The sequence below is a fragment of the Crocodylus siamensis genome, chromosome 8 (genome assembly GCF_052110815.1).
Source record: "Crocodylus siamensis isolate JL-2025a chromosome 8, ASM5211081v1, whole genome shotgun sequence".
Taxonomy (NCBI): Eukaryota; Metazoa; Chordata; order Crocodylia; family Crocodylidae; genus Crocodylus; species Crocodylus siamensis.
The window spans coordinates 6,586,998-6,731,176 of record NC_143402.1 but is presented as its reverse complement, the minus strand read 5'-3'; the positions used below and the strand labels follow the sequence as shown (position 1 = coordinate 6,731,176).

The following is a 144,179-nucleotide window of genomic DNA, read 5'->3' as shown; positions in this document are numbered from 1 at the left end:
GAGGATCAATTTTAAATAAATAGAAGGCCAGGTCCTACCTACTGTCCTTGTTTCAAAAACAGCACTTCAGCTCTGCGAGTAAAGCCAGGACACGAAGCTCAGGCTGAAGTCTCGTTGAAGAAGCTGAGGCTCAAAACACATTGCTGTAGGTGTCTGTGGATTTGTTGTCCTCATGATGAAATGGAATAATTTAATTGAGGTAGATTGAGGCACCCATGAGGTGTCAAAGATAACCTGTTATATGAATCCCATAGTTAATGCATACTAAGAGTAATTACACTTACCAAACATCACAGAGAACATTTTTTTCGCTTAAAATGTAGAGCATGATTTTATTTATGCAACCAAGGGATTTGAAAGTTTGTTCTTTATTTACATAAGTCAAGACACCGAATCCTTGCAAAAACAGAGAGTACATGAGCTCATTGGAGTTCTCTGCAAACTGTACCACAGGAAAAAAAAAACATTTTATCCATAAATCAGAAACGGAAGGAGACAAAAGATTAATAGATTTGTCCTTAGAATAAATTGCCTTGTTCTTTCAAGTATAAAAAGAGACTACTTAGACCTGTGTGATAGGACAAATTAAAAAATCAGTGCCAATAAGAGAGAATATATTCACTATTTTGAGGGAAAGAAAAGGAAACAATGATTGAAAATAGGAACACCTATAAAATACATTTCAATAGCTTACAAAGACCTATATATGTCTGTGTATGTGTGTGTGAGAGAGAATATATATCTAGATATTCAGTGTGTGAATATCTATCTATAGCATTTATCTATTTATTGCATCTTCCCATTTAGATGTGTGTGTGTGTGTAAATATCTAAGTATCTATATCTATGTATAGCTATCTATGTATAGGTATAGAGAGATATATATTCACACACACACACACACACACACACCCACACACACACACACACACACACACACACCCCTAAATGGGAAAACGCAAAGAAAAACCAGAAAGACACCAGCAAAGAAAGACAATGTATCATCTGATTACTTAACAGTGCTGGTAGGAATTGGGGTTACCTTTTCGGAGGGAAGTGCGGCATTTCATAATTTGGTTTTATTCTGCAGTAGACCAAAATCCTAATGTTTCAAAGTGTGCCATTAAAGGGAAGTTCTGCAGAACTTACATGGAGACTTATTAAAACATTTTCTTGAAGCATTTTCTTGGTTTGGCTGTCTAGGGGCCCCACTGAAGAATATCTGGATTGGCTCCGTTGGATGAACTGAACCGAACCAATATATTATATAGATATACAATATGACTGAACTGAGCTATTCGAGATCATCAGTGGGGCCCCTACTTCTTATTATCCTAAATCTATGGTTCATGATAATTGTGTGTGTGTGTGTGTGTGTGTGTGTGTGTGCGCGCACGAGATTATATTAACATTAATCATAGTTTCATAGTTTCTAGGGTCAGAAGGGACCTGAGTAGATCATCTAGTCCGACCCCCCGCCATGGCAGGAAACAATACTGGGGTCATACAACCCCAGCAAGACGTTCTATACCTATAGATAGCTATTCATAGATCTAGGATAATAAGAACTGAAATTAAATAAAGACTGCCTCAAAAATGCTTGACCCATTGTGTTTTACACACAATATGCACCACCTTTGCAGTAATATTATCTTAGTATCTTTGGCAAAGCCATAGGGCATTACCCGGTATCTGGCAACAAGCCAAGCAACAGCTTCTTTCTTTGGCAGTGTCTAATGTCATCACATAGCTGTTGAGTCTCGATGCACTTACCAACAGAGTACATCATCTGCACTTGTCTGCAGCTGCACTGTGGGTCGTTGCATTGGCTTTCCCCCTAAGGACTGGCTGCACTGAGCCAATCCAGATCCTCTCCAGTGAGGCCCCTGTGCAACCAAGCCAATTTGGCTGCCCCCATGTTGAGCCTGCCAACCTACTGAGGAGACAATTTCACATTTAAATGTTGCCAGCTCTGTTTTCTTTAAGGATTCATTTCAGGTTTTCTCTAGTAAACTGATGCAGCTCGTGATTCAGGTACCTTGATGTCTACTTCTTGGGAAGCAGAAATGCTGTGCTAGGGGAATGTATTTCTCACTGGTTTCATTCCAGTCATCCAGCTAGCCCAAGTTTGCTACTAAGGTGGGTTTCTTACCAGATCTGGGCACAGGAACAGAAGTCATCGATGCAGCTAAACCTCCGTTTTCACTGAGTGGTTGGACAACAGCAGAGCGCTAGTGCACAACATCTCAATGGGCTTGTTTTATATCCTGGGGACCTTCACAGAGAGAAGTAGTTGAGCCGTGCCTGCTGCCCACCTGAGGCACTCTTGGGGTTGGAGTGCTGGGTCTTGTTGGCTCATTTTGCCTCCTTCTGGGGGCAGTAGATCAGCACCCTCAGCAAGTTTGCAGATGACACCAAGCTGGTGGGAATAGTAAATACACTGGAAGGTAGGGGTGGGATTCAGAGAGACCTAGACAAACTGGAGGTTTGGACCAAAAGTATTCTCATGAGGTTCAATAAAGACAAGTGCAAAGTCCTGCATTTAGGATGGAACAATCCCCTGCACCGGTACAGGCCGGGGCTGACTGGCTGGGCAGAAAAGGGTCTGGGGGTCTCGGTGGACAATAAGCTGAATATGATCCAGCAGTGTGCCCTTGCAAAGAAGGCTAACAGCATCCTGGGCTGCATTGGCAGGAGCATTACTAGGAGATTGAGGGAAGTGATTCTTCTCCTCTATTCAGCACTGGGGAGGCTGCATCTGGAGTCCTGTGTCCAGTTTTGGACCCCCCACTACAGAAAGCATGTGGACAAATGGGAGACAGTCCAGTGGAGGGCAACAAAAATGGTTAGGGGGCTGGGGGCCATGACTTATGAGGAGAGGCTGAGGAAATTGGGCTTACTTAGTATGGAGACAAGAAGGCTGAGGGGAAATTTGAGAGCAGCCTTCAACTCCCTGCAGGGGGTTGCAAAGAGGATGGAGCTGGACTGTTCTCAGTGGTGGCAGATGACACAAGGAGCAATGGGCTCAGGGTGCAGTAAGGGAAGTTTAGGTTAGATATTAGGGGAAAAATATTCTCCACTAGGAGGACAGGAAAACACTGGACCAGCTTACCCAGAGAGGTTGTGGACTCTCCATCCTTGGAGGTTTTTAAGACCTGTTTAGATGAAGCCCAGTTGGGGCTGGTCCTGCTTTGAGCAGGGGATTGGGCTAGTGTGATCTCCTGAGGTCCCTTCGAACCCTCATTGTCTATGATGCTGTGATTCACATGGCTCTCCCCATCAGCAGCCAGTACCCATAAGGGAAAACCATGATCCCCACCAGCAGACTGAATCATACCATTCATAGCATCTGATGAAGTAGGTTGTAACCCATGAATGATCATGCTTTTCTGAGTATGTCTACAGTGTGCTCCCTGGCCTCACTTTTGCATAGTTTTTGGCTAAGATGGCAGACTACCTCACGCTCACAGCTACTCTTAAATCTAAAACAGCTGAGAACCAGTGCCCTGGAAATAGCATAGTGGCACTGCATGAGGGTTAAGGCACCCCTCAGGAAATGCCAGATTTGGTTTTCACTGGCTTTTTGACTACAGAAAAATAGTAAAACAATCCTTGTGTTGCAAAGAACTCAGAAAGACCGCTCAATGTGTGACACTCTGGCTTCCTATTTGCAATCACTAGGTTTATCTTGTGAATCATGTTAGGATGCCTAACAGTGTTAACGTTGCACGGCACCCCTGAAAGCGTTTCAAGGCGCCCGAGGGTACTGCGGCACCCTGGTGAGAATCATTCTTTCAGGGCCTCGGCACAGCAGTCTGCACCTCAACCAAGAGTTTGTCGTATAGATAACTTGGACTATTTCAGTAATGTTAACTAACATCTATAAAACTCACTGGATACTAAATCTGTATATAAATGTGGAATATTATTAATTAGCATGAATTATCATTATTAGAAATTCCTTCCCATTTCTCTTCCAGACAGGGGCAAATCATCCAGCAGTATAATAAATCTTAGGAAATGATATCTTCATTTACAATTCTGAGTAAGTTCCAGAACAAAAACATGCAATAAAGACCTCATTAGCCAGCAAAGTTAAAAACAGCAACAGTGAAACAAGATGTGGCAGCTCCATTCGTTGTCATAATGAAGAAAGAATATTTGTTTTTAAAAATACCCACCCCTACACTAAACACAAAAAGAAGCATCTCTCTTTCTTTCATAAGGCTTTATGTTTTAAAGTTTGCTGGGCTTGTATACAGCTCTTCAGATACCGCTGGTAGTCTACGGAGGGTGCCACATTTGCAGGCACAAATTTCTAGCACTCCATGCTAATTATGCATGTCTGCCTTTCTGAGGAAGAGACATTTCTGTATCACCTTAAAGTGCTGCTATCCTGATCTGAATTATCAGGGAGGTGAGGATTAGCATGTTGCAGTATGCAACTGCGTAAGCAGTGAGGGGTCCAGTTTTTTAAGGGAAAATAAAAACCTCACCCATGCCCCATCTCAAGCCAGGTTGTCTGGCCAGGGTTTCTTTTCATTACGTGAAAGTAGCTGTTTACTGAATCACTGAATGTCAAAGTAAAAGACTAAACATTTTTTTCAAAATGTTCTTATTCATCTACCTACATATTTATTTAGGGAGCCTGTCTGCCACAGGATTAAGGCAACGCTTCTAAAAAGCCAGCTATAGGAACTAATATTAGCTGAGAAAGGCTAGCGCTAATATTAGTACTTTTAGGAGATGTCTACTATTTGCTTATTAACTAGTCGAAGTAAACTTGTCTTCACAAAATAAGATCAGTTGCTACTTTGTAACAGTGCTTCCTCAAAGAGAATATTTATATTTCATAGGTGTTGAGGTTCTCATTAATTTCTCATCCCAATATATTGAAAAGGGTCATCTACTAATATTTTGGTCTGGAAAATACTTGTGTCAAGAAGAGTTGTTGACACTGACCTTGAAACAAAAAGTGATCTCAAAAGTTCCCTCTTTTATGTAGAAGTTACATTTTCACAACAGAAGTTAAATATAATTTCCTTAATGGAAAAAGATGTCTTTAATTGATATATATCTATATAGAAAGATAGAGAATGTCAAACCCTTGAAACTTAATAATGATATTTCCAAATATGATTTCCCATTTGCAATTCCACAACTGCCAGATTTAAAAGGCCAAGATAATACCATGAGTTTTAGATGAGCTCTAGTGATTGAGAATACATATAATACCAGCTTATTACTAATAACTTATATTATCCAGTTTATCTAAATTAAGACACTGATGATTGATTTTGGGTTTTTTTTTAAATAAATCTTTGGGTACTTAAAAGATAACTGGGGCTTGAAAGATAAACCAGACTTGATGGAATAATGTGATAATAAAAAAGAGCACCATTACCACTTCTAGGTCCTGACCTGGTGAAATATTTTTGTTCATATTCACAGTGAAGCAAATGCATATGTCTCATTGAATTCAGTGAGCCGTAAACATGCTTTTTAAAGGATTTATTGTATAGGGGTGGTAACCTGAGATCCAGCTTGTGTATTTTATCCTTTTGTTTTATTTCTGAGATAAAGAATAGTTAGGAACACACACAATTGAATACTATACTACAATATTTCCAATTCTACATATTTTGTGGTTCGGCACTGCAAACTTCCATTGGTTCACTGCAGATCTTGACAAACAACTTCTGCCTAAAAAATGCAATTTCAAGTTAAATGAGATGAATTATAAATCTAGGTTAAATTAGGAAAATTGTTCCAATCAAAACTGAGTGTTACTCTAGTGACTATAATAGAGTTTCTATTGGCTTACCCCCTGGGTGGTGATGCCTACAGTAACAGTAGTTGTCCACGTGAATGGCTACACATTTTCTAAACCCACGCTTAGAATATCATACGAGGCCCAATCCTATTCACACTGAATTCAGTCAGTCTTGAAAGATACAGAAATTGGGGCAGGACCATTGTATTTAAAGAAGAGAAATTCTTGTCTTCTAACTTGGTTGATTTTGTACGTTTGCAAGGTGTTGGATCAGTTGTTAGCCTTTTGCTCTTCCAGTTTCTGTCTTGCTAATCAGCCAACCCACCTGTCTTTGAATCAGTTCAGTGTAGTGACTTAGCTGTCATGCACACACCCACAAACACACCCCCACGGTTTTATGCGGGGAGGAGCGGGTGGTTGATGAAGAAGGCTGCCCAACCCAGCCATACATTGCCGGTTCCTAGTCACATCGCAATGCTGTCAGCTCCCCTCTCGCATCCAGCTATTACAAGTCACCTTCACCTTTATCATAACTGGTTTCCACTTCATGCCATAATGAGTTTCCTTCAGCTTGTACCCTGTCAGATACAGCTTCACATTTTTATCATGCCAGTTAGTCTCTTGACTTTTTAGTGAAGACATTTCTCTTTTTTTCATGAGTCTGTTTTCCTATCATATCCTCCTTTACTTTTGTCTGGATTTCCTGTTGTTTGTCCTTCAAATAGTGGGAAAGAATCTTTTACACTGACTAACTAATGCCATCATTAGGATGCTGAGGCTCTCTAAGTTATTGTATATAGCCAACACACCTTAAAATATGAGGAATTTAAGTGTTGTAATCTTGTTAGTAAGTCTTCGCATCTACCAAAAATGTCTTGTCAATTTAACCAAAAAACCCCCAAACCCTTTCTATTTTACACATAACTATCCCCCAAAGCATTATTTTACACATATGATTCCTATCAGTGATATTGCTCCATAACATAACTTACCTGCTAATCCCTTATCCTATATTAGCCATGGTAGGCTGAAATGATTTATATGTTTTAAACATAGGAATTGCCATTACAGATCTGATTAGCGGTCCATCCAGTTGAATATGCTGGCTGATACTGGTCCCGCTCAGAGGGAGTAAAAGGATTTAGGGCCCCGATGGGGCAGATGTTGCACAGCTCATTCGCCAAGAGAATGCTCCCCTAAACCAGATTTAAGGGGAAGAGATTAAAAACCTGAAGTATAAGGTTTTAAAACCCTTCCAAAGCTTTTTATCCCAAACAGGATCTTCTTGTTAGGATATATAGCACACAAGGATTCCTTTCACATAGCATACATTCACTCGATTCATCACTCCCTCCTACAACCCAGCCCAGTGCCCACTTGGGGAGCCTTTTTGTGAATTCCTAAAGGGAAGTGCAGCTAACCCAGCAGCTCACAACAACAATATGGCAAGAACATATTGTCATCATATACTATCAAGAACATACAAAATAACAGTCTAGATGCTTTTATTCTTTATGCTTTTTGATGAGTTGCTGTCACCCTAACTCACGATGATGGGGAGCTTACTCAGGAAATGGGTTCACTAAAATTAATATGGTTGAATGACAATCAGTGGAAGGGTGGCAAACTATGGCCCTCTCTTTTTAGAGTGGTGTCCAAAATGTCACATCTTACTTTGAAATGTCAAACGTATTGTCCAAGAGAGCGCATTGCTATTGCAAAGGGTTTTATGAACCACATCTGTTTCTTTAGCTAGTCTCTTTGAGCTTGTTAAATTTGAAGATGACATCTGACATGACTGTTTAAAAATAGAAATATGGACCTGCACATTCTGCAGTTTTGGCAGCTTGAAGTAAGTTAGAATCAAAATAAAAATTAAGGCCATTTAAAGTTATCAATAAATCAGAGTTTGTGACACTTAGGAGCCTTGTAGATTGTGATTATCTCTGCCAGACTATCACAATTGAGAATCAATGATATTATGGATACCTGAATATCATAAAAAATGCTAAGAAACGCTGCAATGAACTACAAGTAAAACAAAGCAAATTAAATCAGATACTGTCAATATTGGATTTTTTTAAATGATATTTTACTCCTTATTTACTTAAAATGAGAAGGATTTCAAATATTCAGGTATATCACATAGAAGCAGTTCAGATATTGTTGGGCAAAACCTGCAGTCTGTTATTGGGTAAAACACCCAATGTCATCAACACTCATTCATGCCAGGGGGTATTGGCCCTGAGGGCAAACTGGCTAAGGCATCTGTCTATGACTCAAAGCAGGAGTTTGATCCTTGTTCAGCATGAGCTGAAGGGCAATGGAAATGGATACTTAAAGCAAGACTTCTGCTGGAGCACACAACAAATGCACTAGCTGTTAGGAGTGGAGGCGAAGCAGCCTATAGTTCAAAGGACTGCTTTATGCTTTCCACCACAAAAACATGCTTTTAGTTCTTTACGACTTTGTCAAAACTTATTTGTTTAGGCAGAATTGTTTCTAGCTGAGTGCTTGCCCCAGACTGATTTTTTCTTGTGCTTGAGGGGTCAAAATATTAAAAAAAAGATTCTAAAAATAAAATCAGAGGAAAATGCGTGGTTATTCCCAGATTAAAAAGCAAAACACTCAAACTGTTTTCCTGAGAATATGTGCCACCTCCCTGCTGGAGCTGGGGCCTGCAATTCAGCAGAGACAGCGAGTCATTTTGCAGAGGCAAACTGGCACTCTCTCTTCCAGAACTTTAGGCGCAGATAGCAAGTGATGTTTTTTGCACGATTTGGCCCCTGAAAGTGCTCTACAACCATGTCATAACACACATGCAGAAGGCTTTTAAAATGGCCAATTGCATGAAAAGGTAACCCTTGTTAAATCAGGTAGTAAATGAAGGTGCTCTAAATTAAAGTGCCTTAGGGAACTTGTATATAGTTCACCTATTATGCCCCTGGTTTGCCCCAGGCAGGAGGAAAAAGGAGCCAGGGAAGGAGTGGGACAGCACAGTTGTGGCAGGTGGGGGGATGCTGGCTGACACCCCCACCCCAGGGAGCCAGGGAGAGGGTCCCCGGTGTCCAATGGCACCTCTCGGGGGTGTCCACCCTCACATGGGAAAATCCCTGGCAGCCTGGCTGGCTGCTGGTATCTCCAGGCAGGCAGGAGAGCAAACCTGTAGACACCAGCCAGCCCAGCTGCCAGGTTTCCATAGCAGGCTACAGTGCCCCTGCCTCCTGGCCATGGAGGCTCTGAGCTCCCACAGGGAACATCTGTCTGCTTTCGATGGCACTGGAATTTAACTGCTTTGTGTAAAGCGCTTACAATTATAGCATGACTGATAAGTTCTGTAACCACTTTTTGAATAGAGCCTGGGTCTTGACATTTCTCTGCTGTCTACCAGTAGATGGGCACTGCCAAACTGAGACACTCCATGCCCGCTCCTGTCTGAACCAGAATGAGAATAGTCCCCCTGGTCACAGTATGGCATGGACACCAGTAAGCTTTGCCCCTCACACAAAGGCAGCTATATATCACTTACAATTTTGGGGGTAGCACTCACATGGGACTGTGTGCCTCACCACGGCATCATATGGCACTCTGAGTGATACAGATTTACCGTAGTGTCTGGAGTCCTGTGGGGGGAACACCCCCTCCCATAAAACCTCAGAATATGGGCAAGTAGTTAAAAAAAAAGTTATAATGCACAGAAGTGTAACTTTAATAGTGCATTTCTTCACTTCTGAGTGCTTAACTGTTCAATCTTCTTTTTAATACAGTATTTTTGGACAATAAGTGTATACACTTCCAGGAAAATAGCAAGGAAGATAAATCCACCGCCCATGACAATCTTCTGTACATTAGAGACTCTTCGGACCCTTAGTGTCTATTTAAGTGGGCAGCAGCATTTTTAGTTAATCACATACCAGCTTTACCAGATTCTTACAGAGAATTTCAAAGCACAGGAAGCTGAAAACATAACTGTTTGCGAGAACTACCATATGCTGAGCCCCGTTTGTTTCTTTGAGCTGTTAAACAGGTGGGCCATTTCTTTAAGATACAACAGCCAAATGCTGAGACTGAACAAAGACAGCAGTTTAAAAAAAATTACATAGGTAGCTTGGAAGAAAATGGTCTATCATTAAAAATCAGATTCGTGTTGTTACTGGCATGTGACGCAAACTTCTTTGTAACGCAAGTATTGTATTCAAGCATTCACGCCATCGCGCTTTCATCTTACGTTAATGTCTCATCTATTAGAATTGTTAACATTAAAAAGTACTTCTTCATGTTTATCTGATAAGCCTCAATTCTATGATTACATAGCAGAAAGAAATAAAAAGTGTAAAAGTATTTTTTAAAAGACATGCTATTTCTTCTGCTCACTAGATTACTAGCATGCAAGGCAAATTCATGTTCTCAGTTAACAGGCAGAGGCGGATTCCTTGGCCAAGGACAGATGATCAAAAACCGGGATGAAAGCAATTAAACATATGTGGGGTCTGTAAGCAGCATAGGTTAGTTCAGGAGTGACCAGGACACATGTTGGCCCTTTAGTAGCGGGGCACACAGCCTGCTTGTACTGGCCAAAGGCAGCAGGTTGGTGGTGCTCGTAGTGGGCTCCCCAAGCTGCTGGAGACTGCCAAGAGCAGCCAAGTCAACCCCGATTGGCTCCTGGGCACAGGGAAACACCCCTTTCTTGTCACTGTCAGCCACAGGCTTGTTAGCTGCAGTCAGGCAGCGGAGGCACCCATGGTCACCCATCCCCTGCAGCCCACTTGTGTTTCCTGGGGCTGTGCCTGCTTGTGAGAGGGCAAGGGGATCCCTGAGTGGGCTCCCACACAGGGACCCCCATGCTCTGCAGCCCCACGGAGCCCAACTGGGCTCTCGTCATGGCCAAGCACCCTTCCCCACCATCATTGTAAGTCACTGTGCTGACTCAGCTCCGTGAGACCTTGCGGGGAGGCCGAGCACGGAGTGAGTGGTAGCATGCCTCCCCGTGAGGGTAGACTCATGGGAGGCTGCAAAGGCACTTGGGATGCCCGAAGACAGCAACCTAACATGACTCGACAGGGGATCTGGTGCAGATGTTCAATTCCCCAGTCTCACCTAAACTGATCATGTTTAAGTCCACCTCAATCCAGGTCTCTTTTAGATTGGGTTCTGCCATTTTTAGACTGGCCTATGTTCTCTGAACTTCTGTACTATTACAGATTTCAATCGGTTTCTGAGCACTTACACCAGTAAAACTGTAATGTTTGTAGCTAGCCCCTAAGAAGTGTTTTGGATACTGGTAACAATGAATATGCAATATCTAAAAACACATGCAGTGACTTCTTGTTTTGGTAAGCATAAAGATTTATTGTCCCTCAAGGTAAAAAACCAGCTTGGTTTTGCATCAGTCAATATTTTCGAGTCAATAAATCTCAATATTTATGATATTGACTGATGATCAGAATAAGCCAACTGCATAGCAAAAGGATAAGACAAAAAAGTAAACATCCTCGTGGCTTTCTCTACTTCTTATAATGAAATGGTAACATTAAGAACATTTCCTCGAATGGAGAAACTTTAAATCTACACACCATATTACTATTATTCAAAAACACAAGCCATCTTCTGGCGCCTACCTTGTCTTCTAAATAAAAGAATTGTATAGCTTATACAAGTAATACTTAATAATACTAACTGGCATTGATATAGCAGTTCTCTTTTTTTAAACACCTTGCAAATGCCAAACAATCAGTCTTCAGGACACTTTTGTTAGATAGCTACTACATCTGTGAGGATGTGAGGCAGATAGGTAAGGGCACATATTAAGGCTAGAAAGTCAGAAGTTCATAACCTGTTCACTCTGCCCAGAGCAGAAGAAATGAGTATTATGAAACTCACTCTTGTGATACCTCAAGCCTACATTAAACAGCTGAGTACCACATCAATAAGCAGAACATATAAGACAAAAGCATCAGGTTTTGTCTTTGCTCTTGTAACATAATCACCTGAATTCTTAATTCTTATTAAAATGCAATAACTGTAAGACTTATGGACTCAGAGGTAAACAGGTGTAACTTCATTGACATCAACAGACTTCCGTGGACCCACACCAGGTATTAATTTAACTTGTAGCACCATGCACCTCAGGTGAACTGATGACAGTTTACCAGGAATGTTTTTTTACTGGCTCTAGCATAATACATCCCTTGCAACTGCATCATGTGACTAAATTGTAATACAGAGTAATGTGGCAGGATCATGCTTTTACCATATCCAAAAAGAACTGACTGGCAACAAAGAGAAATATAAATATTCACATCTTTAACGCAGCTCCCCTCAGAAATGTATTTAGCTCAATAGCTTCAAGTAAGCACAAGAGACACAAATTTAAGAATCAAGCTCCACTGCATGTAATCACAGGGAGGCTTACTATGTGTTTGGGAGCCTTGAAATATTCTTTCCTGCAGAGTGGAGCTGCCTACGCTGGCTGTTCAGAAAGCCAGGCAGCCAGTTTGCATAATGCTGTATACTAATTTGCATGTTTTTGTAAATTTGCAGCTCAGTGGCAAATGCTTAAAATATTTCAAAAGAAGGCTATTTCTTTGGGGTGGGAAGGCAAGCTGTTTCCATATGTGGACTTCAGGGACACTGTTGCTGCCTCCTGTATGAGGACGAACCCTTCTCTTTCTCTCTTTTTCTCACACAATTTCCCATCAGCCTCACTTCTCAGTTCCCCTATTTCTGATTTTTCTTATATTCTTATAGATTCACAGATGTTTGGGTCCAAAGGGACCTCAGTAGATCATTGAGTCTGATCCCCTGCCCTGGGCAGGAAAGAAGGCTGGGATTAGATGACCCCAGACAGGTGTATGTCTAGCCTCCTCTTAAAGACCCCCAAAGTAGGGGATAGCACCACCTCTTCTCTGTTCTCCTTCCCTGTCATATGTTTCTTGCAGCTCCCATACCTTGTGTCTTCTCTTTCTCCCCTGCCTCCCTCGCCCGTGCCCATCCCAGCTTTCTTGTCCACCTTCGCCAACACCCTGGGATTTCTATAGCTCTGTCCTTGAATCTGCCAGCTCCAACCAACCTCACTCCCTGCATAATACCTGCATTATGGAAGAGACCACTGCTGGCAGCTGCATGAGACAATCTTTTGAGCTGAGCTGAACAGCTAAATACCACTCACAAAAAAGAATATATCTCATGCTGGCCGATTGCCCAGGACTCTCAGGAAGGAGGGTGAGAAGGGGGAACAAAGCTGCAGAGATGCAGCTCAGAGGTATAGAGAAAGCTGCCAGAGGGGTAATTCAGCAAGGTTTCTCAAAGGCAGAACCCGCCTGCAAAGCCGTCTAAACGTTGCACAGGTTTGGGCTCTAGTTGCCACAGCAACACCAGCCAGTCACTTCAGCAAAAATATGGTGGAGATTCAGAAACAGAGAAGATAACTTTTAATTGACGCAGCCCCCAGCTGAAGGAGAAGACCTCCCAGCTGAAGACTCCAACCAAGATGGAAATCCATCCGGGCTGGACGCTGTCCAACCAGAGTCAGAAACCAGCCCTGCCCTGAAAGACCATAATGCAAACAAAAAAGAGTAACAGTCGCTTTCTTTGATAGATGGGGAAGTGTGGCTCAGAGAATAAGGAATAAGTCTTATTCCACTGCCTTCACCTTAAGACTTCTAACTTGTTGCTGTCTTTGTAGACTGTTCCAAATGTTCTCCTTTGTGGTGGGTCTGTTAGAAAGCAGTTTTGTAGCTTGTAAACCATGCATGAGCTGGTTGCCTTCATCTGTGATTTTATTTAATTACTGCATGACAAGACATGTTATAACTATCAAAATGAAGTAAGCACTAGACCCAAATGCCATCAAAATTAAGAAGAAAAAGAAAATACTACTTTTGGTAGTATTTCAAAGTGAAAAACTGAATTTCAACGGGAGAAAGCAAGATGCAACTTCACATCTGAAAGTTTGTAAAATGGAATCAAGTGATAGAAATGAAATATGTCATTTTAAGTGACTGGGCAAAGCTCCAGATCACCAGAAGTGTCAGCACAGTGCTCGGTCCCAGTCGAAAATGCAAATGAAGGCCTAAGAATTATGAAGAAAGAGATTGAAAGCAAAAATCCATTGTATACCCACAGCTTGAACACTGTGTGTGTACTTCTCATGTCTCCTTCCTCTCCCCTTCGCCCCCCCATCTCTGAAGAGCATAACAGAATGAACCAAGGTAAAGAGAAAGTCAACAAAGATAATCATCAGGATCTTGGAGAGACTTCTTTATGAGGCAGATTTAATGAGCTATCACTTACCTTAGAAAAAAAGACAGTTGAGGAAGAATATGACAGAGGTCTAAAAATAATGAATGGTGTAGAGAAATTAAATACAGGCAGCCTTACGACACAATTGGTTCCTGAAAACTGCTTTTTAAGTTGAAATGTTGTAACTCAGAACCCATAGGAAACAACGTTATAAATGGCGGATTGGTTCCTGAACCAAGGCCCGATACCCTATTTTCACCAAAAATAACCCAGAATTTTGTACTCAGTCAATTACAGATAAGTAATATAGTTGCATTAATGCATTTATGTTGTAAATAGCAATCATATTGATGTGGAAGGACTTCTTTGAGGTGACTTTGCTGGACTTTTTGAAGGGTGTTTGGTTGGAGTCTTCTCAGGAGTCTTGGCTGCAGATTTTTCTAGAGTCTTGTCTGCTTTCTTTTAAAGAAAATGTCCAAGGAAGTTTGGACAGATGTTCTCCAGGGAGATGGGTGATGCAGCAAACTTGTTCACTGGCACGGCGTAGCATCAGATTAAGCGTTGTAAAGTTGAAACTGATGTCAGAAAGTTGAAACGGTGTCAATTTATAAATGTTGTCAGTGCAAAATGTAACTCGAAACTTTGTAAGTCAACGACTGCCTGTAGAGATTTACTATTTACCCTCTCTTATAATACCAGAATGAAAGGACAAATTATTAGGAAGCAGATATAAAACTAAAGAAAAGAAGTTATTTTTCACATAGCATGTAATTAACTTGTGGCACTCACTGGGCATGTGTACACATGCACATTTACTGAGCAGTAACTAAAATTACTGCACAGTACAGGCACACATCTACATGTACACACCTGTACTGCACAGTAAATATGGTGACTTACACTGACTTGAGTGTAAATTTAGCATCTGCAAAATGCAGGTATCAAATGTATGCCTGATTAATTACTGCACAGTAACTTATGTGTAGACAACTTACTGCACAGTAACAGTGTGTCTGTGCAGTGACATGGGACTAACTTTAGTCCCAAGTCAATCCGCACACAGAATTAATACGCTTTAATGTCTGCATGTATAGACACCAGCCAATTCCTGCTTACTGTGCAGTACCTTACTGTGCAGTAAATTTAAGCTGGTGTAAATGCACATGTATACATGCCCATTTCCACCAAATGTTAGAGACCAGAAGTTTAACCAGGTTCAAAAGAGAATCAGACCAATTTATGCATAAAAGGTAATTCATTGAGCATTAAACACAATCCTTGGACTGTAACCCTCAAATTATGGCTCTCTTGGCCTCTTAATTTGTAAGCCCTAAGGCAAGAGAGATATAACAAATCAGTTTGGACCAGTCCTGCATATTCTTCTCTCCACTCAGAGAAACAAGATCCTGGCTAGATAGACCTATAGTCTGATACAGTATAGCATCTCTTACATAATTCTGACAAATAATTATTTAACTTAATGAAAGAAGAGCCTAAAATTAAATTTGTTTCTTCCACGTATGAACATTGTAAGACAGTAGAAGTCTGACAGCAAATTCTTTTCTTAAGAGCCCAGTATGTGCCAAATACTGGCTTGTTATATAAACAGCTAAACACAAGAAATGGACTGAAAATTTTATCCCATGTTGTATGTTCTATCAGATTACCTTTTGGCAGTCCATCTGGAATACTACAGTGGCTTAGAGATGAAAGGCTCTATGCCTTATTGACAAATAATTTGGTCCCCTTATAGTACATACTTTTAGACTGGTTTTATATATTCTTTGACATGTATTCCTCTAATTTCTGAAACAATTGTGTGAATGAGGTACTTGGATATGATCTGTGACTCTTGATAATGATTTTTTCCCAAGCAATATTATTATTTTCATTTGCTCTCTGATCTATTCATTTGGTTGTTCCTTGACTTTTCATTTATGGAGGCGGTATTGGTTATGATCTTCTGATTCAGTATTGTAAGGCGCACAGAATTTCTTGCCTTCAGTTCTTTGATTTACATCATTGTCAACAATTATATACTAAAAGAGAAAGATTCTGGTCATGTAGCTAGTTATGCTGATCTATTTTCCAATCATAAAAGCACAGAGTACTTCTTTAATATTTTATTCCATTTCCCATTTCCCTGTGATAATTAAGTTTGCATCTTCTGCGGGTACCGTATATGTGCAATAATAGCTGTGCTTGTGGTTAGGGGAGTGTGTATATGCAGAATACAGAATGAAATGTTCCAATACAAAAATAAGACTCTCAAAATCATGTTACAATCACAGCTTTCATACTTTTTATATGGATACATTTCCTCCATATATAGGACATGAAAATTTAATTGTTAGCACTTTTCTGTATATATAAATATTGTATGGCCATAATATGTGGCCATTATTATGACTATAATTATGAAAGGTAGAGCCATGGTGGAGTTCTGCTTTAGCCCTCTGATGCAATATAAAACCTTTATGCTACACACGTCTATCACCTATTCTGAATATGCAATATATATCATAGAAAAAGAAATGCAGAATATCTGAACAGGCTTTATTCTGGCCTGGTTTTATATCCTTCTACCAGCATCTCTAAAGGTGTAGCAACCATCTCCCGGGATTAGTACAGAGGATGAACAGAATTGGTCCCATCTGACTCACTTTCTTCTGCCAGGACATGTGATACATGATATACATGTTTATATGCCCATCCAGACATCTGTATGCATGTGGATGATTTCAGAGATTAGAAACAAACTATGCAGAAGTGTCAAGTCCATCTCCTGACTCCATCATCAGGAAGGTACTCTTTGCCAACAGAATCAACACAACCAGCTGTGGGTAACCAGCGTTATGGGTGTTTCATGAGTGGCAATGTCCAGAGGGTATTTATTTGACAGGTAACAGAAAATGATGGGCAGGGACAGACCTACAGTCTTCAAGGATCCCTACATCTGTAAGTCTTCCCTAAAGCTATGCTGGATCTTAAACAATTGCTGCTGTGGTGGATTGCAATAATTTCTGCACAGCAGTTTCCCAGCCACTCCACTCATTGTGGAAAGTCCATTGTCCAGCCTACAAGGGACTCTGGATTTGGGCCTGAGAACATGAGAGGACAAGTCTCAGTGTGTGAAGGTAAGCATATGCATAAGTGTTTGCAGCACCAGAGTCTACATAATAACATAAGCAGGTTAAGATTTTTAAAGAGACCTATAGGAATTGGCAGCCAGTTCCCAGAGGATGTGCACATGTATACAAGACCTGAAATTCAAAGATAGATGGCTTCTTGGCTTCCTTCAGAGCCAGTAACACTCTTCAGCCTCAATGAACAACTGGTAAAAAAAAATCTTCAAATGAAGTATGACTTAAAAATACCTTGGGGAAATGGTTAGAAGCTCTAACACTGAACAGTTCATGGCATGTACACACAAAAAGTATTCAGATACTGTAGTTCAGGAAATACATGCTAAGTTATGCTTAATGTCTACAAATACTGATTTACCATGGAACCTTTGCTTACATTTTTTATGATTTTTTTGCATTGATGTGCTTTCCATTTTTTCCAGGTGCACCAGGTGAATTAGATTAAGAAGTTTTAATCATTTTGTTTGTTTATAAACATAGAAAACAGTTTCCATTCCAAATCTTTGCTAGCTGGGAAAGCAAAGATCAACAGCAAAATAATGAACTGAATATATTTTGATGTCAAGAATTCTGAAGCGTAACTTTAGGTTATCAAAAGCTTAATTTTAAGCACCTAATCTAATCTAATTTTACTGAGTACATGAATGACAATTTTATTTGTGAAAACAAACAGAGAATTTGAAAATGTATATTCAGACTCAATGACTATGTCAATGGGGTAACATAAATACAAATAAAGGAAATAAAATATAACAGATATGGTTTTTAGTCTCTTAGAATCATATGAAGAGAGACATTTGTGACCCTTATGGTAGCTCTTGGGAGGAAGATAATTTATTTCCTTATGTTTAGATTCTTCCGAGTAAATGAAAGGATCAAAGGGTAAAAACATTCTCTGATCACTGAGTCACCAATGTTAATTCCCTAAAGTGTTCTTCTCAGGTCAAGCTTTACCATAATCGCAAAAAGAGTTGTTTGCAAAAGTAATTCCCTTTTACCTAGTAGCAAGAAAAGAAACTTAAAAAGAACAGGAAATTAAAAATAAAAGAGAGACACTAGGGATATTATATTTGTAGTAACTTTTGGATTGATCAAGGAGGTCACTGAAGCTATGGAAATGTATTTGCCACAGACTTTAAGGGACTTAAGTGTGTTATTATTCAGCAGCCGTTTCTCTCTGACAGCATGACTAAGTAGTGACATTGGCTTTGGCTTCAATTATTACTGGCCTGTTAGTGAATTCTTGATCTTTTTAATTAGGTGTTTAGATCCTGGTTAAATTTACAACAGGTTTAATTAAAGATTATGTTTATGTGCCAGGATTAAATCTGCCTTTCAATATTATGCTTACGTGCTAGGGATAGGGACTTTTAACACTATAAATAATGCTTATTAAATACTGCACTTGGTGATAGAAATAGCCTAGCTCATAAAATGTTAGTGTGGCTTTTTAAGCTGATAAATTATAATAGTATCTGACAGATGTAGGAGCTATTTCTTAAGTTCTTAATAATATATACATAAACACTATATATGTACACACATATGTATACCCACTATATACTTGCATAGATACATACACAGTATACACACATACAAACACACAGACACACACTATTATATATATATTTAAAATAATAATATATTTATATAAAATATATATATATTTAAAATAATAATAACTGAAGCCTCACCTTATGGTGGGTGCAGGAACAAACCATCGTGATGCGCAGAAAGACTAGCAAATATGGAAGAAGACCAGCTGGGATTAGCAGGAAGCTCTTTAGTGAGCTAAAACACAAAAAGGAAGAGTACGAAAAGTGTAAAATTGGAAAAAATGACTAGGGAGGGTTATAAGAGTATTGCATGGGAATGCAGGGATGGAGTCAGGAAGGCCAAAGTGCAATTGGAGATGCAGCTAGCAAAGGAAGTGAAGGGTAACAAGAAGGGTTTCTACAAGTAGGTCAGCAACAAGAGGATAGGCAGGGAAAGTGTGGGTACCTTACTGAAAGCAGGAGGCAACCTAGTGATAGGAAAAGGCTGAAGTACTCAGTGCCTTTTTTACCTCAGTTTTCAAAGGCAAGGTCAACTCCCAGATTACTGGATCAGGTGGCACAGTCTGGGGAGAAGGTGAGAAACCAACAGCAGCAGTTAAGAACTATTTACAAAAGCTGAATAGGATGCACCCAAGGATGTTAAGGGAGTTGGTTGATGTGATTGTGGAGCCACTGGCCATTATCCTTGAAAACTCGTGGTGACTGGGAGAGGTCCCAGACCATTGGAAGAGGGCAAATATAGTGCCATCTTTAAGAAATGGAAAAAGGAGGATCTGGGAACCAACAAACTGGTCAGCCTTACCTCAGTCCCTAGAAAAAATCATTGAGCAGATCCTCAAGCAATTTGTTTCTAAGCACTTGGAGGAGAAGGTGATTAGGAACAGTCACCAAGAGAAGTCATGCCAGACCAACCTGATTGCCTTCTGTGATGAAATAACTGGATCTCTGGATGCAGAAAGACCAGTGGACATAATATGCCTTGACTTTGGAAGGCTTTTAATATGATCTACCACAAGATTCTTACAGGCAAGCTAAAGAAGTACGGGCTAGATGGATTGACTAGATGGATAGAAAACTGACTGGATCATCAGGCTCAGAGGGTAGTAATCAATGGCTCGATATCTAGCTGGCAATTGGTATCAAGTGGAGTGCCCCAGGGGTCGGTCCTGGGGTCGGTTTTTGTTCAATAACTTTATCAATGACCTGGAAGATGGCATAGAGCGCACTCTCATCAAGTTTGCAGATGACACCAAGCTGGGGAAGTAGAAGATATGCTGGAGGGTAGGGCTAGGAAACAGAGAGACCTGGACAAATTGGAGTACTGGACCAAAGAAATCTCATGAGGTTTAAAGAAGAAAAGTACAAAGTCCTGGCTTAGGACAGAACAGTCCCATATACTGGTACAGGCTGAGGAGCAACTGGCTAAGCAACAGCTCTGCAGAAAAGGACCTGGGGATGAGAGTGGGCAATAAGCTAAATATGAGCCAGCAGTGCGCCCTTGTTGCCAAGAAGGCTAACGGCATCCTGGGCTGCATTGGTAGGAGCGTTGCCAGCAGGTGGAGGGAAATGGTTCTTCCCCTCTATTCAGCACTGGTGAGGCCACATCTGGAGTCCTGTGTCCAGTTTTGAGCCCCCACTGCAGAAAGGACGTGGACAAATTGGAAACAGTCCAGCTAGACAAGTCACTTGCTTCCTAGTTACTATTTTGAAATCTCATCTGTAAATGTTCCCTTTTTTTGCAGAATAGTAGGAACGGAAGCCAATTACATGCACTGGCCAGTGCACTTCCGGTTTCACTCCTGGCTTGGCACTGGGAGATCCCTCCCATTTCCGATCTGGTGCTCCCTCCAGACTCGGTAGGCACCAGTCACCCATGTTTGCTGCTGTATGACCAGGTCTTCTAAACTGCTTTTATGGACTGCAACATGTTTGTAGCCTTTTTTAGACCAAGGCATCCTCATGTGCTATGGTTAAAAGCCTTCATGGCACTAGTGAGAGAACATCTGTTGAGGACTGCTTAGTGAATTCATTTCCCTATGCACAATAGGCCCAGCAGGAATAGTATTCAGCTACATTGTGGATATCTCAGACCAATAATCTACATCAATTAAACCTGCAGGAAAAAAAAGATCTTCACTGTAAACTGCATGAGATTAACTTCCTTTTGGAAAATCTTTACTTCTCCAGCTCAGTTGCAGGTCGTCTTAAAGCTCGTTGCTTTCTATGGGTGGGCAGAAGGGGTTCACTGTTCTGAGCTCACAGCATCACCTGGTTATGCAGGGCAGGCATTTTTTTGCAGCCAATGGAAAATGGGATTTTAGCTCAGCCAGTTGTGACACTGAACAGCTGAGCCTTGTAGGGAAGATAGATGTGTCATCTTCCCAGGTCTATACACCAGAACTAGGCTTCCAGAAAGAGTTCAGGTCATTTCTATTAAATAAGCCTGCACTGTGTATCTGATAAAATGTGGGCTATCAGCACCTTTTCATGCACAACCTACACTCATGCATGCATATTCTCACAGTGTAAATCGTAGTGTTCTTGTTACATTTCAAGCTGGCTCATAATAGATTTTTTCCCCCCCAAGCCTACTGCTTCTGCTGCTGGGCTGTGTGTATTTGTTGCTATGACACAGACTTTAAGCACAGGGCTGTTTCTTTAGAAGCAGAACAATAGAAAGTTCTGACGCTGGCAACTCCATTTTAACTCCCTGCAGGATGCTGGGGCACCAAAGGTTTGGAAACGGTGCCAGTTCATTTGGCATATGACAATAACAACACACGACTATGCTTATTGGCACATTGATATAAACTTGCCTACTCTAAGTTTTCCCAGAGCACAGCGTTTTATTGCTTAGCGGGAAAATACCCTCATACCAGAAATCTTTGTCTCCTCATTTGCTTTCCCGCGTGAGGTTTAGCTAAGTAGTACAATGTTGTTCTGCTTCCATTGGTGAGTGCCTCTTAATAACTCCCACTGAAAACTTTCTGGCACTGAAGAGGGTTGATATTGTTATAATGCTGGTACGTATCTGCATGTAGACGGATACACAAATTACATTCACCCCTGTTTGATTAATTTGGCTTCTTTTAAATTATTACAAAATTTTAAACTCAGTGAACTGGGCTTTCGTATAAGAATCCGCAAGGTTTGTTGCATAGTGCTGCCCTTGGCTATGCTACAGAATGACACTGGATTACAATACTGGTCCTTAAAGTTTTGCCTCTTATCACAGTCAAGCCAGGAATTTTAACATGTTGAAAGGTCTCTTTGTATCTTTATTTCCATGGCCTTTTGGGGCCCTAACTTATACATTTTGCTTTGTCTTTTTTAATACATTTTGTTGTCATAAATTCGGAGTATGTGAATAATCAAAACTTTTTTGCAAGGATTCCTGTTTGCAGTCTTGTAATTCAAAGTGCATTATGCAAGAGCCCCAAATACATATCAAGAGAACTCAGAAGAAAATATTCTTGTTGTTTGTAAGTGCTCTTATAAAATAGGCCTTTAAAATGAACAGTAAAAAAATTAGAAATTCATCCAGAATGACGGTTTGCATATCATTCACAATACTCTTGCAATTTGCATTTTTAATATTCATATCATGTCTTTCCTTCAACCTTCCATACTAAGTACTTGTACTTTATTGCTAAGCCTCCAAAAACCCTACTAAAAGGATGCAACATGCATGCAACTATTAAATGCATTCAACTTTTATTTTTATTTTGTGGCTATATTCCCTCACAATCAGGCTGCCAATTAAAGCCTGAAAGGGGCCTTAGCCCCCCAGAAAGGGGAGTGCATCAAACCATCCCGCTGGCTTGAACTGCACTTTTGGGAATGGCAGTGAGGAATTCCCATCATAGAAGCTTTTTTTTTATCCAGGTACGTGGAGACCAGCCAGCTGGATAAGTCTAAAATGGAAACAACAGAATTTGCTGGCTTGCTCTTCTCTAGCTTGAGCTTAGTCAGTTATTACGGTACTCAAATGCCCTCTGTCTAGTACTAAAAGGGTGATATTGGAAAAGAGCCAGATGGTGTCTAGAAGGTAGCTGAGAGGCTTAGCTAAAGAAATACAGCCATCACAAGGGAGATACTTCCCAAGTTCTTCAACACAGAAACACAGCAAGTTCTTCTTTCTTATACTGCTGACCATTACCTATCCAGCCTCCACTTCTGAGTTTCAGAGGAGAGGAGGCATTAACTCCCATCTGTTGTGCATTTATATTCTGATGTGGGACACAGGAGAGACAGAAAGAGAGCTAATTAGCACAGCCAACTTGGAGGTAGAGGTCAACATTAGAAAATAAAAAGGGAATTCAAGACTTACTCTCCTCAGTCCCCTGAGAAAAAGAAAAGGCTACACGGTGGACCTAATTATTAAACATAGGAAACTGTGAAAGCCCAGTGAGGCAATTAATTCCATCTCCATTTTAATTCAGAAACAATGCACTGTTAGTGGATCAATCAGATATTTAGAGGGAAATACTGCAAAAAGGGCTATGAGCCGACAGTCTGGGTTTTGCACCAGAATTCATCAGTTGCAGTGCTGCAAAATAGATCACAGGTGCAAGTCAGAATATCTGCACTGCTAACCATATCATTTGCAGACACAATCAGAAGTGAAAAGTGCCTGGACCAGCAGTGACAATTATGCCGGCAGTGGCAAGTACATCGGGAATGCATGAACAGTGGTAAAACATAATGCAAGCACAAATTAATCTCTTAAAGGGGAAGGTGTCCTTCTTCTGCAAGCAAGCATGGTCATATGATTTCAGGACTGTATTTTGCTAGGCCACAGTTCTGTAACATAAATAGTTACCCTGAAAAAGTAAAGAAACATTTACCTCATATATTCTGACATATTAATGTTATATTCAATTTAACAGATAACAATGTGAAAAAGATTCCTCCAGATAAAGAATTTGCATTCAGCCTTAGAAAATATACTCTGGTTTCTAATACTCTGGTTCAGGTGACAAAATGCCATGCCTTGGGTCAGGGATGATCAATTAGGGAACTTCTGGAGGAGCTGGACATGTTTAAATGAGCAAATCCGGATGCGCTTCACCCCAGGGTCCTGGCAGAATTGGTGGAGGTCATTAGCAAGGCCCCTGGCACGGCTGTATGAGCATTCGTGGTGCTCAGGCCAGGTCCCAGAGGACTGGAAAAGGGTCAATGTGGTCTCCATTTACAAGAAGGGGAGAAAGGAGGACCTGGGTAAGTACAGGCCAGTTAGTTTCACCTTGGTCCTTGGAAAGACCTTTGAGAAAATTATCAAGGAGCACGTCTGCGAGGGCCCAGCATGGGAGGTAATGCTGAGGGCCTTGGGCAACCTGCCTGACTAACCTTGTTTCCTTTTATGACCAGGTCACAAAGTCCTTGGATGCAGGCATTAAGGCGGATGTCATCTACCTGGACTTGAATAAGGCCTTTGACACTGTTTCTCACCCCATGCTCATAAAGAAACTATGCGACTGCAGCATTGATGCCTACACAGTCAGATGGGTCGCACCCAAAGAGTAGTGGTGGACGGGTCATTTTTGACCTGAAGGGATGTGGGCAGTGGAGTTCCTTGAGCCTGTGCTATTCAACATCTTTTTCAATGACTTGGAGGTGGGTGTGGAAAGCACACTGTCCAAATTCACTGTTAACACAAAGATCTGGGGAGAAGTGGGCACACTGGAGGGGAGGGACTGAATCCAACTAGATCTGGATAGGTTACAGAGGTGGGTGGATGAGAATAGAATGGAATTCAACACAGACCAGTGCAAGGTGCTGCATCTAGGGAGAAGGAACCTGTAACATATCCATAGGCTAGGGAATACCCTTCTCAACAACACAGTGGCCAAAAGGGATCTTGCAGTCATTGTTGACTCCAGGATGAACATGAGCTACCAACATGAGGAAGCAGTCAGTAAAGCTAACTACACCTTGTCATGAATCTAAGGATGCATCTTGAGCAGGTCCAGGGAGGTGATCCTTCCCTCTTTGTGGCACTGGTCAGGCCGCAGCTGGAGTACCGCATCCAGTTCTGGGTGCTGCACTTCAGGAGGGATGTGGCTAGCATTGAGAGGGTCCAGAGAAAGTCACTCACGTGGTCAGGGGGCAGCAGGCCAGGCCCTACAAAGATAGACTAAAGGGCCTGAATCTATTCAGTCTCCACAAGAAAAGGCTCAGAGGGGATCCAGTGGCCATCTATAAACTCACCAGGGGGGACCAGTGGAATATAGGCGAGGCTCTGTTCCCCCGGGCACCACCTGCAATAACAAGAAATAACATCCACAAATTGATTGAGAGCAGGTTCAGGCTTCATATCAGGAGGCATTACTTAATGATTAGGGCTGCCAGGCTCTGGAATGGGTTTCCAAGGGAGGTGGTGCTCTCCCCTACCTTGGGAGTCTTCAAGAGGAGGTTGGATAGATATCTGGCTGTAGTATTATGATCTCAGCACTCATTCCTGCCCAGGGCAGTTAGTTTCACCTTGGTCCTTGGAAAGACTTGATGATCTATTCAGGTCCCTTCCAACCCTAGAAACTATGATACTAATTTGTGTGGGTGAAAAGAGCCAAATATTTGCAAAATTTTAGATTGCCTGAGCCAGGCTATTAATTAAGGAGAGTTGTTGCTGAGTATAAATTTAGGGATCTTGAAAATCATAGAATTGTAGTAAATGAGGGCTGGAAGGGACCTCAGGAGGTCATATCTAGACCAACCCTTTGATCTAAGCAGGACCAGCCCCAACTAGATCATCCAAGCCAAGGCTTTGTCTAGCTGGGTCTGAAAAGCCTCCAAGGATGAAGAGTCCATAGCCTTTCTGGGTAACTTCTTCCAGTGCTTTACTACCCTTCTGCTGAGAAGGTTTTTTCTATTATCTTTGCCTAGCTGGGTTTTGAAAATCTCCAAGAATGGCACTTCCACCACTTCTCTGGGTAACCTGTTCCAGTGTTTTACTATCCTCCAGGTGAGAAAATTCTTCCTAATATCTAACCTAAACTTTCCCATATGCAACTTGAGCCTATTGCTCCTTGTTCTGACATCTGCCACCACTGGGAACAGCCCAGCTCCATCCTCTTTGCCACTCCCCTGCAAGGAGTTGAAGGCTGCTATTAAAGCTTTCATGAGTCTCCTCTTCTCTCTCTAGACTAAATAAGCCTAGTTCCCCGATGCTTTCGTCAGAAGTCAAGTCCCCCAGCCCCCTCACCATTTTTGTTGCTTTCTGCTGGACTCTCTCCAATTTGTCCATATGCTATCTGTAGTGGGGGGCCCAAAACCGGACACAGGACTCCAGATGTGGCCTCACCAATGCTGAATGGAAAGGAAGAATCACTTCCCTTGATTTACTGGAAATATTTCTACCAATGCTTCCCAGTATTCCATAAACCTTTTTGGCAGCAAGGGCACACTGTTGGTTTATATTCAGCTTATTGTTCACTCTCACCCCCAGGTCCTTTTCTGCAGAGCTGCTGCCCAGCTAGTCAGGACCCAGCCTGTACTGGCACATAGGTATGTTCTGTCATAAGTGCAGAACTTTGCACTATTCCTTATTAGCCTCATGAGATTTGTCTTGGTCCAATCCTTGAATTGGTTGAGGTCTCTCTGATTCCTAGCCCTACTCTCCAGCATATATACTACTCCCTCCAGATGGGTCTCATTTACCAACTTGCTGAATGTGCACTCCATGATATCTTCCAGGTTGTCAAGAAAGATACTGAATAAAATTCGTCTCAGGACAGACCCCTGGGGCAATTCACTTGATACCAGCTGCCAAGTAGACATTGACTGCTCCCATCTGAGCCCAATGATACAACCACCTTACAGTCCACTCATCCAACCAGTACTTCCTTAGCTTGTTATCTGATGTTATTTAAAAAAAAAAAAGTTAATTGGATACTAGGCAGAAGAACAGACCCAATCACAGGATTGTGGAGGTGTTGAGAGGAAAGGTCAAGGGCTAATGAGAAGCTGGCCAATTTTGGTTATCTAACCAAAGATGTGTACATCTTTCAACTTATATCTACCTTCAGATCTTATACAATCCCCATACTATTATGCTTTCTGGTAAAGTGGAGAATTTTGGAAGGATAGCTAGCTTTATTGCAGTTCACCAGTAAGATGCTAATCAGTATTTTGGGACATTCCTAAATTAGAAAGCTTACTCCTGCACAGAGTTCACCCCCAAAGCATGCAGGAAGGGCAAAGAGGATTTGACATAGAGCTGTGTGACTGGCAGAAAGAAATTGAGTAAGAGGACAACAAATAGTAGGAAGTTCACATATGCCTTTTACTATGTGGGCTTTCCATTCAAAATGAGTTTGAAGGGGACAGGGGCTCTGAATCCTGCTGCAGAACAGATCATTTCCCAAAGCATTGTAACTCCCCTTTCTTGGGCTTCTAACACAGTGAATAACCTGAGGAGGTACATTCAGTTCAAACCATGAACCTCAAAATACCTATGATTTAATATTAAGCATGAGTTTTCTATAGGATGATTCACAGAAGTAAAATTAAGCAGGTATATAAGTGTTTACAGAAAGAAGGCCTTTAAGTTTTTGCCCAATGGAACAAAAATACATTAATAACTCAATAATACTGACACAAAATACTGAATGTACGGTATGTTGTAAAACTTGTTGTTCTCTGCATGAATAATTATACTGCATCACTTATTTCCCTGGAAATGCTATTTGCCACTAAAAATATCTTCAACCATAACTATGCATTGCCATACAGGAGAGAATCCTATAGGACTTAAAAGATGAACATATAAAATCTTTATATCCAATGATGACATTGTGCAACAGCTGTGTATTGGTCCCATGTGAAATAAGTAGTCTTCGCTTCGGTTTCAGATTTGGCTGATTTGGGGGATAGTGATTTGATCTGGTAATTCTAATCACTGTCCCAAAGTGATTTGGCTGAATCTAATTCAGAGATTTGGCTGTCACCGAATTGGCCGAATCTCCGAATCGAGCAGGCCCCATCCTCCACCCACTCTTCAAGCCCTGTCAATGGCTGTCCTGCCCGGTCCCAGTGTCCTGGTGCTTTAAAAAAAAAAAAAGCCAGCACTCACCAGCTCCTGCCTGGTGGTGGGGAGAGGAGGGCTGATCCCTGCTGCACCCCACTGCCCCATGCTGCATGGAGGGATCTTCCATGAGCCTCCAGAAAAGCTGCTGCAGCAGCTGTTGAATCTGAGGTTTTGGGGCAGTGGGGATCGCCACCCAGTGAGTAGGGGCATTTTTTTAAACAAGTGGGAGCTGGGGCTGGGTGTGACAGCCATGGGGGTGCTGGGACAGTGGGCAGGGAGTGATCACGGGGGCTGGGGAAGCAGGCAGGGGATGGGGCCTGGCAGAGGTCCCCCCATGGTCCTCTTCCCACTCCTGCAGTACTTCCTCCCCTGCTCCCTACTTACTAGCATGGAGACCAGGTTCAGCTCCATCCTGCAGCCAGCACGGACTGCCCAAATTGCTGAAGCTCTCTGAATCTTTTCTGAATTGATACAGAAAGCTTTCAATCAATTTGGACCTTTTAATTGGTTTAATTTGGATTCGGAGATTCGGCTGCCGAATCGGGCCGAATCTCCTCCAAATCGTATCAGCACCTGAAGCTTCACACAACCTTACTGTGTATCATTCCCCTTTGAATTCCAGACATTGGTATATTTTTTCCTTTAAAATCCTGTTCATGTTATCCTTATCATATTCTTACGGAATTGTTCTTACAAGTTAATCTGGGAAGCTACACACTTTATGGGCTTCTGTGTCACATTTTCCACATCCACAGCAGGGCAACTGTACCTGTAAAATGCCCTGTAATCATGGTCTTATGATAGATGTAGCATGCAGCTTTTGCTTATTTGAAGCCTGCTGGTTTCTAATACAATAATTGCAGTAAAGTCTTCATTTTTTATTGCTTTTCTAAATCTGGGCAATGTAACTGCAGGGGAGATTTCAACCTGGTTTATAAATAGAATATTTAATATGCTTGAGGAATACAGAAAATCCTTGCAAGTGAAATCATTGAACCATGCCCACAATGTGCTTTTTTGATTTTATATTATACTTCCTTATGTTTACACCATATTAATCAAAGGAAAAACTAGTAATCCTTCCATAGTTTTTTCTGAAATCATGAGGCCAGATTCTGTTATCCTCCTTTTCATCCTTCTTAATCAATGTGCCTTAGCCCACTCTCAATTTGGGCAGCCTGGTTGCATGGGAACAGTCCCAGTCTTAATGTTAAGCACATGCTGAAGTATTTGTGCAATAATAATCTCCCACTGAGAAAACAACACTACTTATTAAATAAAGTACATCTCAGCACCAGGAAGAGTAATGGAATGAGGGCTGTAGTTTCAGGGATGGAGAGTGCTATTGATAGATACTTTTCCTCTACAGAATACTCTCATTTTGAGAATTAATTAACACACATGGTTCCAGTAATTTCGGTGCATCAAGTCACCTGGCCAATTCTTTATCCATGGCTTTAAAGGGTTGAAAACTTAGACCTACAAAAATATGTAGGAAAAAGGCAATGGACCAAAGTGTAGCCAATTTGAAGTCAGTGGTTAAATCCCCACTGATTTCTGCAGGGAGAAAATGTCAGCCTTACATGCACAGGATTATTAACACACATGTAGCTCATGCCAGCAACAACTCAGGATATTTGTTTAAAAATCATGATTTTTTAAAAAATAAGAGATTTGTGAACATTTTCCGTTGCTACCTGGTTTCTTGGCCTTCAGACATTCTGTTTTCTGAGCTCTTCTTCCTTAAACATGAAGGTTAGAAACTTAAAAAAACCAAAAACCAAAATGAAAGTTGAGGTTCTGACATCATGGCTTGACTTTAGGAAATGGAGTTTTAAGAATACTTCCATATGTTTCAATGTTTGTAATAAAGTCAGAAGAGCAAGCAACACTGGTTTTGCATTGGGGAATCCTAGATATTGTGGTGGAGGTAGAAAGGTATTTATCGCTGCTGCGTGTGACTCTTAGAAAGCAGTGTCCACTTGATGGGCTTATCCAGGAAATACGAAAAGCCACAACCCGGTCAAGAAATTAAGGAATGATTCATGGCAATAAAATATATTCATTCTATTATGTCATGACCAACTTGTAGCATGGAGGTATAAGGAAGAATTAAATTTAAAAAATCTCAAATAGACACAATCTATATTTGCCCTATATGTCTCCTTCCTTTGTACCTTTTGTGTTTTTAATAGTCACAGCCTGCAGAAGTGATGAACAGCAGCTAGGATGTAAATGACAATCATTTGCAAATGTAGAAGGCTTCCACCCGATTTTCTTTTTCCTTTTTAATTTGACTTAAATGCATTTCACTTTTTGCTTAGCATGAGCATAATATTTTTTGCTTTACTTTTAAAATTTAAGTTTAGACTCTTCCCAGGAAGTCTAGAATTTTTTAAAATCAGTTATTACTCTTTATTGAGTTTACATATTCTTGTAGCAATCCAGAGATGCAACTGTAAATATAAATATATATTGAAAAAATATATATATATAATCTCACAGATCCTGTTTGGATGCTAAGCATTATTGAAAATGAACAGTGAATGACTGTGCTGGCTGTCCTTCAAATGTAAATAAGCTCGCTGATGGCCTGGCCCACATGATATCTAGCATGAACAGATTGTAGAAGGTCACCCAGTGAAAGGAAAGGGGCAAGAAGGAGAGAGAAAGAGCCAAACACAGACTTTAATTAAAGAAAATCAGTCATGCATTATAAGAAAATAACATGTTATCAAGGTGTCTGAAAGTAATTTAAAGATTGTTCTAGTAAAATCCTATTACGTACTAAAATGATGTCACCTTTGGTTCATGCAATACATTGGTGCATGACACAAATATATATATTTATGCAGATGGATTTTTACTTAGAAATATACTGATTTAGCAAGAACTAAATTAAAAAGACACACAAGCATAAAGATCTACTAGAATTAAATGCAGTAGATTAAGGGAGTGAATTTACCTGTTATTTTTCCTAGTTACCATCATATAACCAGCGCAGACAAGTGAGAATGGATGTAATTGCAAACTACTTAAATATTCCATATAGATCTATTTTTAAGCATTCATATTTCAATCAATGGCGCAGAAGGAAGCTATAGTACACACATGCTCTCTTCCAGCTCAATTTGCATATTGGTGTCAGTAGTTTGATTCAAACCAATTAGACCACATAGTTATCTATGAAAAACATATGGCAGACTGATAAAAAAAACACTTCAATGTTTAAAATCTACAGAATTTCATCTGCATTGTAAGACAAGCAGCCAGGGGAAGGTGTTGTTCTTCAAGGGCCAGGCAAACTGATACAAGAGGAACATCTTGGGCTAGATCATCCACTGGTATAAATCATGCTGAAGTGCTTTGCTAAAGAGGCATGGGATTACTTGCATATGCTTAAAATTAAACACAGGTCCAAATGTTTGCTTATTTTTCCAGTTAACCATCCGTATCGTGGATGATCATTTTTTCTCCTGCACACTCTCACTCTATTTAACTTCAGACTTTGAGCTCCTCAGAACCTGTTTGTACAATGCCCAGGACAAGGAGGACTTGGTCTAGCATTACTACGATATAAATGAGTCCAGTTACAGCTTATCTGGCAAACTGTTTTCAGTTCCCAGTTGCCTTTTGGAAGTACTTCCCCTGAGTTGTGCGCGCGGCAGTTTAAGACCCCTTTCCCCTTCAATTCCTGATCCAGCTGTGCAATGTGTTACGGACCCTCCCCCCTGTGAGAAGCCACAGTGAAATCGGTGAACACTTTCACATCTCTCATGGCAATGGACCACAGGATTGAGGAGGGTTTATTTGGCTTGCATACTGGAAAAGAGATGAAGTCTTGGAAATGCCAGGTTCTACATTTGGAGAGCACACCTGATTCCTTTGGGTAGATGATAATTTAGCTACATAAACATCCAACTTGCTATACACCAGTGACTCAACCAGGCAGAACCATGTTCGGATAGACCACAACCCGTTCTGTACACAGCGCCTGCAATATTTGTATTCTAAGCACTTCCCCCCTCTCTGTGAATATGTTCATTGCTGCCAGGATTCACTTTCCTTTGCTGGGGTTTTTTTTTTCTGAATGAGGCATCCACGTGATTTGTAGGGTGACATCATTTACAAACAATGACATTAATTGCTGACCACAATCAATATCAAGAAAAGAAAGGCTGAATCCACCGTTTCCCATTTGAAATTCAAGTTCAGCACTGTGTAAAGCTACAACATATGCTAATTTTTCTCCCCTCCCACACATTCCTCAGTGAATAAGTCATTTCACAGCAAATAAATTATTCCACAAGTACTGAATCATGGAAAGCTAAGGGACCTGACCATGGGTCAAAACAATCCTGTGTTTCTTTAAAAAAAAAAAGTTTCTGGTATCAAAATTATCCACAGCCAGTCGGTAGTCAGAGTTCAAGGGGAAAATGAAATACTACACGGTTTTCTCATTGGTATTCAGAACTAGAGAGCAGCTGGGGTAAGGGACTCAGCTAAGTGCTGTCCTGTCTATGAACCCTGAAATCATTTCAGTCCCTCACGGTACTCCTAGCAGGTTTGTAGAAATTAAATTCCACAGCAAGTCTAGTAACAAAAATAAGTTTTCAACTTATTAAAACATTTTAACTAGACAGTTATTAAAACAAAAAAAAAAGAACCCACTGAGATTTAACAGCTACAAACTTTCATTTTGCGCTCAAAAGCAAGCATCGCCGGGCTGTGAATGTTAGTATAACACACCCACCCACCCAGCTTTTAAAATTAGCAATGCGCTGAGACCAAAATACTAAATTTGCTTGAATGCTGTTTTATAACTTGGAGACACTGCAGCTACTTCGCAATGGTGAGGTGCCCAAAGCGTGCCTGTATTTTTTATACTACTGAGTCCTGGAGACTTTCTCCTGTGAAAGGCTCTGGGGTGGAGGGTTTGTTACTGAAATCATTAGTCACACAAATAGTTCCTGTGTGCCAGCACAATGGATCTACTGTCATAAATAAGAGTTTGAGGATCAGGCTTTTTGTTGGGTCTGAAGAAGCAGCCGGAAGTTTGGGGCCCTGATTTGGCAAGGTGCTTAAGGACATAAGTAGTATATTTGCCCCCATTGGACCTACCTATGTTCTCGAAGTTAGGCACTGGTTTAGTGATTTGCTGACCTTGGCCCAGATGCATGGTATCCAAACGTCTTGGCTTGGAAGCATGGGATGCTCTGTTGGAAGAAGCTCAGCCATCGTGCTGTTTTAAAGGTTTACAAGGGTGAAGATGAGAAGGTAGGCTGCAGTTTGGGCCCCTTTGGTCAAGTTTGGGGTAAGTTGCCAGGTTTTTTTCCAAACTGCTTCACTGTGTTTGCTGTCACTGAAGTTCACGGAACTCTGCCCATGCACACGTCGGGCCTATCAGCCTGCTGCAGACAACAGTGTAATTTAAAACATGTCAAAGGATGTTAATGCAACTTCTTTCCTGCTTATATTTTCATACAGGTGAAAGTTGGAGTGAATGCAGAATACTGCCACTATGATGATTTAAGGATAGAGAATTCGCTTTATAGGGAAAGAAAAAAAAACAAACTTCCAGAGCTCAATCTCCTTAGTTGTCAAAAAGGAAGATCTGAGGAATGACTTGATGACAGTGTTTAAGCATCTTTCTGGGGAGAAAATACTGGGTATTGAGGCTCTTTAATCTAGCAGGGAAAAGCAGAATAAGAATAAATAGAGGGAAGCAGAAATAAATAAAAGCGATTTTTCCTTTAAAAAGGCAGCGCCTAACCACTGGTAGAAATTACCAAGGGAAGTACCATCATTTTGATGTCCTCAAGTCAAGCATCTCGTCCTTCCTTGTGCGTGTCAAAACACACTGTATGCTCTAGACAAATACAAGGTATTGGACTCGAGGAAAGGCTACGTGCGTGACAGTGAATGGCTTGTATTATAAACCAGGTTAGACGAGAATTATAGGGTGACCATAGCTACCTGGTCCTCCAGACTGGGAAGGACCAGGAGGCTGTATTTGGGGGGACAGTAATAAAAAGTGGAGAGCCTTGGAGGAGGGCAAATTACAACACACACAAGGTGGCTGCATGCATCTGTTTCGCTCACACCACAGAAAGACCTAAAGGTTTCTTACAGCCATAAACTCCACGGGTTTTCTTGTTGTGCATCCCGACAAACCTGGAGGTGATGAAAGGAAGCAATCCCGATCCATGCAATCCTATCCCACATGTGCTCAAGTCCAGCAATTAGGTAGAGTCCTCAGTGTGCACCCCAGTGCTTTCAGGCCCTCCTAAAGCATCTCGGGGGCTTCTGCAAGCACATCCCTGTGCTGCTCTCCAACTGTCTCCTCTGCCTAATTTCTGAACCTGAGGAGGGCCCGAGTGGGAGCAAACAGGTGGGGCTTGCTTCTTGGGTGCACTCTTGATTCTAAGGCAGCAGCAGAGTGCATAAAATTTGCACTGTCGTTACATGCATCAGATGCTGAAATGGCCAATTTATCTTGCTCTCTGATAAATACCAACTGCTTCCCTCATTTTTGCATTACTGTGCCTTGTGCCACCTCTGTTCACATCCAGAGGCACAAAGCTCTAAGACAGCGGTTCCCAGCTTCAGGTTGCCATCCAAATGAGGGTTGCAGGGGCAATACCAGCAATGCCACACACAAACGACGAGCTGCACCGTGTGCCAGGAGCTCCGCTGGGCCGCCCCCAGGCTCTACTCCCAGCAGCAGGACATGGCCAAAAAAGGTTGGGAACCACTGCTCCACTATGGCCTCATGCTAATAGGATAAATGGATAATGCCTGTATTCAGGGATAGTACAATTTTCTAACAGGACCTCACCTGAGGTTGCTAGTAACATTCCACACATATATCGAAGAATTTAACCAAGGGTTGTATTAGCTCAGATCAGGATGTGTATAGAAAAAGCAAATAATTATGGTGACTATTTAATAAGGCAATATAATTTATACATATAACAATTTTAAATATATATGCAATAACATCAACCAAGAGGGCTACGAATTTAGTAAATTAGTTGGAATATGGTAATCCTTAATTACAAGAGCCAAGACTTGAATTAGACTTTCATAATTTTTTAATCAGAAAGCTCTGGAGAGAGCAAGGAAAAAAAAAAGTCTAGGCATGCAACGCATGCCAAAGACTGTATGTGCCACCTTATATAAACCTTAGAGGGACAACCTTTGTATACTTTGTGTATAAATATTTGCAGCAAAGGTGAATTTATTTGTGACTAAGAAGGGCATATTCTGCCCTTGCTCTCCAGAGGAGTTTCTAGCTGTTAATAGAAGTTGGACTGAGGGCTGATATGGCTCCGATGGCTGGAGATAATGTGTGAAAAGGATTTACTTCCACACTGTTAACCTTTGCTTTCAAAATTTTATGACTTGATCATAAAAATTCAGTCCAGGCTGATACCTTGAAAAGTTAGCACAGGAGGTCTCCAGTTACAACATTCACTCTTTAAAATATTGTATAAATGCAACAGAAAAATATGGAAGCAACCAATTTCACATGTAGCTAGCTACTCATCTGAAAAAAATAAAGAAAAGTATATGTTTGAAACATAAAAGATATCAGATTCACCCAAAAAGCCTTGTCTACCTATGTCCTTAGACCAACATGGCTACAACCTACACCCCTGTATGTTTTAAACAGAAATTTAAAGTTTTTTTAAAGAAAAGCTACAGGTAACTACAATATGCATCTCACCACATTAAGCATTTAATAATAGGTGACTTCAGTCATACACATGGTCATAAAACAGTTTTTTTCCCCTCTAACTCTTCAAGGTATTTGGGCATGGTACAATGCAATAAATATATTCCACAATGCAGTGAAATGCAGTCATAAAAAGCACCTTTCTAAAACTCCAAGCAAGGAGAAAAAATTGACACAGGACTAATCGGAGAGGGAAGTAACATATGTGAAGCCAGCCACAATGAGAGAGAAGTTGTGTGGCATGTAACAGGCAGGGACTGTGAGACAAGTTGGGAGAAGGAATAGATCATGACTTTTTTGAGTGTTGAAAACCACAAAAATGTTGGCATTCACCCCCCGGCCAAAGAAATATTCTGCGACAACAAAAGATTAATTCAAGTTAAAATTAGTATAGCTCAAGTTAAAATTATCTGGCTTTCTCATTTATGGAGAACATTGTAATGTGACCTGGGGATAATATATGCCCTGGAGGCATTTTTTATTGATATCCTATAGTGGCAGCAGCCAACTAGATAGCAGCCATCAATTCTTTATTGTGATGTTTGCCGTTTCTTCCTTTCTTCTTCTTGCTTTCCCAGTCTGATTGTAGAGCTAAGGATTGCCTCAAATTTCCCCTGGTCAAAGTGGAGCTTAGGCAAAAGAGAAAGAGTGACTCTTTTGCTAGACTCACAAACTGTGAGATCTGCATGTTTAAGGGCTGTGTCATAGTAATATGCCAAGTGAAGGGTGCCACGATTCCCAACTATGTTTGATAATACAATGATAATTACTGCATAAGTATGAAAAGTGAAAACGAGTATTATTTCAAAGTGTGGCATAGCTGATCAGACATCACTATCAGGCAACACAAAGGAAATAATGACGTGTTTCCAAGTCAAATGTACAATAACTTATGTTAAGTGTTAAGTAAAAGTCCTACTTAATATTAGTGACACACGGTGTTCAGTAAGGCATGGGCAAAAGGTAGCAACAGAATGAGTTTTCATGGGAGCTTGGCCAGGATGGTAAAATGAATGCTCACAGGAACACAGTCCGCTATGAAAATCAGAGCCTTCTACTCTGACCTGGCCTCCTGAACCAATAGGTGTTGTTCATTTACAAGCAAGTGCACGCTCATACAGATTAAAGGAATGTTCCCAAACAAGGTGCTCTGCTCTACAATTCTTCTCCTGCAGGAAAGGATGAGAGAACAAATGCTAAATGGATGTTACTTATTTTGCTTTGCACTGCTGAAGCACGGTCACATGGAGCAACGATCAGCACAGTTTCAGAAGCCATTAGACTGGTGGAGAGTCAAGTTGTTGGGCTCATAGGCGACGTGCAGAGAAGGCACTGCGGGGCATGTGCCCCCCCTGAGAGCACTGGTGCTCCCCCTGACAGCCAGTGCTCCAGCTGCTAGGGGGGCACAGAGAGCGCATGAGCCCCCCCTGAAATTAGATTCCCCCAGTCACCAGCTGACAGCGGGGGACCTCTCACCCCAGTCACTGTCTGGCCACTGGGCCCCTCCTCTTCCACTGGTGCGTACCGAGACTCGGGAGGCACCAGTCACCCATGGTTGGGCTCTTTCATTTTTCTCCCTCTCAGTCTGTTTCTATATCCACAGTGACTATCATATTCTGGCAGCTTTCCTCACCTGCCCCGACTGCTTCTAGGGAAGATGCAACTACTTCAAAGGGGCAGTGAACCAAACTGTGATGCCAAAGTGAGCCTCTCACCCTCTTTTCTCTCTTCCCATCTCTCTCACTGGAGAGAAATGAAGAGAATGAAGGTCACTGGGGGAGCATGAAAATAGACAGCAGACTCTTTCCCCAAGCTCAGACATGTTGAAGACAAGGAAAATTAGCAGAGAACAATCAGGGAGATACTCTCCAACTAAAAACTCTGACTGGGGCATAGTGACCTGTCCAGCTGCCTCCAGAGTTTTAAGGAGGGTGTGATCAGTTTATTGTCCTGTCCACTCCTCTTAGTCTTTTTTTTTATTACAGGAATTTCCTTTGAGGCCACAATGCAACCATGATGCAACAAACCTCTGTGACCAGCTAGGCACAGGTGGAATGACTACGCAGCATCTCTGGGTAGTAACTTCCAATAAAAAATGAATCAAAGAATATAGAATATGATTGTGTGTGTGTGTATCTATCTATCTATAGATAGTTAAAGAGATGTGTGTGTGTGTGTGTATATATGAACTTTGATGCTGCCATATGTTTTATATATATATTATATGACAGCATCAGAGTTCACAGGTACACTGAACTGAACTTCCAACTTGCTGAGGCCTGTTTTCCCCATTTCCTAGGCACTTTCATATGGGCAGTCAATCTGGTTTCTCAAGAATAAAGTATCCCCCTGAGATCCTCTATAGAAGCCATGAGCTTCCCCTGAAGAGCCATAAGCTGCCTCGCTCTCAGAAGCAGAAGGAATAAGAGAAGCAGAGTGTGGATGTATATGGGCTGCAATAGAAATGCAAATATGACAAATGTTATGCAAATGAGGCACTTGGTTATAGCCTCCATCCTCCATCCTCATTTTGCTGGCACTGGCTCGGTGTTACTTGATCAGCACATAATACTGCTTTAATTAATTGCAATAATACCCTGATGGTCCATGAACCTCCTCAATTTTACCTTGGGTTTAAAAGTACTCCCACTTTGCACTCCTGAGGTAAAACACAGAAGATATCCCTTAAGTACTCCATAATGCCCTGAGCCCTTATTAACACTTCTGATATGTGCCTGAACAAATCTTCATGGAGAATTGCCAGGCAAGCTGCAGAAAGGAAGTTAGCACGTACAAATATTTTCAAGCCAGGTCACCTTGAGGAAAACTGCATCCAAGAGAGGACATGGTTTGTACCATAGCCACAGCAAATATTCACTTCCTTTAAAATATTATGGCTGTAAACTGTGGTAAATATGCTTTTGCACATTGTTTACAAAGCCAGATAGTGATGGACAGAACCTTGAAAAATCCTCTGGAGTTTGGCTGGAAAATGAGCTTGTCTAGGAGATTTATAATTGCCCTGCTAATCCCAGTGGAATTAACTGAGCTCTCAGAGTTGAGGCTTTGTGGATCGGTGACGTGTAGAAAAGTAGGAACTACTCCAGTCCAGTCTATCCTCAGAAAGTTGCATTTAGGACCTCAGCTGCAGGTACTTTTGAGCAAGGATTCAAATCATTCATTACATGTCTTAAGGGCTTGAAAGCAGAACATTATTTCCATTTCACAGAGAGGAAATGGTTTTGGAAGTCTCAACCATTTCAAACTCTCTCAGCCAGGAGTTTCCCCAGCATTTCCCCAGACTCCCAGGATCATTGGCAAGTCTTCATCAAAGCAACTTCTGTTTGTTCTGACATCAAAGCCTTCCATTGATATTTTGACATTACGAGCTAGGGTGTTAAGATTGTATCATTTGGATAAGATCTTTAATGTGTTACTAATTATTGGGTTTGATTTCAAGCCTTCTCATCTCCTTAAGTCACTCCCTTTTTAGATATTAGATACACACACACGCTTTTAGTACAGAACATCCTAGTGACAATGTCACAGATAGATACAATTCCACATAGGCACAGGAATAAATGCAAAACTCTCTAACTCTTATACCTTTTATTAGACTGAGAAATCGCAAAAAAAAAAAAAAAAAATGTTTTTCTGCAAACTTTCAGGCACACGTGCATTCCCTCAGGCTCAGGAAAAAATAAAGATGGTAAAAAAGTTCTCATAGGTAGAAAATAAACTTTATTTTTGCATAGAGGAAGGTGAAAGTCTGTTCCTCTGGGTCCACACGAGTGCCTTTTTTCTTCCTTTTCTTTTTTTTTTGTTACATGGACACAGGTACACACATACTAATACACACACTTCAGTCTTACAGCACAAGAAATTTCCATCACTATACCACAAGAATGAGAAAGAAGAGGTACACATGTAGATGTCTACCCACAGTATAAAGTCAGTAGGATTTCCTGTAGTAACAGAGAGATTTTCACAGAGCCTACCTTATGTATTTTATGCTCTAACATACTATATAGCATGAGTTTGGTTTTTTAGTTAATTCAAGGTGCTAAAATTTACTGCTGCGTTTGTTTCTATTCATTTCTGTGAGATACTGCATAGAAATGCAGCAAATACTCAAGACAACCTCTGGGGAACAGCCATCAGGCAGCTGGATCAGCTTTATACTTAATCTGCTAATTATCCACCAGAAAAATTCAGGTAGCAGTGTCATTTCAAGGGTAGCTAAGCTATTTCATCATTCATCAAGTCTATCGCTCACATTACCTGCATTTCTGACATAAACTAATGTGGCAGAACCAAATATGACAAATCACAATACACTGTTTTACTGTGTGAGAGTGGAAAAGATATTTTTCCTCCACAAGACAATGCTGCTTCAAGCGATTTTCCGAGCTTTCAAATAATGAAAAGTTCAATAAAAAAGATTTTTGTCTGAATGCGTACAGGTACATGCGCCACTGTATAAAAAGAAGCAATTGCAGCGTGCATGTTGGGCCCTAGCCCTTTGCAGTTAATTTGACATCTATTAGATTCCACTGCATAATAATACTGTTTCTTTGAATATGTTTGCCATGAGGATAATAAGCATGCTTTAGTTCAGTCAACTACTACTGGGAATGTTATCACAATTCCTCAGAATAATTATCCTGAAAATAGTCAAGCCTTTCCTCTTCAGAGACTGACCCTCCCCAAAATCTTGAAAGGCTTCCTTGGTGACAGGTCACATCTATTTAGGCTTCACAACGTGAACTAAATAAACTTCACAACATAGATAAGGCAGACTTTTGTCAGAGGGAATCATTCATATATATTATTCAGTTTAGATAAACACTGTCCTTTCTTTTCTCCATGTCTTTGAAGGAACTTTTGTTATTGGCTGTTAGGTAGGATCGTTATTATAAGATGTTATTCAGCATTAAGACGAAGGAATTAACTGATGGGTAAGGTAGAAAATACTCCTGCTCTTCCTTTGGCTGAGCCACCATAACACCAAAAAATAAGTTTTACACGTTTGCCTATCTTACAAGAATCTAAGGATTAGGACTGCTGTCAAATAGAGTACAATTAAAAACTTGTTTTATTTTTTACCGAACAAGTTCCATTTTTTTTGGAAATGACGTACTCCACAAAGGGACTTTAAGAACATTGATAACCTTTCTTTAATAAGGAAATACTAATGAGTATTAAAACAAACTCTCCTGACACTGCAGTGAACAAGCTCAGTTGTATCCCGAGTATGCCTAAACTATATATACTTAAAAAGGAAAATAAAGTATATACAAGAGCTCCAACTCACTTTTCAGCTTTCCAGAATGTAATGCAATTTAAGCACTCCAAGTAGAAAAACCAAGCATTGATTCTGCAAAGTCAACGTGACTATAATTTAATAGTAGATATTGGATGAATCTACACATTAATTAATGCACTGTAATTATGGCGCGTTAAGTTTAGTACTTGTAGTAACAAGTACTAAATTAATGTGCCATAATCAGCACTATTACACATTATCACAGATAAATGCTTTTTTTTGTGATGTCAATGCATGTTAGCACGGTTTTGGCCAGCCGTGCTAATGTGCAACAGAATTAGTCTTTTGTGCATTAAGGATCTCGTGTAGATGTGCCCGCTGACAACAAGAATAAGTATGTTGCTTTAAGCTCCAAACTTAGCAAGATTTAAACCCAGATATAATAATCTCGCAGTAGTAGTGTCAATGAAGCCAACAGGCAAACACTGAATTCACTGCATAGGTATATGTCTGCAGGATCAGAATATCCACTGTATATTATTTATTGTGTAATACATCAGAGCCAAACAGTTTAAATGAACTATCATTTTTTCCAGTCACCCCTTTGACGCACTTCAGTTGCTACTGTTTTGCTTCTTCATTATAGGAAAGGAAAAGGTGAATTTATTCCCTGACCCAAGAGATCTTTGTTCATCAATGACCTCAGACACGCCTGTTTTCTTCAGACTGATGGATCTTGTATGCATGTAATGCTCTTGAGACTTCAGAAAAGAGTAGAAGAAAGGCCAAGTGACATGAAAAGAGCAGCACTGCCAACCGGATTTGAACTTTGAGCAATGTGATTCATCTGAAAAATATACAATTCTGTTTTATGAAAATGTTCCACATTTTCCGGAGTATACCTTTCCAGCTATTAGCTTTCCAACCTGACTATAAATAACAATATTATCAAGCCGACATGGCAAAATGGGGATTCTCATCCAAGGTGCCATGGGACTGTAGGACACTGCATGCTCCTTTTAAGTGTGAAACACAAGAATGGCACTGATAGGTGTGCAGACACCTACATATGATTCACAAAATAAACCCATACATTTCAAATAGAATCCAAAGGGAGACCAGCATTTGGATCTGCGGTAGTCTTTCTGAGTTCTTGCCGGCAGGAGAATGACTCTATTACTTTTTTGTAGTCAAGAAACGAATGAGATTTAAGAGCTGGCATTTTTCGAAAGGTGCCTTAAATCTAACAAGTCATAGCATGAGTTTAAAAACGTTGAGAACCACTGGGGTAAAATGAAGCCAGATATAAGGCAGTGCTTTGAATTCAGAAATCTTTAAATAATCTAAGGGTATCTGATATTAAACTTATTTCTAACTGAGGTGTGTTTCTCTGCCAGCCTGCAAGGGAATTCCCATGTTTTTCTGCTTTAAAGAAGAATCCATTTTTAAAGCTTGTTGATCCATTTTTAAAGTTTGTTTGTAACCTTTCATATATCCCTGCAACCCACTTCTGGGTCAAGACCCATGGGTTGAGAAACACTGACCTAGAGCACAATAATTTACTATGTAGCAAGATCAATTGAATGAAACCAATAAGTGCTTCTTGTTTCTTTATCCCAAATAAGTGATGTATCCCTTAAAATGAACTGATCCATGTGAGCAAATACATTACTAATACACTGGAAGCATTCTGCATCTGGCCATAGTACCTCCCCTGAACTTCTACTTCAATGAGTATGTTTTGCAAAATCTGTCTAGCCAAAATATGAGCCACCCGGGTGGACAATTACATCCATTATGACATGCTCTTTAGCTGATAATAATGTTTACTGCTGTTATTTGAAGCTTAGGCAGCAAAAGCTAAATACTATAACTTCCTGCTTTTGCAATACTGTTAATAGGGAATTATCTTTTGGAATAATGACAAGACTGTTGTCCTCCATGTAACCAACTCAAAAGTTCTTTTACTTCAGCATACACCTTTAGCTTTCTTTCCGTTTTGCATCATATCCTCCAAGGCCTACTCCTATGTGCAATCCTTATCCTTATAAATAGCTGTGCTGACTTTGGTGCTGTTATGAACAGTATAAATAATATGAATGCTACAGAACTATTTTTAGTATGCAGAGACTTGAGGCTTCATGCATGCAGGCAAGGAGGCAAATCAGGAGGCGAACCACTTCCAGGAGACTTGGATTCCAGTGCACTGTTCTCAGTAGAAATAGAAAAATATATATATTTTAAGAGAGTCATGAGATGAAAACGTCTGTGCTAGGAAACTATCTTTATAGGGAGGAAAGATCCTAGTGCACAGTTCCCTGGTGATAAAGTACTAGCAGAACCAAATTGTCTGCAATTCTTCGGGGCCTCCCCACCCCGGTCCGTGATTTACTTGCCATGCTATCCAAGGGCTTGTGTACACCACGGGGGTGGAACGTCCCAGCTGGGCACCCTTATGTGCTGTGAATTACGGTACATCCTGCCTTCAATTTAGTAATCCATATTTTGGTGCCTGCAGGCTTGCACTAAACCTGGTGCTGGCTGGTAAGGCTGTTCCAGGCTTGTTTCCAATAGCTGATTTCAAGCATGCCAGCGACAGGTCTCAAGGGCGGAAGAAGAGGAGCAGCCCCGTGCAGCTTTACCTGCGTATTTCTGAGTTGGGAGTGTGTCAGTAGGAGTGGGTGGGCAAGTTATGCTTTGGACTATTCTGACTGTGGCATGCTGTTATCATGGTGCACATAGCAGACCTGGGAAGATGAACTAAGCCTGAAGACAGGACGTACCATAATTCAGAGCACATAAGGGTATGCCTGTTTTCTGTATTACCATAATGGGGAGAGGGTTGATTATGGGTTCTGTGCTAGGACCTCAACAAGTGGGATCAAGAGATGGACTCTGCTTCCAGACGTTCACATGCATCTCCCTTGAGGCAATGTGAGCACCCCCAAGTTAGCCACCTCGGGCACCGATAGCAGTGGAGATGCATCATTATGGAAATCACAAAGGCTGCCCAAACCTGTCTGAGAAGCTGAGTGAATTAGTCCTGTGGTTAACCCAGCTCAGCTGTGCGTTTCTACAGCTTCGCTGCCTTCCCGCCCCGAGCTAATAAATCTAAAGCTACCTCAAAGTCTCTCTACATGAACTCAAGTCGCTGACGTGTAGATCTGCATGCCGAGAGAAGAGACAGCCAGTACAGACAGATAGGGGAGCATAAGCCAGTGCTATTCAGCTTGATAGGTGCTTGTCTCAGCACATCAGCAGCTGAACTGTTGGCAAGTTCATATTTTATATCGTAACAGAGGATAGCATGTCAACTCCTGTGACACGTCCAACCACCTGCTATCACCAACATCATAACATGCAATCCATTTCATAAACTTTTTGAGCTCCATCTCAGAGCTCCTTACGTTTTCTGTGCCCCTTCAGCACTGCTCCCATATTTGTGTTTAAAAAACAATGATGATAAAAATATATTTAAAGAGAAGTATCTACGAAAAAAAAATCAATCTTTGAATCCAAAGTTTTGAATCGTGAGTGTGGATCTCCTGACAGTCTAGTGCTTGAAGTGCAATAATGCTGTTCTTTGCAATGAATATTAACTTACTTTGGCCCCTCACTATAAGTTGACCTCTTTAGGACCCTAATAAGTTTGTCTTGCTTTTTTTTTACTGAACTATTTCAACTCTGTCACCCTCTTTCTTGGGACAGGTATTTAAAATTATTACTTTTTTTTTCTGGAAGAGGAATAATCTCAGTATTGTAGCTATGATCTAGTTAGTGCTACGTGGAAGGAAAACCATGTTGCTTCTCCATGCTGTGCATACAAAGTTGCACAGCATGACTTATCTTATCACAAAGCAAACACATAGCTGTCTTAAAGACTCTCTGGGCTTGAACAAAAATGGACAAAAATCAATGGAAAAACTTCCAATGACTTCAGTGGGCTCCACGTCTGCCTAACTTCTTTCTTCATTTCTCCTTTCCATAGTTCTCCATCTGCAGGTGTTTTGTATAATTTGATGTTTCACCAGCTGTTCTGGCTCGCCTTTTATTCTGGCATTATTTTTCTGTTGTTATTTACTCTCAGCTCTCTGCCTCCCTTTTGATTATTTCTTACTCCTCACCAGCGATTCTGGGACCTCTCAACAATTCTGTGTCATCTGTGAAATTCATTAGCCTGCTGTTTTCTCTCTCTTCCAGTTTATTAATGAAGATGTTAAGCACCATGTATGGCATTTTCTACTCACTGAAGATCTAAGATGCTGAGGCTATGGGGAACATTTTCTACAACACATCAGGAAAGTCTGTAGGAAATTGCTTTGCATCTCTGGAAATGCTTGGCAGTGTTTGGAAGTCTTTATATCTTTAAGCAATAGATGGCAATAGTGTGTTTTCACCGCACTGTTATGTTTTGACCTTATTGTCATGTTTCTCATTAAGTTTAAATGTGGCATCTTCTAACATATGGTGTATTAGACCTCACAGTAGGAAGACACCATTCAGGATTATTCTTTATAGCAGTACATTTGCAATATCCTGCAGGCATAATGATGTATCACTTACTCTACGCAAAGGCATCCATACATGGGTGCAACTACAACCATCACAGAGTGGGTTTCACAATTAGCAGCAGTAGACACTTTTTGGAACAGGCTGAAGACTTGCATCTAAGAGGAACAGACTACCTACACACCAGTAAAAAGAACAAATGCAATACACGTTAGCAACTTCTGTTGATTTTCCTTCCTTTCATTCATGAGTGTGAGTATGAGTGTCAGTGGTAGTGTTGAGTAGTGGAGTAGTGAGTAGTTGAGTAGTGAGTGGTAGTATGAGTGTGAGTGTGTGGTAGTGTTGAGGTGATGCTGTAGCCTAGATGGTCCAGAGAAACAAGGATTTTTGTGGGTGATATGTTATATTTGAACAACTGTAAATTGGCAGGGTCACAGACAAGCTTGTGGGTACCATTTACAAAGATCTTGTCCACGGCAACCCTTGACTCTTCTTCTTGTGCAATATTTCCTCTTGAATATTCACGTTTGGGTTTGTCGATATATTCATTATACCCTGCAGCAATATTCTGAATGGATGAGAGATGGGGGAAAAACTACTCTCTCTCAGAGAAGGCAGATCAGAAGGGCAGCCTTTGTGCATGCTGCCGTACCGGTATGTCTCACCTAGAAGAGCAGAAGGGTAATTCATTTTCCATGCTCAATCAGTTCTCAGCTTCTCTTGCTGAGATTTCCATGAAGATGACAATTGCCTCTATCAGGGGGCTGGCTTTTGTGATATGTATACTTATCTACTAGGTAATGGACTGAGACCACAAACTCATTTCACACAGGCAGTCAATCAGCCTTTAGATAGTAATGTATTTCAGTTGCTGCTTCACTAGGTTGGTTTGCAAGTAGTGATTTAGAGGGGAAAGGCTCTGTATCTCATTGCCTGCCCTGTGAACCAACCAATCTTTTCTTTCATGTGAGTGCACAATACTTCCCCTATGAAAAAAAAAATGTTAACCACAATCACACAGGCCAGATTTGTTATATTTGCCATTAATCTCTGCTGTAATTGTTACCTACGCTGTTCACGCATAGTAACAAATCATACCCCACCATGAGGTGGGGCTCACTAATACTGCCATCGGGTTTGGGTTCACCAGCCTGAATTAGTAATTGCTGAGCAGCAACATACCTGCCAGAACAGTTATCTGCAATAATGCATTACTGAAGTGTTTTGCCAGACTTATGCCTATTCAGCCATTACAGAAAGCAAATTTGATCTTCAGCTGGTCTATACCAAGACAACTTCATTGACTTCAAAGAAATGATGCCAATTTACATCAGCTGCAGGTTTGTCCCAGCTTGTCTGACTCTGGGCCAGAAGTCTCTCTTCTAGATTTAAATATTGTGTGGCTACAATTTGCAAGGTACTCTGATTGTTCCTGCAGAGATAATGAGCCAGAGCAGTGGTTGTCAAACTTTCTTGTACCAGGACCATTTGTAAACATTGATGGCCAGTCTCTGTGCCCTTGTGCCCCTCACTGCCGACCTGTTGTCCCCCGCTTCCAGGCCCCGGCCCCTTGCAGGCTGGAACTCTGCCCACCTGCAAGGGAAAAGCCACGGTGTCCCATGTTTTTTTCCTTTAAAGAAGAATCCGTTTTTAAAGTTTGTTTGTGACCCTTTCATATATTCCTGCAACCCGCTTCTAGGTCAAAACCTGTGGGTTGAGAAACGCGGACTTAGACCATTATAGGTTACTACTTAGCAAGACCAATTGAATGAAATCAGTAAGTGTTTCTTGCTTCCTTATCCCAAATAATTGATGTATCACTTAAAATGAATTGATCCATACGAGCAAACACATTACTAGTAAACTGGAAGCATTTTCCATCTGGCCATAATACCTCCCCTGGACATCTACTTTAATGAGTATGTTTTTTCTCGTCTTCCTTGCAAAATCTGTCTAGCCAAAATATGAGCCACCTTGGTGGACAATACAGCATTACATCCATTAAAAGAAGCACCATGGTAAAGAAAAACAGTGGGCATTAAAAATTCTGGTAAAAACTCCTGGCAGGCAGAACAACATCCATGATAGCAAGTGCATCCAGAAGGCATGTCCTATTGTTATTAGTAATAAAAGTGAACCTTGTGGAATGTAAAATGTATGCTCCAGTAAATTTTGAGGCAATGCTATCAGCCAAGACAGCATATTTTATATGTCAGCTTGCACACTTTCCAATAAAACAGGATGTTATCACAAATGGACATTATTGCATTTTTATAGGAATGTGTTCAAAATATTGCTTAACTGAAAAATGATGAACATTATATGATGACCATTGAACAGCACAAATTAAACACCGCATCTTACTGCTTTCAGGCCAATTTTGCTTGGTTACCATTCTTCAATAAGAAAAAGGACAATTTGACTGGCGTAGCACTGCAAAATTAGCAGATCAGAAAATCAGCTCTTCGATGCTCAAGCGCACAGATGTTGTAAGCAGATATGTTCTTCCTCCTCCAGGGACCCATGCTAGACAAGGCCATCTAGAAGCAGCCTCTTCACTACATGTTTGTGGACCAAACAGTCTAGAGTAATCTGTGTGTAGAGAATGGATATGGTTCGCAATGGCAGGGTCCACGGCGTCACCAAGATCAGCAATGCTAGATAAGTGTAAGTTTCCTGCCTCTTATTCAGCTGATCTCACCATCGCACCCAGGCTAAGCCTGTTGGCCAGACCAAAGCAGGATCCATGTATTCAATAGTCAGCTGCCTACGGTTTCTTTCTGGGGTACACTGCAGATGATAAATTTGAAGCACAAGGCAACAGCAATGTTAGGGCTGACGTGACAGTGAAAGCAAGAAACTAGACACCTACACTTCACAATACTTATCCTATAATGTATAGTGGACATTTGGCCATAGAACAAGAAAATAATGCTGGAGACTCCTGGAGGAATATAAATTATGCGGGAAAGGATAATCTGGTAGCCTTTTATGTGCCTGAACATTTGGGCAAGGATCTGTGATTTTGGATGCTTATCTGAAATGAATTTCCAAACCTTTTGGGCTTCACTAAACCTTTACCCAGAGTGCTGGCATTAGCAATTATGGATCTTGTAGTTGCTGCTTATTATGACTTATCTTCAGTGATTAAAAAAAAACAAGGTGTTTTTTAAAATCTCATTAGAGGTTTTCTTCTATACTAATCATTGAGCTTCCTTCAGTTTTATTCTTGTAAGGAGAGATAGAAAATTCAATATCGTAAGAGTAGTTTATCAAGCAGATAACACCATCACTGCTACCAGCATGCATCAAGCTTTCCACTACTCTAAAATTATTCTGTTGTTATCTGTCCTCTGGATTCCCCAAGTCACCCTCACTTTATAAGATGGTATTTTAATTTGTTTTCCCTCTTCTTTTCTTTCTGAAAGTCCAAAATCTTGATCAGTTCAGTCACAGATCCCAGTCCAAGGGTTACAAAAAAAGCCCCAATTTTTTTTTTTGTCCAATTGCTTTACTGGAAGGGGTAGAGATAGATTGTTTTCACATACTATTTCACTTGCCAGCCATAATAAAAGTGAATGTACTTCATGCCCAAATCATATCAAATGACTCTAATAGTCCATTTTTAAAACATATTTGTATTTCTTTGTTTTCAACACTGCAAGCCGGAGGCCACTGGGAAGAAAACAAATCAGGATGAAACACAGAAAAATAATATTTTCCCTTTATAAATTTAAATGAGGGTACTTAGCAGATAAGTAAATGTGGAAAGGTGAAGAAGTCTGAATATTTACTTCCATTCAGATCAGCACATAGAAAAATCCTATATGGATTTTTATTTGAACATTACCAGAATAGAGCAGAGCTACCCAAGTTCCAAACTATGTATCCTGAGCTCAGCAAAGTCACACTGGTGTAAGATCAGAGGCAGATTATTCCAGTCTCCAAAATTAGATCCAACATAGGTAGCTTCTGTACCCAGTCCTAGGTGCAATGGTTGTGTCAGGACTGACACATGGAGGAAAGGAGCAGCCAGAAAGTACTACCCTTTAGTCGTCCATGACAGACAGACGGTCCCTACACCGAGACCATGTGAAGGAGTTGTGACTCATTCTAGACTCAAGGATCACTGGGTTTTCACTCTTCCAGGCAGGCTGGCTTTCTTCCCATGCTAAGAGACTTCTCAGACAGCAGAAGATCTGGATCATGGATTTTAACAGTCATGTTGTGTTCCACGATTTACCAACCTACCAGTGGAATAATGTACATATGAACTGCCAACTTACGAATGTTCATGGCCTTCACATAGTCTCTACAATATCACCGGCACACTGGTGCTTCCCCTATCTGAGGTGCCGTTTTGTTGTATTCTTCAAGTTGGCCTTGAGGACATCCCTGAAGTGCTTTTCCTGCCCTCCTCTTCAGAATACACCTTGGATGCGCGGGTATAATAAAAATTGCCTTGAGAGTCTGGTGTCAGACGTTCAGATGACATGGCTGGCCCAATCAAGTTGATGTTGGATGATCATCCCCTTAATACTTGTGGTGTTTGCTTGCAGGAGGATGCTAACATTGGTCCATCTGTCTTCCCACTGGATTCAGAGGATCTTCCTCAGGCAGCGGTGATTGCTGTTCTGCAACAACTTTAGATGCCTCCTGCATGTTGTCCATTCCTCAGCTTTATACAGGTAGGTGAGGATCATGATTGCTTGATAAACCACCAGCTTCGTTTCAGATCTGATGATCTTTGAACATCTATTTCTTCAGGCATCTAAAGACTACGTGTGCACATTTGAGGCAATGTTGGATTTATGTGTTGATGTCAGCCTTCTGCAAGAGATGGCTTCTGACGTACAGGAAATAATGTTTTCCAGAGTCTCACATGGATTGCTGGAGTTGGGGACTTCTCATTAGCAGCTCGTTGGTGGAGGATCATAATCTTCTGTATGTTAAGCATCAGTCCCATTTTCTTGTATGCCTTGGTAAAGAAGGCAACAATGGCCTGGAGGTTTGGCTTCCAACTGAGCATGCACTGCAGCATCATTAGCATATGGAGCTCAATGATTGGGGTCAGGTAGTCTCAGTTTTGGCTCAGAGTCAGCTGCTACTGTCTGGCATGGCAAAAACTCCTCATTTGGTATGCTTTCTAAGTTAGCACCCAGGGCTATAGCTCCACTCACCCACCCCTTGTTATGCTACTGCTCATAGCATCTAGGCACATACCTAAGGTGCCATTTTGAGAATTACTTGTTTTTTTTGTCTTTTGAAATATTCTGTATTTTTCCATATAACCTGAGAGCAGAGCTAGTTTTCTCATGCATACAAAGACCCTCTTCCTAATGCTACGTGCTTAGTCATCTGCTACAAAAGCGAAATGAGCTTTCAGTGCACACACACAAAAACTCTGTATTTTTAACTGTAACATTTGCAGATGATTTAAAATTTAGACAAAATTGCTATCGGCTGCACCAGGAAATAATGTATGTGATAGCACGTCTGTTAATTATGTCAGTGAGTGAGAGACTGGATTATTTGTTTAGAGTTACAGGAGTAACTTTTCTCAAACCAATTCTTACTGGTGAGATGTGAAGGGGAAATAATAAACTGCTGCCTCTTCAGAAAATGAGGTTGTGCTCAAAATCATTAGACAGAAAGAAATCCTCAAGGCCTCGATTCTGCAATTAGATACATACAAAAGGAGCCCTTTGTCTGTAGGGAGTCCTGCTGATTTCAGTGTAGTTTTCATTGACTTCAGGCATCTCCAGATGCATGGAGGGGTCTGTTTACATGGGTTTGATTGTGAGACTGGAGCCTGCATCTCCTTCAGAGTAACTGAAAGCATAATAGACTTGAGTCTTCATGGCATTACTGAGTTTATGCCTGAAATAATCCACTGGCTTCAACAAGAAGTCAGGCCAATGCACTTTTTTCTAATCACTGTCAGAAAAAGAAAGGAAGGAAAATATTGATTAAAGTCAATGAGACAGAAGCAATAGATTGGGTGTGGAGTTCATTCCTTGTGACCTCGAGCCAATCATTTTTCCTCTGTGTTGGTGTTTTGAGCCACTTGGGGCAAACTGTCTCCTGCTGAACTACGCCTGAGTCCCCTTCATGAAAACAGCATATACGTCAGTATATATTTGAATACTAGACTCAATCTGAAGCCCACTGAAGTCGATTGCAGTCTTTCATAGAGAGATAGGGTTGGAAGGGACCCCAGGAGGTAATCTAGTCCAACCCCTGCTCAAAGTAGGACCAGCCCCAACTAGATCATCCCAGCTAAAACTTTGCCTACCTGGGTTTTGAAAATCTCCAAGAATGGAGACTCCACCACCTCTCTGGGTAACCTGTTTCAGTGTTTTACCATCCTCCAGGTGAGAAAATTCTTCCTAATATCTAACCTCAACTTCCCTTGTCGCAACTTGAGCCCATCGCTCCTTGTTCTGTCATCTGCCACCACTGAAAAACAGTCCAGCTCCATCCTCTTTTGAACCACCCTTCAGGTGGCTGCAGGCTGCAATTAAGTCCCCTCTCAGTCTCCTCTTCTCTAGACTAAATAAGCCCTGTTCCCTCAGTCTTTCCTCATAAGTCATGTCCTCCAGCCCCTGAACCATTTTTGTCACCCTCTGCTGGACTCTCTCCAATGTGTCCACATCCTTTCTGTAGTGGGGGGCCCAAAACTGAATGCAGTACTCCAGATGCGGATTTACCAGCACTGACTAGAGGGAATAATCACTTCTCTCAGTCTGCTGGCAACACACCTACTAATGCCAATCAGGATGCCATTAGCCTTCTTGGCAACAAGGGCACACTGCCGGCTCATATTCAGCTTATTGTCTACTGTAATCCCCAGGTCCTTTTCTGCAGATCTGTTGCCCAGCCAGTCAGCTCCTGGCCTGTATTGGTGCGTCAGATTCTTCTGTCCTAAGTGCAGGACTTTGCACTTGTCCTTGTTGAACCTCATGAGATTTTTTTTGGCCCAATCCTCCAATTTGTCTAGGTGAGTCTGAATCTTAGTCCTACCCCAGTGGATCTTCTACTCCCCCCAGGAAGTGTATCTACTACTTGCATCAGGAAATTGTCCCCAACACTCTCCAAAAACTTCCTGGATTGCCTACACACTGCTGTATTGCCCCCCCAGAAGATATCATGGTGATTGAAGTCTCCAGTAAGAACCAGGGCCTGTGATCAGGAATTTTCCACTAGCTCCTTGAAGAAAGCCTCATCCACTACTTCCCCCTGTCTGATGCTCTACAGTGGACCCCCACCACTACATAACCCTTGTTGCTCTCCCCTCTGACCCTAACCCAGAGATTCTCAACAGGCCTATCTCCAGCTTCGTACTGGACCTCTGAGCAACCAAATGGCTCTTTTACATAAAATGCAACTCCTCCTCCTCTTCTCTCCTGCTGTCCTTCCGGAACAGTTTGCACACATCCATGACAGTGCTCCGGTCATGTGAGCTCCCACCAAGTCTCTGTTATTCCAATCATGTCATAGTTCTGAGACTGTGCAAGGACTTCCAGTTCTTCCTGATCGTTTCCCAGGCTCCGTGCATTTGTGTACAGGCACCTGAGGTAACTAGTTGATTCCCTTGATTTCCCAGAACATTTGAGAGAACCTCCCCTGTTGCCCCCTCCTGCTTGCTTTTCCTTCTGGTCTCCTGCCTCCCCACTTCCCACAGGGCTTTGGTCTCCGCACCCCGGCAAACCTAGTTTAAAGTCTTTCTCACTAGGGTGTCTAAAGATGTTCTTTCCTTTCTTCATCAGGCAGATCTTATCTCTTCTCAGCAATCCCTCTTCTTGGAACAACATCCCATGGTTGAAGAAGACAAAGCCCTGCTGGTGATGCCACCTGTGCAGCCAGGTGGTGATCTTCAGCATGCACCTGCTCCTGCCCTGGTCATTTCCCTTAACTAGAAGGATCGACGAGAATACAACCTGAACTCCAGACCCCCTCACCCTTGCACCCAGAGTCCTGTAGTTACTTTTGATATGTTCAGGTTCTCCCCTGGCGGTATCAGTGGTGCCCACATGGATGAGCAGCACAGGGTAGTAGTTAGAGGGCTGGATGAACGTTGTAGTCCCTCTGTGGCATCATCTTGGATCCAGGCCCTGGGCAAGCAGCAGACCTCCCAAGACAACAGGTCATGTCAGTGGATGGCTCCCTCCGTCCCTGACAGAAGGAAGTCTCCAACCACCGCCACCCATCGCTTCTTTTTGGTGGTGGTCATCTCAACTGATGAGGCCAGGCCTGTCTTCCTCCACCAATGGAACATGCTCCTCCCTCTCTGGTGCTATGGCTGGTCTTCCACTGAACTACTCCAGGTGGAAGCGAAGACCTCTGTTTGCCGGCAGAAGTCTCATGCCTCCAGCTTGGGTGAACCTGTCCTCTCTCTCCCCTAGCACTGCATCCAGCATTTCTTCTTCCACAGTCCCGGAGGTCTCCTCCAGCATCGCATTGATGAAGGCCTTATGGCGGAGGATGCTTCAGAGCCTCGTCACCTCCTCCTGTAGTTCCCTTGCCTCTTCCCTGAGAGACATTACCAGGAGGCACTACTCACACTGCGGGCACTCCCTGACATGGCTGTCACTGGAAGGAACCTGCAAGCTGCAGCCCACACAGCGCCAAACCTTTCAAACTTAATTTGGTGGGTGGATGCTGTGAATAAGACACATTCAGCAAGCATTCATACCCACCCAGATATTACTTTGGATGTCAAAGGCTACTGAAGATCTTAGATACATAGTTGTTCCAATCCTTCCCTTTAACTACAGTGGAAAGTGGATAAGGCTATACCGCTACATTTCATATTTCCCTACACATGCACGGACAGCTTGTTAAAGCAACAATATTAAGGTTGAAAAAACAAGCACGCCAACTCAGGAAATTCCTGTGAAACCTTAATTTAATGAGGTGTAAACATGCATTACAGTGTAGTCCTTAATTACACGATCACCTACTATTATTTTTGTTCTGTTTTGTTTTTCCAAAGGACCCAGACTTCATTTGGTGCACAGGAGAGTCAATACTCACTTAGTGAGCTGCTATTCCATCTTTTTTTCTCCTCATTGCTCAAGGTGAGGCCCCAGGATTTATTTACTCTACTCGATTCAAACTCTGTTCTGAAAACAGACTCATTAATTTCCTCATGGGGCTTTCTGTGGTGTTCATCACTATAATATCTGATCAGTTCACAGATATTAATGTATTTTGCAGCACAAAACACATTAATGGTGGTTGCAGATGAGGTACAGGGCTTACCCTTTATTTTATGGATGGGAAACAAAGATGCAGAAAGCTAAGCATTCACTAATTTTAGTTTCTGAGAACTTAGCATTACTTAGCACTTTCTTTGTCCAAAGCATGGATTCCACTGATTCAATTGCAGCTGTGAGCACTCAGAATTTCTGCAAATTAGACTGCAAAGTCTCAAGCCAGGCACAGAGAAAACAAGGAACTCTGAAATTAGTGCCCACATGTGAAAGAGGCTTGTATGAGTTCTTGGCCTCACATTTTTGGGACAGAGACCACGAAAGAGTTATATTTGCCAATGCGACACTGTAATGCCTTAATTATGAGACCATCCTTTCTCTTCCCTCAGAATATATCCACCTTCTGACTTCTGCAACAAATGAATGGTGCTGAAAACAGTAATTTACCCCAAATTGTTGAAACCTTGTGCTATGCACGTTATGATTTTTACATTCCTTGAAATATTTGAAACAACATATTTCCAGAATGAAAAAGCCAACAAATAAATACCAATTAAATGGTTCAACATCTGAACTTCCCTACTCATTAGTACCCATTTTTTGACTCAGACATTCTTATTAGCCTTCATAGCTGAAGGTTGGCATCTACATATCCCTTAAGGAACTATGTGCTGTTTGCAGGTATTTTCTTCTTAAGAAAATTATCCCATCTGGGAATTGAATATAAAAGGCAAGAGCTTTATGCATTTCCATTTCTCACAGAGTATTTCAAAGAGACCACAAAATCATCCATTTCTGGCTAGAAGAATAAGGTATTATTTTTAATTTAAAAAGGAATTATTTTGGACTTTGATAAATTGGCTTCATAAGAAGGTTTAAATTAAAATAAAGTAAAATGGAGCCCCTCAAATGGTATTTTGTTGAGACAGAAATTGACATTGAATTTGAATAGATTAAATTCAGATTACTACAGGACCAGATGCTAATTATGGAGTTCAGATTATCTTTCAAGTCCAAAAGCATAATCAAACTTCTTTATTTCAAAGTCATGTCCTCTAAGTTGCCCAGTTCAGTTCTCATAAATTAGTTCACCTTTCTAATTCCAGCAGATGAAAAGAGTTTTACTCACTACACTGAAAGTAACTAAGGGATCAATCAATACTCACGAGCTGGAATCTTAGAAATTAGCTTTGGGAAGAAAAGCAGAATAAAAAAGAGTTTTTTATCAAGGTCACAGTCCTCCAGTTTCCTGAGATGGGGAAGTGAATATCACATGCTTGATCCAGCCACACCCAAGAAGAAAATGGTGGTTTGTGTGAGGCACCAAGCCAAGGCTCATGCCATGTATCATACACAGTACATACACCTCAGTCCATCTTTTTAGTCAGAGGCAAATATCACCTTAAAACCATCTTCTTTATATAACCATTTATGAAAAACTCAGGCAAAAGCACAAATACAACCTCCACTGATACTGGTTCAAAAACTTAAAATACTTGTTAAAGGGAACTGAAGCACAGGCAAATGCTAAATGAAAGCTCATAGACCTAAGTCTCTGTATCTCATATTTAGTTTGCACTTAAATATGCTTTCTACATGCTTTTTTCAAAAGAAAGCATACCCTTTTTGAGCTTGTAACAGGAAGTCAAGTCCCTGTTACAAAGGATGCAAAGAAAATACTGGAAAGTGCGTCTGGCCCCTTTCAGACTAGGACCTTTAGAGCCAGCAAGGGCCAGGTGCCACCAAATAGGGGGCCAGATGCCCCTGAGTAGGTCACATGAGGGGGAGGTTGGATGTGGGGAATGACTGGTGGATGTTCTCTGAGAGAAAGTAAGGAGAACCTGAACAACCTAGGTCAGCAGGCTACAGCAGGTTAATATACAGTACCCTTGAGTACTCGCGGGATTGACTTCAGACGCAAGTGCTTGTTGGCAGTCTCCATCCGCTTTAGATTCATGAGTATGTGCTGCATGTGAGCCAGCAAACACTTTTTCATCTACTCAACTATTATGAATACCACCCCTAAAATAATTACATTTAAAATGAATATGCAAGGAACATTTATTATAATCTTAATGGTTTACTTGTTTGCTGTTACAATCATCTACATGCTTTCCCCGTCTCTTATAGGGTATAAGAACAGCAAAATTACCATACTAGGGCAGACCAAAGGCCCATCTAGCTGTATATCTGTCTTTGACAGTAGCAAGTAGTAGATGCTTTGGAGAAAAAATACAAAAAGCAAGGTTTAATGTCATACCTTCCCAGTCAACATGAGTAGGTTTCATCCCTACTTGCGGTGCTGAACAATTGATGGATCTAGCCTTTATACATTTGTCTAATCCCTTTTTGAACTTTGTCATACTATCGGCCTCCACAACATCCCCTGGCCACAAGTACCACATGGTTATGATCCCTTTTGTAATAAAAGACTTTGTCTCTTTTAAACCTGCAGCCTGTTACTTTCATCAGGTACCCTGTAGCTCTGTGGCTATGAGACAGATCAAATAACAATTCCCTTTTCATTTTTAAGAACTCCCCGCACTGACTCTGAGAACACTTTCTATAGTGGCAGCTGCTAACACAGAACCCATTGCTGAGATGAGCTCTCAATGCGTTTGGAGAGCTCATTCTATAACTCTTCATAGAAACACACACATTTGAAGTGATCTTTATCTCAAAACAAGTTGGTTTTTTTCATCAGTGAGCAGAAACTGCTTCTCTTCAACAATCAAATGAGAAATGCATCCTGAGTCACCTTTTATGGCTCAGCATAACTCTGTTTTCTGCTTCTGTTGTGTGAGGATTTATTAAAGTTGGGCAAAACATTCTAATGTTTTCAGGCAGAAAACTGGGTTTCCAATTGATTTTATTATTTTTTTCCCCTTGCATGTGTGTAAAAAGAATCTCTTCACCCGGGAAGGACAAGGCATTAGAAAATAGCTCCTGTTAAGTGCTCTGAGGACACGTCTACATGTGACTCTTTTAAGTGGGCTTAGCCTAAAATTTCCTTTTATAAGGTGCATTAAAGGCACATGCATGCATGCCCTTAATGCACCTTAAAAATAGCAATTTTAGGCTATCTGAGCCTAAATTTGATCCCTGCATAAAGCAGGATCAAAATTAGGTGCAAATTGCTAAGGTCGCCTTAACGCATGTGTAGGCATGCTAATGTACATTGTGTACACACTGCATTGATGTGCATTAGCATGTCTGCACATGTGCTAATGTGACTGAGCTATTCACGCCTAAATTTAATACATCTTAATGCACATTAGCACATCCACGTGTAGATGCATGCCTAAATTGCCTTAATGCACCTTAGGCAAAAGAGCACTGAGTTTAGGCATGCATAAATACACATGTAGATGCGCCCTGATGGCACTTCGTGACTGACATATTTCAGGGATTGGCTCAACTCACAATCTTTTGAGAAAACTCCCTCAATTGTGCTGGACAGCTTTTGTTTAATATGTTGCCAGGGTACTTACAATCTTTCAAATGTGGCAGTGGCGATGCTAAGTTTCCAGATTCTTCCTGTGTTAAGAGCATCCTAGGTTGATTTGTGCTCAGCAAGACCAAGATAGCCAAGGAAAGGTCTTGCCCCTGAAACTGCAATGTCTGATATTCATCCCCAGCACAGATGGCCAAAGACCTAGTTCTAGGTGCCATCATCTTGATGCTGAATAAGGGCAGGACCTGCCTTTGAGGTGTTTAGATTATAGAGTATGGTAAGCAAAGGAACCAGCCCCATGGTTGGTTTGTTTGTTTTTTCTAACTTGGAAATATTGGCACATTAAGAAATATAACATATTTGGGGAAAATAAAGGCTGCCCCTTGTATGCTTTCTGACTGAAAAATTAAACAGTCATGCTCAAATTTTCCAGTCTATAACGGTCCTGTACAGACAGGTTGGCACATCCAGTTGGAGGCTCTACCTATAGGCATCCCTCATTCAGATTATATACAGAAATGGTATGCATACAGCTGTGCCAGCAGTGATATGCAAACAGCAGTGGGAAACCAGGGCCAGAATTACTCTTTGAATCTTATTCAAGAAGCAGAACACTGCAGCTTTTCTTCAAGGTAAGAATAATTATAAAAAAATCCCCTGGAGCAAAATCAAAATAAATGCATTTACAACAGAAAGTTGCTGGATAATACATCACCAGTTGTAGTGTTTGAAGTCTGTCCTGCCTTTCAGTTATGAAACATGTATTATGTTCTTCACCTCTGATCACATGTGGGGGGGGGGCGAGTTATCAACTTATTATTATTCCCAATTAAAAAAAACATAAAAATCACACAATAAGGTTTCAGCCACTCTGCTGCCAAGCCTGCCATTGACTGTAAACTACAGCTATATTCACTGCTGTAGTTTATATAGACACTCAGCTAACATACTAGGGTACATAACAGTACCTACTGCTTGCTTCGGAAAGGGCATGCAGCTGATCCGCTTGCAACCATCTGCCACGGATCCAGACAATACTAACTAAAATCTGTTAATTGTTCACTACCTGTAGCTCTTAAGGTACAGAAACAGAAATCATGTTGTCAGCTAGGAAATTACTAGCAGCATAGTGAAGAGAAATGGAAGCATCCTGAAATATATCCTTCTGCAGGTATAGCTAATTTAAGTTTACCCAATCATTATGTATTTTAAGGTCAACAGGACTCCTGTGTGTCCTAAGTCAGGCATATGCATATACTTTTCAGAACTAGGGTTCAATAAAGCATCCCTGATAGCTTTTTTTGTTCTCAATGCTCTCTCTGGCCCCAGGTGTCTCTACTATTTGTCCTGAATCTTTTCAAGACAGTGCGGCTGCAGACTACACCTAGTCTTTATCTAGATAAGATCCTGGCATCACTGAAGGCAATGGGAGCCTTAAGACACTTTTCCTGAAGGTAAATGCACAGACTCAGTACCCCAAGAAGCTAAAGGCTCTAAGCTTGACTGCATTCTCGAAGTTTAGTGTAACATTACTGTCACCTGTGCATTTTTAAACACACACAAATAAATATATCAAAAGGAGACAACTATAAAATAACCTCCTCGCCTCAAGAACAAATTTCAGCCCATACTGTATTCAAAGCCTCAGCTGATCTCTGTAAACTCCAACGGCCTGGTAAAACAGGAATCATTAGGACCCTACCAGAGCAACAACGGTGATGAACCTTGTGCATTTGTACATAGTTAGTAAACAATGATATCTGGAATATAAATCATGACAGTATCATTTTCTTGACAGCGCAGAGAATAAAGACATAAGACATTGATGATGGAGATAGGAATATAACGGGACAGAGAGAGATGGCTGAAGATTACTAAAGATAAAACTAATAGCGAAGCCTGCATCACTATGAATTCCACCTCTTTATAGTAGGAACATGAATTTAGCTTGTTTGGCTGTTCGAGGAAAATGAAGTTTTTGATAGGTCGGTTGAGAAATGGATGCCTGATCCTAGAGAAAACTTTGAAACACTGTATAACAGCTAATGATATAAGCAATGAGGAAAGTAGGCGGCAATACAGGAAACCCTCGCTGGGTGGGTTTGGCATTCGCGGTTTCAAATATTTGCAAATGCTGAACCCATATCTTAAATATACTTACAGGAGCTCCTCGGGAGTCCTGTGTTTGCCACTGCCAGGCTCCCACCACTGTTGCTGGACTCCCACCGTTGCCAGCACAGCCATACCCACCCCCCAGCCAGTGTGATCATGAATGCAGTACTGAATTCACGGATTTCGCCATTCACAGGGATCTCAAGAACGTATCCCCCACGAATGGCGAGGGTCGCCTGTATTACAGATTAGAATTGGGTCTAGAACCTTAATTTATACATCCTAACAACTCGTGTTAAACCAACCAGAAAAAACATCTGCTTAGACAAAGTATTCCCTCTCCAAAGCCACTGGTGACTGGAGAACACTTCCACTTTTACAACCGCATCAACAATGGAGATGAAATAGTTCCCAAGAATGTAGCTGGATTAATTAAACTAACAGAGATTTCCCAGTCTGGAGAGCTTTTAAATGATGAAAACACAGGTTAGCCTGAAAAGCGAAGCAACCAAAAAACATTATCAAGAGACTACTGTGACCTGTATGTGTGTCATGGAATAGCAAAGTTACAAAAGCCTGGTGAAATCTGTAAAACAGAGAGACCAGACATCAAGCTGGTGGAGAGCGGTCATGGGCACGTGCTTTCCTTATGAGAATGGTCTCCACAGTTAGTGCCATTCCTGAGACAATGTCATTTGTGGGATCCCATGTTCCTTCTGTTTCTCTTCCACTTACTCCCCATCAAAAATACTAAAAACAATCCAACACATTAAGCCTTTATACAACATATAGAGCCCATTTCTTGTCTGTAAAGGGGTTTCACAGCTTCCCTCTTTAGGGCCATATTCTTATTCAACTAGGCTCTTCCAGTCATTTAGCCTCCACCCTTTGGCTTGCTCCAAGAAACGCATAACTGTAAGGACAGGGTTGTAGCCGGTCTGGAGGGGTGCAGGAGTGAACAACTACCTGAGCTACAGCAGCACCCAGATGAAGACCTGAGGTTGCATCAGAGGATCCAAACCAAAGTCTAGGTCAAAGACCTAGTCGGCAAGCAATATCCACATCTGTAGGCCAAGCAGTGTCAAAACTCAAGAGCTGGGCAATCCAGGACACAGAAAGAGGATTAGCAGGAGTAGAAATCTACACAGGAGCAAGACTTGAAAGGAAATGGTTACACTTGCTGTAGGTTGTGAGGCATGGAGCAGCCAAGGCCCAAACGAAGGGCCTGTTCTTAGATACAAGGCCCAGTCTACTCTGTAGCCATTGAGCTTGACCCTTGCAGCTGGTGCCACTCTGAAAGCCAGTGGCCTTCCTGATGGCCCAAATTGTCTTCTAAAGACAGCTGTTGTCCTGGCTGGAACCCATTCTGTGATGCAGGCAAGGTTTCCCAGTCCCAAAAGGTCTCTCTAAGATGCTAACCCTCTTCCTGGAATCACCTAATAGCTTCTCCACAAGAGGTATCTGATTAATACCACCTAGCCTCATTTCTTAGTCTGCCTGCTACTTCCTCAAATGCCTTTTTTTCTTAAAAGGGAGTTAGTTTGTGGCTACTGTAGTGGCTTCTGCATCCATCACCTTGCATACCTTTGCCTCCCCACAGTATTTTTATTGCTCAGTGAGAAGAATATGTTCTTCACCTTGGTGTTCCTTGCTGCCTGTCTGTGACTAAGAGTCAGACTGCAGTTGCATTAGATCAGAGGTACTTTCTCGGGCAGCCATATTTTCTCTTCTAATCCTCTAATTTACCGTTTATAGAGTTTCTTACCTAACTTAGCAAGGTATGCAGGCCATGGCAGCCAGGCCAATATTATTAATGCCTGGATGACCGCATAGACAACACACTGCAGGGTTCTGTCGTTGGTAAGGATGCCGTACTCGCTCACTTAAAATATGGCATCAGGAACTTCTGTAGTTGATGGATGTGCCTTTTATGATCACCTGGAGACAAAGGAGTATGAACCAATCACATTGCTAGGAACACTAATAGAAGCTATTCACATGTTACAGTCAGTAAATCCACTAATAGTATTTGACTTTGAAATGGTCCTATAACTAGCTTGGAAAGCAGCAACTTAAACATGCGCCTCAAGGCCAATTATGCGATTTAATTGCCACAAATGCATTTATGTATTGTACAAAACATGCGAGATTATTTTAAGAAATTCTAATTACTTCCAGGAAGCCATGGCAATTTTTTTTAAATTTTGAATATTCATTTGCTCAAGGACTCTTACATCAAGTAGCTGGAATTTCTTCATAGCTTTAATCCCACATCTAAGTGTAAGCTTTTCTGGTCAAACAGAGACCCAGGGAAGGCTAGCTGGTTCAAACAGAGGTCAATTTGAGTTTATTAGCAACAAGGACAGCATTAACATGAACATATGATTGCATATTAGAGATGCAACAACAAACTCTTGGCGGTACGATTTTGCTACAACAGCTACCATTGACAGAATAAAAAAGCTACCAAGCCAACAAGAAGCCTAATCAACAGTGTTCCTACTTCCAGGGAGTGACATCTAAATTGAGGAAAAATTCACATGTTCCCATTAAGAGTAGAATTAGTTACAATCAGTGGTCGCTGAAATAATATAACAACTTCCTTTTACAGCTACTTGTGCTTTTATTTCAGATGAAATGCAGAAAGGAAAGTTTATACAATTAGTTTCACTGAGCATTTGAGTTAGAGGACAGTGCAAGCTTGAAACATATTCCTAATAAAGTTTATACTTTTTCTGACTTCCTGTTCTGTGGATTTCATATAGAAGATGGAAAGAAAGGCTCAGCTGTGGCCTATTTGCCTTGAGTTTGCCCATACTAAATGATTTGGGTAAATGGGATTAACTTGATGTAACTTGAGCATACTGATATAATTCATCATCGAGGATGTGGCAGCAGTACCCAGGATCACAGCTGTGTTATGCTATGTTCTATGGGATTATAAAGGACAATGACCAAATCCAAGACGTTTATTTCAAGCCATAATCCTTACAGAAAATTATAGTATGTGTTTCATTTTAAGCAGGGAAATAGTGCTACTGATTTCAGTGGGATTTATTTTTGTACTTGACATCGCAAGGATCTAGGTCTAGCATGTTGATGTGATCAGTGGAAGGAGCGGGGATAGACTATGAAGACGACCCTGATAAGACGTCTGTGGCTACAGAGACTACATCAGAGCATGATTCGATTTTGAAACCTGTTGTTATATTCTATATGCAGCTGGAGCTCTGAACTCCTGACCAACTGGAAATAAGGCAAGAATAAAACAGGAATCTTCTTTTTATGTTTTGCAACTTCTAATTAAAATAAAACAAAACCTTTAAGGTACTAGCGCGTAAATCAAGTGGGTGACTGATTAAATTCAGACCCGTGAAGGTACTTCATTTTTTAATTACAATTTTGTTTTTCAAACAAGCTTCAAAGCCATGCATGTACAAATTATGGACGATCTCTCTATATATTATCCACACAGCCATGGAAACAAGACAGTGGGTAAAAAAAGTGTTAGCTCGGATTATTTCAAGAGACACATAAACCATGTAATTAGCAAGTAGATAAGCCTCCCCCAAATGTTTGGCATGAGAAGAAAGGAAGAGAAAGGAAAGGGAAAGATGCAACAAGCATTTCAAATGAAGAGACAGCAAGCTAAGAAGACTTTAAAGGGTGGAAGAAGTCTAGGGTGAAGATTCTGTCCCATGTTTATTAGTGTTTTTAATGAATTTTCTGTGAAAAACCCACTTCAATGAAGCTCTGAAGTATTTAAACTCCAGTGACCTGCTTATCTGAGCAGTAGAAGGGAGGAGGCCAAGATAGCTGATTGGGTTCCTCTAGATCAGTGGTTCTGAACCGGGGGTACATGTACCCCTAGGGGGTACATGAGATATATTTCATACATTGTCTAAGACAGGTCGAAGGAACTAAAAAAAGTCTGGACAAGTTGAAACTGCTGTAAAACACCCACGAGTGGGATTACATATAGTTTGACATAAAAATTAATTTCCCATTGAAAGGGGGTACGTGAAGTCTCACTCTGAGACCAAGGGGTACATGGACGGAAAAAAGGTTCAGAACTGCTGCTCTAGAGTCTGTCTCCAAATACTTCTCCCTGTCTCCTGTGATACACTCCAGAAGCATCATTTTGGAGAAAGTCCAATAGGCAACAGTCATTGTGCATGTTTAAATTACCTGGAAGGATGCAAGGGTCAGCAGAAAGTGGATAGAAGCAAGAGTAAAGGCTGAGTTTGTGTTGACCATGTTTCTTTCCCAGATGAATTATGGGAAAAGTGGATAGATACACCCTACCCCGGATGGAACATTTTGTATCCTTCTGAATACAAGCTCAATGAATTCCCTTTTCCCTATATAGTTTACAAGGAGAGCTGTGATCAAAGTGTTAAACACAAAGGTTTTGTTACAGTGGTAAGTGCATGAGCTAGAACATTCAGATTATAGCATAAATGTGCAGGACTAGAAGTTTGAAAATCCATCTTTAACTGTGCACCCAGAAAATTTGTCCCAGCTGTCATTAAGAGACAGTATGCACGGTCCCCAGAAAGCAATTTCTCCAGAGTTACTTGTCAGAGTCAAACTGCAGTTCAAGACACTGTGCCAATGACTCCATATGAATATCATAAAATGAGAAACAGAAATATCTCATTTTATTTTGGTAATTGTACGCTACTTTTCCAGTCTCTAAATGCACACCTGTCTGAGCAGAACAGATGTGTGCTTTTCCATCTCAGTTTCTCAGCACATCACCCAAAAAGGATGTTACTATCCCTTTAGGGAGTCCATTGGATAGATTTTGAATCATATACATGCAGTCATTTTCAATGTTTTCCAAAGAGTTCCCCATCTCCTTTGCACTTTGGTGGGATGCCACATTTATAATTTTGCTGCTTTATAAATCTGAAGTTTCAAATGTTCCTCATTGTTTTTTTTACAAATTTATGACCAAGCCTAGTGCCAATACACACGGTGGACCACGGGGCCAATAATTCATCTCTCATTCTTATAATTTTTAACCAACATACGCCTCTTTTGGATACCCAATCAAATCAAAGATCACTCACTGGACTCATTATTTCTTGCTTTCTATCTTTTAAACTAAAGAAAGTAAGCCAGAAGTGGCATAACATATAAACTAGAGCTGGACCCAAAGCCATTCTCCAAAATTATCTTTTTTTTTTTTGTATTAGTAGCCTTCTGCCTTTAATTGGAAAAAATTATGTGTACAAAGAATTAGAGACCTAAGCTAATGTCACTGCTGAGAATCCTGTTATCTGCAAAAAGCTTTGGAAGAGGCTTTTTTTACTGGAGAAACTATTTTAGACTTCAGGGGCCCTTAAGGGTGCTTGCTTATTTAGGTAGAACTTTAAAAAAAGAACAATCTTATCCCATGGACGGCAGAGCTTTTCCTAAAAGACATGGAGTACCTTCAACTTCCATTGTCTTCGGTGCTCTGAGAAGAACATGGTTCACTAATGGCACTGTATGGTAAATCACTCAAATTTATTAAATAAGAACTTGGTATCTAATGATCAACTACTCACAAAACCTCCTTGCCAAATCTGATACAACTTTGATTTGTATGCTCACTGAGACACAAGTGAAGCCACAAACTCCTATGCATCATTTCCATTATCACTAACTTGAAATTTTTGTTCGAGTTTTTAAATACCATTAAAATAGTTCAGATGATCCAAAGATTGGCTGAACACATGCAATTATTTCCCACTGAATGCACATTCTATGCATATAAAGCATTTTTTTTCTCTCCTGCAACAACTTGACTGATGTTTCATAATAAGGAGTGCTTCTTTTTAAGCAAAATGAAATACAACCAAAAGAACTAATTAAAGAAAAGTCAACTAATTGTTTTACTTCTGGTGAGAAATATACTTCCATTTTCAGTATGCTATTATAGATAAAGTTCTGTTTTAAGGGAATACTGATTTTAATAAAGACAGCTGTACTCTGGGGACTTGACACCATTAAATGATTGTTTGAGTTTTCTGTGAAACTATATTTAATATATGTCACTGTACTGGCCTGTATTGAGACTAGTATAGATACAGTTTTACTTCACCTTGAACTTCTTCAATATATTTTATCTGTCATTTCTAGACCTCAAACTTGGCAACCCATTTTGATCAATTCCCTTGCCAGAAAACCTCCATGGTTCTCAAATTCAAATCACTGAAGTGATTCCTTTCCATACTTCAGCTGAGGAGCTGCAGTTTCTTTAAAACAGAAGTCTTTATTTTTAATATGTGTTTCAGTGCTCTGAAAAGGTGTTGGATTGATGGTACTCAATGATCATTGAGCAGATGTCAACAGATGTAGCGTCACTGTTAATGGGGCCACATTGATTAACACCTGCTAAGGATCTGGTCCATATTCCCTTTCTACATAAGAAATGCAAATTCCCCTGACTGCCCTTTCAAGGGGTCCTCAATCTTGTTCTAATACTATAACTACTAGGACCCAGAGGAGAGGCTACAGTTTGCCTCTGTGCTAATTAAGTTTTTGGCCTCTTCACTGAGATTACCAGAAATGGTGCCAATTAGAAAGGCGCTATTTTTAGACTGGACTGGGGTATGAAGTGAGATCCCAATTCACTTTATAAAGAGCAGCCAGATGGTTCAGATTCTGGCCGTTACAAAACTGTGATGGTTTTTAGTGTGCAACCTTGAAGCTAGAGCCTCTATGATCCATTGCCAATCTTCAGAGCTCATCAACTCTGCCGCAATGCATCTCTTTTGCACAGCCAATATCCCACTGAAGAACTTACCTGACCTCTATTTTGGGAGTAGCGCACACAGAATAAGCACAACATTACTTGTTATACTGCTGCCTGCTGTACCAGTGAGGCAGTGTAGATACACACTAATGGTCTCAGCTACACCTAGGGTGACTATATGGATTTTGGAGGCTGTTCCTGGCCAGCCTGTGAACATTAAAACAAGTATCCCAGGCATGGAGCATGGGGAGGAGAGGCAGAGTGGTATGAGCTGTGAAACAGGAAGCCCTAGCAGAAAGCAAAATTGCCCTATAATAGAAACTTAAATCATAGCAAATTAAAACAACAAATACACCAGCACATACTTGCACACTAGACTCAGTCCGAAGCCCACTGAAGTTAATGGCAGTCTTTCATAGACTCATCAGAAGTTAAGGTTGGAAAGGCCCTCACGAGGTCACATCTAGTCCAACCCCCTGCTCCAAGCAGGACCAGCCCCAACTACATCATCCCAGCTAAGGCTTTGTCCAGCTGGATCTTAAAAACCTCCATGGATGGAGAGTCCACAACCTCTCTGGGTAACCTGTTCCAGTATTTTACTACCCTCCTAGTAAGAAAATTCTTCCTAACCTAACCTAAACTTCTCTTGCTACAATTTGAGACCATCACTCCTTGTTCTGCCGTTTGCCACCACTGAGAACAGTCCAGCTCCATCCTCCTTCAAACCCCCGTTTCAGGTTATTTGCAGGCTATTATTAAATAGGTAAGCTTGATTACCTAAATGGAATAACCATTTAAAAGTTGAGTTCACTGTTAACACCTGTGAAATAATGAAGAATGGGTCATTAACAAGCCTTTGGCTGCCTGAATAGTAACACTAGAGCTGTACCATGTTGCCCTGCCCTGTCCCCATTTCTGCCTGCAGCAGCAGGAGGTTATCAGTGTCCCAAATTTCACATTGTCCCATACAGTCACCCTAGCTATGCTATGTATTTAAGGGGTCACCAGATCTTTCTGCACAGAGATACACAAACAACAGGACAGCGATGTAACTAGCAGCATTCTTAAAGCTTTTTTAAACACATGATGTCCCTTGGAAAATGCCACCTTATAGCTTTACTCATTTCTTAACTATAGAAAAATAATAGACCAATTTCTCTGTTGCAAAGAACTCGGAGAGCCCACAACAAGTCAAACATGTTGTTGACATTGTGGATACCTGTTTGAAATCTCTGAGTTTATCTTGTCAATCATGAGTTGCTGTTGGCACGATTAAGAGTGGTAATATTGCACAGGCACCCCATGACACCTTTAAAAAGATGTTATGGCATCCTGGTACTGAATTTAATTAGGTCATTGCAACAGTTTGAAGAAACACCAACAGTGGATGCCATTGTGAATAATATACTGCTTTACAGGCCTATCAAAATGCAACCTATTTTGGCAATAATATATTAAAAATAAATTACACAATAGCAGTCACTCCAAATCTGCCAGGCAACAAAATGGTAATTAAATATAATGAGAGATATACTTTAATAATTGAAAGGTATTTATTCAGCAAACAACTTGTGTAGATTAAGATACCTGAAATGCATAATCAAAGGTATGTTATGAAACACAATATATTCCTCAACAGCAAACTCTCCCTAAGCCTGAAGAAGGGTGTTTGTGCCTCAAAGCTTGCAAAGAACAATTTTCCCAACTATTTAGCTGGTCTAATAAAAGATAAGATATCACATGTACCCAGGGTCATCCTGTGGGAGATGGGGGAGAAATTGTGGCAAACGCCCCGGGCCCTGTGCTTCGGGGGGCCCCGCAGAGCTGGGCAGAGAGACCACAGCTGTAGTTTACCCTGCTCACCCAGTGGGTTGGATGGCTCTTTGCCTGTTCTGGCTAGGAGTTTGGGCTGCCACCGGTCCTGCTGTGTCTGACATGCTGGGACTTTCACTCCCCAGCGTAAGTGTGCCGTAGGATGGGGAGGGGGGCTCCAGGCCCTGCACCCTGCTGGGATCGTCTCCACAAATACCCATGGAACCTTGTCTGCCTAGGTCCTTAGACCAACATGGCTACAACCAATAACCCTAAATATATCCCCCATGCATGTGGAAATGACCTGTGCCTCTTTCAAGCATAAGGCAATTAGAATGAATGACAGGGAATGTTTCTCTCATTCATCATGGAGATCATTCCATTGGCTAGAAGAAACCTGAGACAAATTTAGCAGATAATATGTGACAAAGCCCAGTAAAAACAGATGCAAATTTCAAAGAATCAAAGAAAAAGTCATATATGAGAATGTTTTATCTTGAAAAAAGTCTCCTGAGACCTTATTAGGACTGGAAAAATAACCCAGCTATTTGCATGGAGTTGTATTCTTAAACATTCACAGAGCTAAATCATATTGCTTAGGCTTGCACTGCACTGCAGAAACAAAAGACAACCAAAGCCTTGTAGGGGCCAAAGGGTAAATTGAAATCTAATTATTTTTGAAGATTGTCACATCTTTTTGTTCTTCACTTGATGGAAAGTGACCTACAGCAAAAAATGTTTCTGCTAGTTCTCTTGCAATATGCATTAACATCTTTGTTCTTAAATAATAAAGGAAATTTGGTTCTTTTATACACATTTTAAAAGTGAAAGCATAACAGTTTACTGGGATAACTATTATCGGTCAGCTGTTGTCACCATTTGTTTTGCTATTTCCAATTCTGCTATAATTGACATGTTAACACAGTAGAAAGTAAAATTAACACTCTATTTTTAGAATATATTTAAACAGTATCAAAAGACCCAGCTTTGAAATGGAAAGTCTGCTTGGCTGATGATGATATGCTGGGGAAGGATTCCTCACAACTTGGACAGAATTATTTTTGTTTCCAGGTATTCCTCTGTGTTCTCACACCCCCAAGTGAAAGTCTCAGGGTATTCAACTTTACATAATAAAACGACAACCTGTCCTTCTTGCAGAACAGAAGTGGAGAAGGTTCTGCAAGTAAATCAAACCATGAATGATACTAAGTTCTCCCATTTTTGTGAGTCGAACACGTTCCTGCTTATGTCCCCCCTAGACTCACCTAGCTTGAGGAATGACAAGCAGCATGCATTAGATCTTGAATGGACTTTTAGTGCATCTCTGACATCACTTTGGGACAGATGAGGAACTAGCATTCAGATGGACAATTGAGAACCTCATTCAACCAGAGCACAAGGGCAGTGAAATGAAAGAATGAGAGAGAGAAAAAAGAAGATCCATTTTGGGAGACAGAAGAAATGAATATGTCCTCTGGTCTGGAGGAGAGTTTCTGAAACAGTCCTCAACAAAAAATCTCACATTTGAGAGAAACAAGAAGGGTTACAGAAGAGGACTTTCAGATCTATAAGGATTTTCACAGTGTGTGCACAAGAGCCACCAGATTTTGAACTCAACAGGGTCTAACTGATAAGACTCTTCTCTTAATTGGATGGGCGGTATTCATTTCTAACCATTATTTAATCTCAACTATCATTTAATGCTTAATGAGCTCATATCATCCCTACCAGAACAGTACAACTCCTTATTTCATAACTCCTATGTGCTAGAAAACTTATAAGCTGTTAGATGCTGATGTGATTCCAAGAGCTAAAGTCCTACAACACTTAACTCTAGCATTGGTGATGCAGTGATCCAATTCACTAAACAACTTTTGTACACAACAGACCAAATCTAGCCAAGCCAAGGTGGCAGTTAGTCACACGTGGGTCACAGAAAGAATCTACATTGCCTTAAGGATCCCAAAGTAGAGCAACACACAAGCACAGGAGCTGGAACAGAGCAGCAGAAGTAGCTAATAGAATATTAAGACGAACCAGTGAGTAGCTACTGTTTTAACTTGCAGCTGTCTGGCACCAATATATTCCACCTGCTTAGGAATATAAAACTTACTTCTCTTTACAGTTCACGTCAGCACTCGTTACCAGGTTTCAAAGTTTAGGCCTTAGCCCCTTGCTCACAATGTGCCCAAACAAAAGTCCATTGAAATTAACAGCAATACTCTCGCTGACTTTGTTGGATGGTAGACATATACCTCTAGAAGCCATCTTTTCAAAAGATATTAAAGAGCTTTTTTTGAAAAGTGACCCAGGTGCTGGGTCCTACAGGCTTCATCATGAATTAAGTACCTACCCTGCATAGGTGCTTTTGTCAGTTCTACTAATGAACTATCTGTTTCCTAGGTGCCTTTGAAAACTTGGCTCAAAGTGATGGAACCAATGTTTGTCTGTATTTTCCTCCTCCCTCCTTTCTACCCATTAGACATCACACTTAAACTGCACATTTTCAATAAAGAGATGCTAACTATTGTATTCCTTTCTTGAAGAGACTTTCAGGTAATAATAGCACACAATTGGAGCAGAATGAATCACTCATCCAGAACACTGAAATACAGTTGTCTTATAATAAACAGGAAGAGTACTATCCCTAAATCTCCCTCAGCTTCATGGTACAGCCTCAGCCTGCACACTCCTTGATCCACCTCCTTTCTGCATTTCCTGTGATGAAGTTTAAGAAACTGTACACACATCTTCACAAAGCAAATGTTTGTTTTCTCTTCCCTGCTCGGAATCGGGAATGCTGACTCAGTTGTATTTAACATCCACCATGCCTCAACGATTACCCCCAGGCATAAAAAAAACTTAAGTCTCGTAACGGTATGTATTCAATAATTCATCTGGCCATTTGTCGCTCTAGGAACACCAGCTGAGTCGGTCAAATAAGGATGCAAGTGGAATAAGGTGACTGGTGATCCTTGCCCATTCAAGCAGCTCCACCCCCTGCCATGGACTGGTTGATGACCTTTTCTGTCTTTGAGCACATTTGTAACCTGTAGATTAATCAAAGGCATATCCTTTACCCCATGCATTTTAGTCTGTCGGCATCAGCCCCGTAGCGAAGGGGAGGGCAAGCGGGGCAATTGCCCCAGGTCCCAACAACCGCTGCCCAGCCAGGGTGGGGTGTGGGAGGGAGCCGCGAGCGGCTCACTTGGTGGTACATGGGGATAGGGAAAGGGTGGCTCTTGCCACTGAGTGCACTCCCAGGCAAGCTTGGGGGAGCGTGTGCTCCCAGGATCTGTGCGAGGGGCAAGGGCAGGCTGCCACTGCGGGCTTTGCCCCAAGCACCAAACTTCATTGCTACAGCACTGGTGGGCATCTTCTGGAGGGCGGTAAAGAGCTAAGTGAGGGGTGTGACTGCAAAGGATTCAGAGAGGTAAAGCAACTCTATAAACTCTTCATGCTCTGTGATGCCCAAGTCCATAAGCCTATTCACCTCCTCCTTCAGTCTCTGTTTTAGGACTTCAGGAATTTTCCTAGGGACATGAACTGCAAGCTGACTTGGCCCTATTTTATATTTTGAGCTTCCCTGTCATGCCCACAGCCTCAGGGCATTCCACTTTCTCAGTAAGCTACAGCCGAGGCAATTCCTTTGCTTAAAAAATTCTAATTCCTCTGCCAAGGGCTAATTCCAGGTCTCAGAGCAGTCTGAATATTTTTGTTTAAGTTCCCAATCGTAATCTCATCTCTTATGAGGGACTCGGAGGGTGTGTCTACATGTTCATTAATGCACAGTAGTTACTGCGCATTTCATTTAGTGCTTGTATAATCAAGTACTAAATACATGAGCAGTAACTTGAGTTACTGTGCAGTAGCTGGTGAACGCCTTTTTATTGAAACTACTGTGCAATAGACTAATAATACTGCACAATAGTCTAATAATACTGCGCAGTAGCATATTGGCACCGTTTGTGTTGTGACATGTTACTGCTCAGTGTTATTAGGTTGCTATGCATTAAGTATCTCATGGTGATCCATCCAGCTTCTTCTCCCCTTGATTGCCAGCTTTACAGTTGCATATCTGTATTTTCACATTCTTTCTGGGCTCTGTTTGAAAACACATCACACTAATTTTTGCTTGAAGCCCAGTACTCCTCAAATTCCTTTAATGCAATTTCATACTCATTCTGTTCTTCCTGAGTTGAAAAGAAACTATTAAAAACATCAAGTGCTTCAGAAACAGCTATTATCAGGAATAAAACTACCTTCTGATTACCTTCCTTTTTTCTGGTACCTAGTGCCGGCAGAGAGAGAGAGAAGTCCTGTTGTGTGGCTGGACTTAACATTCCCACTCTCTGGAAATGTGAACTGTTGTATTTTTCTGCAGTGAATTTTCTTAGTTTATTTCCCCTCTCCTATTTTATGTTGTTCAGCAATCACTCAGAGCCAAGCAGCCCCACAGAGAACTACACAATTTGGTATATATCTTTCGAATGCTTTTGGGGGGTGTTTTGTAACATGGTTCTCTACATAACCTGACACCTGGTTCCTCCAAGTTACAGCCTCTTAAAGCTATCAAGACAGAGTGATTGTGAGTAACAAATTGTACCTGGATGCAGAACCAATAACCTATGACTGTGGTCATTTTGATATCACCATAGCTTACTATATATAATAACACCGCAAGTCCATCACTGGTCTACCCTCCAAGACAAACACTCAGTTTTTGGTTAAATTATAAATGAATAGATGTGCATGAACAGTTTCCACTTTAGGAGGGTCATTATAGACTGATTTGCAGAATCTAAACTTTAAAGAAACTTGATTTCTCTGAGCAGGCCTAAACAGCCACATGAGTGCCAGGTGGAGGTAATGGACATTATAACACATATTTTCAGCCTCCCGGCCTCCTCCACATCGCACAGATCTGTCTCCAGAATGGTTTGTTAGCTCAGAATAGCAGAGAATGTTTGTTTACCTTCCATTTTTAGTAACTGGCTGACGCTCAATATCTTCTCATTGCACTGAAAACACACTCTGGTTCTTTTTTCTTTTGGTCTCCTTCCCAGCTGAGAGCTGACACACTGTGTGGGAAGCTCAGATGGGAAGAAAGGAAATCAGCAAAATTTAAAGCAAGCTGATACATATCACTTTACCTACAGAAATCCCTACATGGTGGGAAGAAGTCCCTGTAAAGGTTCCCTTGTTAGGGATGTCCCACTAGGGCAAAGCAATGAAACACATGCTCAATATAAAAAGTGAGCGGTCTCTTTAAAACTGATCATCTCCTTAACTGCTTCACTGGGGCAGGACCACAGCTTCACTGGACAAGGAAGATGCCCATGTAAGGTCCAAGTTTGTAGGGTATCTGCTCACATCTCTTTGCAGAAGTCCCTCACAAGTCTCCCTTGGAGCTTTTGCTGAAATGTCCCCTTGGAAAATAATCTGATAGGGACAGTCTGAGATCAAGTGCTTTCCTCGTGTATGTCCACTGCCCTCAAAGCAGTGCCAAAAGGAGGGATGAATCTATCAGCTTTATTTGTGATGGGGATGGTAGCCTCAATAATTGCAGATGTGGCCCTCAATTCTGCATACTGCAGCTGTGCATAGGACCAGAAGGTAACTCCCACTGACAAAACACGGTTCCGCATTTCTGGGTTTACTTTCTGTGGCAACAGCACACCCATGGAGTGAGTGAGAAAGAGGGTAAGCATTTATATTATGGAAACAGATCTAACCGAGCAAGCAAGTTAGCAAGTTAATAAAGAAGACAGACGGGTGCTCTGAATCTGGAGGTGTGTGTGTATGAGTGTGCATTAAAACCTCATACTTTCATGTTCCTTGCCTTCTAGCAGTCAGCATGAGAAACATTATAACTGAAGTAATCTAGGCATCCAAATTAATACAGCAGCAAGCACTTTACCTGGCAAGCTCAAGTGAGCAGACTCTAGGATTTCAGGAGCCAGGGTTGCACCTTCACTAGCAGTCTTGTTGCTGAGAGTCCAACTTGCCGTAAGGATTGTGATGCATATTTATGACAACAATGGGACTTGTATTCATACACTGCCCCCTGGATACCAAATGCTCTTATCCCAATCTTTCACTGCATGGCATGTCTCATGGCAATTTGCATCTGTGAACCATCATCAGTTTCTCTCTACTGACCCAATTATTTTGGGAATATGTACACATTTGGCTGGCATAAAACCACTGGAGCTGACCCTTGTTCCATCCCTAGGTGGTGTGATACAAAAGTGGTGTGGAACATGTTTGTATTCTGTTTTCCTGCTGGCGTTTGGCTGGGTCTGTTGCAGTTGAACCTACAGTCTTCATATGAAGAATAATGCAAATACCTGTGAGATATTAGTAATTGCCCAACTTTTTGTGATGGCAAATATTAGGGCAGGAAATAATTTGGTCCAATGACTTGGAAGTTTGTGTCAAACACTATCAAAGGGGAATTCTCCACTCCCATTTGGGGTAGAGTACTATGCCCAACAGACACATCCTTAAGTGACTTGATAATTCTTGATAAAGCAATGGAGAAGAAGCTCCAACAGGTGATGTGCAATAGAATAGAAACAAATACAGTGGAATGAAACACTAATAAAAAGTCATGTCTCTGAAAATTCAAACTCATAAAATCCAACAGTATACTCCCTTGTAGAGAAAATGAACTACTTCAGGTATGTCTGATGAGATATGGGACAAACACATAAGGGCATCTCTAAAATATAAAAGTCAACATATACCTATAATTGCCATCCTTTAGTGTTTTGTCATAATTATAGATTACTCTCTCTCTCTAGATATAGATATAAACCTATTTATACATTCCATACAGCATAGATGTAGATATAAATCTCTCTATCGAGAGAGAAAGAGAGAGCGAGAGAGAGGGAGAGAGAGATGTATTATGTATAATCACCTATACATAATTCATCAGAATATAAAGAACTGGTGTTATTTTGAATTATATATATAGAAAAAGAGAGAGGGAGAGAGCGATCTATATATATTTACAGATCTATATATATCTATAAATATAGATGTATATAGATATACTTAAAAATCAAAAAAAACCCACCAGTTCCTTATATTCTAATGATTTGTGTATAGGAAAATATTGACTTTGTAATGGTACGTAATTTGTTTTTGTTTCTAAAATGTTGGATTACCTCTCTCAGCAGGTTTGAGAAATTCTCACCTTCTAATTAATGAGATGCATCTCATATGTTACATTTGATGTAAAACAATGCAAAGTATTCAGGAAGCATTTCAAAGTCCTCAATGCAAAAGAGCACAGATCGTTAAATATCAAAACGGATTTCCTTGTTTCTGAACAGCAATATGCCAGAAATGAAAAAAAAACAATGTTTCCATCTGGAAAATGTGTCACAGTGCAGAAACAGGCATTGCCTTTCTGCTGCCATATTCAGATACCCATTCCCTTGTAATGGCACAAAAGCTCCGAAGTTTTGGTGACAACACAGGTAGTATCCATTTGTGCCACTTTATTGTGGCAGATGTGTTGTGTTTGTGGCAGCAGAGTGTGGTCAGCTCAAAGCTGCCCATGCACTCCAGCCACCCTGGGCAAGCTGGGAATTTCTGGGACATATAAGACTGGTTTTCTGAAGTCCTGGGAGTACCTGCCTGGGTTCCCCCATTTAGATCTCCAGGAGTCTGTTGACAGTGGTGCAGTCCCAGGGCCAGGGCCACCAATCACCTGGCAGTGCGAGTGTCTGATTTGCTCCAGTGTGGTCTCCGGGGTATACCTCTGTAAGCAGAAACACATCGCCCACTGTCCCACAAGATCAATGGGTAGGACAACACGCAATGTATGTCGTGCCTGGTGAAGAATATTAGCTGTGCAGGGACACATCCTGGCACACCTGAGCCACTTCATTTGGTGATGTCTGTTCCCAGCCTCAGTCGCATTGAGTTATTCTGGATTTATACTAAAGTAATTGAGGTCAGCATATAGCCCAGTATCCTCCCTTTAAAAGAATGAGGTGCCCTTTTTTGACCTTTGATCAAGGGAATCTCTGGAAGGTGCAATCAAAACAGGAAAATGAGTGCATCTTCTGTCTGTGCAACATGTTAACGTCATCATGGACATTTTTTTTTGTGACAGACATTAAGCAGTACTAGATTAAACTGAAATTCCCCTGAAATGACATAGCACAGCCACATTAATACCAAAAGAATTCATCATGAATAATGATATTATAATGCCTACCAACAGAATGAATAAAGACTTGCTTCAGGTAATGGGTTGCCACCTTGTCAGGTCGACAGGCTCAATTTTGCATCGCCCTTTTCATAAATGGAGTCTGGCAAACGATTTGTTAACCACGTGCTTGAAATGTGACCTAGATAAACACGACAGAAATCCAATTATGGAATCTGAGTTCTGTCCTTCTATCCAAACTCCAGCATGACAACTTTGTGACGTTCCAGTTTATCTCTAATGGGAGACTGAGTAAGTGCTTAATGGATGCCTACGAAGGCTAACAGAAATGATGCCATTGATTTTCAAAAGGCTTTGGACTCTGCCCTAATGCATTTCATCCCCAAACCAACTCCAGGTAAGTAGCTCTGGTCCCCATTGGTGTTTCTGCACGTTGCACACTCTTTTCTAGAGAGCAACAGGGTAGAAGCAGGGCCCAAACTCCAACTTCCAGGCTGCTGGCTGCTCTCTGTTACAGAACCAGTTCCTCTCAGCTCACTTCCAAGCCCTGCATCTCTTCTCCTCTTGGCTGCACGGATACCAGCAGCAAAAGTGTGATAGCTCGGTCTTCTGCATATGCTAGGCACAAGAGCCAGTACTAGGATCCTTGCAAGTTTGTTCTGGATGCTAGAACTGTTATTGCAGCTGGCGTAGCTACTCTAGACTGGTGTTTGCTGTACTGATCCCTTAGTGTTGCTTTGCAGATAAGTACCAAACCATTTAAGCCTGGGATTTTCAAAAGCCTCAGCTACTCAATGTACCTAAGCCTTGTAAATTTTTAAAAGGACCAATAAGTTCTTGTATAATATTCCTGTTCCTACCTTAAATAGGTTTCAAAACCTGGTCTCCACCTCCTGGCTTTCAGTGGGAACTGGGGTTCTAGGTTTTGAAAATCCTTTCTTTCAAATATTAGTTATTGGCTATTAATGAAATCCAAAAAGCTAGAACTCATTGTTCCAAAATGATACCTTTTATTAGACCAACTAGGAAATTGCAAAAAAAAAAAAAATCTCTTTTTTTGCAAGCTCTCAGACTCAAAGGCCCTTCATCAGCCTCTGGGAAAATGAAAGACGGTAAAAAGTCCCCATAGGTAGGAAATAAACTTCATTTTTGCACAAAGGGAGCTGGAGATAGAAAAGCTGTCCATCTGGGTCTATGAAAGTGTCTCTGTGAGAGTGTCTCTGAGTTGCTCTTTGTTGTGTAGATCAGGTAGGATTCCTTCTTTATATGAGCCTGAAAGCTTGCAGAAAAAGATTTTTCAAGATTTCCCAGCTGGTTTAATAAAACGTATCGTTTTAAAACTATAAGTTCTAGTTTTTTTTGGATTTCCTTTTGTCTCAGACCAACACGGCTACCAAATACATCCCTGGCTATTAATCAGACACTTTTAAAAGGATTTGGAGCTCTAGGCCACATCCAGATGAGCAGAGGCAGGCAGTTTGTGGCACCACAAACCACACGTGGGGAACGTTAAAACCAAGAAATCCCCATAGCAAAAAAAAAGCAAGGCAAAAATGCAGCATGGTGCATGTGACAGGAGCATGCTCCCAAAGACATGTAAGCTTAATCCTCCAGGGAGACACTTTGGCTGCTGGCCGGAGCATCTCCACTCCTTCAGTTGTGCACCGGATCCCCCAACACACCAGGAGCTGGGAGGGGCTGGGCATGGGCAGTTTGCCCGAAGCAGGACGATCTGTCCCTCCGCAAAGTGCACGTGCAGGGGGGTGCACTGCAGGAAAAAGAAGCTGCTCAAATTTGGGCAGCTATTATTTTGGCCACTGCAAGTGCACACCCATGCACACCTGGACACACCTCTAAAGTTCAAATAAATTCCATCCCATTCATCACCTCCAATTCTGATCTTCAAACGCAGGTGAGCTGAAACTTCTTTCACAGTTAGTTGGATTAGCTTCAGAAAGCCTACCTGCAAATAAATAAGAGTTTGAGCAGGAGTAGTAAAGTTCAGCCTCCAGTCAGATATCTCTGTGGAGTCAGGCATCTTTTGATCTGTTTAAGCAAAATTATTCAATCTGCTAAATCAGATGCCCCCCTTTAACTATCAAGTTAGTTACTATCCTGTTTGCTAAATGGACTACGCTGTGATTTCTGGAACAAAGTCTAAGCTTTCAGAGCCTTTTAGATGGGCCTCTGTTGTTATCAAATTAACATAATGTGAAATACTGCAAAGCTATAAGGAAATGTTGCACAACCATGAATGCTCATCTTAACCAAGCAGCCGCAAGTCAAATCATTTTCTTGATCACATTTACAATTTGGTTATCGTGCTTCACATCTTCAAGGCTTTTAGCATATGGGTTTCTTTTTAAAATGTTAAAGACTTCATTATGAACCTTTCTATTTTCAGGAAGCAGAGGAACTATATCTTAGCACTTCTCCTTTAACTAAATGTGATTTTTATAATAATATTATGCATCTTATTTTTCAGTGGTTATATGCTAAGCTTATTTGTGTGGAGAAATTCAACAGAACCTGATACAGAATGCAATCACCCTAGCAAAAAGCCGAATCCAAAAACAGCAATCAAAAGTACATTAGAAGGGGTGACATGTTCAGTAAACTGAAAGGAAGATGGTTCCTGTAAATCATTGTGCTACGGTAGATTAAATTTAAAACTTCTTAGGATATGGTTAGGAGATTGTCTTTCATGCGGGTTCTTATAACACACCCATCAATAAAGATTTTATCTTTAATGCACTTGTTTCTGTCTATGGTTCCTAGAATACTTGAATCTTACCATTAAGCAGTATTTTTTTTTAATTTGGGGAAAAGCACAGACCAAAGGAATCAAGACAAGCTACACAAGCAGAGCTAGGCCCTAACCGCTAATAAAACGGGGCATTTTGGGGGGTAACTGCATGCTGTGTTTAAGGCATGCAATATTTACCAATGTAAGGAGCTTTATTCTTACTGCATATCCTTTTGGGTAGTTTATTAAGTTCATTTACTCAGTCAATATGTATTTATTCCTTCTTAGCCTGACTGCCTTTAGGAAAGGCTGTAACACCTTCCGACTCGATATATTTTCCCCCATCAGAATGACAGCAACTGCCACTTTATCCCCTGCAAAAGTGAAGTATCCCAGAAGTTGGACACGTTTGGCATTATCTTTTATTGGATCAATAAAAGTTGGGAAGAGATGGGAGATATGCTTTCAGGCACAAAACATCCTTCCTTAGGTGAGGGTATTCTGTGCCTTCAAGCTTACCTCGCAGCTCATTCAACAAAAGGTCTTACCAAGCAAATCCCACATACTCCCTAGACCACCACAGCCCCAACAGCTTTGCTATACCTCAGCAAACCAGTGTGTATCTTCAAAAGGGAGAAAATCCAGACACCTTGGGAATTTTCCAAAGGATTTTACTGCCTCCAGTCTTTATTCCATATGGAAGGCATTTAGATTGGTTGACTAGGACATGAAACATCTCACAACAGATATAAGGTAGACTTGCCTTTGCTTTTCTACCTTTACATTTCGGTAAATATTTCCTTACTTGGACATTATTAAAAATGGCCCGGGAAGATGACATAGGAACTATTCTGAAGAAAAGAAATAGCTATTAAATTATTAGAAGCCTAAAACTGCAAAAATACTGAATAAGATCTACATGGTGTTATCCTGCTGGGGGAGGTCTAGAGGGAGTGGAAGAGAAATGTACTTCGCTGCTTATCCCCTAGTTTCCATTTCCTTCCCTTATGATCCTGTATTCTTACCTGTTTTAATATCTTTTGATTTCTTCTTTTCCCTGCTTTTATTTTCATCTTGTTATCTCAGCTTCTGCCTTTTATTTCTCCCTGACCCTTTTGTAGCTGCTCCATAAGACCCAGCAGTCTGGATGTTCCTTGGAGATCCATCTAATCCACTCACCATTAAATTCCATTACTGAGGCTGAGACTGTGACTGATTATTGAAGATAACATTTTTAATGCTGCTTAACAACTCAGCAGCTTTGAAGAACTTAACTTGGAAGACAGAAAGAAAAAAGGAACCTGAAAATCTCCTGATTTTTAGTCACCGATTCTCACATGACTTGCAGGTTCCCTGTAGCTAACCATCAGAAAACATGTCTGGATTTTGATCTGAGCTCATTCAAATAATCTAAGATGCCAGCCTTCTGCTAATACTTCTCCTTCCCTTTTCCATCATTACTTCCAAAGAAACAGATCCTTCTCAGATCCTTCTTCCTCATTTCCTCATCCCTTTGGATGATTCATATTCTTTCTTTACCCACCCCTGGCCCTGATAAGGCAGCCAATCTTCAGACCAATCACTTTGACCTCAGTTTCTGGAAAGAGTACAGGCCAATCAGTTTGACCTTAATCCGTGGAAAGATCTTGGGGGCAAAAACAAACATCAAAGAAACCATCAACAACAGGCTAACAGAAGGCAACCTTTTGAGAGATAGCCAACATGGCTTCTTTGTGAGTAACTTTTGCCTGACCAACCTCATTTTTTTCTATAACCAGGTGATGCATCACCTGGACAAAGGAGAAGAGGTCGATGCCATATATTTAGATTTTTAAAAAGCCTTTGACTTTGTCTCCCACGATGTCCTCGTGGTAAAATTGGGGCACTGTGGCTTCAACAACCTTATGGTCTGACACAGAGAGTGATAGTCAATGAATCCGAGTCAACGTGGCACGTGGTGACCAGTGGTATCCCCCAGGTTCAATACTCAGATCAGTAATCTTTAAATGATCTGGATTTAGGTGTCACAAGTGAACTGGCTAAGATTGCAGATGACACCAAATTACAGGGAAGTATGGTCACTCTGGAAAATAGCTGGTGGCTGGAAACCAAGGCATTCCCAAACTAATCCTGGCTCTGATAACAACTCACTTTACAGCTTTTTGCGATGGAGCTGCTTCCTGGTATTTGGGGTGAAGGCTATTCCATACACAAGAACGGGCCATGAGAAGGACTATATAGGGCAGCATGTGTTTGGGAAGCAGAGTGCCTCAACTGAAGTGTGAAGAAAAGTAGATCCACCAGCTTTTTAAATGCATTCACATTGCTTCTCTTTGTGTCAGGAAAGACACTTAGCCCTAGCTCACTGGTGAGGGTCTGCAAATCAGAAGCAAAACTCAACTGAGACCCATATAATGAAAAAGAAAAAAAAGTGGGGGGGGGAAGAGGGGTGAAATCACAGACGAGAAAACAAACAGCTAATGGCAAGCACTTCTCCCAGATTTTCAGGTATTTTAGATTGGGTAGCAGCTTTAACTGAACTACTGACATAGATGCAGGGCAGAGAGGGGACATGGAAGGGACTTAAAAAAACTCAGCAATGTATGACTCCCCTTCCCCAACCCACCATGTCTTGGGAAGAGTCCATGTCAGCCTCTCACAGTAGATGATTGCTGATGAGGCCATGCTTTGGTGCCACATTGCTCCACTGCATTTTATTCATAGTTGTTGCTCAGGTTTTAAGAAATACACACTACAACTCCAAAAGACACAGGAACCAATTTGGACTTGTCAGGTCTCCAAGACCTACCCAAGGAAAATAATGACATCTTTGGTGTTGGACTTAGGGTTCTCACTGGACTCATTCAAAAGTACCATTACAAACGTCATCTTTAGCCACTTCTATAATATCTACTACATTAGTACCTCCTCAAGCCTGCTTGTTGCCTCAGTTTTGTACTAAGTTTTTGGGAGGGAAATGTACTGCATGTAGACCCCTTTCTAGAGACTTTACCACTATAGAAATTCTCCAGCAGAAAATATGACTCGCTTCTCATTCCTTCTTTTCACCTTTAATAGTGCCTGGGCTCTGCTATCCAACCTTGCCAGAGTGTGGGTCTGGTTTGGGCAACCTCTGCACCTGGACATACCATATTCTTTCACCAGTTCATTCCCCAAAGTGGAAAGTAGAATTTTATCATCTCCAAACTGAATGCCAAACTACATTTTAAAATCAAAAAGTGCCGCAAATTGCCACATACTTGCAACACATTGCTTTCGTTCTCATCCCCATCATCTGGGATGTGAGGGAGGCAAACTTAGAGCTTGTTTCTCCTGGTTGGGTGTCTCTCTCTCTAGCCTAATCAACATTTTCCTCTTTTTTTCACTTCTCAGCTTGCACATACACATTTCTTCAGGCCAGCTTAGGGGTATGGAAATGTCACTCTCCTGTGAGCTGGAGGCATATTCTTCTCCCCTGATGACTCCATCAGCTCCCTTCCTACCTCTGCCTGGCACATAAGGGAACATGAAAATTCATCCCAAAACAGCCTAAGAGGAAACCACAGGACTAGGAACAACAGTGAGAAGTTAAGAAAACTGGGATAAAAGCATTTAAAAGGCCCCAACCAAGACAGAAACATTAACTCTTAGCACTGCCCTGACCCTAGGTAAAGCTGGGAATTTGCTGTTTGTACCAGCAAGAAAAGTTTCCCGTTAAGCTGTTATGCCTGCCAAGGATTGGTCGACTGCAATGGATATCCTCCCTTCCATGCCAACATTTTCCTACACCGGGAGAATTTCCAGCTGGCTACTTTAATGTAGTTTCCTCTCCCACTTAGACCCGTCCAAATGGGATAAGGAAGAAAGCCAATGAGGTGGTCCAGAACCTTAAAAATCCCAACCTGTAACAAGAGAAATGATGTAGCCAGAATCACACCGAGCAACATTATCTAGCTTAGATATATGCTTGCCACACTTACTTGTTGTCTCTTTTATATGGTCTTTTTTAAAAAAAAATGTTGAACAGAATTCTCTTCAAAGCCAGAAACAAACAGAACATAATATTGGAAAAATGGAAAAATAGTGTTTAAGCTGCTATTTTTAATCTTATTTCATTGAAATGTCATAACGACTTTAACAGGAAGCCATATCCTTATTTGCAGACTGTTACAACATAGGTCACTAAAACCTAATGAAAGATTAGTCATATATTCTACAGCTTGTTTTGCAGGGGGGGGGTTCTTTTTTTTTTTTTAAGTTCAGTTGTGCAGAACCCCTTTGCATTCCTGTAGATCATAAGGGATTTGCTCATCACTAAATTCCTTATAATTTTACATAAGGATAAAGGGGTTACCCCTCTATCACCCTGCTCCAGCTTCCCTTATGCATGTGTGATAGGAAAGCAGGTATTACGGTCCAGGCAGTTAGTTCTGTGTTTTACTGGAGAGGTAAATCTCCCCTGCCTTTCACAATCCAGGAACCAGTGGAGCACACAGGCAGTTGCAGACAGGGAGCCCTGCTTTGTGGTCTTCCCTCACTCAGCAGCTCCTGTTAATTGCTGTAGTCCAGCATCCTCATCATCATCCTCTTGGCACCAGGCACTAGTGCCAAAACTGTTATGGCTTGTCATGCTCCCTGATCATTAGCTCATCCTGCTCCAGCATCCTACTTGTACACATGATAAACACTGAGCATTTTTGCAGTTTAATTGTGTCACGCTGCACACGTGCGAGGGTTTTGGGTTTTTTTAGGGTTTAAATGACTATGCTACATTGCAAACTAAACCACAACCTCAAGTAGTTTCATTTGTAACGTATCTACTTGTCATGCTGCAGCCTTTGACCGCTCGACACCCCCACATCCAAGCCATGGGAGAGGTAGGCTGAAGGCAGAAGCAGTGAGGGGCCTTATCCTTTATTTATTAATTTATTTTTCATGGAGCTCGCCTGCGTATCCCATGGCCGGAGAGGGAGCTGCCGGTGGGAAGAGAGGCCCCTGATCTGTGGAGGGCCCCAGTGCTTCCTTCTGCACCAGCGGCATCCCCTGGGGCCACCTGGGCAGGCTCCTAGGGGGTGGGTGCTGCCCTACGTCAGGCTTGGGGAACAGTTGGATCGGGAGGGTGTTACCTACAAGCTGGGACAATACCCGTCTGTTGGCCACCTGCCTGGGTGGGCCCAAGGGGCACCACTGCCACGGAGGGAAGGTCCAAGGCCCCCCACAGCCCAGGGACCACTACCAGCTTGCCCCCTGGCCACAGGAGAAGTGGACAGGCTCCACAGGAAAAAAAAAGAAAAGGAAGAGGATCAGGTCTCTCATCCTTTTTTTCCCCCCTGAGCAGCAGAGTCCGCCCGTGCAAGCTGCTGCTGGGCCGCACAGCCCCTGTGCTGCAGGGAGTGGAGGGAGGGCAGCCCTTCCCTCTGAAGTGGCAGCACCTCCCAGGGCTGCCTGGGTGAGATGCTAGCTGTGCGGGTACTGCCCCAGCTTGCAGGCAGCACCCGCTGGATCCAACGCTTTCCCAAGCCTATGCCGGCATCAGTGCCCGGTGAGCTTCCAGTGTATGGGCTTGGGGAAGAGTTGGATCTGGCGGGTGCTGCTGTGAGCTGGAGCATGCAGTTAGCACACCGCTGCTGTGGGGGAAGGACTGGGCCCCTTTGCAGCTCAAGGGCTGTCTGGCCCAGTGGCAGCTCACATGTGCAGGAACTGCTGGCGGGGAAAAACAAAAAGCAGGGAGGGACCTCGTCCTTTTTTGTTTCTGTAGAGCCTGCCCACTTCTCCTGCAGCCAGGGGGTGAGCTGCTGGCGGGCCCTGAGCTGTGGGGGCCCCGGTCCTTCCCTCTGCAGCGGTGGTTTGCCCCCAGGGCTGCCTGGGTGAGCTGCTAGTGGGTAGGGGCTGCCCAGGGGCCACTGCTGCCACAGAGGGAAGATCCGGGGCCCCCACATTCCTCACCTGCGGGAGAGGAAGAAAGGCTCTGCAGGAAAAAAAAAAAAATAAAAGGATCAGGCCCCCCACTGTAATGCTGATGGAAGCCCCTAAACTCAAATGGTAGGTTTTTAATCATCTCAACTGAAAACTCACCACTTCAATTTAGGGGTCTAAACCCCCGTCATGTGTACGAACAGCCTGAAACATCCTGCTTCTTGCTATTCTCTACTGGCAGAATAGCTCTGAGTGCTTTGGTACTGCTTTCCTTGCTCAAAAGGGAGAGAACAGCACTACTCTGTAAAATGAAGTACATTGCTCTGTAATGATTAATGACTTGTGAATGCTGTGGCTCACCATTTTTACAATTTCCTGTATAGATTACATAATTGATCACCAGACTCTCAGCTTATATAAACAGAGCCATTAAGACCAACCTTAACATTCATAGAAATAAAAGACTCCTATAGCTATGAAGCCCATCTTCTTCCAATTGCAAAACTATTCACTACAGTATTTTTGTCAAACCTAGCTTTGAACATCTCCAGTACCATATCACCATAAGAATGTCACCTAACAGCTCCTTGATGTAACCATCTCCAGTTTAGACTACCATATGGTAGATTCGATCAACACGTCCATTTATGGAAACTGCAGAAAATGTTAATTACATTTTTAAATGCAAAGAGTTGGTCTTATTTTAACATTAGCTATTTTGAGCTATAAACAAAATTCTGAACTACATTCACTGAAATTAAATACTACAAAAGAACAAAACAAAATGCTTTAAAAAAGAACTGATTGTTCTGAATTAGTGTCAGCCAAAGAGAAATTTTTGGAGGAAAAAATACACTGCAGGCAACACAAGACAACAATAAATTACTCACAGTTGTGCTATGAGTCACCAAGACATTTTATTGTGACACTTTAAGACTTGATATTTAATTTTAAGTAAGGAGAGGGAACGTTGCAATAATGTTTTTAAAGTTAAATCTGATCAAACATTGCAGAGAAATGAAGCCATCTTTTAAGGGGATCTTGAATTAAAAAATAAATGTATCCAAGTGGCTTTTTCGAGTGGGCTTTTTCAACATACAAGCTCATTTTATTCATTTATACCTCAACCAAGTTAAATGGAGAAACCTTTTCACTGATTTTCACAGGAGGTTGCTTTAGAAGTGTTTTGTTTGTTAACTGCAAGCTGGAAAGATACTTGCAAGGGCCTTTGTTGTTCTAAATCTTGTTCCAAAATGCATGACTATAACAAAAAGCAAAGAATAAGAAAGGTAAAAAAAAGGTTTGGAGGGTCAAAAGGAAAGAGAGGCAGGAATGGACCTATAGTGAGCTGACTTCCCAGTGATCAAACACAAGTATGTTGGCATGTGTAAGGGACAAAATACACACCAAAAGACATTGGACCATATGTATCCCTTGAGCAATCTCACTGGCTTGAGCTGGTAGTTGCCCAGGATGTTATAGTACTTTTATATAGCACTTCAGTTGATCTCAAAGCACAAAGATGTCTATTTTACAAAGAAAGAAACTAGGAGTATGGCAAAAGCTTCATACTAGAGATCAAGCTCTCAAGACTGGCCATGATGGGATATTCATGAACCAGCCTCACCAGGCTATTTCCAAATTTGGAGCAAGCGTACGAATGGGTGGGTGGGGCATGCCTGGGATCTTTTTTGCTGAGACATGCTGAAGCAATGGACCATAACTGGAGGTCTAGAGGAGGGACCTGATTTATTCAAGAACCACTTGGCAGACCAGTGGGAAAATCATGCCTAGAACTTGTGTCTTCCCAGTCCCAGTCTAGTCTGTGCCTCTCTCAAGTCGTACTTGGCAGGGGTCCTACCAGGCAGCCTAGCCTGGGCTGATCACTTAGTTGGCCACATCTACCTGGGGACTTTGGCATCCCTACACCAGCCAATGGACCCACAGGCCACTGTCTGGGCCTCTTGATTGGTGGCTGGGAGAGCAACGTCCCCTTTTAGTTCCACCTGTGGTAGTAGGCCAGTAGCTCTTCTGATGGTCTGCTCTAATAAGCCTTTCTGACACTGAACTCTCTAGGTTCCTGATTCCTAACTGGCTTTTTAGAAAATCCCCTTGAATCTGGTAACTCATTTTCCAGCTCCTCAACCTTGGCCCAGCCAGGACTTGCCCCTGGATTTCCCCCTGAGTCTGGTCACTTGATATGTGACCTTCTGAATCTTGACTCAGCCTGTTTTTTATTCTAGCTCTCAATTTCCCCCTTGGTCCCTGATTGTTGACTTAGCCTGTGATTTTGACTCTGCTCTTCCCACCCAAAATAGCCTAATCACTAAGCCAGACCACTTCTGCCCTGGTCCCAGCAATACTACCACTACAGGTGGCCAGCTAACTCTCCTGCTACAAGTTATTGAACCTGCTTTAAACAAGAAAATGTCATACCGCATCTTCAGCTGGCTGTAAAGAACTCTCTCCTTCAAAATCCTTCCTCAGCCCAACAAAAAAATGTTGTGAAAACATGGAGGAATGAAGAATTTCCTATCATTTCAATTAGGCACTCAACTGCAGTGTGAAATATTAAAACAATTTGTTGAGCAGAAAATGTTGGGGTTTTTTTGTTTCCCAAATGCATGATTACTTTCAGTAATTTGTTTTAATCACTGCATTGAAGAAAGCAAAATTATATATATGGTACAACGCACCAATATTCTCCACTAACAGCAAGATATATTCCAAGCAAAAGCTACTTTGCAAAGTTACTAGTCTGGCCCGTTGAAGAGAAGCCAGATACTGCTTTACATTTTCAGGTATAGCTCATGTTATTCCTGAGAAATGAAGGGCAGAGTGGTACAACTCACAGAATAATTCCACGGACATGGGACAGTGACATAATATATCTAGTTAAATGCAAAAGAAACATGCTATGATCTTTTATTGCCAATGCTTAACTACAAGTTCAGCAACAAACTAAAACTACAAATGAAAATGAAAAATACTGGAAATAGAACCACTAATTCTGAGAAGCTCTGTGAAGTCTTGGGTAAACTGGTTTCAAATGCTTCAAAATACAGATCTGGTACACTTTTCCCTGAGATATTCTGGTACTTCCTGTGATTCTAATCTAGCTGAGCCCCTAACAGATATGGGGCCCTCAGGATTAGATGAAACAGACTGTGACAGCATCTCTATCCCACAGCATTTCTTGGTGAAAAAATTGGCTTAGGAAGAATAGCCTTACATCCTAACGGTTCTCTATAATTGGCTTTTAGGACCACATCAGGCTGCTTAGCTCTCAGATGGATCCAGAAAATGTCAACTTGGTATAAAACCATTTGTGTCTCTGATGTCATTCACTGGGAACAGCCTGGCTAGGCCACCAGGAAATGTGTGCTTATAAGAACAGTGTCTCTTATGATACCATTTTTATTTGCTCTGGGGACAAGGTGATAACCCCAAATATCCCTAGATAATAAAGTGATGGGATGGACAAAAAAATAGGCAGATTAGGCCTACAAAAACCATGGCTGGAGCTCAGATGAGGTAAATGAGTGTTGCTCCATCAGCTTCAACATACTCAGTGGAACTCGGATGATTAGACAAACACCAAGGCATGCAATTAAAGTTGTTGTTATGTATCTACACTTCCCCAGATAGAAGAATAGATCAGATGGGGATTTTTTTGTTTTTTTGGTTTGGATTATTATTTATGCCAAAGCCCCATCCCTCAAACAAAATACTTTCCTAATTGTTTTCAGTTTCACCCAAGTTTGAAAGTTGTCTTTTAGGGTTTTCTAAAGAATTTTCTACATTAGCATGAATACTTTACAGTGTGAACTTGATCCCACAGTGTTGCAAGGTTTACTCTATCAAATATTTCCTGCTGTATTATGGGGTTCTTCTTTCAGAGAGTTAACAAGCTTCAGATCTTGTATTGTTGAACAGCAGTCGACTATCTCAATAAAAAAAATAATAATTAGGAAACAAAAGCTGGCATCTGTTATGGGTGAGAAATCAGACTGTAATGTAATGCAAGTAATAGTCACAGAAGAACACACTCAAGGTGTCCATGGCAGGAAACATCTCTGGTGTCAAAATTGGTTGTAAATCAAATTAAGCTCTCCACTTTTATACGTAGGGGTAATTTTACTTCAGTTTTCTGTTTTCTTATGTCTGGTCTCTTGGATGCACCATCACTTTGAATTTTTACTTTGAGTTTTTCTGAAAGATAATTTAGCTCAACAATGGGCTGAACAAAAAGAACCCCAAACAAACTCTGGGTAAGGTTGTATTACATGTATTATAGGAGAAGTGAGGTTAGATCGGGGTGCCAAACTCATCCAACACTCCAGGACAGATGAGTTGGGGGGGGTGGCGTTAAGGGGCTGGTCCATGGGTTGAACCAGAACCACAGACCCATCCCACATTGCAACTCCAGAGTGGATGCTGTATGTGCTCGCAGCCCAGGGCAACCACCATGTGCCACACGGCCCTGAGATGGCCACCATGGGGCTCTGCTGCAGGGCTCCCATGCCTGACAGTGACTGCCATGTGCATGTGGTTTGGGGGCTGGGCTACACGTGGCAGCTGCTCCAGGACGTGAACTACAGCAGAGGCCACAAGAGGCAGGCAGGGCCATCCAGTATGCCCTGTATGCTTCTGGGGAGTGGATCATGAGGCTCCATGGGCTGCATCTTTGATACCTCTGGGTTAATCAGAATGATTCTGTCTAATCTTAGATTCTATGCTTAAGTTGCTTTCCTGGATTCTGATATAGTTGGTATAAACAAGAAAAAAATCAGACCCTTACCTATCCGAGGCAAATGAAGATACTTCAAGGTCTGTCTATTAATTACTGTCAGCAAGATGCATATTTGCATATGGCAAAGGCAATAGAAGTGATTAAATAGTAATAGTTCTATATAGTGGTACTGTAACTCCTACATTTCAGAGATGTGGACATGAAATGAACCACATCATTTCTCTTTGGACTAAAGATAGAAAACCATGCATCTTTGGGGGGATCTGCAGTAAATGCCCTACAAAAGAACCATGATACACTTGTGAACACCAAATGCTAGTTTTGATTGTTTCGTGTCTTGTAACATTTTTCAAGGCTTATTTACCATTAGGCCCCTGGAATAAAGTTCTGCAACTACTTTAAAAATCATGGAGAGAAAACATAATGAGTCAGATTATCATAGGCTTTCTAGGTTACATCATAATTTACTTAATGAATGATCTCCTTCAATTCAGCAGGTCACAGGAACTACCCCTATGGCGAGGTGTAATGCAGAAGGTTATCAGGTTCTTCCCCCAAAATGTTCACTGTCAGTTCTTGACAATCTTCCCTCTGTGTTTGCACTCAGCATCACACACAGCACTAACTTCAAGTTGTTCAAACATCTAGTCAGCCCCTATATGGACAGAGGTGTCATAATGTTATCAGTCAAGACATGAATAATGATATAAATTATAGAAGCAAATGCCTGGGTACAGATTGCAAACCTGCAAATTGCAGAGAGAATGGGCTGGAGCCCTTGGCAAGATCAGGAACTGTTCTCGTTCTAAATATTTAGAGAGTACACTCCTCACCTGAAGCTTCAGTGCTTGCCTTTGAAGTAGGCAAACTTTAAGGCCTGGTACAGACATGACTCTTCTACCAGCATAAGTAAACAAAAACTGGCCTATACTCATAAAAGGAGAGAAACTCAGTACACCTAAACTGGTTTAAAAATGGCAGAACTCAGTCTACAATTTGCCCCCCCCCAACAAAAGGTGAATGTGTGTTCGGTTCGTCACTGAACTAAACTACTCCACTTACAGAAAACCACACAACTTAGATTGATTCTGCCTTGGATTTTTTTGAATGTCTGTATCTAGCCTTTAAGTCAAGTTATAAACCCCTGAAAACAAGGCTTTCTAATGATATGCTCTTAACTACATTAGTGTTCCTGTGCGTAGCTGAGGGCATTGGTTGTTATTTCATTTTAAAAGATTTCTAATCTCATAATGTACTTTTGGCCATCCACAGACTAGGATTGCATTTGAATGCTATAATGCAATTAATTGCGTATTTTAGTATCTCATTTAAAATAACATATTCAGATCCAATAAGGTATATTGCACATAAAAGACTGCATTATGTATAAAGAAGATAAACTGTGTAAACTGAAAATACACTACATCCATTATTCATCAGAATGTGCAACTGTTTGAAGTTTAGACATGGGGCCTGATTCTCAGGTACCTTGTGCAGTCATTTACAAGTGTGAAAACATGGCCAGTGTGACTTGTACACTCACTTTACACATATGCAAACTGCTATCCAAGATGCAGGGCCCCAGAGAATCAGACTCTCAATGTGTTAAAGAGTTCAAATAAGTGAATGTAAGTGTCTCTCAGGGATCAAGCTGGGGTCCCACATTCAGCCACTGGATAGTAACATCATAATGTTCCATAGAAAAGTATTTGTAAACTCTACTAAAGAAGAAAGAAGGGGGTTATACAAACTTCATATGACCCCTTGAAGAGGAGTTGTATTATCTGTAGAGGTTATTCTTCCAATAGCCAGGGTTTCTACCATAAGCTGTCGCCAACAGCAGCCATACCTTAGGGATTCATATTGATAAAGAATTTGCTTTGACGTGATTTCTTGAGAACACGTTTTGCTGCTCCATTGTGCACTAATCTATGTGGAGCAAGTCATGATCTGTGGCTGCACTCGCAAAGGGGAATTTCGGCAGTGTATTGTGCTCCTTTCCAAAGCATGAACTATACTTACTCTCACACAGGAGATGTGTTAATGCATTAATGTTCCCCTTTACTGTCACAGGCAGACTACCCATGTTGTGGGATGCAATGCAAAAGGCTACAATTGCCTCCACTGGGGCTCCTACTACTTTGCCCACAGCAGGGGTGAAACCCATTTCATCCTTCAGCATCACTGAAAAGATGATCCTATCGCATTATGCCATGGTGCATTATGTAATACATTGTTTGTCATCAAATCCAAAGCCAGAAATAGGAATGGAAAGAATAGGTTTTTTTTTTCTAAATTATGTAGACAATACACCTCTCACTCCAGCTGTCAAGGCAGTGTGCTTTGTCATTTCTGAGCAATGATATGAGTGTATTGTCTATTTCTGACGTTTCTAGGAGAGATTCATATTTTTCCATTTCTAGGAAATGGCCTACCTTAGTCTAATTTGGATTACTTTCCAAGTTACCCAAGCACAGTATTTGTCACTCTTATCTGAGTCTTCCTGTTCTGCAGTGGGGGGAAAAAAAAAGATATGTGCAGAAGGCAGCTGATGCTTCTGCAGTTCTTTTAGCTAGGTCTCCTATTTCCAAATCCTGTACTTGTCTTACTATTCTAGGTACAGACTGATTCTACAAACCCTCAGCTTGCATAAATTTACACACACTACCAGATCTATTGGAAACACTAGCATAACCTGCCTATACGTTGTGATTAGGGACCTGCTTAAATTGCGGTTTCACGATTTTCATGGGAACTGGGGAAAATGGGAATCTTCACAACCGCCGCAAAAAAGGTGCTGGCAGTGAGTTTTGTTGAATCAGCCCCTGCCCCACAAAAATGCTTACCAGAACACAGCGGAAGTGTGGCCACCACGGCAGCCGTAGAGCACGTGATTTCCATTGAGAAGCTAAGCTAGTGACACAGACTAAGTGAAGGTGCCAGTCAGGAAAGCAAAAGTGCTTCAGCACCATCTTTTAAGAAGCTAGACACAATACAGCAATGCTGCAGTCTGAAGATGAGAGATTAGCTTCATAGCCAATCAGTGGCAATGGACAGGGCTACCACCCCCCACCCCCCTGCCCCAATAAGTGCCAAGGTACAGGGCCACCATGAAATACCCATAAAATCAGCTCTGTGGGCCACAAAAACCCCTTTGTCTTACAGCAATGTAAGTAAGTCTCTAATTATGACCCTTATTGGTCCAGATTTCCATAGTCCTTGTGCAGCTTCATGGGACAGAGCATAGACACCAACTTTTATTTTTGCTCGGGGGGACTTAAGATGATGGACTTGAGGGAAGTTTTATGCATTTCGGGTGACAGCCCTCGTCCTGAGGGAAGCCAGGGCCCTCGGCCCCCCAGATACTCTACTCCTCGGGATAGAGCATGCCTTTTCTCCTTGCTCCTCAGGCTTTGATGGGAAGGGTAACAGCTCTTTATCTGATATTTGCTACTGTGAGCAAGGAGAGGTCAGTGAAATGCATGCTGCCACTTACTTGGGGCAAAATGCTTTATTACCAGCTAGCTGCAAAAATCAGCCCATAAGTGTTAAGCTACACATCTGTATGGAGGTAGTGTCATACTCCCTGTCACATACCTTTACGAATTTCAATGGAAGACATGTCTCTGTACCTTTCACAGCTAAAAGCTTAGCCTCAATGTCTTTCTTAGCATATCTTTCAAAATCTCTTGTTCATATCTGACACATCCTGTTTCTTTTGTTTAGAATGGTTGGTAACTAAGGCTTTATTTGATGGCTCTCCTATCCATTTGCAACTTTTGATTTATACCACAGGTAGATCAGAATCTGGCTTTCACTTTATATACTGAATAAACAATCAGTATGTTCCTTTGCAACTTCCTTCCTGTGCCACTGTCCCAATCCATTTCCAAAAGTTTTCCATTACCTTAATGAATTCAGTTCATTGCACACTCAGAGTTTTCAGTGTGTGAATGAGGCAGGATCAGGTCTCTGTACTCCTGTGACACGGCAGTTAGAAATAGAGGTAGTAAATACATATGTATGTGTGTATGTATTATGTATGTATGTGTAGACACACACACACACACACACACACACACACACACCCCCCCCTCCCTGCCTATTTTTTCTTCTTCTCTCAGCCACTATCTGGGTATTTTCTTTGTATTGTTCCTAAACTAGGACCCATGGCTAAATACATTCTTACCAACATACATTTAAAGTACATTTGTTCAGTTTAGAAAAAAACAATGTTTTTAAAGCATAATCACCTCAAAGAATTTTTTTTTTTCCTGGAAAACATGCCTGTTTGAAGTTCCTCAAGAGATATAATATCTGGCGTTTTTATGGCATGTCTTGATAAATACAAATGGAAAGCAGTGGTGAGGCATGGCATCGATGAAGTATTGGTCTCAGGATTTTCAAAATAGTGTTAAGGGGAAAGTATTTTGAAAGGCTAATTTGTTTCAAGGATAAAGTTTGAAGAAAGAGCTGGATTTGATATGGTTTTGAGGGAAGGATAAAGATAAGAATCGACTAAAATTGAAACTACAGACTTGCACATGCTGATATTGGCTGTGGATCCTCACTTTCATTGACTCATTCAGGGGTCATGAATGAGCCACTGAGGCCTAGATTCTCCCAGGTTTTTCAGGGAAGAAAATCAATGGGCCCATAAATACCTCAGAGGGTCTAGGCCTTAGGGTAACATTTTCAAGAGTATGTAGGTTGTTTAGAAGACTAAGGCCCATTTTTAATAAAGATGTCAGCACTGAGGCTGAATGTCAGGTGCTTAAATAGTTTTGAGGATCTTTCATACAATCGTAGGGAAGCAGGGCTGGAAGAGACCCTCAAGACATCCAGTCCATTCAGTACAAATCAATTGTTTAGCCTACTGGTAAAATTACAGTCAGTTCTGACAACCACAAGGCCAAGTTTAGGCTCCTAAGTAACTTATGGCATACCTTTAAAGGTACTGACATGCCTACAGGGTCTATAGGAGCCCCTAGATGCTTACCCCCAAGGAAATTAGGAGATTGCATGCTCTGAAAAATCCTACTAGATGCCTCTGAATTGTCGAGCATCTGAACCGAGTTTGATGAGTAACTGATTTCTTTAGTTCAGTGGCTGAAGTGAAAAATCATAACGGAAACCTGTTTCTGGATGGCCCCGTACAATGTGACAACAAAGCATCTCTGCTTTTTTCTCCTGAGTGAAAAAAAATACGTATACATAGTATGGGGCAATATTTACCTTCCTACAATAACCCACAGAGTATTATAAGCATCAACTAGGTTACGTTTGCCTGACATTTTCTGTTTCAGAGGAACACATAAGACAGTAGTCATTGAACTGGTACGCATACTGCAACCCTTATTTCAACAAGCAGAGCTCTCCCTCAAAGCAAAAAAAAAAAAAAAATGAAGGGTTAATCAGGTGATTAAAACATTTCTTTAAGCTACAGGATCACCAAGATTCAGTTCTGCTCTTCCACTCGGTACTACAGATCTAGATTAGGCAATTTCCAAAGCATTGCACTGGGGAAGTAACATATTTAAAATTCTCATCCCACAGGAAATGGAATAACTCAAATTCACCTGTATGGAACTTGGGGCCCCCTACACATGCGCGCTGCCCTCACTGCAAGCCCCGCAGCTGATGAGGCTCAGAGCAGGGGCAGTGCAGGGAATACTTCCCCCACTGCAAGCCATGTTAGCTGTGGCTGACAGCAGGCAGTACATCCCTGGGTTTGGGAGTCCCTGAGTTGATGGGGCTCCCAGAGGCAAGGGGACACCTGGCCACATGTTCAATTAATGGTACAATTACAACAAGCTACAAAGTTATTCCACATTCTTTGCTGAATAACTTTGTAGTTTATTGCTTGTTTTATCATGCCGTTAATCAGTTCAATGTGTAGCTAGGTCACAACTTAAGAAATCATTAACTGGTTAATCACATCTTAAGTATAACACATAGAAGGGGGGCTCAGAAACTGAGAAAGAATGAAACTAGACACTTTAAAGAAATGTGTATGTTTTTAAAATTGTTTTTCAATACTTCACAGATTCAAAGTCCTAAAAACATATACTTATAGGCTAAGTACAAACAGTGAAAAAGCCCAAGGCTGAATTGATTCAATTTTTGCAAGGTAGTCTAAGCTGCATAGACTGAACCGATAATCAGGGAACAGACATTCACTTTTGATTCTGGAAATGCAGTCACGTGCCTCAGTGGCCTAGGCCAGAAGCTGAGGGACGGTAGTGCACGTGTTTCTGCTCAGCTGGAGCAGACAGTTTGGGCCAAACTAGCCCACCCATCCTGCAAGGGGGGTGGGGGTTGTTGGGGAGCTGCTGGGATGCTGGGGGACTGAGAGTTAACTTGAATCTGTAGGGGATCTGGGACAGAAGTTAAATAAACTGATTTAACCTAAATCAGTGAAGTCTGATAGTAAATCCGTGCAGGTTTATCTTAAACTGGTTTTGGCCATTTTGAAAGTGGTTTATGTGCACTGAACTTCAGTTGTGTTACAGGCCTGAACCAGTTTCCAAACTCTTATACCAGTTTGTGTGTAATTTCTGTCCCTAGCCATATTGTTTGTGGCCTAGAAATTACATGAGGAGAAGATATATGTCAGATTACAATTTTCTTAGAATACAGATTGCCTTGCTCTCCATTGCTTCCTATCAAATCTTTAATGTATTTGATAAATGTTATGTGTAACATATTCTACCAATGTATCCTAAGCCTTGTTTTGCTAGATAAGGTGATTTGCTGAGGTCAGAAAGGCTTGTCGGTCTCTATGCTCAGAGATTCCAGAAGGATTTCCTTTCATACAACAAGTATTAAAATGAAAGTGGATCATGTTTGATACCTTTTCTCAGCAGCATTTTAGTGCATTTTTCATTGAAATTGTCCTTCCTCCTCTGGGCCATAAGAAGCCAGCCTTGATAACTGTGTTCTTAAGGCAATCTTAAGATGTAACAAATCAAGCAGAGGAACAGAGTTGACTTTGCTCTCTTGGGCTACAGTCTGAGTAGAAGCATTAGGCAGCATTAAAAATTGTAAAGGAAAGGGAGACAAAAATGCTATGAGATATTATCCAGAGTGTTTGCTGTATTCCTAGGTAGTGTGGAAGCTTATTGTTCTTTATTACAGAGCTGTCAGCATCCTCTTTATTTAGTTTCCCTTATAAGAAAAGATCCCCTAACACTACACTGGTGGCAGCAGGCCTGTGAAATTTCCAAGGGAAGGTCAGATAAATGCCTTTTCTTTGATTCAGGGAGCTCTGGTCAGATTTGGCTGAGAAACAACCTTTTTTTTCCCTATGGCCAGTTCTCTTTCATTGCTTGGCATTGTTGGCTAAAGCTTGACAGAATGCACAATGAAGATCAGGCCATTATTGCCACTCAAGCAGCGTCAACAGAAGAGATGGCAATGACAATCCAAGGAACATGCAGACTCTCTGGAAGACAAGGAGAGAAAACAACAGCTTGGGCTTTGCCCAGCAACTCCTTTAGCACTGGACCCAGTGAATCACCACAGCAGCCCAAGTGTACCCGCCCATCGTCTACCTTATTCATAGCAGCCTTCTTCTACTACCATTGGCATGGTTCATTTTGTAGCTCAGGCAGCATTGTAGTACTGAAGCTTTAGGACTTAAACACAATTTTTTCTATTAGCAGGAAGTTACTTCGGGATTGAGGTGAGGTGCTCAACAGTTAGGGATTGCCAGAGGAAAGGCTGCCTGTGACTCTGGTGGAAAAACAGCCTGCAATTGTGGCACTAAAGATTGTATTGCAATGTGTATCCAGAGAGGAGCTCAATTCCAGAGCCCTGCCTCATTCCCTGCCCTAGAAGTTAATCATGACTGCATACTAAATGAAGCTTCAACTGCTTAACTGAAGGTAAGTCTGTGATTCAGATTTGGTGAATACCTACCCACAGGTAACAAAGTAACCAGGCACACTGAATGGAAGAGCCCAAGGGTGATACATATTTAATGGTCATTCTAAGATCTTTTAATTTCATTACGAACAAATCTCAAGTTACGAGAACAAGCCATGTACAGTAAACACACTGGAAGTTGGCTTCTTCCCTACTGTTGAGTTTTACTGCAAAAGCAGCAGAGGAAATCGTATCTCCAGGAAGACTTTTTTAGTCTGGGGTTTTCTCAGTGTGATGGACATCCTTTGGGTTGGGTGAGGGACTTGGGAGTGCTCCTATTTCTACCTTCATACAGCATCAGTCTGTGCTTTCACTTTGGAGAAAATGAAATGGGAAGCTGGGTGACAGCGACCACGAACTGATCACCTTCACCATCCGCCGTAAAGCTGGCAAGTCAGTCAGCAACACAGAAGTCCTTGACTTCAGAAAAGCCGACTATGACAAGCTCAAGAGGCTTGTCGGTCAGGCCCTCAGGGACCATGACCCCAGAGAGAAGGGAGTTCAAGAAGAGTGGTTGCTTCTCAAGGAAGCAATCCTCAATGCACAAGCTAAATCTGTTCCAACACGGAGGAAAGGCAGCAAGAAGGCTCTCCAGGGACCTAGCGGACCTCCTGCAGCTAAAAAGGAAAGCCTACAAAGGATGGAGGACGGGATTCACCTCCAAGGAGGATTATTCTGCACTGGTCCAGTCCTGCAGGGAGCAAACCAGGAAAGCCAAGGCTGGAACTGAACTCCAACTAGCTTCAAGCATCAAGGACAACAAAAAGTCCTTTTTCAGATATGTGGGGAGCCGGAGGAAAAGCAAGGGCAACGTTGGACCCCTGCTAAACCAGATGGGGCAACTGACAACTGACACCCAGGAAAAAGCCAACCTATTAAATAGGTACTTTGTGCAAGTCTTTCGTCAGTCCCATGGGACGCTCATGCCTGCTATGGGACAGGGAGATCCGGGTGATGGGGGTCCCCTACCCTCCATAAATGCTGACCTCGTGAAGGAACACCTTGAGAAGCTTCAAGTCAGCCGGCCCTGACAATCTGCACCCCAGGGTACTCAAGGAGCTGGCAAGCATCATAGCTCAGCCCCTGGCACGGGTCTTTGAAAACTCCTGGCACTCTGGTGTAGTGCCCGAAGACTGGAAGAAGGCCAATGTGGTGCCGATCTTCAAGAAAGGGAGGAGAGTGGATCCGGCTAACTACAGGCCCATTAGCCTGACTTCTATCCTGGGGAAGATCTTAGAAAAGTTTGTTAAGGAGGCCATCCTTGAGGGACTGGCCCAGGCTAACATCCTAAGGGACAGCCAGCACAGGTTTGTTGCGGGTAGGTCTTGTTTGACCAATCTCATTTCCTTCTATGACCAGGTGACCTATCACCTGGACAAGGGAGAAGAGATTGATGTCATATATCTTGACTTCAAAAAAGCTTTTGATCTGGTATCTCATGATCACCTCTTGGCCAAACTGGCTGGTTGTGGCCTTGGCTCCACCACGATCCGCTGTCTGGGAAATTGGCTCCGTGGTTGGACCCAGAGGGTTGTGATTGATGGCAGTCACTCATTGTGGTGCCCTGTGACCAGTGGGGTCCCTCAAGGCTCTGCCCTTGGACCCATACTGTTCAACATCTTCATTAATGATGTGGACATTGGAGTCAGGAGTGGATTGGCCAAGTTCACCGATGACACCAAACTTTGGGGCAAAGCATCCACACCAGAAGATAGGCGGGTGATCCAGGCTGACCTGGACAATCTCAGCAAATGGGCAGATGAGAACCTGATGGTGTTTAACACCAAAAAATGCAAGGTTCTCCACCTTGGGAGGAAAAACCTGCAGCACCCTTATAGGCTCGGCAGTGGTACGTTGGATAGCACTACAGAAGAAAGAGACTTGGGGGTCATCATTGACCACAAGATGAACATGAGCCTGCAATGCAATGCTGAGGCTAGTAAAGCAACCAAAACGCTGGCGTGCATCCATAGATGCTTCTTGAGCAAATCCCGGGACGTCATTCTCCCCTTGTACTCGGCCTTGGTGAGGCCGCAGCTGGAGTACTGCGTCCAGTTTTGGGCTCCACAATTCAAAAAGGATGTGGAGAAGCTTGAGAGAGTCCAGAGGAGAGCCACGCGCATGATCAGAGGTCAGGAAAACAGACCTTACGATGACAGGCTGAGAGCCATGGGACTCTTTAGCCTGGAAAAGCGCAGGCTCAGGGGTGATCTGATGGCCACCTATAAGTTTATCAGGGGTGACCACCAGGATCTGGGGGAACGTTTGTTCACCAGAGCGCCCCAAGGGATGACGAGGTCGAACGGTCACAAACTCCTGCAAGACCGTTTCAGGCTGGACATAAGGAAGAATTTCTTTACTGTCCGAGCCCCCAAGGTCTGGAACAGCCTGCCATCGGAGGTGGTTCAAGCACCTACATTGAACACCTTCAAGAGTAAATTGGATGCTTATCTTGCTGGGATCCTATGACCCCAGCTGACTTCCTCCTTTTGGGCAGGGGGCTGGACTCGATGATCTCCCGAGGTCCCTTCCAGCCCTGATGTCTATGAAATCTATGAAATGGGCACTATCAGTGACTTCCTTGGTTTTGGTTCCTTTGTTGTATTGCTTGATTTCCCCTGCTCTCCTCACCGCACACACTCCCTGTCTGCCTACATTTGGAGCTCGGGAATGCCATTCAAGCATGGAAGAATCAAGCTAGCAAATGTTTTTGCCCTCACTGGTCCTCCTGGGAGTAGTACAGATAGCATTTGAGGTGGGCAGAATCGGTGACTTTTTTGTCACTGACACTGCCTGCTGCTTCTGGTCCCCTTGATGCCCATGAAAAATAACTTGTCTATATTCCTGTGCTTGATTTGTGACATTTTCAGGACAGCTAAGCTGGCTATTAACACAGTCTGGCTCCTTAGAGCCTAGAGGAGGAAGGACAATTTCAGTAAATAATGTACTGAAATGCTACAAAAAAAGAGAAAAAAATTACCAGGTTTCCAGACTTGCCTTCAAAAAAGGAAACCCTGCTGGGAATTCTGAGTATATAGAACTACAAGTCTTTCTGGCACTGCTCCACTACATCATGATCTGGGTGGGAAAAGAAAGTCCCTTGTATTTAAATGATCAAGAGGAGGTATTCAGCAACAGTACCGCTAAGCCACCATCATGACCATTTCTCCTTCAGCAGGGACGGAGCAGCTAAAGAAACACATGAACACAGACAGTCCAGTGGGTCCCAGTCTAATAAGAAACATCTTTAGATCTGTAGGTGAAACCTGGATAAAAATACTGTAAATACTAGCTCAGGAGAAAGCTAGACTCTGATCCTACAGTCATTTCCACATATGCCAAAGGGCTGTTACAGATGCTCATTGAGCATCAGGTGGGCAAAAGGGCCTAACGGCATAGGTCCAACAGCATTATCAAAGTCAAGAAAAATATCCAGTCTTCCTCTCAACATTGCAGTGCTCTGCATGGAACAGCTAATCAACATGGGGAGAGGAAGACAAAACACCATGGACCTAAATCTGCTTCATACTAAAGCCACTTTGACCTGTTATACTGATGTCAAGACCCTTTTACACAACTAAGGGTGTAAAGTGAGCAGCACTTAAATAAGAAAGTACCCCCCCTTGTGTATGTAGTCCCCCGTAATGTGTTCAAGACCTTTGCACAGACTTACTTATATCTTCTGCCTTAGGAGTCCTTGTGTGAAGTCCTGGAAACTGAGAAACAATAGTGTCTGGCTGAACGTGGGCTCTCTGTATGTATACTGAAGCATGGAAGAATCTGTATATATCTGCTGGGCCATGTAGCACCTAGAAATCTCCGGGTGTTTTCCCCGGGCATTTAGCTAAGATATAGAAGGGGTGTTATTTCCCCAGTATATTTTTTCCAAAACAAGTATATTGAGGCTACATTCAGTAGCCCTGAAGGACTGCTGCTAATTACCAAATGCAGTTGGGACTGAACGTAAAAGCAATTTTAGCTGATGAGTATAATACGTTTGTTAAGAAAGAAAAGAATAGACAAAAATAACCAGAAGTTCTTCTTTTTTGTTTTATATAGACAAGAGCAACAATTAGCATTTATGCTGGGAATAAAATAACAACAGATAAATGCCTGCAGTGCTAGAGATTAGCTGAGCTTTGCAAAAGAAGTTTGAATAGTCATCTAATATATTCTAATGCACAAATGAAGCAGATGGTGCACTGTTTATACAGTGTATATTAATGGTTGCACAAGTCAAAGAAATTACCAACCACATATGAGAAACATCTCTCCTCTCCTGTTATTTACCTCTGAGCAGTGCTGTACAAAAACTAAAAAGTCAGAGAACAATGTAAATACTTTGGCACAGAGGGCTCCTTTTTTTGTTGTTTTTTTTTTTTGCATTTTTGTGTTTTGTTTGTACAGTTCACAGAGCAGTGGAGCTCTAGCTCATGGACTTCATTACTTCCAAGCCTCCTGTTCAAGGTGAACTCATTAGTCCCACTAGTTCAGAGCTTCTCTCAGCTTATCTGATGCTGCTTTGTGGGGCACCAGATGGTCTTTGATAGTCTTCCCTTTTAAAACTACAAATGAGAGCTTGTGGCCCTAAAGCTGCCCTTTGTGCCTTTGAAACTCTCCACTTTTGTTTCTGAGTTTCAGCATTTTCCACAGTGAGCCTCCTCCATTTTCCCTACCAACTTCCAGGATACAAATGACAACCTGAAACCATCTTTTCTTTGCTACATAAATGTAGCTGCAAGCACAAATTAAGGACAAGGCAGAAACCTTTCTAAACAACAACCCAAAAGATTACAATTTTCAAAACCCTTAATGCTTTGCTCCAAAGAGTTCTGGTTCAAGACAGTCTTTCCCAGGAGCCCATAGTGTTCTTCAGCCACAGGACAGAGGATATGGATGCACAGAGATTTAATGGCCAAAGGACATTCATGTTTTCTGAAAAATGACTATCGTGTTGTTCACTGCCTAAGGAGATGCTTGCCTTGCTTTTTGACCAAATGTATAGCACTTCATTGGCACAAAGCTTCACCTCCAATTAGAGGACTTTTGCTAAATATCTGAATGGGCACAGCATCATCACCAATGGTCGGAGAAGAGAAACCGTCTTGGAGATATTTTGTACAAGATTTTGATACAATGATTTGTCTTAATATCCACATCTGAGAGAAGTTACATACACTATTACTCTAACTTTGATCCTATATATCTTACTTTTCTTGTTTCCATCAGATCAGGAATGAGCTTTGGCCATTATTGGTAGAAGTGGCAATTTTATATCCATTCTTGGTCTTACCTCAGGTTGCTTTGCTGGTTCTTGTTTCAAGGGAGTTGTTGGACTTGCAGGAGGTTGTAGAGATAACTCTGGGACTATCATGTGTTGTGTTCTTCTGTGTCTCTCCCCTTATCCTTAAAAATAAAGAGTCATCATAAGGCACTTAAAATTAAACACTGATTTTTCAAATTGCACCCTTTAATCGGCATTGATTCTTAGTATGACTCATAAGAACATAAAAACTGCCACTTAATGGTCAGGCCATAAGTCCATCTTGCCCAATACCCCTTGTTACACAGTGAGAGAGAGTAAATGATAAAAGGAAGAGTGAACAGGGTATGTCCAGGGCTCCCCCTGTTCCGCTCCCATTTGCAGCATTTATGGTCTAGGAAATTTTGCTTCACAGGCTGTACCCCATGTTCAATAGCTACTGATGCCCCTTTCCTCCAAGAATTTGTCCAATCCCTTTTTGAATCTGGTTAAACTGTCAGCTTCCTCAATGTCTTGTGGCAACAAGTTCCACAGTTTGACATGCTGTGTGAAAAATTGCTTATTTTGGTTTAATGTACTACCTATTAGTTTCATTTTATGACCCCTATGAAATCAATTAATGGAGTGAATTTAGTTGACTAATTCTGAAATTGTATGGCCTCAATATAAGTCAGTGTTTACTCAAGGGGTCTACTTTTGGCCCAATCAAAAATAGAAGACAGAGACTAGCACTTAAATTTAGTACCTCTTGCAAAAAAATGTAAGTTTTATCCACTTTGCACATTCAATTTATTTACATAGCCCTTTCAAATTACATGCTTTCTAGGCAGTTTATTCATTTTATAGTTTCATTATGGAAATTTTCTGGCTTTTTGAACCCATAAAACTGACTTAAATGTCTCCAATGATCTGCTTTTAAAAAGGCTTAGTTAGTAAAATCATAAAAGGACCAGCAGTGCTGTAAGGGGTTCAGGAAACAAATACATTTCTTAGCTTAGAAGCAAAATCTGCTGAGCCCGAGCTTAAACAAAATTAGGTAATGAGACATTAATTTAGCGCAGAGAATTGGTACAGTATTGACTTTGTGTATATTTTAAGTTCCATTCTGGCTACAACATTTCGCATCTCATGGTACAGGTCTTTTTCTGGCTTCCAATTTACCTAAAGTCAGCTAGGTGCCAGGAGCATCAGCAATGATGGGCTGCAGTTGAAGTCCTTTTACTGGGTTGACATTTGGCTGAAAAGCAATGAAGCCATTAAGAGGAGGAACTGCCTGCATTTATTTTATCTAGTCCAGTGCTATACAGCTACATGAGTCATACTGCATTAACTTGGTAACTGTGGGTTTCTTGCACCTTAAGTGCAATGCTAACAAGCTATCATCATACATCTTGGAACCGGTGAAGAAAACACGGATTCTGGGAGGAGTTAGAACCGTTCTGAGGACATAATACATTCACCACAAAGTGCATTTGTGATGACACCATGTACTTAGCTATTTTTGAGCTATTTCCCAAAAAAAAAAAAATGAAGCTGGTGAATACATTTTCCTAAAGACAGTAATAATAATGGAACTGTTGCCAGAAAGATACAAGATGGTTTGACAATAATAATGGTGCTTTGCTGAAGTAAAGGCAGGAAGTTGTGTGTGATTTATTATATATATTATGGACAAGAAATGAGGGGTTATAAAACTACTACCTTTTAATCCCCCAAGTACTGGCTACTGCATCAGCAGCCTGTGTGCTTTGCTGGGGTAGAAGTGGACTGCATAAGGAATGGCAAAGTCATGAATCTGCCTCCTACATCCTACTAATCAGTAGAGGTGAGCTGGCACAGCTGAAGATATGATCTTCTGTGGTTAAGGGGTGCTAGAAGACTTGTTCCTGGGGCAATTGCCTCAGCACTGCTTCCTGAGGCTGAGCACCTAAACCTGGCTACTTAATAATAAAATACCCTTCCCATGTTGTAGTAAGAGCAAAGGGTAAAGGACATTTACCCAAAGGAAGTGGTGAGCACTAGTATTAGCCCCTGGTTCTAGGTTCAGTGTTGGTCACTATAGCTACTTCATAACAGCAGCAGCATATGTATTGCTTATATACACATATACACAAGGGTAAATATGGGAGGGTGGGGGACAGACTTCAGTGCAATGGCTCTAGGTTTCTCCCAGGGTGAATGAGAAATAGAATAGACAATACTGTCCTAATATTTTCATTATCAGTTCCATTACTGAACCGAATTGTAAAAAAAAATCAGCAGCACTACCTGGATATTTAAGGTCTTGGTAAGGTATTACATTAAATTACTTTATTACTAAGTCTCCAAATTGGGTTGGTCTGCTTTTATATGAAAAAATGATAAATCTCCTCATTCTTCTCTGGCTGGACATACAAACAAATTATTGCAGACGATCAGTTTGTACCAACTCCCTCCTGTGTTATCTTTCATGCTTTTTTTCTCTTCAGATTCGCTCAATGGCTGCTACTCTTTTCCCCCTTCCTCTTCTCTTCCCTCATCCCCTGACTAGTTTCCCTTTCATAGTCCTTGCCTTCCCCTTTATTCTCTACTGATCTTCCCTCCACTCATCCATGCCAAAAAGAAAAACAAAATTGTAGAATTAACATAATACTGGTGACATCATATTGCTCACTCTGCTAGTGGTACACATCCCATTCCCCTAGTCTATAAACTCCTCGGGGCAAGTACTGTTTACTGTGATATGGGCTTATCTATACAAGATGCTCAGTGATGTAGCTCATCCCTATGGTGATGTAGCATCAGCAGTCACAAACCATGAAGCCAGTGGTAGTGTGCAGTAGGGTTGGAAACAACCCGTGCGCCACCGGGACTGAAAGGTATTTACTAAATGATTGCACAGTAACAACAGCACAGTCGGGCGCATGTGTAGATGAGCCCTGTGATTAACAGGTGCCTAGCACAGTGGGATCCAAATCCTGGTTCATCTTTAGGCATTCTTACTATGTAGAAAATGGAGAAGAAGCCACAGCTTTTTTTGTCTTTTGTATTCTGAATGAAATAAATCATATAAAGCTTGTTTTTCCAGTCTAATAACATCCAAATGTTTCAGTCGGGATTATTAATTCCTAGAATTACTTAATTTTATCTTCAAAGTGAGAGTTCTGAGTTGAACTATATGAACTCTTACCAGGAAACTTTATAACATATTAGTTGGAATAAAATTGCTACAAATAAAAAAAATTGGATTATTTCCAAATGGCTATCATTAGTTTGGAAAATGAAAATGGAAACAATGGGGACTCAAGTGTCATCTGTTTGGAACTCAGTTTTGAAATTAAGTAATAAATTAGAGGCCCAAGGTGACATGGTTGTTACATTAATGCAAGAAAATAAATCATTAAGAAGTAAACTAGATTAGTTTAATAATAAAAAGGTGTGAGCATGAATTACATATGAGTTAGGGGGTGAAACATAGTGTTTACCCTCGAGATAATTGGAATCTGAGTATCTTGTCTTGAGACTCTATCCACAAAACCAGCTGCTAGGCTAGGGACAGAAGTTATGGGACTTATACCATAAACTGGTATAAGTGATTGCAAACTGGTTCAAATCTGCAACACAGCAGAAGTTCCATGCACATAAATCACTTTTACAATGGCCAAAATCAGTTTAAAATAAACCTGGAGGGATGTGCTATCAGACCTAACTTATTTAGGTTCAATCTGTTTATTGAACTTCTGTTCCAGTTCCCCTCCAGATTCAAATTCAGTTTCAGTCCCCCAGCTTCCCAGGATGCTTTTCACCTCCCCCAATACCCTCTCCTCCTCACAGGGTGGCCGAGCTAGCCTTAGCTCAAGCTGTTTGCTGCAGTGGAGCAGGGAGGTGTGCTCTAGCACACCCCAGCTTCTGGCCTGAGCCACTGCAGGCATGCCGCTGCATTTCTAGAATCAAAAGTGAATGTCTGTTCACTTGATTATTGGTTCAATCTATGCAACTTAGGCTAACTTGGAGAAATTGAATGAATTCAGCTTTGGGCTTTTTGACTGTCTGTACTTAACCTATAAGTGTACTTTCTTAGGACTTCGAATCTCTGAATTATTGAAAAACAATTTAAAATACATATGCTTGTATTTAAAACATCTAGTTTCACTCCTTTTCAGTTTCTGATGCCTCCTCTCTGTGTTACACTTAAGAAGTGTTTAACCACTTAATCACGTCTTAAATTGTGACCTGGCTATACACTGAACCAATTAAGAGCATGATAAAACAAGCAATAAGCTACAAAGTTATTCAGCAAAGAATGTAGAATAACTTTGTAGCTTGTTGTAATTGTACCATTAATTGAATGTGTGGCCCTGTGCCTGGGAGCCCCATCAACTGAGGGACTCCCATACACAACCTGCTGTTAGCCACATCTGACAGGGCTCATAGTGGGGGAAGTTTTCCCTGCACTGCTCCTGCTGTGAGCCTTGTTGGCTGTGGGGGCTTGCAGCGAGGGCAGCATGCACGTGTAGAGCAGTCCTGACTTCCATGCATCTGAATTTATGTAATGATTCTCTACCTTAATAGATGCAGATCTGTAATATGATGCAACACATTTTATTAAATCAAGAGACACAGGGGGGAAAAACAATGGGGGAGTTTTGTCATAGCAGTTAACTTCAGGTGTAGAAAACAGTTATGTCAATTGTGACTAGAGATACACCTCCCCACTGATATATTATTATTTGCTCTCTTAACATTGTTTTTTAATGGCTGACGTCTAAGAAATATGAAAACTGATAGAACATCGTAATTTTGGGGTCACATTTCCAAGGGGTCCTCAACACAAGCCCTTATTTTGCGCATTATGTACACATAAATGCTGTTTGTCCAAACAGCTGAAAGCAAAGTCAAAGCTTTTAGAAATGACAAAGTAATAAGACACCACTGGCCAGTTTTTCAGTCCCGGCGTTCCTGTCAGTAAGGGAGTATATGTGATATAGTGATGGTAGGGAAATCTCAGAAAACTCATGGAAGAGACCAGGGCAGAGGCTGAAAATGCTTGAAAGCTTCTGGGGCATACAGACCCAAGCATCGCCTCAATGGTATCATGTGCCAGCCTATCAGTGGGCTCTGGATATATAATCAATAGAGAATAAAAATCCACAGCTTATAATATCCATGGATGTGGTGGATCAATCTTCTCTTGGTTACGTTTCTGCACATGCATGTAACAGTCAATGGGACACCCACCTGGAGGTAACAGAACAGAATTTCATCTGCAATGAGCAGTGATTGATGGAAAGTCTCTACTGGATTTTATAAAATTTTAAACATCCCAACATGAAGAGTGTGTGTGTGTGTGTGTGTGTGTGTGTGTGTGTGTGTGTGTGTGTGTACACTCAGTCTTCCCAAACAAAGCAGTCTTTGGAACAAACCAAATCCTGTTACCTTGTCCCCTACACAAAGAGGGGAGCCCCCTTCCCTTCAGCCCCTTCTTGCAGCATGTTTTTCCACTCATAGCTTGCTTCTTCCTCCCCTTTTAAAGCTCCCAAAGTGACACTCCCTGCTTATCCAAACACCCTGCAGCTGGGCTTTCTAAACACAGCTGATTGTTCCTTCTTAAAGGAGCAGACCACCCTGTTATGTTGTAATTCATTTAAACCTTTGTATTCTCCTAACGCGTTGTTCTTCTGAGGAAAAGTGAGGATATCTACTAATTCTTTTATGCTGCAAAGAATTGTGTAGTTACTAAGTTTCATACATTGTGAGTAGTCCCACTGAAATCATGTGCGGGGTTTGTAAGATCATGGCATAAATCAATGTATTCCCTCTGTTTTTGATCACAGGCTCAAAATTTGCATGGTGCTGAATGATCAAAGGGAGTAGAGTGTGCAGAGTACTTCACGGAAAAGACTAGAACTTTTGCTCCATTCAACCCTGAGTTATTATGTGTAATATCCTTCCTTTGGAAATATCTGCTGGCAGGAGATTAGAGGAACTGAGTGAGTGATTAAGAAATGCAGGGCACCTCTGATTCAGATTTGCTAAGCTTGAGTGATAAATGATCAGGGTTGTACACAGGTTGACATACACATTGTGCTTGGATGGTTGGTAAGAAAACTAGCAGGATGAACACTGAAACTTCTGTCAAACTCAGAGCATTGCTGTCAGTGTCTTTTTTCCAACATGAATAAGAAAAAGCAGGACATACACCAATGAAATCAAGGAGGAGGAGAAATAGCAGGAAGAGTGAAAACATACTGGGTGCCTATATATATGCAGAGAAGCTGCTCCAACACACTGTAATTACAGTGCATCAGAGCACACTTGCTTAATCAAGTTTGCTGGAGTGTGGTAATTACTGCACTCCAACAGACTCCAGCAGCATGTGTATCAGCATCCCTGCATTGAAAATTGGCAGCAGGGGCACTTTAACTAAAGCTTGTCAAACAAGCTTAGTTAAAGTGACTCTGCCACTATTTTTCAGCATGGGTATGCTGATACACATCACACTTCATGCACTTTAATTAGCATGGCTCTCAGAGCCACACTAATTAAAGTGCACCCCTTCCCCCCACACTCCTGGAGCACATCTATAAATGCCCATTGTTAACAGTATTTGGCCCTTAATCTAGCAGGTAGAATTTACAGAAATGCACATGTTCTTTACTGTCTACCTGCTTCCACATTTTATGAACCCACATCAAGCTGCTCTGTCAAAAATATAGCATAGTATAGGCACATAAACATTGGCTATTTTCTGGGTTCTGTTTGAGAAAAAGGGCACGCATAACTTCTCCTGCTACGAATAATAAGTAGGTGGCAGCCATATTCATTTTCTGGGACAATTATTCTTCACTACACTTCTTCCTAAATTAGTCTTAAAGGCTATGTACAGACATTCAAAAAAGCCCAGAGTGGAATTGATCTAAGGTACGTGGTTTTCTGTAAGCAGTATAGTTTAGTTTAGCAATGAACTGAACACACTTTCGCCCTGTGGTGGCAGGGAAAATCTTAGGCTGGGTTCTGCCATTTTTAAATCAGTCTATGTATGTCAGACTTCTGTTTTGTTATGGGTATAGACTGGTTTCTGATCACTTATACCGGTAGAAGTGTTATGTTTGTACCTGATCAAAGTGAGTCTGTTCTGATAATGGGGGGAGGATGAAGGGTAGGGCAAAGGGTTTACAGGGACAAGCATTTTACATATTGTATTCTGATTGGTCAACTAGGCTCTTGTCATTAGCTGGGAACAGGGCCTCTACTGGGGTCTACTCTCTTCCTGTCAGCTTATCTAGAAATAGGTATGGCAGAGTTGGGAGTAACCTCTGTTTCCATTTGTCCCAGGCTTCTTTTTGATGACCCTGACAACTCCAAGTAGCCACACAGAAATCTGTCATCTCTTGGGGTTTATCCAAAACTGGTTCAAGGTGGCTTACCTCTAGCTTAAATTTTCATCATAGGAAGGTGTGCATCAGAGGAAGAAATAACCCTTCATCAAGTCCCTGACAGTTCCATGGGGAACTCGGATAACACCTATTTTCCACTGAGTAACCCCACTGAGTGCATCACATGTGCACTTTCCTGTGGACTAGGCTAATTAGCTCTGCAGTAAAGTGTCACAGTCTACATGTATGCTTGTATTAGGGCTCAGTAAACTAATTAACTCTGCCACACGATAGTACTGACAGAGACAATACTATCTTATGGCACAGTAATGAAATGCAAGCAAATGCATGTGTAGACGGTGACTGCTGGGCAAAAACTGCACCCAGTTAGCCCAGCCAGCCAGAACCAGACCCTTGGCTTCTGCCAGCCCTTCCACTGCCCAACACTGCCACCTGGAGGCTGGGCTGACCCTCTGTACTCCCTGGCAGCCTGGGTCTGTTGTGCCTCATGCAAATTGTAGCTGTCCTGGGTGCACATGTAGGTGCTGCACCCAGGAATAGTATATTCTGGCTCAAATGGCTCTGGTGTTTATTGTGTCACGTAGATGCAACCACTCAGACTACTGGGATTGCTCGTGAAATGAGGTTCTCCAGCCTGCAGAGAGGTATTCCATTCTTCTCCTTTGGAAAATAACATGTTCTTTTTCCCCAGCACACATAAATGTAATTTAGTGAAGAAATTATAACGTAGTGCCTAGACTTAGTCATCCTTTGACATCTGTTTTTAGATCAATACTTTTAAGTCAGTTTCCAGTAACTGAAACTATGTCAAAAGGGTGTTGCTTCATCTAAGAAGAGCTTGCAGCAGGCATGCCTGAGATCAGAATTGCCTTTATTAGTCACTATTGCATATACATTTGTATTACCCACATTCTATTAAGGTTCATGTTTCCTTCCGGAACCAAAATACTCAGCACGTACCAGTCTCTTTTCAGAACTGTCCTTGGGGAAAAATCATAGAAATCCCACATGAGCAGTTTTTCAATTATCTTAATTAATGGAAGAGGGAAAGCAGCATTCACAACAATGTGACACATTGTCCTGCCTATTTAAAACTCCCACAAGGCCAAAGCCTAGTGAACCTATTAACATCAGCAGCCCAACCGATGGCCATGGAGCCAACACAATTAGGTCAACTTGTTGCAATGGACATTGTGTCTGTTTAAGGATCAGAAGTCAAAATAAAAGGCCTACTCCTGATAGAAGCTAAACATGTCTTGCATGGCACACAGTGCCTACTACTTGTATCAAGTCCAGTCACATTTGCAAGCATTTTGGCCTTGATCCTGCACCCACTGAAGGCGAGCTCCTACCTTCCACTGAAGGATTAGATCTTTGGTCTGATCTTTCAAAGACCTGTTCAACACCTTGTCTATTTCTCAAGGGTAAGACCAACCCAAATCCCATTTTAAAAAGACTGTTGCTTTAATAACTGAAAAAGTGGCCTAGGGTAATATATGAAATACATGGCAAAAGCTTGCTGGTGCATTGCCCAAAATTTCACAGTGGTACATTTGTTGTGTATGTTCATAAATAAATAGCCATTCATTTCCATCTCAGAAGGAGATTAGCTTTAATTAGGTTTCATTTGAAATTAAAGTACAAACAGCCTCAAAGCTATTTTAATCTTACAAGAATATTTTCTTGCCATATTTTTCATATACTATCCTCTGCAGCATTAATGAGATTGCTGCATGGGGAGAACATAAATAAGGCACAATTTGGTAATAATAGACCAAAGAGAGTCCAATGTTACATGGAAATATTATGAAACAAATAGTTAAAATTTTATGGACTTTACATGCCTCTGTTCTCTTAAAAGAAGTGGATTTCTGTATAAATATGCACTGTAAGTAGGTTGTAAATGGCAACCTATTATATTTTCTTTGCTTATATGTCCAGACATTCTTTGTAAGATTCACTGTGCATTGAAATGATATGTAAATTTGTTATTTGGCCTTATCCTTGACTGTATATAATTAGAAAAAAATGTTTTGAGGTTTTGCCTGAAGTGGTAAAATACATCATCCTATCCTCCTAAGAATGTTCTCGTACTCTCAGCAGACATCGAGAGTAAAGCATTAGATGTCCTTGTTTTAAAAGTCTTACCACATAAAAGACATCAACAAGAACCCCATTAAGCTATGGATGAAAAAAAGGTAAAAAGTATGCAGGCAACTCATCTTAACAATGGCAGGTGGGATTTATGAGAGAGGCTTTTTGGTGTGATATCTTTTATTGGACAAACTGCATGGTTGAAGTAAAGTTAGACAAGTTTTTAAATGCTAGACATTCTTCATCAGGTCCTGCGCTTGAAAGCTTGTCTAACTTTATCCCAACTCTGCAGTTGATGTAATAAAGGATATCACCCCAGGAAATCCTTGGACCATCACAGGTACAACATAACTCTAGGACTACCATAGCTGGAATTTACAAACTTAGTGTATTAGACAGCCCAATTGCATTTGCTTTGATCTCTCCATTACCTCCTCACCCCTGTTGCTGACCTTGCGTGCACAGGCTGAGCCCCACCTCTTACCTCTCCCTATGAGCCCCCATTTCATGGGAAGCTATATACACCTTCCTCATAAAAGGATCCAACTTTGTAAGGAAGCACAGACAACTGGCATTAGATATTAACCAGCAAGCAAAAAACCTGGAGATGATGAAGTTTTAGAGGAACTTTTCACAGGAGACAGTTTGTTCATTTTAAAGATCCCAGACAATTACAGCTGTAATGGTAATCCGTTAACTCATCAACATTGTTCACATATCAGAAGAAGACCATCTCCTGGTCATAGGCATGCAGATCTGGGGGCTCACACCCTGGGAGGAATCCAGCACAGCTCCACAGACCTCCTGCGAGTGAGAGCCCCCAGACCAGCATGCCAGGTGCTGTAGGCTGCCACTGCCAGTAGGTGTCAGGACTTTTGGTTTGATTATGTTGAGGTGCAGTTTCCCAGAAACCTTTTCACCTATCTTCATGAAGCTTGGCAGGCATCATGCCCTCAGAAAAGGCTACCATCCCTGCAAATAAGGCAACAAATGACCAAATTATAGGCATTTTCATGATTCCCCCTATGGGTAAAATGTTGAAACAGTGAAACAGTTTCAACGAAACAAAATGGGGCAGTGCTTCAAAATGAAATGATGAAATGAAACACTTTCCCTTCAAAATGGCTAAACAGATGTTGAAATGAACTGATGGTGTTTCACACAGCCCTACTATCTATCTATAGATAGATATATATAGAGAGAAAAAGTGATGCAACAGCCCTAATGCAATACACCAGGAGGAAGGCCATGAGATCACAGTTACTTATATCATCATTGCATTTGATCCATGCAATCCATTCCATATACTGCAACTGAGAGTGTGTAGAGACCCTCAGAAGTCAGTGAGTCTCTCTGAAGGCAGAGAAGGTCGCCTGCATGCTATTAGAATGAGTCCTGTCCTGACAAAGGGTGATGGAATGGTTAAATTGGCATACCCTTAAACGTGAGTTTTATTTCCCCAGTTAGTCTAACGCCGCTTGGGTTCCTTAACCTACAGGACCTGGTACAAAATCCATGCATTTCTTGCATAAAGAATGCAAATAAAGTATACATCACTTTTCTGGTTTTACTGTTGCTATTTTAAGATCTTCTGAATTAAGCCTATCTGTCTCACTCACGTTATTTTCTGCCCTGCTCATTTTTCTTTTTTTGGCCCTATGGCCTTCATTTAGTGCCCCTCCCATATTGCACAGGTTATTGTCTGCAGATTTCAGTCTTGACTGGCCTGGGACAATAGAAATTGGATCATTTAAAAAAATTGAGAAAATAAATAATGTCATGCTTCCTGCGTTTCATTGCTGTCTTGCCAAGCTTGTAATCTATGCAAATACAGAAGTTACTTCTATGGAGAAACCTAGTTGGGCTGGGATCCAAGAGGGATAATCCACAGCACAGCTAAGCAGCACTTTGTTTCATTTTGCTGCTTCCTTTCTATCCTTCCTGCTTTTATCTGAGTGCATAGTGGGTGAGGGTAGGAGCATGCATGTCACTGGCTGAAGTTATAGTTCTTCCAGGCCCCTGCAATGCATGTTAATGAGAAAATACTCTAGTCCAAGCTCAGACAGCATTTTTACTTAGTGTATTTTTGGACCAAACACCCGACCTATATTTTTAAAGACAGCAACTTTCTCCAATTGCCAAAAGCTATTTTTATGGTGCCCACTGGCCCCAAAATGAGTCAGGTAGTTTAAGCTCAGTTCAGTTCTGGTAGTTAAAGCATTGCTAAGGCAGACCTCTGCAGTTAACTATAACATAACAAACTTGCATGTGTCTATTTTCTTTATTTAAACTTTACAAGCTAAAATGAGGGGGAATTTTTTTTTGCAGAAAAAGCCTTTAAGAGAAGACAGAAAAGATGAACGCTGACACTACTGAACTCCTTTATGATCCTTTCCTTAGTGATGCAAGAGAAAGATGCTTGAATGATGACAGATCCAGAATGTCAGAATCCAATGATTATGGCTCAAATGAGGAACTGAAGCAGCCAACTGAGGCGTGTTCAGAAGTTCTGGTCTTGTTTTTTTCAAGTATGAAGACAGGAGAAGACTATAAAAAACAATATTAATACTTGCCACAAGGATATCTCAGCTCACGGATGGCAGCCAGCCAATTAGGGCCTGGAGAATTGTATTGAGTTATACAACCTGGGGAAGAAAAGCAAGTCATAGGGCACAGAAAAAAAGGTTGCCTGCTTTGTATTGCAGGTGCCTTATGTTGAAGATTTGACAGGCCCTTTCTGTACACCATTCCCAGACTACAGAGAAATGTTTCAAAGTTTAGGAACATCTCTTTGGCTTTTAGAGCAGACAATTCAGGAAGATGAAAATGGAAGTAAATGGGCAACAGAAACATTTTTATTAGCATTGTTGAAAACTGGCCATTAGCTTATTCATCAGCATGAATGGACAGAAATCTATCATTGCACCATTGGCTTAAGCCATAGCAGTAATTTTCTTACCGTGACAACTGTACTGGATACCATTCTCAAAAGTACTTAAGTGACTTAGGCTCTCAGGGCACCTGTACGTGTTTCAGGGTTGGGTGGTATGGGGGGCGGGGGGGGGGGGGTGGCATTTTAATTAGAGTGGCTCTAAGTGTCTGCTGTGTCTTCTGTATTCAGCTTCCTATGTTTCAAAATGGCAGTGGGGGCACTTTAACTTAATGCTTGTTCAACAAGCTTTAGTTAAAGGGCCTCCACCATCATTTTGGAACATGGGGATGAACATGAATGCATGAGACACGGCAGTACAGAGTAATTAACTGAGTCGTCTGTGATGCGTTCTAATTAGAATGAATCAATGTGCCCTTAATTTCTAATAGTTCAACAGACCAGAGTCAATGATCCTGAGTGACTTAGGTGCTTCCATGGAGTGATCATCTGGGTGCTTTTGAAAAGTATTATCCACTTTCTTTAAACTAGAGCTGGTTGAATATTTTCTGACATTTTTTTAGTTGAGCATAAGTAGATTTTATGCTTTAAATAAGAATAAAATGTTTAAATGTTTTATGATAACATTCTGCACAGCAATAAAGGCAATGATTGTATATCAACAAAATAGTTGAAATGTTATGATTGTGTTAAGTACTATTCTTGGTTCTCAATGATGGTGTGACAGAATTGATAGACTTCTAATTGATACCTATCTCAATTGCTAGAATTTCAATTTCATAGCAGAATGAAAACATTTTTATCCATCATTCAGTTTTGGTAAGAGGGGGACACTTCCAGTGGTGCGGCGTGCATTTGGGGCTGTATGAGCCAGAGTTCAACTTTCATGGATGGATTTGATCCATGCAGTCCTGGTCCCATTTAATTTAATGGAATTTTGTTACCAGCTTCAGTGGAACCAAGTCTTCACACTTGAAACTAGTTTTGCTCTATGAAAATCAGCCTGAGTGCTGGTACCACCCAAGGCATTGTTGGCTTAAAGTGGGACAAAAGTTGGAGCAGAGGTAGTTTTTTACTCTATCCTAAAGAACAAGGATACCCCCCCCCCCCAACCTCTACCAAGTCAGGGTAGACGGAGATAAGACTGCATAAGCTGGACTCTGTATGTGTGATGATATTTGTTAGGCCTTTCTTGTAAAACATTGGTGGAAAACTTAGATGAATTACAGTTTGCAACTGGAACTAATATCTGGTTCAAATATCATTATTTAATTTATTGACTGAAAAAAAACTTGCAAGCAACATAGCAGATGTTAAGCAGGGCTGGATCTCGGGGGAGGGTGCATTGCTGGACTTGCACCCCCTTTTGCTTCCTGCTTCACCTAAAGTTTAAACCAACAGCCTAGCAGTGGCAGCAGCATTTCTAATCAGGCAGTGCTGTGGGACTCACCGGACTTCCTGGCTCATTGTAATCTACCTGATCCCTTCTAATTTTTTCATCCCACAAATGTTAACCACCCTCTTCTTTGTAATTGATCTTGATCTTCCACCAATCAAACTACCCTTTGTTCTGTGATTCTACTGTCTGTTCTCTGCTCCTGGTAATGAAACTCCTATTTCACAGCCCTGCTGATTGTTTTCAACTCGTTCCAGTGAAGTTCTATTTGTTTTTGCTTCACTCTTCAACTGAATCATATAGCTCTAGGCCCCTAATGTATTAATATAACTTCAAGTTTATTTTTACCTGGAGAAAAATATGTGCTGTTTTATATGTGATGATGCAACTCATTATCTGCACCCATATTTTCAAATGTCTAGATCTACCCATGTTAAAGTTACCATGGTTCATGCTAATCCCTGTGCATATAGTGTGTAGCAAAGTCTTATATGAAAATGTGACTTTCAGTCTACTTGTCAAGTCATGACAAAACAAACCAGAGCAAATAGGGTTTAAATTGGCAGCAGGCTCATTATACACATGCCACAAATTATACACATTTTCACACCAGCTTGGATATGTAAGTATGAAGAGCCACTAGTGCTGCTGCTTGTCAGAGGTCTTTCGTGGCACATACACTTTTCAGAGAAGTTGCCTGCAAACCTCTCACTGCTTCTTGAATCATTGACCTTGAACATACAAATTTCTAGCTCTAGATAAGGTGTAACATGGCCTCATCTATAAAGAGAAGACCAGATGACCCCCTATTTCATACATAATTTTGCATAGACCAATAATCAGCCCATTGGACTCCACACACGTCATCTTGTTTAGCTGTGGGGCAAACACAAAGGGATCTTGAAAGAAACTAAGTAGCCACAGTCTTCCAGTAAATCTCACCACAAAGCTACTCTGCAAGCCTCAGTCTAGGTTAGATTTTATTCCTGTGTTGGCAAAGGGCCTGGGGCTGAGAGGGATGGAAGGCATCTAATCACCCCTTCACCAATATCTTGCAGCTGACTGGTGTTTCTGTGGCCCTAAACACTGATTCGTACTGAGGGTTCCTCTAACTCAAAACAGTAGGACCACAGGACTTGGGATAACTGGAAAACAACTAGGATGTGGGCAGCCACAACTTCTTCCATCACAGAAATGTCCACTCGTCTCCATTCTGACACAACCTGGGTTGCCCAGTATTCTGGGACCTGGGTGGGTGAAGTGGGTCTGCATCCAAAGGGGCAGGCCCCCTGCAGTGAAGTTACAGCATTAAGGGGCTGGCCTAGCACCATTTTGTGGTTAATAGGTAATAAAAGAAAGGAACCATGAATTGGCCCTGGCTTCCCACTTGGTACCTGAAGTCTCAGCACAGGAGCACTGAGTCTGGGAGGGGGAAATATTAGCTGTTTCAAAAAATAAATCTGCAATGCCCTAAGCGGGTGAAATAATTCTTCAGCTTCTCAACTCCTTTGGAATAATCTATGAGCTTCCACTTTTCACCAGAGATAGACTCAGGTAAATCAAAATCTGGTTTCCATTTTAGTGCTTTACCATAACCATATCATATCCTTTGCTGTCCTAAATTCTCATCAAAAAGTTCATTTAATGTTTATTACCTGTCAGTGCATTCTCAGGCGGGTGGGGTAGCATCTGGTTAAATAATATGCCAAAGTCTTTACATCAAAGGTACTTAACTGATACTACAGATAGAAATCTCATAAAAGGTGGGCAATTAGACAAGGAGATGCCTCATCAATGGAGGGACAGAACATTAAAATGGTGAATTTTGAATGAAAATGCAGTTATGTCTATCTACCTTTTTCCTGTATGTGGTTAGTATGTGTTTGTACAGGGCTACAAAAATCGGTTTCTTCTGGAGCAAAGTCTTTTCTGGTTAGGTAGCACGTAAGGTAAAGAGCTGCTACTTAATGTTGATATGTGCAGTTCCTAAAGAGACCTCTTCATTTGCTTTTTACTGCTACTTGCACTACCACTATATTGTTGCTCAAATATAATATGATCTGATGTGCCTCATTCAGGGCTTAGCAAACTCATTTTGCTTAATATTTAATGGAAACCACAATCATGAATCGTAACTGAAAATCACAGGTGTGACAGCTTGACTCCTTCCCACTGACTTTATCATCACTGGGCTTATATTCTGCTGTGGTAAATAGGCAGGGAAAAAATGAAGGATAAAATGGTTAGAGTGAAAAAAAAAAGGACTATACGAAAGGGAACAATGAGGCTGATAAATATACCATCATCATTCTATTGATGGGGCTGATGCTCATCCTAGCATAGCTTTTGATTTAATGTGGGGCCTCTCTTATTCCTAATACATTAAACAGCTCAGAAAGTCAGGGGAAGGCAGAGTATGACTGCAAAAGTTTAGCACTATCATTCACTTACATGGAAATTTCCAAATGAGTTCCCATTTCCTTTCCTTGCATTCTAGTTCAGAAAAAGTTTAGCATATTACTTTCTGCATTATTTATATATACACTGCAAACATTTTATCACCTTCACTTTACATTTTGAAATTCCTTTTGGGAAAAACTGGTCTTTATGGGACTGACTTAAAAAGTATTACACCATAACCTTCCCTCCAAGGTCTTCAAAACTGTTTTTCTCCCATAACTTTGACTCGCCAAGGAATGAGTTCTCAGATACTTGAACGGCATGATGATCTCATTTGATTCCACTTTCAATAATATGATTCTGGATATTACCATTGTTTTTGAAGGACTCTGATTACAGTATTTCCCAACGACTGCACAAAAAGCTCCCCCGTGACATCTGGGTTGTATGAATTTTATTTTATCATATAACTCAATAAAAGCAATAAAATCTTTTTCCTAGATTCTGAGCAGAAGCAAATAGTCATTCAAATGTGGAAGGCATTCTTGTTGTCTGTCTTCTATGGAAGTGCTAAGCCCCTGGTATATATACTTTCTTCTAAATTCCAAGATCCTTCTACTGCCATCCTTTCAATAAGCTGAAAGGAGCAGTCCCTTTTATATATTACTCCTCTCAACTAGAGCTCTTTGAGAATTTTTCAATCACACATTGCATTAGAAAATTCCAAGCCATAGAAACCAAAGCTTTTCACTGAAACCTAATGACTTGGAGGAAGTTTTCTTTGGTAAAAAATATTTAGGTTCAGGACAGGATGTCTGGTCCAAAGCTGAGGGTTGTACTGCACTTCCCAAGGGAGAGTTCTCTGAGACCTGAAATACAGAGACCCATTTTGTTCTGTTTTCAGTAGTCAGTTCTGGTTATTGCCCTGATTTTTAAAAGACTCAGTTTATAATTCCTCCACCACATAAAAATGTCCCACTCACCTGAGAGGCAGAGGGACCAAAATTCAAGCCCTTGCTCTACAACAATCAGAATAGAGACTTTGACCCTGCATCTCTCGCATATCAGGTAAGCGTCATACCTTAGGTTCTTGGCTATTCTAGGGAGTGCCTTTCTCTCCATTTTCATAACTCATTTTTAAAGGAACATTAAAAAAAAATCTAGGCTGTATTGCAATGTAGCATGAACTGAGGGTACAAACTTCAAAATACTTCACAAAACAGAATTTTGGATTTCTGTCGGGATCTAGTCACAACAGCTCTTAAGTAACAAAGTTCCCTTATTTCCATTTTACAAGTAGAAAGTAGAAGGATTAAAGGCCAGATCCAAAATAGGCCTTAGGTGCCTAATTTCTTCCTGAAAAGTAACTAAATCTAAGTGAGTGCTTCAGAAAGCCCCACTTAACCATTTAGAAAACTAATAAGCCATAGGGGAGCAAGAGAAAACTAGAGATGGTGCTTGATATTCACTTGCTATGAAGGCCCACAACTACTGCCATCTTGATGAGGCCAAACATTTAAGTGCCTGAACCCATTTGGGATTTTCAGCTGTGACAGCCCTGCCCCTAAGTCAATGGAGAGGTCCAGCCCAGAAGGCACACACATACACAATGCCTAATGTCCGTGGGCAGCATTGAGTTCAGCACCCACAGCTACTCTGAAATACAGTCAGGGGTGATGGCAGTAGAGGTAGTGGTGCTGGAGCCAGTGGTTATTACCTTCTGTGTAATGGCCTACCGCCTTTCTGGCATGTGCTTAGAAAGTGGGAGCCCCATTCTAGGCCCCGTGCAGACTGAGGATAAACAAATCCATATCTCCCACCCGTTGGAGAGTGCCCTAATAATCAGTACCCTAATACTCAAACAGAAATCAGGCTGAAAGGGGGCACCCTTCCACCGCTCAGCCAAGAATAGAAGAGTTACAGGAAGAGAAGAAAAGTAAAGGGGCAGCATGCCCCTGCAGCCACATGATAGTGGGACTCCCCTGGAAGGAGGGAAGCCCCAGTTCTTGTCTCTGTTGCCCAGGCTGTTTATTCATTTTACATTAGATTCAGCTAAAAAAGCAGAAATAAGCTTAGTAGCATTGACTGGTATCCAGGTTTCCCCATCTAAACTCTGGATTCCAAACCCACCATGAGCAGGGTAGAAAAATATGGGTTAGCCCCTGAAGCAGAAATTAAAATTAAACCTTTGCTACTCAATGCAATCAGTAAATGTCCCACACTCTCTGTACTTTCCATTTCCTCTGATTGATACCAAATGTCTATCCTAATCTATCATCCATCTGGAGCCTACCTTGCTCCCTACCGTCTGCTTTGCTTCTCCCTTCTCTTATCTGACCTTTTTTTCCTCTCTACAGTTTCTGATAGGTCTGCAGTTCCTCTCTCTGGGTTTGTAACAACACCCACCTCCCAAGCCACATCTGGATGAGCACGGACGTTTGTTTCCCCAGGGATGAGGAGCAGCGGCACACTTTGTGCATCTGCTACTTGCCCCCAGGGAACGCCTGTGCCACATGCCCTCTGGCATGTGGCAGGTTACTGCAGATGGGGCAGGGGAGGCTGGGGACATCTCCCTTATCTGGGCTCCTGGGGGCCTCAGGGATCTGCAGCAGCAGCGCTCCTGCAGCTGGGAGCTTGGCCGGTAGCTGGATTGTGGCTCTGGCTGGCCAAGCTCTGGTTTGGGGCAGCACACACTGCTGCCATGTTCACTGTTCCTCTTTTTTTTTGGTGTGGGTTTTTTGACCCCAGGTTCTCCCAGTGTCAACCCCCACCCCATGTTGCAAGGTAGCAGTGTAGGGGTCTGTGGTGCCACATACCACACATCCATCCTCATCTGGACGCAGCCCTAGAGACAGAAGCTACCTCTGCCTCTCCTTTCCCTTCAATAGTTTCCCTGAGCCCCCTTGCCTTTGCTTAGCCCACATCAATTGTTGGCTAAATGTGGCTCAGGACCTTCCAGATCTTCTCTCTCAGAGGAGCTGGTGAGCGAGGGAGCCAGTGAAGCTTGACTGCCTACACAAGAAAGTATTTGCCAAGTCATTCACTCCCTTGCTTCAAGGCAGCAGCAGAAATGCTTCTAACTGTGAGTAAAGGAGAAGTATTTAACTCCTGCCACTCTTCTCTGTCCTGGTATCCCCTGTGATCCTGTCCCTCACTACCTCTTCTTGTTTTCCCTCCCACCAACTGATAAAAAAGAAAGGAGAGATGCTGTTAGCATCATTACCATGGCTCAATTTCTCCCCTACTGGCAGCAACATCCTCCAGGGATGCTGGCTGTGATGGGTGCCCATATTTTGAACCTTGGATCAGCGACTGAATTGAAGCCTTTATGCCTGCTGTTTGGTTAGAGGTGAGCTTGATTGTCCCGATTCTGAATACTTGTCCTCCCTATGAACAGCAGTGCTTCATGCACAGCAAGTGCAACCACTCCATTGTTGATAAAGCTTCCAGGACTTAAAAAAAAAACCCCCAGCATATTTTTGCCATCACCCGCCATGCCTAGCAGAAGTCAGAATGAAGCCAGACAAAAGAAAACCAGAAACAGTTCAAGTGCCACACACACAGATGCTAATTCACCACAAATAATGAAGAGGAGCATTCAACTCCGTTCAAAAGCTAATGCTGTCATGCAAGATGGAGTCACTGAACCACAGAAAAACTCTGCATAATTTATATACATTATAGATTTTCCCGAGACGTAGAAAGCCCAAATCTATGTTGGATGCAAACAAACCAGGAGCAAAAAGGAGTGAAGACATGGGGGAGCATTGTCAAGAAAGTTAAACAAAATAGGACCAGATCTTCAGCTGAGGTGAATGGGTGCAGATGTACAAAAGTTAAGCTACAAGAATTTACATTTGCTGAGAATCTGACCTGTTTCCTTTCCCCCCATTTTTCCCCTTTCATCAACAAGACTTTTTATGTTTGATGCTTTGTGACATTAAATCACAAGATGTGACTCATCAAAAATTGAATAAAAGTTTCTGTTCAATGACTTGTTTATAATGTGGAGAAGCAGTGTTCTGAAATTGGTTTTGCATTATTCTTGTGAGCTGAGCCCTTGGAAGAACTCTTTGTCTTTGTTAAGACAGACGTGGATAAGAGCAATCAAATTAACTTGAATCATTAATATTTTAATTTCCAAAAATGCAACCGTCTCAAAATACACACGTGAATTGCATGGATTTGAATTTTTAATAGATTTAATTCCATTCAGGAATGAAAATGAAGCTTTCGGTTTCAGAGAGCGGCGGCGAAGATTTTTACTCAAAAAGTAAATTAAGAAAATGAAATGGTGCCTGTTTTACAGGACAACTAATTTTAAAATGTAATGTTTGTGTAGACACATTTGTACTGGCCATGGAAAGGAGAATACAAATCAACAGAATTTATACAGTTCTTTCAAATTCCAAATTGTTGTGTCTTGCAATTAAGTTTTTACATTGATGTACAGGACATGCCTTCCAGCTCTTGGAGTTAATTGCATTACTTATTATTTCTGACAGAAATGACACTTGACGTGGATATTTAAATTTCCCCGACACTCCACAAGAGACTGCAGAAATTAACAACTGACCGCGCGCACCCGAGGACAGACTTCCAGCTTTTTGTCACCGACTTCCACACCCCAACTGCCTAAGTAACTTGTCAACTCCTTATAGGCTTACACTTTCACTGGTTCAGGAGGGGGGCTCACCTATGCATTACTTTCATACCCCAAATTTCTATTGATTTCTTAGTACACCTGAAACAGGAAGGGGCTTGATTCAGCACAGCTTACATATGTATCCCCATGGAACTGAAAAGGGAAGACCTCAGGCCTGCTAATATTGGTAGTGAGAGACTCATCTGCATATATGAGGCACGGCAAGAACTTACAATCATTTCGTTAAAACCTGTATGTACCATCTGTTGGACGAGTCAAATTCGGTGGGCAAGTTTCTATAGAGTTGTCTGTATTTCATAGGGTTTTAATGAATGTCTGGTGCAGTACACAAATAACGGACCTTAGGCAAGAAGTCCTTTGAATGCAAATTATCATTAACATTGTACCAGAAAGAAAAGAAAAGAGATCCATTAGCTAAATATTTTTAAATTGTATCTACCTGCAAACCCTCTCATCCAATTCTCACAACGTATTTCTACTGCATCATACTACACTTTTATAGATGGAATTAATAACATTGTGCCATATGATTTATCAAAAAATAAAGAATAGAAGATGATATATTATGTATGGGGACGTGGCTTGTTCTATGACATCTCTGTCCTTGCACATTACATACTGATTACATTTTAGACCTTCTCCAGGAGTTATAATGACAGCACAGCTAGATGATCTCCTTTAAATGAGGGACTGAAAATATATCATATTGGTTTCCTTTATCACCATCATCATCATAGGTTATTATTAAGGCTATTATTCTGCCACAGTCATTCTTACTGCGTTTTGTATTTTCTCCTCTGAGTGGCATGCTGGATCTCAAGAATCAGTTTCTTCATATTCAGAGATCTGTAACCAACACACACACAAAAAAATCATAACCTTTATTATTCGTACTGTTGTCAACCCCAAGGTCCCAATTGTGGGCTAACAACACACTCTGCTAAGTGTTCTACAAGCATAGGGCAAAAAGAGGCCCCGCTTCAAAGAGCTTACAATCTGTGTGACATCTGTGTGGCTGCTGGACGTTGAGCAGAGGCCAAGATATCAGTGGGAGTGAGACTGCTCAGCGGTTTTGAAGATCCGGTCATTTACGTAGGTGCTGAAATAAAGATTTAGGAATGTAGCTTAAAGCTCCTCATACTTTAAAATTTCTTTTATGTCACAAGTTTCACTGGCAAAATTCAAGCAGTGCTTATATTACGCTCCAATCAAGACCAGAAGGTTGTGTATACATAAGCCTTCCCCCCCCCCCCCACATCTTAAACTTTTCCCACTTAGTACTAAAACAGGGACAAGAGTGATAAGAAAGGATGCCCCATGTAACAGGATTGCTAGAGCTGATCCACCATTTCAGATAATCCTACTCAGGGCAGACGCGGATGATGTGACACAGTCAGTTGAATCACCTCCCCTCCTTTCCTGTGGTCCATTCTTTATGGTTCTTTGACCAGACTGATGTCCTCAATCACTGATTTTGATCTCTCCTTTTTCACTTCTGCCAGGCCTCAGCTGAAAAACAATCATGACCCCCTTTCCCCTTCTTCTCCTTTTGAAGGTCATTGAACGTGCTGTTGACTAACATTGTCTGGAGTGTCTTCCCTTAGCTCCATCCCAGACTTCCGATTACCAATCCAACTAGAAAACTGTTTCTCAACTTGTCTCTCCAGTACTAAGCACAAAATGCAGGCTCCATCTCTGACTGGGGTTTCAAAAGCTGTCACAACAAATAACCTTTTTAATGTTAAACACTAACACTCACTTACTCTGCAGAGGAGGAAAAACCAATCACTGATGAAAAATTAAAAGTGCCAGGCAGTAATAACAGCATCTACCACAGGGGTGAGCAATTGTTTGGGCTGGAGGGACTCTTAAGGAGTTTTGCTTTTAGTGCGGTGTTGAGGGCCAGGGTATGGAGGGGGTGATGACCCAACCTTGGCCCCCCATCATGGCTGTTCACACCAGCTGATGTGGTAGCAGGAGAGGGGGGGAGAAAGTCAGGGAGACACCAACTGATCCTACCTTAACCACACCTGTTGGGTGTGCTGGATGGAGTGGGCAAGTGGGCATAGTCTCCATGGAGGCCCACCTGGGACCCCTGCATGCAGGGCACGCTCAGCTGGGCAGATGGGATGGGGCCACGTGGGGCTGGGGAGCAGTGTCCGGGAGCAGGACTGGTAAATAGGACCATCCACCCAGCCAGGTGTGCCCTGCCTCCATGGGGACCCAACCTGCCCACTCCTCCCAGTGCCTCCAGTGGTGGGTACAGAGTGGACAGGCCAGGATGCCTGGGCAGCAGGCAGGGCCTGGTGGTGGAGACACTGGCAGCAGCAGCCGGAAGTGGGAGGGCAGAGTGAACCACTATCATGGGGGCTCCAACTACATTGCTGCCCCGCTCCAACCAGCACCTGGCCCCATGGATTACAGCTCCCAGTGTGCCCAAGAGCCATGCACAGGCATAGGGCTGTGCGCTGTGCCAGGTGGCACCTCTGTACCTGGGGGTGGCAGGACTAGGCACATGAACCTGGGATACCAGGGCCAGGTGGGGGCTGAAGCACTCACTGCAGGCTGGACAGAATCACTTGGTGGGTCAGATCCAGACCACGAGCTATATTTTGCCCATCCCTAATTTACAGAAAAATCTACCAAAGTAAAGTACAGAGAACATAGAATGAGAGAGTGAGAGAGAGAGAGAGAAGATAAAAAAATTATAACCCCCCCACCCCGAAAAATACTTATAGGAATATGGATATCAGAAGCTTTTGGCATAAATAGCGAGGCAGCACATGGGCACCATGTCAGTCTTAGAGGTATCAGTGGTACAGAAACTCCAAGGCAAGTTCTCTGAGGAGCCTAAAGATCATTTTCCGAATGCTATCCTATCTACAGCAATGATGCTGTGTGATTAATACCCAAGAAACATTAGGGTCCCTGTTTAACAGGAACCATTCTTTATACAGAAGCAATAACATTAGGCTTGATTGAAAAATTATTAGGAAAAATAACTCTTTTTATGGTATTCTCTGCTTCCTGGATAGTAAATAATTGTCTCCTATCATAGGATTTTTGCCCTATTATATGCTTCAGTAATTCAATCGGCTTTATAGCATTTTCCAAATCTTTGCGCTAAGCTATGAAATTCTACCTTTCAGAGATCCCTGTGGTTGAGGGTTTTTTTCTTTGGTAATACTGAAGTGCATATACTTGATTTAAAATGCAGATAGATTACATAGCTCAAGATGCACACACCTTAATAGATATTCTGCCCTGAGTAAAAAGCAAACAGCTGGCACATTTGATACTTATTTATCCCCATGCAACCCCACTGACTGAACCAAAATTGAATCACTGCTAATCAAGAATGATATCTGGCTTATCAGCATGTAAATGGAATCTAAAGGAGCACATATCTTCATAAAACTGATTTCATAAAACAGCCTTACTCAAAAGATAGTGACTGTCAGTCCTCTGTCCAACATCCATTACATTACTCTTGGGGTTTACACAGTTGTAAATGAAGATCCAGTTCGTTTGAAAGAGATGTGCACAACTGCAAGGAAGGAAGAGATGAAAAAACAGAGATTAAAATGGATCAGCTGTTCATGACACTGTCATTTCAGAGTTTTCTAGTGATCAAAGTTATACCTTTTATGTAAAGAAGTGCCTCCAAGGGTCACATACACACATGCAAGCAATGGTTATGCTAGACATGATTTTTTTTTAATCAAAGCCTGATAAATGTACTTAACTATGTGACTCTTTTTAGTGCTAAGATTTTAGAGGACAATATTGCATTATCTTTCCTGTAGCTCTTATAAGCCCAAACCCTCAAAATAGATCTAAACACCGGGTCCTGGATACATAGGTTATACAGGCCAATTCTTAGCTCCAATGAGTCCCTTTTATACTACTTCAGCAGTGGTAAAAAAACTTTAACGTGCACTTAGGTACAATATATACCTGCCTTAGAGTCCTTATCACTGTCAGAGTAGTGTGGAGGGGCCTTGTTTTAAATGAAAATGCACATCATAGACATTTTATTCCAGAGACACATGGAAAGCCTTGTATCTTCACGTGGCTCATGAACAGGGCAGTTCCTCCCGAAGCATACTCAAATCCCCAGCGATCTCTGAAGGCTTAGGGAGATCCAGGTAATTTAAAGCCCTAATAGTCTCCCTAAGTGCCCTTTTGCACCATTTTGACAGCCTTGATCACTTGAAGGACAGAAGTAATCTGCTGCCACTCTAGAACTTTTTGATGGCACATATAGAGCCCGTAATATATCACTATCCAGAAAAAGGACAAAAATGTTACAGGTCATTACATAACTTAAGCTTGTCAAGTCCAAGCGGGTTAAATACTCTGACATTTACAACAGACACATTTTGTTTGTTTGCTTGTTCATTTGCTTTGTTTCTTTTCTATGTATCCTGACCCCAGGATAAGAGATAAGTAAAGTGCCTCTGGCAGGGAGGTAAGTCAGACAGGCCAGAAAACATCGATAATCTAACTCAACATCTAAATGGAAAGCGAAAAGATTAATAAAAAATGGATGAACTGTTAGCAAAGCTTTTTCAAGCTTTTAGAAGCATTTGGAAACTAGGAGATTATTATCATCCCCCTAGAAAACATGTTTTCTCTTTCAATTTAATGTTGCAGAGTTTTGTCTTGTGCTTCCCTATGTACTGAACCATTAAACAACAATGCAATGCAAACAAACAATGTAAAAAGGCATTATATTGTCAGAGTTATTTTTGTATTAAAAGGAAGTCTCTTCAAGGAGTTTTTGGATTTAATAAGAGTTTCCTCAGGTTTTCTTCTTGGAAATCATCTAGTTCTTCCTCAGACAGTATGACCTAAATCTTTCCAAAGTGCACACAGGGGAGTATACTGTGTCACAGCCAAGACCACATTAGAAAAAAAAAATCAAATCACTGTTGGCCAATCCAATAAAAATAGCTAATTTTTAAATCTCTTTCTCAAAATCAAAGGCCAGTGAATGTCAGTATTGGCCATGAAACCCTGGGGAAAAGGTCATGGCTGGTGGGCCATTGAATTGTTCTCTAGATTTCTTCCAACAAAGCTACCCACAAACAATGTAAGTAGGATAGTTTTTTAAAAAAGAAGTGAGAGTGACTAAACAAGTGTATCCGAACTATGTCCCAGTAAAGGCATGAGCCAATGGAAGCAATGTCATTAACTGATACTCCTCTAGCCTGTGAAGTGCTCTAATTTGGTGGGTGGGTGGAGATTAGCAAAACAATTCATTCCTAAGAGAGCTGTTTCTGCCTTTTTAGTAATATCTAATGCTTCAATGTAGGTGTTTTTCTGCAAATGAGGTATATTTTTCTTAAGTAATGAATGGTATGGATGCTGAGGTTAATAATAGATTAGACAGATGGCTAGTTTCTATTGTACAAGTCCATTTTCTATGTTAATAAACTAAAAACCACCGGCTTATTAGAGGTGCATGTGTGGGCGGGTGTGCGCACATGCGTGTGTGCAAAGGGTGCCTTGCATGTACATGTGGATCTCTCATCTTCCCATAGAGAGGGGTGATTAAGCTACCTGAAACATCATCTATTTTTTCTGCAGGTCCTGTGGACACCTTCTGATGGTCCAGGAACCGGAACAGAATAAGACAATGGGATGGGGTAGAGATATGTACTGTTCACTTCTATGGCCCTGCAGGGATGCTAAGAGCAAGAAAAAGGAAAATTGGGCTGCATCTTCTACTCCAGGGACCCTCTCTCTTTGGAAAGATGGTCCTATAACTCACATGGAACTGTATCACCAGATGTGCTCAGAGATACATAGCCTCTGTATCCACACCTCCTTGTCACCCACGGACCCGTGGTGGTATGGGTGTATATCCAGTTCTGTAAATCAAAGGGGTAACTATGTCGAAGGATTTTTCACAGGAATCTCTTTGCTCCTGCCCCATTCAAGCTGCTTCTCTTCAGCTTCTCATCTGTATTTCAAGCCTATCCTATTGGCAGAGACATAGCTTCTTGAGCCAAGAAGCCAGTGTACTGCAACCTGAAGTCTGTATCTTGCAACAGGGTGCAACAGCACTTCATTTTAGACTCTTACCATGGACCCAGCTGCACTGATGTCAGATATGCTGTTCCTATTAAATACCTAAGTAGGTGGCAACTCTGTGCTTAATTAGAAGCAGTCAGCCTCACATTTCCTTCTGTCAGATATTCTCCAAAGACATCTGAACTGAGGATGCAGGTCTCAGAAATAAAAGTTCAGAGCAAATGTTTTATTTGGGCCAGAAATGTCAATTACTTAACAATTCTCCTTTCCAAGTACAGTTGTCAAATTAATCTTCTCTCAGCTACATGTCTATGAAACCCAGATGCTAGTTACTTTAAATCAAGAGTGTATCTTCTTTATAAGGATGTAACCTCCTCCATCATGCTATGTTAGTGTCAAGTTGTGATATACATGACACATTATAGCAAAACTGAAGTGAGGCCTTATGGACTGTCACCAAAAATGTTTTCACAATGCAGTCATCTTAGAAATACTGGTTGAATTGTTCGCTCTTCCAAACAGTTTCATCATCTAAGTATTCATGGGTTTACGCTAGAGAGACAAGTTCTTCTGTTGTTTCCTAAAGCCCTGGTAGGGACAGGATACACCTCCTAATTCCTGTGACAAATTTAAGAACAGGAGGGTTTAAAAGAGACAGCTTGTAAGAGAAGTTTTAAACATGTAACAACTTGGATATATAGGCTAAGTACAGGCAGTCAAAAGGACCGAGGTTGAATTGATTCAATCTTCGCAGGTTTTTCTAAGATTGAACCGATAAGCAAGTGAACAGCCGTTCATTTTTGATTCTTGAAATGCAGCCGCATGCCTGCAGTGACCCAAGCCAGAAGCCAGGGGGTGCTAGAGCACTTCTCCCTGCTCGGCTGGAGCAGACAGCATGGGCCAAGTCTAGCCTACACACTCTGTGAGGGGGAGCATAGGGGAGGCGCCAAGCATCCTGGGATGCTGGTGGACTATGAGTTAACTTGAACCTGGGACAGAAGTTCAATAAACCAATTCAACCTAAATCAGTGAAGTCTGATACTACATCCATCCAGGTTTGTCTTAAACTGGTTTTGGCCATTTTGAAAGTTGTTTATGTGCACTGAATTTCTGTTGTGTTACAGATCTGAACCAGCTGCCAATCACTTGCACCGGTGTGTGTGTCATTTCTGTCCCTAGCCGTAAAGACCATTACCAGCTCTGATAGGAGGGTTACACAATGGTTAGAGAATAGATTAAGAATAAGATGTGGGTTCAAACCCCTGGTGTTCCACAGACTTTCTGTGGGACCTTGGGCAAGCCATCTAGGTGCCCTGTTCCCCATCCCATAACATGGAAAAAACAGTATTTATCAATCTCAGAGGGGTTCTGCAATGGTAAATTCTAGCCTTGTTCAAGCATTTTAGATGCATCCGCTTTCCATTGGAAGGGACTGCTTCATTAAAATCTAAATACTTCCTGGGAACCAGTCAATGTTTATGAGCTTTTTGTTTTTACTGGGAAACAGATCAAAATGATTCATTATTGAAATGAAATTATATAATAATAATGTCAAAATATTTTGCTTAAGGTTAAAATATAATTTCATGTTTTTGCTTCATTATAACATCTTATTCTAATATTATATATAATGCTAAATATAGTTAATATAATGTATTGTGCTACTTGAACATTATTGAGATTAAGCTATTCAAAATGAAAACAATTCAACATTGCCAAAAATCAAGCCGGAACCTGGAATCATTCAAACATTTTTTTTATTATTATTATTGCTTTTTCTCAAGAAATTTCAAGCGGCCTTTGTTCTGAATTGGAACGAAAACACTTTTCAGATTTTCAAAATCCCCCATGGAGCAGAAATGCTAGTGTCTGAGCAAGTCTAATAAATACAAGGAAACACAATCCAAACATCTCTCCCAAACCATAGATTTTATTATGGTAAAACAAATTAGCAGAAAAATTAGCAGCACTTTTCAATAGTGCCTTCTCATCTCTTATCCCAAAGCACTTCAGTTTCAACTGTTCCACCCACTCACAGGGAGCAATATTTGGTGTGATATTATCTGGTGCCTTACTGTAAGAGCAGTCTCGCTGGAGTCAACGGGAGCACACGGCTGTCAGCCTCTCACAGCCCTAACACCAAATGTAATGAATGCCAACATAAACTATAACACCAAATGTGATGAAAGTGCAAAATGAACCATTATGCTTGGACGATCCCCAATTAGCCACCCTATGATCCTCTTATGAGCCCACTTTTGCTCTCTTTCCAGGGTGGTTTCCCATGTTGGCCTCTCCCTTGGGCAACGTTCCCTTCAGGGATTACCTTCTCTTCTCTCTTTCCATTTCCTACAGCTGGCTAAACAGCTTTTGAGACCCTGCTGCTGACCTCCCTTCTATCCTCCTCTCTTCATACTCACCATTGGTTGCTAGCCTGGCCCCAAGATGCTCTTTAACCTTCTCTTTAGCAGGAGGGAGCTACTCTGTGCTATCCCAAGGGACATGAACAGTTAGTTACACAGGACGTTAAATTTGCTGTAGGACTCATTCTTGTAGTGTAAATGACTCTAAGATCCAGGGGAACTGAGTGCAACTCTACAACAGGAGAAATGAAACAACAGCAACCAACATTTCCATTGAAGATAGATACCAAATTTCACACTCCAAATGCAACTATATTTGATAACGTGGGGGAAAAAATGAATCTAAAGTAAAGTAAACTCAAAAGACAGCAATGTAGTGGCCTGGATACATCATTTATTCTTAGAAGTGCAGAGAGTCAAGACGATGACACTTGTGACTGGCCAGTGTTTCTGAGGGTCAGGCTGGAAAATGGCATCAGGCTTTTGTATGGAAGCATCACAGACTGAAAAGCCCACACAGGTTATATGAGAATAAACCAGGCTCAACAGAGGGACTCTTTCATCAAGCATCCACTTTTGGTGAAGAGGATTTCTATCCCTGACATGAGTCCCCTGCAAGGTCTGCCTGAAGCACTTAAGTGCAAGTTAGTATTTTGGTGACCTGGTGCATTCCACCTCAGGATACATCCTGCTCCCAATAATCATATGCAAAACTCATGCTGACTTCAAAGGAAGAGACACCATTACGGGTCTGTGCCTAATCCTAATTTTTCCAGTTGGAATATCTTCTTTGGCTTCAGTGGCGTTTAGATTAATGGTTATAGTCTTGAATCATGCTCCTATCCATGCTTAAAGCTCTATCCTTTTTCTTCTTCCCCTTTCCTTTTCTTTCCATTATTTTAGGAATACTGGCACTTTTTATAATTGCATTTTCTTAAATAAATTGTTACCAAAGGGGGTAATGTTTACACTTCTCCACCGTTTTTAAACGTAAGATAACTATACCATGTGTACAGCCAATATAGCAATCGGGCACCCCATAAATACTAGAGCAGTAATGGTAAATAGCAACAAATGTTTACTTACAGCAAATATAATTGCTTGATTTGCAAACTCCTTTACAAACAAATCACTCAGAAAGGCCACATTTCTATTCCTTCCTGGCACTGCAAACATTGAAACTTACATTTTAAAGTTAAATTTTAATTGGATTTCCTCTTACAAATGCAGCAAAAATATCCACATTACTTCTTATTTAATTTACTCTGATCATGCTTAGAGTCCCCAAGCTTTCCATCAGCGCAGTCAACATTACTCTTGGTCAACAGAGGATATCTTTATTTATTATATCACTTTGCGCATCACTCTCTCCTAATAGGAACTTTGCAATGACTTTGGGTTTGAAAATGATCCAGGTTAACTCTTCAGTTGTCTTCTTCATAGCAGGACCTGAATGTTTTCTATTGAAAAATAGCAGGACCCTTGAACTCAGCTGAGACAATGGCATTAGCTTCTCCTGGCTTGCATTATTCATCTACAGTCTGGCTATGCAGCCCATTGTGAATGTTAAGAAGATCAGCTTTATTTACAAAAATCCCAGATAAAAATAAGGAAAGCCTGTTGCCAGACCCTGTGTAGCCCACTGTCAGCAGTCAGAAAGACCCTGCGTGCACTGCAGGTCCATGCCATGAGTAATGCAACAATCTTCTGGTTACTTTCTTTCCAGATGAAGTCTTTTTATCAAAATATAACACTTCAAACTTGGTGAAGCAGAGAGGCAGTGTCACCTAGTGGCTTGATATGGGACTAGATGAACAGGAGATCTTTCCAAATGGTTTTGTGGATGCCTTCATCAAGGTACCACACCCTCATGTGCCAGGTAACTTTAGATGAGACACTTAACCTCAGCATCTCATTCGGCCTGATGCAAGTGAGCAAAGTGGTGAGGAGAAGAGAGGCTAGAAAGCTGCTCTCAGACTTACATGCCTTTAGAAATGGCCAAGAGCACCCAGGATTGACAGTGTCATACCAGTCTTCAGAAATCCCTCATAGTCGAGGAAGATTGTCTTCCATGATTGTCTTATTGTGTGTCCGAAGATGGCTGATGAGGCCTATCTGAGATTGACAGACTCTACTGCAACTAGGACGTGTGTTTCTGTGTGTGGTGGATGGCACTGACTTTTTTTTTGGTCCAAGGCACACTTCTGCCACTCCCACTTTTCCATCGCCTGTTGTTGTCATGAGTTTTCGAAGTACTGCGATCCCTGCAGAAGACTCTTCCTCCATTTGGGGCGGTCATGGGCAATTGACTCACACAAATTGAAATCAGTGTTGCATTTTTGTTTAAGCTGGCTTTGAGGATATCCCTGAAGTGCTTTTTCTGCCCTCTGCTTGAGCGTAGGCATTGGCTGATCTGGGAGAATAAAACTTGCTTCGGAAGTCCACAGTCAATCATCCAGATGGCATGGCCCAATCAAGTTGATGTTAGATGATCTCAATACTCATGCTTGCTTGCAGGAGGATGCTGACATTGGTGTCTATCTTCCCACTGGATTCAGTGGATTTTCCACAGGCAGTCTGGATGGTACTTCTCTAACACCTTTAGATGTCACCTGTATGTTGTCCACATCTCAGCTCTGTACAGCAAGGTAGGGATCATGACTGCTTGATATGCCAGGACCTTGGTTTTAGATCTGATGTCACAATCTTCTAACACCCATTTCTACAGGTGTCCAAAGGCTGCAGTTTCACATTTGAGGCGATGCTGGATTTCTTCAATGTCAGCCTTCTGCAAGAGATGGCTTCCAAGGTGCAGGAAATAAACAATGTTCTCCAGTTGCACCATGGATGTGGATTACTGAAACTGGGGACTGTTCATTAGGAGCTTGATGGTGGAGGACTTTAGTCTTGTGAACATTAAGTGTCAGTCCTATTTTCTTGTATGCCTTGGTAAAGCCACTGATGGCTGCCTGAACATGTTTCTGAGTGAGCACACACTACAGCATCATCAGCATCCTGGAGCTCAATGACTGAGGGTGGGGTGTCCTGGTTTTGACCCGGAGTTGGCTGAGGTTAAACAGCTTACCATCCCCATTTGGTAGTTTAGCTCCTCTCCAGCTGTAAGGAGCTGTAAGCAATGGTCACATGTAGCATCATGGCAAGGAATATTGAGAAAAGTGTTGGAGTAACGATGCAGCCTCAGGGTTTTCATACAACCTCAAGGGTAGGAATTGCTAGTAAAAGCCAATGCCCTCTCCCCAGTCTCAGCTCAGTTGCTTGAATATAAATTGGTGTGCTCATCCCTACTGGTTCCCAAGCACCGTATAATGTGCTGAACTAGGCACTAGCTTAATACCAAACAAACAAAAATACAGCTTCAGCAAGTTGTATGCATCAGGACAGCATGACCCCCTTCCCCATGGGGTTTAGTTCTACTTTGCAGAGATCACTTGGTTTGAATCATCATGGGGATGTAGATTTGTCTGCATTCAAAAGCAGAATTTGGGCCGCATTTCAACTCAAGTGATTCAGGACAAGTAAAACTGAAGTACTGGTCAACCCGTGTGTGCATGCATGCGTTTGTGTTTCATATTTTCCTTGTCCATATCGTACAATAAATTCATTTTTTAAATGTTAACAAGCTGATTCACCTCTGATAAACAGACTTGCGATGAGCCTGAAAAACAGCAATGACCTCCCATACAAATTAATTAAGTTATATGCTATTAATGACTATTTCTTAGTGTATGGGTCAACAGACTTTTAGAGCCAAGGAGTAAGTGACTCTGCTGTATATAATCATACTCATGTTTTATATTTAAGTCTTATTCAGTTGCACATATGAACTGATACAGTGCTGTGGAAAAATAACCTAACAGCAATGTGCTTATAAGATAGGTCCATTTAGGTGAGCAATAGATTGCAGTCAATACTGAAATGCTTCGATGGACTTTGAAAGGACCCGAGTCAATGTACTGCAGACAAATGAATCTGAAGTATGAACTTAAGGTCTGAGAGAAACCTACCATTATTCCCATTAAAAGCATTCACAATGATTGTTCCATCCTCAAAATGAGGGAGAAAAGGCAGAGAGGTGCATTTCACTGCCTAAAAACAAGCTATTTGCCATCTTCCACTAGTAGATTGCTGCATTCCCAGGTCTGTGCAACAGCAGCTCCCTGCTATCATAGCTACCATCTACTTTCATAGCTATACCATAGCTTAGTGCCCCAGTTCTTAATAACAATGGCTTTGTGTGGGAGGGAGTACTATTTGGAAGTAGGGAACCAAGGTCTTTATATCTAGGTTTGCGATGAAGCAGGGGAATGAATCCAGCTCTCTCAAATCCCCAGCCTAACCTCCATATAACTGGAGCATCCCAGCTCTCTGCAGCAGGGTGTACTTTCTCCCCCAAAAGTACCACTGCCACTGATAAGAAAATATATCTTTTCCCTCTCCCACTACTTTGGTTTCCTGTCCTGGATTGGCTACTGCTACTGCTACTGGATGGGGAATGGAAGGTGAATGCACAGACCCCCCGAAAATGGCAGCTACCACTAATGAGAGTGGAGGAAGAAGGTAGCCAGTCACTCTAAGTTTTTGTGGCCAATTCCAAAAATCTCCAGCTGGGGTCTAATTCAGTTATGGCTACTTTGGCAAAGGCATTTTAAATTGGAGGTGCTGAGCTCGGGCACCACAAAAAAAGTGAAGTACAGATTTAGTAAAAGACAATAAATGTGTCATTAAGTATGAATGTGTGCATGTTTAGAATCTGAAAAAAGGGCACGTCATCTGGAAAAACTGATTTTGAAAAACAGAAATGATGACTAACTGCCAGGCCAACAACACATGAGTAGTAGGACTGCGTGAAGCTTCGGTAGTTGATTCAATTTGGAGGAGATGCGGCCCAATTCGGGGACCAAATCTCTGAATCCCAATCAAACTTGGGAGACAAAGTAAAAGCTCCAAACGGTTTTGAAGCATCTGCATTGATTTGGAAAAGCTTCAGAAAGGATTCAGCCAATTCAGAGATTTAGCCATAGACTAAATAGGCAGGTGACAGCTGCCTTCAGCTGGTAAGTCTGTTGGGGTTGGAGGAGAGGGGAGGGAAATGGCATGGGGGAGGGAGGGATTGGGGCTGGGGCTGGGACAAGTTGCCCAACTGAAGCGGAGGTGGGCACGTTACTCAGATAGGGAGGTGGGGGGCCACAGGATGCAGGCACAGCAGCCCTGGGAGCAAGGGCTCTGCCCTGCTGCCACTTGCCAAGCCGGGGTGGGAGGGAGGCAGGATGTGGGCACAGCTCACTCCAGGCAGAAGGGGGCAGGTGGCATAGGGCATAGCCCCCACTCCCAGTGCTACCACACCCACATCCCATGCACCTCCGCGCTGGCTCACAAATAGCAGCAGTGCCCCCACTCCCAGCGCTGATATGGGTGCAGCAGAGCTGGGAGTGGGGGCTATGTCCTGCTGCCGCCTGGAGTGAGCTGCACATGCGTTGCACCCCGCCCTCGCTGTGTTGGCTGGGGAAGCGGCAGCAGAGCATAGCTCCTGTGGCTCCCCCTGCTGGGGCAGAGGCAGAGCAGGCACAGCCAGAGAAGCCACAGGAGAAGGCCCCATAGCTGCCCTGTCCATCCCCATCCCCTGCCCAGCCCAGTCTCCTGGCACTTTAAAATGAAAACAAATAAATAAAAAGCCCCTTACTTATTGGCTCTGGCAGCAGCAATTGGGACCTCTGGGCACCCATGACAGAGCCCTCCCATGTAGCGCAGGGGCAGTGGGAGGCAGCAGAGATTGCCCTCCCCCCACACTTGGTACCTGCATGACAGCTGCCCCATGGCATGGGTGTAGTGTGGCACGGCAGGGCTCTGCGCACTGCCTGGGAGCTGGGGTGGCTCCACCTGTCAGCCAAAGCCCAGCACTGCTCAGCCCTAGTAACCCCAGTTCCCAGACAATGCGATGCAATAGCAGTGGGGGGGCTGTGCCATGAGCGCACAGGGGCCCCAGTTGCCACTGCTGCAGCCAGTGAGTATGGGGATTTTTTTTTTTTTTTTTTTAAGTGCTGGGGCTATTCTGGGCCGGGCAGGGAGAGGATGGGCAGAGCAGCCATGGGGCCTTCTCCCACGGCTCCCCGCACCCCGGGAGAGCAGGCACAGCCGGAGGGGCTGCCCGAATGTGCCTGCCTCTCTCTGGCCGATCTGAATCACTGAATCTCTCTGAATCAGCACCAAATCTTCCAAAGCCAATTCATCCAAATCGATTCAGGACAGTGATCCAAATCTCCAAATCGAATCACTGTCTTCCAAATCAGCCGGATCCAAATGGAATACTTCCCTATTCACACAGGCCTAATAAGCAGCCCTGTGGATTTTGTGCATGAGTGCTGGCTACAGTGGGAGTAAACTGAAGCACAAGAAACAGTGCTAAATCAGAGCTCTTTGATATGCATAAATGCTAAGAAAGAAGTGAGAGAGAGAGAGATCTAAAGTGAACTTTGGCAAACCCAAACCTGCATCAGGGATTTAACCAACCCAACCTCCACACGTGTGCTCCCAGATTGAGAACTTGTAAGTCACGTTGTAGCCTGGAGCAAAATTTGGCAGCTAAATCATAACTCCTCCCTCGCCTCCCTCCCGAAAAACAGAGTATTATAATGAAAACCCTAACAGACCCTGAAGTGCAGAAGCATGAACAGCATTTCTACAATATTAAAAAAAAGTTTCAAACAGCTACTTTAAAAACAGAGTAATAGCCAAACAGCATAAACTTGACATCAAACCCAAAGCACAGAAGCATTTTACTGAGAGAGAGCAAATTCATCATCCTGCCAGTCAGTAATTTTATAAAAGCTCTTATTCTCATTATGCCTTTTAGTGTTTTAACTAGAGAAGAAAAATATGAACAGTTTTAATATTTTCCCGGCCGGCTGAAGTCGGTTTAAGGGTGGCTGACCAGATGGGAGAGACTTACTTTTAAAGTATTGCGCTTTGCTTCCGATTCCCCCCAGCACAGAGAGGAAAGCACTTCTGCAAATCCCAAGCCTTCCTCATGAAAACAGTTTTAATGAGGAAAACAATAATCTCTCTCTCTCTCTCTCAAGTGATTTTGAAATGTATTGCCGTTACTGCTGAGATCACCATAAGAAAAAACACCTGGAATGTGTTTCATACGGTCCAAGAGCTGACTGTGAAAGAAATAATCTCTGAAGACGAGGTGAGTAAAAGGGAAAGCTTGCCGTATATGGCAACGGCAATCTGCTCTGCAGTGAGATAGGAGCTGCAGTTCAGCAATTGCTTAAATAGAACAAACGTAATCAATATTTCATGAGCTAACCTTCCAGCAACTTCCATCAATGAGGAAAGAATTTGCTGTCTTATATTATCATAGGAAAATAGGGCTGGAAGGGAAGGGACCTTCTGAGATCATGCAGTCCAGGATCAAACCATCCTATACAAGTCCCTTGTCTAACCTATTAGTAAAACTACATACCCAACCCTGACATAACCACAAGGCATAACACAGGTAAGGCAGGAGACAAGGTTGTTAAAAGGTGCTCAAGAGATCCAAGGAAGAGGGCTATGCCCCACGCTAGAGAGGATGGCAAAAATCACCACAGTCTCCATCAATCTGACCATGGAGTAAAATTTCTTCCTGACTCCAAATGGGGTGATCAGTCTGACCCTGAGAAGAGGTGCAAGACCCTCCTGTCAGGATCTTCTGGTTTTAAGGCCCAGTAGGAGTACTTATATATCCCCAATCAAAATCCCTACTCATAGCTTCAGCCAACACCCAATGCTAATAAGGAAGGAAAAAAAAACAAGCAAACAACCACAAAGAAAAACCCTGGAAAGAAGCAACAGGAAGGGGAAAAAAATCCTTTCCTGGACCAATGTGACCTATAAGCCTGGGAAATACCCATAGCAGAGCATGGGCGGAGCCACCCCATGTCATCCCTGACCAGTGCTTGTCCAACCTCTTCTTGAACACCTCCAGTGATGGAGCCTCCACAACCTCCCTAGGTAGTCTGTCCCACTGCCTTCACTGAAGACGTTTCTCCTGACATCCAGGGTCAACCTACTGTAGCAGGCTCACCTTTCAGAGCTTGGGTTGAGCCCCAGGCTTAAGATCCTGCTGTTTTGATTGGTGGAGCCCATCCACCAATCAGGAGGCAGTAAGAGAAATAAAGTCATGCCCCTTTCCTGAGGGAAGGGGGGAGAAGAGCTGCCGCGGACTTGATTGAAGACTGTAAACTGTCAGGTCAGGAAGACTTCAGGGGAGGAGCCCTGGAGCATATAAAAGGAGCAGCATGCCCAGCAGGACAGGCAGATGCAGTGAGGGACTCGAGAAGAGCGGAGCCAAGAAAAGCTGGGGAGCTCTTGTCCAGTGGGCAATAGGCCCAAGGCTCCTGAACCTGCCATAGGAGGAGCAGCCTTGGGAGCAGCGCAAGATTGCTTGGGCTGTTGACAGCACATAGGGACGGTGCATGGAGACCTGGTCCTGAGAACGTTGTGAGACTAATTGGGCCCATCACGGTGCAGGGTTTGGTGCATGGAGCCCAGGCTTTGGGAGCTGCAAGCAGTAGCTCGAGCCTACAACCCCAGAGGTCCAGCAGGCCAAATGGCATTCGGTGCGGTGCATAGGCCGAGCCTTGGAAGCCGTGGAAGAGCAGCTCAGGCATCATTGTGAGTGCACCCAGCAGGTGGCCAGGCAGGGAGGTGAGCAAGCGGCGCACGAGGGAACGGAGCCAGGGAGCAGCGGAGGCTGTTTGGGTTAGCCACCCAGCGTAAGGACAGAGCCTGAAGGGCCTGTGCTAAAAGAGCCCTCAGTGCCAAGCCAGGGCACAGGGAAATAGTAGTGCTGCAGTGTAAGGTCCAGCACCCAGGAGCCAGCAGCAGTGGTGCAGCAGCTGAGAGGAGCTGATCCCTCTGTGCCCAGAGCAAGGCACAGGGTGGGGAGGAGCCCAGCGGTGCAGGAGAGGCCTGGAGAAGCACTCCAGCAGAGGAGACCCCATTGAGCTGCAACCTGACCACGGCCACCTGAGGGAGCATGAGTCACTGGGTCCTTGGGTCCCACAGGGGAAAGACGTTTGGGGTGGGCAAACCCAGAGAAGGGGCTGGGTGAGCAGCCCCCCTACCTAGTCAAGGCCCTAAGAGGAGGGGCCCCTGGTGCTTCCTGGACACCCTCCCAAGGTCCCCCATTGGGAGGAGGACTATCTCTTGCCATGGGTCAGGGACTATATTAAGGAATAGATATTAAGGAAGTATTCCATTTGGATCTATATTAAGGAATAGAACACACAAAAAAGGTGTTCCTGCTTGCACCTTATATTGTAATGGAAAATTTGTACTGTGTTGATGCTGCTGAAATTGTTTCATTGTGATAAGTAAATAGTGTTATTTAGGGTTTGACCTTGGTTATCGGTCACTGTGTAAATATATGTATATGATATTTAGTTTTATGAGTATGTATATTATAATTCAGTAGACTGTATATAGTTAAGAACTTTGGGCTTGGGCTAACTCTATAGAGGAAAAAGGATCTGCTCGAAATTCTGGCATTCCTCTCACAGCACCCCCTCCTGCCTACCCATCCCATCCGACTGAGAATAGGGAACACCCTTGGGTGTACCCGGGTTACGCTACTTTGCTGCAGGTTAAAGCCATCAGTGTTTCTCCGCTTCTTTAGAGCAATCCTTCAGATATCTGAAGATTGCCATCATGCCCCCTCTTAAGCATCTTTTCTACAATCTGGACAGTCTTTGACATCTCCTCATACACCTTGCTTCCAAGCCCTTCTTTACTTTTGTTGCCTGCCTCTGGACCCTCTCTAATTTCTCCATGTCCTTTTAAAAATGTGGACCCAAAAACTGCACTAAATACTCTATGAGAGGCCTAACCAGTGCTGAGGAAAGAGGCAGTATCTGCGTTTTGCATCTGTTGCTACAATTGAAAATTGCATTCACCTTCTGGGCAGCTACATCACCTTGTGGATTCATATTGAATCTTTGAGGCACCAACCCCCTCAAATGCTTATCTGTATTGTTGCCATCCAGCCAGGTGGTACACATTTTGTATTTTTTTATACTATTGTTCCCCAGGTAACACAAAGATGAGTGCTGGAATTTAAACTATTCCAGCTTCTCTTTCTTGCTAGAGTTTCACCTTTTGACTATTTCCATGAGAAAAAAAAAGGTCAATATAGAAAACAGTATTGGCAAAGTTAGTAAACTGCCTTTTTCCTTTGTGTCAGCAGTGCTGTCTTGTTGGAGGCCCCGCTTTGTGTTTTAAACGCTATATAAAAACTAGTGTTCTTGGATGCTTCCTGTAAAAAAAAAAAAAAGGTATCCAATAACACCTCTCACAAAGAGGGGTCTTAGCTTCAGGGGCCTGACTAGACTCTGACTATATTATTTATATTCTTCATGTACTTCCCAATAAATGCAGTTCTTTATGTTTGATCCCAAGCTACTAATTAGCATCTCTACATATGTGGCCATGTAAGGTTTCAGGAAACTAAAACTCCCTTATGCCCTGGCCAGCCCCTCCACAGCACTTTGAGCCAGGTCAGAGTAGCCCCAGGGTGGCAGGCTGACCCCCAGGACTCCCTACCAGCCAGGGCTGCTCCAATCTGGTTCAACATGCTGCAGTCCCAAGTGCACGTTCAAACAGCATGCCTGGGAGCAATAAACTCTGGTGTGATATGCACCAGAGTTTATTGCTGCAAATTAGTTACACATGTATATGGTCCCACTGTGCTCAACCAAAATGTTGACTAAATTTCACTGTAGTGGGTAAAAGGGAGAGGAGGAAGGATTCCTATCTATACGGAGCAGATATCAGTAACCTAATTGGTACCTAATCTGCTTTCTACCTACTGTTGATTACATCCCTCTAGTTCTTTCTTTGCTTGAATATCACTGCAAGTTCAGCAAGATTGACCACCAAGAAGCACAGCCAAACCTGATATAATGCCCAAGAACAAATGCAAGAAATATAACTCCCAATTCTATAGTTAAGTGCTAAAATCATTACCCTGATTTCTGCCCTGACCTTCATTTAAGCTGATGGGTGTTAAAAAAATTAGCAATAAATGACAAAGAATAGATATTACTGCCTGTTATAATTGTAGTGGAATAAAATGGGGTTATATAAGTATATGCAGTCCTACCTGTGTTTGTTTTCATTACAGGAAACAGTATTGGAGACATAAGCAGATGCTATTCTCCCCTTCATGTCAGTACTGATTCCAGCCACCAGAGCATGTTTGAGAGTCATTGGTTTTGATGCCTAAATATTAAAGCTGGGTGAGAAACAGATTTTCTGTTTCGTAAGAAACGCCATAATGTGAAGGGGAAAAAATCCAGGGCAAGACTGAACAACAGCAATTCTGAGTCAAGCAAAATGCTCTGTTCTGATACAATCAAATCTTTCCATTTTGATTGCATATTTTTTTTATTCTTTAAAAATGATGTGAAGAATGTTTTGGCATAACTGAGCTGCTTCACTTAATTCTTTCCCAAAATGCATTTTGTTGAACGTGATGTGCATTGAATTATTTAGAGTTTTTCCTCAT

General features: G+C 41.8%; 1 long non-coding RNA gene across 2 annotated transcripts; it reads right to left on the bottom strand.

Annotated features, from left to right (window-relative positions):
- Positions 1-24,932: 24,932 nt before the first annotated feature.
- Positions 24,933-139,709, bottom strand: LOC149858034 (uncharacterized). 2 transcript variants are annotated; one of them, XR_016443913.1, is made up of 6 exons: positions 139,578-139,709; positions 127,649-127,755; positions 125,202-125,307; positions 124,986-125,054; positions 103,417-103,529; positions 24,933-24,975 (listed from the first exon to the last, which is right to left on the bottom strand). It is a non-coding gene; the product is annotated as an uncharacterized LOC149858034 (long non-coding RNA). The 2 variants fall into 2 exon arrangements; XR_016443912.1 differs by lacking the exons at positions 24,933-24,975; positions 103,417-103,529 and having other exon boundaries at positions 123,798-125,054.
- Positions 139,710-144,179: the final 4,470 nt, after the last annotated feature.